We start from the raw sequence: 144,179 nt of genomic DNA, 5'->3' as shown, positions 1-144,179 counted from the left end.
GTTTTGGAGCCATCCTGAGCTCAAACACAGTGTTTTGTTATGGCCAAACATGAAGAGCACAGGAGTCCAATAACAAAACATCACACAGGCTCAAATCAGGCAGACCTTTCTTGCCTCAGCTTTATCCCTACACCCACCTAACTCAACTCCAGGAAAGGAGCGGACCTTCCAATCTCCTAGAGTTTGGTTCCAGAGTCAGTGCCGTGTGTGGCAATAAGCCCAACTACATCTAATTGGTGCAGCGCCACCTCCCGCACCAACTCCTGCTCCTCCTGTAGCAGGAAGGTGACTGGACATCCTACTCAGAGCTGGGGCCCCAAGTAAACAGGATACACACAAACCCTGCCACCATATTGAGGTGTCAATTCTCAGGGAAATTAAAATGTTACAACCCAAACCTCCCCCAACCATTTTTCATAGCTATTTGGGGGCAGCAATGACAAGCAACATACAACACTTACATTATCTCCTCTGAAGCTGAAGTTTTAAAAAGCTAATTTTAGAAATCAAGTTAGCACTAGCAAGATAATTGAGTATTCCAAAGAAACTTTTCAAACTACCCCAGCAGGACAACCCTGTTCATGCAAAAACACATACAAAGTATTGCTCAATAGCTTCTATGCATCTCTTACTGTTTTCCTTTGTCACATGCTACATTCATCAAAAGAAGGACTGCCAAAAATATGGCTGTTTGGAACGTGATCAACATAGGCCCCAGAAAAACAGCGGAGAAGTGAACAGTCTCCCTTCACAGTGGACAAAGGAAAAAAAAGGTGGTGTTATCCTTGACATTAATCATGTCTCTTGTCAAGTGTCTCAGTAAGACATGCCTATTGTGGCTGAGTCATCTCACACAAGCACATTAACAGAAAGCCACAACATAACTAGTACATTAATACTTCACAATTAACTGAAATATACAAGTGTTTGGTGGCATTTGTACGTCGTGGGTGTTATTTACATACTTTTATGTTTGTGCGTATATATTGCGTTGTTTAAATAGCATTTAATGGTTGTTATGCAGAAATCTGTTTATGTCTATTTGTGTACAGACACACGTGTAAGCCACAACAAGACTCTAAACCACAGTAAGAAACTCATTTCATTGTCAACATCTGCTGTCACACGATCACTTCTAGGTTTCTCTTATTTTGTTGTGTGGTGTTGTGGCTTTTGCGGTTGTGTTGTGGCGTTTGCAGTTCTGATGTGGCTTTGCATTGGTGTTTTCTTTTAAAGGTCAACGAAAAATGAAAATTTGCTGATTATCTACTCACCACAAACCATAAATGTCCTCTGATATCCTCCTATGGAACCGCGTTCATGTTCGCACACACACACACACTGCACACAAGCTCCCGCCCAATGGTCCGCTAGTTCCGGTAGTGGACATTTAGGCTAAAAACATGGTGTATATCACGCTATTTCGAGTCAAATATGAATGTCGGGGCTTCCGGACACTTGGATGACACCACAGGAGCAGTATGGAGGCATGTTATGTTTTTTTTCCTGTTGTTTTTTTACATTTGAAGAAGTGGTCCCCGGTTGTTCGAATTGTATTGGATTTGGCTGCAATACTGTTTACCCATGAAACTCCAAAAGCATCGGCATAGTGGCTAGTACATGATGAGTGAATTTACATTTGTCTGTGATCTATCCCTTCGAGGGACTTGTTTAAGACGTCTCAGCCACCGGACATGCCAGTGTGAGAGTGGGTCAGCGTGCACAAAACCTGGACCCTGGAACTAAAGTAGCTAAATGAAATAAAACCTGTGCTTTAATGGTCTATTATTACAGCAGTGAGCTGAGAGGTTTCTGTTGACAGTGTGTTTCGACATGTTTGGAAGCCACAATTGGAATCCATTATTCCTGCTGTGAGTCAATCTAGCCACAGCTGCTGTCCTGTGTGAAGCAAGCTACAAACTTTAAGGAGCCACATTTGGAGCCTACAGGGGCCGAGCATTTCATATTTAAAACACTCAGTTTCAGCAGAGAACTCCCTGAACAAGATAGACTCACTCTAGTCTAATAATAAATGAAGTGAAGAAAATGTTCCGACTGCAACAGATGAAATGGTGGCAACCAGAGTGATTTAATCATCGTTGCTGAGTGGAAACTCATTTGAAATTACAACGTGTATAGTTCAATGCTCATACCACGTTAGTATATAAGCAGGATTTGTTGTACAAGATCATTTTTCACTGTCACTCAGCAGATGTGGGGATTTAACAATAAATCCATTGTTTTTCTGGGCCTCTGGATAAATGTGACCTGTCAAAAATGATTAATGGCATTTCTTATGATCTGGATGAGCAGAGATTGTGATGAGGACATGTCAAAAACAGTCTTAATATCGAGTAATTCTGAGGAGATTTCACTTTTGTTTGGAAAGATTAAACGGGTACATTTTACTTGTGTAGTATCAGAGCTAATGATGAATTGAGCAAGAAAAACAGGCATTTATTGGACTTTGGGTTTTTCCCATTTGTAAATTCTGTGTCTTCAGTATTGTCTGGTGTGCTAGGCCATGATGTGAAGTGTTAATATGAGCACTTAGCTTCATCATGTGTGTATCTATGAGTCATGTCCCCTGAGGATATGATGGTCATAATCTATCCTCAACAGCAAATGCAAAGACTCACATGTGTGCATGCAGAGACATGCGTGTGTCTATAGTAATATCAGTGGTTACATTACACAAAGCATCACTGTCATGGGTAGAGCAGAAATCCTCACCTCCAGTCTGAACCAGCTTTTCAAAACATTACACATGTGTGTGCAGCCTTCAAGTCTCAATTGGCAGTTTAACACCAACACTTCTCAATGCGTTCCTGGTCCAGCATTTTATATACAGTTTCTCTCTGTTGCTTTTCCACTTATTCATACACTGCCTCTTTTAAATGAACAATTAAATTGCAGTGCAGTTCACATGAAGTAGGCTACCCCAGAGGTTTCTACTTTAGCGGTTACAAATGTTTTGGCGTGTAGATTTCATGGTCAATGTGGGATCCAGGAGAAATAGCAATTTTGGGGGTAAAAGAAGTACAAGAATAATAATAGTAATGCCCATGTTGTCAACCTCAATGTGGCACAAAAGAAATTGCGTTCATATTTGACGAGCCTTCAGCTCACTGTTCACATTCAGCGCCAACGTTTAGTGCCAGTGGAGGCAGTACGGTGCCTCATTGAAGCGGTTTATACAGCACATGCAGTAGCCTGTCCAATTTTCCTGCAGCCAACTGAGTTGGGTTACTTGTATAACCTTAACCACAGTAACCCAAGAACAGATATAGAAATACATCTTTACTGAAGGTTGAAAATACAACTACACATCCCACAGTTTCAGGGAGAGAAGTGCTCTTGTTACTGTAAACAATAACTGTAACAGTAATATGTTTTTACTTGTACATTTTGAATTGATTATAATATTTACATTTTACAATAAGAAAGAGCATAGATATCTTAGAGTGATTGGTGTTTGCTACAAATTTTTTTATGTGACTGTAACTGGAATTAATGTTGTTAATTTCTCCAGCTTTTCTGCTGCTTTATTCTGTATTTAATTCTATATGTAGTTGCAACTATTCAATGTATGTTGCTTATTACTGAGACTGCTTTTGATGGCTCTTGTGGAAACTGAAATTCGAAAAACGTTGAATATGTCATTATATAGTTTGTATTGTTTGCTCATAGAAAATTTATTTTTGCGTCTTCTATTTGACTGTGAGGGCCTGAGGGAAAAATTGAACATTGATCCAATTCTCCTTATTCTGATTCAAGGCAGATTTTTTTAAATAAATTTTAATTCTAAAGCATAGTCATCATAAAAATGTCAAAGAAATGACAGTTGTATCAAAACAGAAATTTAAGAGTGAAAATAAAACATGGGGAATTTTAGGTCATGCCATGCTGGTAACAGAAATACTTTTGGAAAGCCCCTGGTGTGAAATTTGTATGTGTCATAATGGGGAAGCGGAATCTTTTAGAGAAAGTGTGTTTTGGAGATCTGAGTTTTGCCTGAGGCCCATTGATTTTGATTGGTTTGTCTGATTAGGCCGATGACGCATTAAAAGGAATCTGAAGCACGACTGAGATGAAGTGTGGACCTGTTGCCAAAGCTCATAAAACGCTTTTCACTTTGTCTTTTCACAAATAGAAAGAGAGCGCTTTTGTGCTTTAGTTATGGTCTCCAAAAATGAGAGTTTCTCCAACCATGCTGACCCTTGGATTGATGAATTTTACAATTTTCAAAGCACCACCAGGCATCAGTCTGCTCCATCCATCAAAACCAAGAGTAACAACTCGACTGGCCGTATGGGAGGAGGCAACATAGGCGAGTTTTCAATATTCCTCCTCCACACCCATGTATTTCTCACACAGCTACTGTTATTTTGAAAGAGAGGTCTGTTATCCTCATTTGTATGAATGGACAGGTCTTTCCAAATTTCTCTTTAACTAAAGCAAACCAATCCTTTTACTTGGCAGGTCTGATGGTATGGATGGCCGCGTACATATACACGTGGAGAAATCCAAACCTTATTTAATTCTTATCCAGCAGCTGTTTCAATCTTCAAAGTCCAAAACTAATGTTTGAATCTTCACCCTGGTCATAAAGTTAAGTGTGGAGCTGCAAAGATTAGTCAAATAAAAGATTTGTCCATTGATAGATAATTAACTATTTTGATGGTCAATCATTGGTTTAAATGAATGTTAAAGAAAATATTCCAAACATTTGATGGTTGGATGTGAAGATTTGTTGCATCAAAAATTGTGATGGGATTCAATAAAGTCAAGAAAATAACCTGCAGATTAACTGATGATGACGATAGAGAATTGTCTTTGGGAATATTAGCTTTACTCTGGAGAAAACACTATACAGTTTACTTTTTCTCCTCTAACTAGTGAAGTGCCCGTCAAGCTGGAGGGTTGTGTCTCAATTCATCAAAAGTTGTGTCTTAGTTCCAAAGAAAACCTGGCTACCATGATAATATAGTGTCATAACACAGTTGAAAATAAATGGAGGAATTAGAAATGTCTTAGCATAGTCGACGCTTCACTTCATCAGGTCCTCAGCAATAAACCCACAAAGCTTAAAGTCAATGAGATGGGCACCGACAGACATGCGAACCAAAATTCCTCCTTTTATATTTCCCACACGTGAGCACTAACATATACATGGTATGCCTCATGCTTGGTGCTGGCGTGATCATCATAATGACAAAAAACAATCCCAGCTTCCCGCTCAAGACAGACAATATACCGGCTCTTATGCTAACATGCCTGTCTGTCCGTGCATTGCTATAGAGCAGTACACGGGAAATAAACTCCCAAGCCAGATGACAGCACACCATATTCACCAGCTGCCTCTTCCACCTCTGTCCAGGCTCATTATGATGTTTGATGTCAGACGCGACCTGTATTTACATAGACACCATGATTTGATTGGCTGCCTCCTGCTCTGCCGCTTGAAAAGTTGAGCTTGTGTGCGTGGTCCATGAGTGATCAACTGACAATGTACAGTATCTAAACCTATCATAGACAAACATACGCATGATGCTCAATATTATAATACATTTTAATTCTAAAGCTCTTACCTACAATCACAGTCATCATACAAATGTCAAAGAAATTACAGTTGTGTCACAACAGAAACTTAAGAGTGAAAATAAAACATGAGGAATCGTAAGTCATGCCATGCTGGTAACAGAAATACTTTTGGAAAGCCCCTGTTGTGAAATTTGTATGTGTCATAATGGGGAATCCGAATCTTTTAGAGAAACAAACAAGTGCGATTTGGAGATCTGAGTTTTGCCTGAGGCCCATTGATTTTGATTGGTTTGTCTGATTAGGCCGCTTGAAAAGTTGAGCTTGTGTGCGTGGTCCATGAGTGATCAAATGACAATGTACGGTATCTAATAGACAAACATACGCATGATGCTCAATATTAATGCTGAATTAAGATTGTCTTTTGAGCTGCTGTCAGACATGCGCCGAACTCCAGATAATCCCCCCAAAATTATTCGGAGGGGCTGTATGTGAGGACGCACATGTCCGAGTCAGTTGCTGAGGACATTCCCCGGAGTTTCTCCTGCAGCCCCCTGGTAAAAACTCTGGATAATGTCTGAATGCATCCAAGTGAGAAAACAGCAGGAGATTCACAACAAGTGGACATTTTGGTGACTTCTTTAACATGCGACAGATGTAACATTTCATTTAGCTGAGAATGGTGATGTGCTGTTAACAAAAATACTTGATCTCCCTGCAGTAGAATTTAAACGTTACATTCTGCCTCCTGAATGCTTTTTGATATTGTTGTGAACTCGTCTGAGTGGAGAATCTTTAGCTGTGCAGTTCATGTGTGAAAGCCAAACTCTGGAGAAAGTCCAGACCCAATTGTACGTATATTCTCCAGAGTTCATGTCTGAAAACTGGAGAGAAAGCACGTGAGGTTTTCAGGGGCTCACGAGAGATTGAGACAGAAGAAGGTGTGTTAAGGAAAACTAGGAAGTTTGAGTTGTTTGGAACATGGGCAGATACATGTTAGTTAGTTAATTCTGTCAGCGTGTACCTGCAGATGCTTGCATGTGGCTTGACTTGCATATATAACGCAGAATATTCCTGCACATGGGAACCATATAAACAGCAATACTTTCAGCGCCCCCCCACCCTTGCCATGTTTTGCCATTATTTACTGCTGCATGGGAGCGCTGCGGCTACATTACACTTACTTACATTCGCTCTGACAGCACTTTGAGAAAAGAGGGCCATGAATTTAGAGGCACACAAACATGCAGACGTTTGAAATGCACAGGAGAGCGCCGTAAAAAGGAGAGCGGGGAAAACATAACACGCTTGTGCCGAGCTCTCTCTCGTTTCGAGTTGCCCTCCGGTCTTGTGAATGTAAGGAATTCACAGCAAGGGGTGGAGGAAGAAAAGGCAGTTTGCAGGCGCTGCGTCCTCTGCTGTGCAGATGGTGAGATGTGTGACACACGCTCGGTCACACACATACACACGCACCCAGCAGGAGGCTTTTGAACCAAGTTCACACTCAGAAACATACACATGTATGTTTTTTAAACTCATAGAAACACAGATTATACTGCATAAGTGCAGACAAATAGAAAAATATGCATCACCTAAATGCAACAGGAGTTAAATAAACATCTGATGAATAGCTTTCATCAGCTAGTTTGTTCAAGCATGTTCAAACACAAACTAACGTCAATCATGTATCACAATTACAATCCTGTAAACCACCCTTGTTTCTAAAATGACATTTCCCTTGTAATACCTATGAAGGCAAACAATGTTTAGTGTTGATCCCATTACAACATTTTGTGCTTTTAAAAATCTGTTTCTTAGCTGTACTCACACTTTGCAGACTTGATAATGGCAACACTACTAATGGTACTGTGAGACACAAACTGGATTCCTTATGAGGCATCAATGCCTGCAGTTTTTTGTCATCTGATGTGTTAGACTCTTATTTGTCATTGTTTTTCATTAATTATTTACGCTCAGAATGTGATCATGTAGAAAATATTTTCTCATTTATTCAAAAACCAAAACATTAACATTTAGTTAGGAAATGAGACAATTAGGAAATCTAAATATACCAAAAAATAATTCATCATTTTTGATCACTCTTCCTAACCTGACCATAATTTAAATTATAAATGTTGTTGTTTTAATTTGCTTTAACCACATTAAACACCACATGGGTTAATACAAAAAAAAACTGAATGTCAGTTCCTATACCAGATTTCTGTCACACAATCATTTAACCACTAGATTCACCAAACGCACCCGCAGGTCTTCTCCGTTGTGTGACCTCACTGACACAGTCAGTGGATGAGCTTTACAGCCTCTAGCTTTTTTACACTGGCGCCACTTGAAGTTCAGCTTGAAGCAAACCTACACTGAGTAAACTTCCCCCACACCGACAGTGTCGCTGCACCAAAACATGTCAGCAGCATTTTGCCTGTTTAGTTTTCGCTTTCATGTGAGCAGATTAGGAGGTCGGTGCGGCTAGAGAGTCTGTCCGCAAGACACTTCACCCCCAGCAGCGCCACTCTGTGCCTGACCTCTGGCGTCCTTATGGAGAGGGGACTAGAGAGAGGATAATTATTCTATAAGGATTCATAAAGTATCTCAAAATCAGGCTTTGGGGGTTTATTTTTTCCTTCAAGTTCCTGCATGGTGTACTTGTTTCCATGAGTGCTGGCTTGTGTTCGGGGTCCGAGTGTGGTGGAAAATAAAGTCAAAACACAAGCCTCTTTCATGCAACACCTTGGGAAGTTTATTTTTCCTGTGTGTGGGGGAGGGGGGGACAAAGAGAGGGAAATGTGTCTTCATGTATGTATGGCAGTGGATGAAATTCTCAGTAGGCAGTATGGAGTGTACTTCTACAAAGTCATTTGTTGGAAGATCTTTTACGATACTCAAATACTGTAGTTTGATACATTGCCTGAACCCGGTGGAGTTGCATTAAAATTTAGCAGATGTTAGCTGAAGACTTTGGTTCTACAGGAAGGAAATGTCCGGAATTGCAGGAAAATAAGGGTTTCCCCCTTGTCTCTGTGTAGATACCAGAAAAAAAAACAAAAAAAAAGAAACTAAAGTCGTCTCAGAATAGAAGAGCAAAAAAATGTTACTTGCTAATTCTACAGTGTATGACTCCAGATTTACTGGGCACAGTGTCTTATCTCGAGCTGCTGCTTACAGTGTGCCAAATTCAGCAAAGCATTGAGAGATTCAAAAAATGGAAACTTGTGATGCAATGATATTTTCTGGCTCCAAACAACGCCTGTGGGCAACAGCATGAGGCTAATTGAACAGTTCAATGAGAATTGCCTTACATCACTGCTGCTCTCTCTTCCTCCTCTCTGTGAAGACATTGCTAAAACCACTTTTGGAGATTTTCATGTCCTAACCTTTTCTCTCTGGAAAACGCTGATGTTTTTTAATTCCCTGATTAAGTTGACGTTTCAGTTTTGCTTTTACCCAGAATATGCAAAGTCAGCATGACACAAGAGAGGTTATGCCGTCAAAGATGAAGATAAAAAAACATATTGAATTATACCATACACACACACAGATATTCAAGTTTGCTCAGTTTTTGTAAAACAAAACCAGTGTGTGAAACAGCCGACAGCAACAACAGCATGTGATGGGTGAGTCACACTGATGAGCGCAGACAAGCTAACACACGCAACATCTCCTCACTAAAGCAACATCAAAGGCATGGGATCTTTGGAAGCCTCCTTCATACTTTGAATTGCTTGTGTGGTTTTCTTATCTTCTTTTTCTGCTATCCCCTCTGGGTAAGGCTCCATGTCTTGAATTTTTAAGAATATATTCTTTGTGTTTTCTGTTAATACATTACACATCAGTCTTGTCAGTGATACGCTGACTGGGTTTCTGTACGTGGAGTTTTTTTTTTTTGTCTTTTGCAAAATAGCGCAGAAACATAAGACACAACTTCTTAAAGCTAGGGTTGTTAAACCTGGAAAAGTTATCAAGAGCAGCCTGACAATATGAAACCAATACATCCCACCCCCTCCGGTCAGACCTCTCGTCTAAGGTACTTCCCCCAAAACACATTAACGTGCACCAACAATTACTAGAAGTCGACTTTTCTTTCCTTTTAGCTCCATTTTCGGTCTCCACCAACTCCAGAGGGGAATATCAGGCTCTGCATTGCTAACTACTCCACTGTTCTAATCAGCTAGTTGCTGGAAATATTGATTATATCCATTATAAATTATTGATTATTTCATTATTCAGTTGTGGAGAAGTTTATCCAGACACCTCAGCTCACCTACCTTCACACCTCACAAAAAAATGCAACATGCACCCGACATGCCCTCCTCTCTTTATGTTTTCATGCCGGACACAAGTAATGAACGTATTCAGTAAAAGTCTCTTGGATATTCCGCCTGGCTAAGTGCTCAACCACACCCGTAAAACCAAAGACAGATTGGTCAGGAAACTTTTGCTTTTGGCTGCTACACCATGGGTGGACAGGCCATAATTGAGGTGTTTATTGGTAGTAATTTGGCCCAAATTTACAAAGGATATCATTATTGGGATCTCAAATTCAGTCAGTTCCCATAACCCTATTAGGAGACTGGCTGAAAATATACACATACAGTAGTGATTTAAATATAAACACTAAGTATAAATCAATGCACACACATACAGACAAAAAGCACATTGTGACTGTGGTAGGTAAATAAATACTATAATGATGACTGGGCAGCATTGACAGCTAAAGAGAGTCACCGAGTCTGTACATGTTACACAAAAAACATTTTCATGACTTTGTTTATCCTGCTATTCATTTGTCTATTCTTGCAGTGTTGCAGTGGATGCTCAATGAAGCGAGGTCATCCCGCCATCTCTTTATTGAGGTGTTCCTAGGTCACATGAGATGGGCAAACCCTCAAGAATGATGCTCCTCTCCAAGTTAAATGCACTTGGAATTCTGTACCTCCAGGGGGTACAGCAGTGAAAACAGAAGTTCTACCCCAATTTCCTTTAAGATGTCCTTGATGTCACTCAGACATGTTGAGAAGGAATCTCATTTTAGTTGCATGCTTAGTGTTGATAATAAAACTAACCGGAGACAGATCCTTGCACCGACCCAAGTTATCAAACTGGCCACTGGTCAGCGTCAGGTAGTGCTGGAAACGTCAGTCATCCAGACGCAGCTTTTTGGGGAAGACGGTGAAATTCGAAGAGTTGTGTGCACCTCCGGCTTCTCCACTAAAGGGACAATCAGCAGTTGTTGTCAGCTCAGGCGATATTACTCATCTGAATCTTTGCGTTGCTCGTGGCCTAACTTCAACATAAATATGATCCTTTAACTCATCTTTTTCGATACATATTTCAGTGTAAGATTAATAGTTGTTATGATACTTATAATCCCAGTGTTTCCTAAATATACCTGATAAAAGCAACAACTTTGCTGTAATCATGGACTGGCATAAAATTGTGTGTGTGTGTATGTGTGTGTGTGCATGCGTATGTGCTTACGTGCATGTGTATCTGAGAATGTGTGTCTTGTCGTTCTCAGTGTTGGTATCAGTCAAGTGATGATGACCTCGCAGAGTGCTGGCCAAGATTTGTGTGGATCTGCATGTGTGTGAGAGAGAGCACGATAGTGTGCAGTTTGTGCGTGTGTGCGTGTGTGTGTGTGCGCGTGTGCATGTCTGTATGCGTGTTTGGGCAGGCTCAGGAGCGTTTCCACCAGGTCAGTGACACTGTCTTCCAGCCAGGAACAGAGCAGGACTTGGGCCAAACCAAGGGAGATTGAGCCAATTACTGATGAAACAAAGAAAACGCATTCATTTTCATACAAAACACTCACCAGTACACACAGTGAACATATTCATCACATTCAAATATGCTACAGGAAATTTCATGTCACGGTAAAGTGCTCGTTCTTTCATCACTTTTGAGACTACACCCTTCCGTCTATGAAATACATTCATTTATGTTTATATCACTTCACCTCACTTGATTTCCTCATTTTATCTGCATTCATCCAATACCATCACATCTCACACAATAAATCATAAAATATCCCATCACCATCACATCCGATCTTGTCTCATAGCTTGATTGAATAGTGCCACAGTAACCATGTTTACTCTGGTGACTCAGCCTCATCATACTTGTATATTTATAGTACTGTGTTTCACATCACATATCAGAAACACAGCGCAGCATGAGCACGCTGTTCAGTGACACAGCCACTTTGATATCTCTGTCGACAGTCACAGTCATGCCACTAGAGGTATAAGACATGAAACTGATCTCAAACCAATATTCTAGGCTAATGTACCTTGACTTCTGCCATGCTATTGGAGAACTAAATCAGGTTCAATAGCACTGATGAATAAACTGCTCTGTGCAAAGTCAATGGCCGTACACACTTTTTCAATCAAACTGGCCCTGCTGGCAACAAAGACCACCCCACTGTAATGGATTTGGAAATTTTCCGGGGCTCAAGCTTTCCTGGGATATAATTGAGTTATTATCATTGGCCCCTCTCTGAATTATGGCTTTGTGTAAACTTATTCTTCTGTAGGAGATACATATCCCGCCTGTATGAGCTGTGTGCAGTCTTCAAACGAGAGCGCGACAAATTATAATCCTCGCTGTGCTCTAGTTCTCGTTTAACAACGTTATTTAATAAATGGACACAGAGGTAATGTAATATGTGTGCACCAAAGTAAAAAAAAAAAAGAGGTTATTTTTCGGACGAAGACGCTAAACACATGACTGTCGTCAAGAAGGTTAACACAAATGAGACAACCAGCAGCACTGACGGACATTTCTCTGTGGCTTTGGGTTCATTAACATTGCTTTTATTAGAGCTGGAGGATACTCTGGCATCTACTGTAGAACCCATGGCTGTGGTATTTTCATTTATGATTAGCGTCAAGGTTTTATCGGGCATGTGGTGTGTCGTAAAGACGAGCATACAGGATTTGCCAAAAGTATTTTGTCATGATAATTCAGGGAAATATATTGTTTAATATTGATATTTTCACGCCTGGTATGCACTTTAAAGCTGACGTGCATTACCTCGATATGCAGTCAACAGCACGGTGTAGCATTATGCATCAACATGCCTGAAGAACAGCATAGAAAACCAGTGTGGAACCAGTCCAGCAGCGTCGGCGCCACGATCTACTCCACTGTGGTGTAGTTATTTGGCTGTACCTCCACACACACACACACACACAAACACTGTACTAAGTACACCTCCAACAATGTTATAGCACACAAACCATGGTGTGTGGCAAAGCAGTACTTTTCAGACTTCTGAAAGCCCTTGACTTTGTGTGTGTGTGTGTATGTGTGTCCAGGGTTGTGGCCGTATCATTGTAAAGGTCCAACTTTCATGTGTGTCACCAGTGTCCAGCCACATCCCATAAATTCCCACACAGGAATTGGACTCTATTCTCTGCTCCAGGTTAATAGTTGACTTTTTTTGGTTTACAGCACTGGGCCTCCTAGGTTGATTTTAATAGACTGAATTTGACATTTGTCCAAACAGCTCCACCCTAAAGTTTACTGCGTGAAGTCTGCCGTGTAACACACACTCGATGGCCTGAGGACAGATGTGCAGTTTTTGCGTCAATGGTGTGATTTTTGCCGTTGGTTGGGTCCTTTCTCCGAGCAGCTCATTACAGTGTACTGAACAGCTCCATATCATTATCTCATCCACTGAATTTGGAATAATAAACCCAAACGTGGATTTCACATTGTGCCCATTATAATCTGATGTGAATGTTATCTTGTCATTATCAGTTCATTTACACATTTTTTTTCAGTTTTTGTGTTATTATGATTTATTTTAGCTTTTTTGAATTACATGCTCTTCCACTGACAGAGGGAAATACAGGTGCGTATTATGTCGATCAGTTCCAGTACTGGAAGAAGTATTGAGATCTTTACTACTTATATAATAAAGTAGAAATTCCACAATATAAACATACAAGTAGAAGAATTAACCTAAATACTTAGTGTAGTTTAATTACTATTTCCTATTCCTTTAGATAGAAGCAGAGGTGGGAAGTCATGAAGTATAAATACTTTATTACATAAGGCAAGCAGATTGGTCAAGAATCAGTTTATTACCTGAGTAGCATTTTATTTTTCTGCCAAATTTCTACTTTTACTTTCTACATTTGAACAAATATCTGTACTTTCTTCTCAATACAGGCTTGTCCCTTTCATTACTTATCTGTTTTTTTTAAGTTTGCATCATCGAGCGCTGCCTTCCCAACATCAAGACATATTTCTATCAAAGACGTATCAAGACAAAACAGACAGGAGAGGGAGAAAAGGCACAGCGTATATATATGTATGTGACAAGGAGAAACATCATGGAAGAAACATTGATGATGAAGCAGAGCCTGGCCTTATTTCCATGAAGACCCCATTCAATACATTGTAAACATTTCCTCCAGGAGAATTTTTCATGCTCACAAATCTTTTCTTTCTTTAAACACATTCTATTATATTGTTATTCATTTTATTTGAAGTCAGAATAGTTTAAGTCAAATAATCTTCAAACTATATTGACCTGTGTGTAAAGTCCGGACCCATTTCTCATGTGTACACAGAGGGCGGTTCTCTGCACAGACACGTTCACAACAGCAGCCGGGTGCACAGATAATCCAGTGCAGAGAGGCTCCAGAGTTCAGTGCATGTCTAAAAGCAGCTTTAATGTGACATGAGTCTCACTTTGCTTTGCACAGATACAGCCAGTAGAAATGGCCTTCAGAGGGGAACTTTTGACTTTTATAGTCTAAGTACATTTCAGAGCCTGTACTTTTATACGTTTACTTAAAGGACATATCTGTAACTCTACTTGAGTAAAGAATGCATGTACTTTTTCCACCCCTGCACAGGATGCGACAGCTCGTTGAGGAGCAGCTAATACTGAAATATTTAATAAGCTTCATTCAGGAGCCACTCTCTGAATGAAAGATCAAAATTGATTTCATATTGTGTGCACATTAAGAAGAGGTCTTCTGAGGATCTGACTGGACGAACCCTCTGGACAGCTGGTAGTGATGAGAACCGAGTGGGGTGCTGGGGGGGGCGTGTCGATCAGACACTGAAATGACAGCAACAAGATCAATTAGCTCACGAGCATGAACAGTCTTCCTTCTTGAACTTTTACAGAGCTTCATAAATGTTTTTTTTTTAACCAGGAGATACCAAAAAATCATAATGTCGCCAGATAAACATAACATAAGTGATTAGATGTAGTGGTTTAAAATTGTTAGCGCATCCATCCAACACGTACAGAATATCTTCCAGAGCTCTCAAGACAACTCAGGTACTACTGAAGCTGCTCTCAGACTTCAGACACTGAATTCTGGATAATCTCTGGATAATAGTCTCCGGTCTTTGTCTGGAGTTTCCCCGGCCAATCCCCCTCATGTGAGAAAACAGCAGGAGATTCTCTGAAGGATTCACTGAGATCGAGTGGGCGCCTTGATGATGTTTATAAATATACTTTTTTTTAAAAAATATGTCAGGATGAAAAATTGGAGCAATACGTGTAGAAGATGCCGACGAAGATGTCAACATGGAAAGACAACGAGAGCTTTTGGTGAGAAGGGCCGACGCTGGTGTTGATGTGCTGTAAACAAAAACACATGTTCTCCGCAGCGTGATTTATACATTACATCCTGCCTCTGCTAGCTGCACCACCCCTCACCTGAACACTCCAGAGATCTTTATATTGTTGTCAATCTTCATATGTGAAAGTCAGGACCCAATGGTGCGGACATTCTCCAGGGTTCATGTCTGAAAATGGTTTTAGAATAAGTAAATACATTCATGGTCTCCAGAGGATGACTGTTAAACACCTTGGTGACCCCCTAACTTTACATCTAATATTGCTTGTTCAAAGTTTCCTATTGACCGATGCTGGCTCAAAACAGTGCATTTAAAAATCGGCTTTCTGGATTTCATTATGGGTCAATGTTCAGTCCTCATGCATCTGCTCACCCTTGACATTTCCCCTATCATGCTGCTTGTGTGCAATATATCTCGAAATCCAATTGGCAGATCGCCATGAAACTCACTGAGGGCAGTCGCTTCCCACAATGACCTGTCTCAGCTTATGACATCCTGCGAGCTCTCATCATGTGTCATTCTCGAGTCGTAGTCATTGTGAAACTCAAGAGGCAGCTTTCCATTTGCTGAATTTTTTAGAAAACATCGTGTTTGTTCCATGTTGCTGGACCTTAGGGACATTACAGAACATTGAACTGGATCATCCTAGAAACATCCAGGAAACATCCACACATGAATTCAAAGTGCTGACTGGGGCTGAATACAAAGGCATCACCACCTTGTTCTAAACACGGTTTGGGCTCGATTGCAGCAGCACATAAGACCAGCTATTCCAGTCATTAAAATTAAAGCAACACTAAATTACATCCTGAAAAGCTGCCATAACTGCTGCACACATTTTTTTTCTGCTTTTCATACAGAGATCCTGCCCCCATTAGTGTACTATATACATTCAGCATCTGGAATCTATTTGTGTTATGTGGAGAAGATGGTGATTATGGTTCTCGTCAGCCAAGTGTTTTTTTTTTCTTTCTGCCTTTTGTCTGTATTTCTATGGTTTCTATTCAAACGTTGACATGGAAGCGTGTATGTGTGTGTGTGTGAGAGAGAGAGAGAGAGAGAGAGAGAGAGAGAGAGAGGAGAGAGAGAGAGAGAGAGAGAGAGCGCAAAAGAAGAATGACACTGTAATGCCTCTATCCACTGCTGGCATCCACCAAAGAGGACAAAGCTGAGGAAACTGTGGATACTTAGCTCAGCAGAGAACAAAAGACACTTCCATGATTGGATTTCTCAGCTTGTCTGTCTCCATCTGCTGAACCAAGCTGCTCCTGATATAGAGACAATCAAATGTGAAAGCTTACTGCATCTCAAGGCCGCGACGCAACTATTAGACGGAAAGCAAATGAATAAAATCCAGACATGAGACTGATTTACTCCCGCAGATTAATAATCTTGTGTTTTGTGTAACTCCACCGTTTTACATACATGACTGAGGTCATTTTACCCTAAACTGTGCTCCAGAGGAAGCAAGGTAACGAGATCACAGTCCAACAGATGATCCCTTCTGGCGAGACTTTGATTGTGAAGGCTGTCTGGCTGATTTCCACACTCACCAGTGTCTGTTACAGTTTAACAGACGTTCAGTCAGACGCACACACGTCACACACACGTCACACACACTGAAACATAAATTCATACTTTTGAAGGTGTGCTACTTTAGAGATGTGGATTGTACATTCAAAGCTCACATTTGAATTGAGAGCTGCAGCCTTCAAAGTTTGTTTCATGGATTTTTTTTTTTTTTCAAGTAGTCAGTCCCAGTGATAAATTCAAATGAATTCAAACTGCTGCAAATTGCTAAACTATGTTTATACAATAGTTTGTGTTACTTTGTTGAAATGTAATGTCTCCTATGCCACTACACAATGAGAACTGTTGACTTGTGATGACACCAGGTAAAATCTCTTTTAACGTTTATACAGGGACTCATTTTTAAGGAAAACCTGACAAAACATAAATATGTCCTTTGACCACTATGCCATGTAAAAGAATGGTTAGTGAACTCAACTGTCTATATTTACTTTATTCTCAATTTGGGTAATTACAAACTTGCTGTTTTGAACGCAAGGGTACATTCACACTGACATAATGGCAACATGCAGTGCACTATAAGTACTTTATGCTTAATACAGATTGATTTTTAAAAAAAAATCATAATCTCATTAAATAAATAAATAAGTTTATGTACAGTCAGCTAGACATTGAAATCGAATGTGTAATAGTTAAAAATGAACATAAATTACTAAAAAAGTTGTAACTACATATGCATTAGTTAATTGTTCATATTGTATGTTTCTTGTCCAGAACTAATGTTTACCAGTGATTGTGCCCCTGCAGCCGAGTTCATTGTGGCACTGGGTACAAGGCAAAGTGATTGTCGCCATATGAGGCCATGCCGTTTTTATTCATTCAAGTTGTGAAGCACAAGCAGATGCTTGAGGCACTTTTAAGTTCTCTTTAAAGAACACGTGTCCGCCTCTTCTGTATCATGCCCTGTCAATACAACATTTTTGTTTGTTACTGAGTCTGTCAGATTCATAGCACTGATACCAGGCTAGTAAACAAATAGTGTGATTGATCGGCATACATAGGATCATGCAAATATTTGCCCTTTGGCATTTGGTTTGAAAATGGCAGAAGGAAAAAGGTCAGCATATGAATGGGTGTGCATAGATTCTAACTAAGATCAGAGACCAGGGTTTGTATCATTTAACCACAGAGACAATCAAAGCCTTTGATGTCTCTAATCTTAACACAACAGTGTTAACACAACTGGTTCTGTGCTATGTTGTTCTCCCTCAACAAATGAGACCACTTCTGTCTCCTGTATGTATAACTGAAGCTCCAATCTGCGGCCAGTTCGTCACGTCAGCCGGGTTTTTCTACACATGGTTTACCCAGAATGCTCCTTGGCATCGATTTCTCTGAGAGATCTTTCGAAATGCGGTCCGTTGGTTACTCTCCTTTCGTTTGACTTTGTACAGAGTGAGATTTTATGTTTCACTAGTCAGGGTTTCATCAATCATTCATCAGCTCTGTATTTTGCAATGTTGTGGCAGAGAGCGAGAGAGAGAGAGAGAGAAAGAGAGAGGGGAGGGGGAGGTATGGAGAATAATTTCTTTCAGTTTTATCTGAGGTTTTGTTTTTTTGTCACAACCACCGTATAATTTATACTGGAATCTGAAAATTGGACCTCTGAACATTGTCGGGTCCTCTTGAGGGTAAACAGGCTTGTATTGTGGCTGGAGAGGAAAGGCTGGAGGAGATGTGAAGGAGGCTAAACAAACAATCTTCAGTGTGTGTGCTCATAAACAGCAACTTTTCATAAAACTGCAGAGGATACACTTTCATAAGACTGGCTACTGCTGCATCCCTCTCATTGTATTTTTTTTTGTGTGTGTCATGGCATCTGCAGACTGGCCTGCAGACAACATGCATCAGGAATCTCCATTAGCTTAAGAGAGAGAAAAGTCAATACAGATCACAGAGGATCACAGGAATAAAACCTGAAATGAAGAAAGAGCTATTTTTCTACAGGTGCACTCACAATTTCTATATTAGTCCTCTGCCCCTTGTAGGTTCCCTTACTATCTCTCTGTGGCTGACCTGTCTACCCCATGTCAATGATGCCTTTCATTCAGATCTATAACTAAGGTATCAGCACTCTTCAAATGAAGAGGTTGTGGGATAGTTGAACAACATCCGAAACTCCCCTCCCCAGCACACTTTACTGAATTCAACTTCTCTTTTTGCTGTGCCCTTGAACCTTGGCTGCTTAGAACAACTAAATCAGCTTGAGGTGTGGTTGGAACACATATCATTCAACTCAGATTTCCACATAGCTCAATCTTCAGGTCAGGATCAGAGTCAGTTCCTCTAAGTTTAAGACCATGGTTCTCTGCCAGAAAATGGTGGATTGCTCTCTCTGGGTTGGGGGTGTGTTGCTGTCCCAAGTGGGTTTATGAATGAGTGGTGTTATTGAAGATGGAGCGCAAGATGGACAGATGTGTTGGTGCAGCATCAGCAGTTATGCAGGTGTACCAGACCATAGTGAAGAGAGAGCTGAGCCGCAACTTTCTGACCATCACAGAGAGTCATAAGCTCTGGGTAAAGAAAAAGATTGTAAAGACAAGGGGCTGAAATTAGTTTTTTCAAGGGGCTGAAAGTCGCAAGGCCTAGCCAAAGTTTGGACTTCAAGGGGTTGCTCGAAGCAGAACAGCTGCTCATTCACGTCACCAGAAACCAGTTGGGGTGGTTTTGGTATCTAATCAAGATGTCTCCACGACAACTTCTATTGGGGGATTACAGGAACGCCCAAATGAAAGACCTAGAACTTGCTGGAGGGAATAGATCTCCCATCTGGCCTGGGAACGCCTCAAGATTCCCCAGGAGAAGCTGGAAAGCATTGGCTAGGGAGAGGGATGTCTGAAAATCCTGCTTAGCTGGCTGCCACCATGACCCTATCTCAGATAAGCATGTGCAAGAAAATGGATGGATGGATGGATGGATTGAAAATAGGTTGAAACCTCAATCTAGGTTCTGCTCATGCTCATCCACATGCTGCAAGTCTGATAAGTCACACAAATTAAAGTGGTCATTTACACCGTGTTTTTAGCCTAAAAGTCCACCAGAAGTGGCTAAGCTAGCGGACGTTAGCACGTCTGATGGTCCGTGAGTGCACCTCGTAGGAAGATATCCAAGGACATTTCGGCTTAAAACACGTTGTAGATGACCTCGTTTTCAAGTCAAATTTTTCAGTGAACCATCCCTTTAAGCCTGCTCCTCATCTCTGCTTTCGGCTAGCAGCTCGAGGGTATATCAACACACCTGGATCTGTGCAGTCAGTTGAGCTGAGTCAAGTTGCAATGTGGGTAAGTTGGGTAGGTGCCAGGTTCTTTTAAGATGTCTTTGTTCCCATCAGCACACACATAGTTTCCAAGTAATCATTCAAACCATTCATTGAGCTATTTCACCCTTCAGCCTGTAATATATATTCATTTAAACCTGGTTTTACGACAAGGTTTTTATTGCTGTTGCTCCATGGATTATCATTATCATCATGGAACATCCAGCTTAATTTTATCTTCCTGATTGTGTGATCACTTGTGTGTGTTGTTCTATTGGCACTGACTTTAGTAATGTTGCCTCGTTCGCAGGTTGTGTTATTAACTTATTAACAAAAGTAATTTTCATGTTGTCAAGAAATTCATCCTGACACTTACATACGTTTATCTTACCTCAGTCCCAGATGCACCATCCTGCAGCTGTACTCGCACTCACTTTCTTTCTTTTTAGATACCAAAATATGTATTTTTGTGACATATTTCTTCCTGCTGCAGGATCCCTATTGTTCCTCTATCACAGAGAATAAAAATAAAATCCATTTGTTTAAAATCACATGCATGGGGTACAACAGTTCTAGTCTAATCTAATTAAAATATTTGCTTCATCTGTGTCTTGTTTCCCGAAACATCTGTGGAAAGTCTGGTTCTAGGTTTCTGTCTCTCATCTGTCAATTGTTGTTTTTCTTTCAGTGTGTGGCATAGAATTAGGTCGGAATTCCTGATCCTACACCAAAAATACAGCCCTCTGCTTTGCTAATTGCTTCCACTTTTCCAATATATTGCAAAATAAAACATTCAGCATGCCAAAATAAGTGTCGCTGTACTTTGATATGCAACATTAAAAAGAGGGTGTACATTTCTTTTACTGTATCACTGAGACACTTTCTTTTCTAACACGTGCTGTGATACCCTGCTGTGGCTTGTAGAGTCATTCTCCATAGAACTTATATTTGTGATTGCCTCCACTCTCTGAGGCTTGTTGTTGGAGGCACCCTGCAGGGCATGTCTGAGGGTGTCTGAGACCGAGTGGTTGACCACAGAGAGTCCTGCCAAGCCATTGTAATGTTAAAACAACCACTGCATTCCTTGCACTGCAGTACAAGCACTGAGCCGGGCTTGGAAAGTTACCGACTTGGGGCCCATGGCTTCCCAAACGCTTCATAAAGCTCAGATAATAGCTGCTCTTTATTAAAACTAATAGATAAAGATTGTCTTTAGTTTTCAATTGGTGCAGAAACCGTATGAAAACACTGGCACATATCAGATTGAGATATAAAACTCAGCTTTGACACTTGAAACTATTTGCCAACACCTCCATGCCTGCTGGAAATGAGAACACAGCCAAATAACTAGTGTTTTATTACCCACTGTGCCAGTTTTTCAAACCTGGAAAACCTTAAAACAACAAGTTTTTAGAACAATCACCATCTTAGTATCTAGAGTTCTTGTCCAAGCCAGGACTGTTTGGGGAAAAAAATTGTTATTCTGTTGAAATATTTTCTATCTATAATATGTCAAGGAACTGACAGATATGATTGGTTCTTAAAAATGTGTAATAAACCTGTGCTTCTCTCCAGAGACATTAAAATAAAAAATGATATACAGAACATTGATGTGTGATATTTAGGATCTGACCTCGTCACTGCTTAGCACAGCGTGTAGTGATCATAATAACTTTTCCTCTGGAGTGAAGTAGTTTTTAGGGACTTACAGGTGGATGCTGCAGTGGAAGTGGGAATTGTACAGTATAATGATCTCTCAGGATACTGCTGCAGGAGGTGACCACAGCAATCAACAGCACACAACCATGAGCATGAGGAAGTGGCACTTTGTATTCAATATTAAGTATTGGTTTCTAATCTTTAAATGGCAGTCTCTCACTTTGTATGAAGTGGTGCTCACAAACTGAGCTACATATTGTGTACATGAAAACACAGATTTTCAGCAGTGTAGTAGTGTTGTGACATTCGCAAATGATCAGATTCTTCTCAATGGCTCTTTGGGAAGAAGGAAGGGAACCGAGTCATATTGAGCTGTTCTTTTTATCAGTGTGTCCAAATATCATCCACTGCCGGGCCTTCATTAATAAAATCCACACCAGTGACGCTACTCCCCTTAAGTCAAGTCAAAGTCAACTTTATTGTCAATTCTGCCATATGTACGGGACATAGATGGGGTTGAAATGCCGTTTCTCTCTGATCCCCAGTGTAAACATAAAAGTAGACAGAACATATAACTACCTAACATATTAATTACTCAAAACATAGTACATAATACAACATAGTATGCAGTCACAGTGAATATAGGATGAGAGTAGTGCAAACCAGAATAGTGCAAAGGTGGATTGAGAGTGCAAAAATACTTAACACAAAGTAATGTAATGTGGTAAATAGCAGTTAAAGATAGCAGCATTTGCAGTATGATGAGCAGCATTTGCAGTCAAGAAAAAGGTTAACGTGAACAGTGAGAACATTCCCCTCTTACAGAAGGGCAGGGGGGGAGTAAGCCCTTGCCCAATAATAATGTCCCATCTCTCAGGACTGCTTAATGTATGAAGCCATATAACATTTTTATATAAAAAAGTGATTACAAACAAGTGTTTGTAATCACTTTTAAACCCAACATGCTCTTTTATCTGTGAGCTGATTAAACTTTCCTTCAGGCTATGCGCCAGTGTTGAGTTGTTGCCTACCTAGTTGCTATGTAACTAGGTAGCTAAATAAACTTTTAAATAAGAGTTTGCATGAAATGATAGCTAGTTATTTTTCTCACGTTAGTCTCCGTAATCTTGTCTGAACGCTTCCTCCTCGTGTCTGCTCTTTGTGAGTGACGTTGTAACCCCCCCGTCCCCTTAAGAGTTGTCTTTTGAACGGCTTTCAGAAAGGAACAGAGCCGTAAGATCCGGGTCCCTTCAAGGAGCCATAATTCATCACTACACTGTAGCTGAACAGAGAAATATGATTTGTTCATTGCAACAATTTGGCTACAGGCTAACATGACAGTGATTGATATCATCATTCTGATGTTTTCATCAGTGCAAAGCTACAGTTACAGTGGTTATGATAATGATAACTTATGTTGTGGCTGGTATATACTATACATGTATATTTTGGTGGTAGTATTAAATTTAACTTGCTTAATTTTATTGGTTTATTATTTTACCTTTCTCCTATTTTAATATTGTACCTGTGTATGGTTTATTTTTCAAAGAACCTTGAGCTGCATTTTGTACATGAGCAGTGCAACACAAATCAAATTCAGTATCATCATTATTGTTAAAGTTATTGTTTTTGTTACTTACCATATTTGTGCAAATATTTTTTCAGTGATAGTACCATTTTACAGCCAATAGTCAAGATAAATTGTGGACTTTAAATTGATCTCCATTACTGTCTATAGTGGATCATTTGGTGCATCTAGCAATCAATCTTAGCCAGAATGTTTGTTTGCAAAACTGTTGTGATAAAATCATTATTCAAACAAGGTGAATGACTCCAAACCAGTTGGTTTTGCAATCCACTTGTTTGTGCCTGCTAGAAGGGCGAGAGGAAAAATTGCCAGTGTGTCATTTTGCTGGCTGAATAACTGTGTGTGTTCCCCATCATACAAGTTCGTCATTAACCTGAGATCTGAACCTGTGACCTCCTCAGTCACATTTCCAGCCCGCTGTGCCAGCGAGCTCAGCTCAGTGCCTGGTTGACTAACAAACTGGAGTCGATTCATTATTAATGCTGTTGGCAGCTGCTCTGTAGCACGCAGGACCTGGAAACTAAATATCTCCACCTGAAGCTGTTTCACGTGTATAGAAGCATTTATAAGCCACCAGTGTAGATTTTACTGTTGCTTTTCTATTCTGTTCTGAACCTTATGTTCTGTAGTAGGTCATTCATTTTCCTGTAATAAAAAGGACCCTGTCAGGCCGGTGTGAATGCGCTGTGCTGTGATACATTTTTTTCCTTCATAAATCATGTACGAGCATGCAATCCCAGTCACATGCACATAGCTTGATCTGTGAACACATGATTTGAACGATTCACTTTGGACTTTTGAGATGGTGCCTGAGTTAGACCTGTAATTGGGCTTTATTTCCTGCATTTTGTCCAAATCAGAAACTGCAACTTTGACATTACACACACAGTCAGGGACCTGGCAGGCACACAGCAGCACTCTGTGTCGACCGTAAGCCTGGTGCAAATCCTACTTCAGATATCGGTTTGTGGCTCCTGCAGTTTCATAACAGGGGTAGATAGATATACTGCACCTATTCTCTCGACGCACCAATAAACACTGAGTCATCCTTCACTCGCTTTATCTCACTACAGTATCTCTCATGTAAACACACTCCACTCACACACTCAGCCCATTTACTAGATCAAATAAATGTGTGTGTATGTACTTTCACAGATATCTTTGGGAGGACCATTCTGAGCCTACATCCTACAGAGTGGGGGAAAGTGAGGACATTTTGGCCGGTCCTCACTTTCTGACCCAATTTTAATGGCTTGTTCCAGGGTTAAGACTTGGATTTAGGGTTAGGGTTAGAATTAGGTTAGGGTTTGGGTAAGAGTTAGGATTAGGCACATCATTTTGATGGTGAAGGTTAGGGTAAAGGGCTAGGGAATGTATTATACCAATGAGTGTCCTCACTAAGATAGATGTACAAACATGTGTGTGTGTAATTGCCTCACCTTGACCTGCCAAGCGTTTATTTGAATTGGACAGGCTTTCTGTGTGTTCACCGATAGGCAATCTCATCATGTCTCCTACTCCCAGCCTGGCAAAAAGGTCCAATCCCAGACCCACCCAGGATGTTCATACAAGATAAATAAAAGACATGGCTTCAGTTCTACAATAGAAACAAACTATGCCCTTGATGTCACAGTGTCTTCATTGGTAAACCCACTTTCCAAAGACTCATTAATACCCATAAAGACATGGAAGGAGAAAGTCAAGATAAAACTACTGGAGCTGAGTATTAATAGAGACTTAAGGCTTTCTAACAGGGTGAAATGACCACTTGTTTGCTTTAAGTTTTGGCTTGTGGGTCAAATCAGTCTGATTAAAGGGAGTAAGGAGCAGCCACAGTGCCTTCAAGCAGAGCTTTGTCTCCAACATCAATTTGAATCAATTAACTGCTCCATCCAGGAGACAGATTCTAATTTAACTTCACTGGATGTCCATTTTTCAAAAAGGGTGTGGACTGACAGATCCAAAAGCTTTTCATTGGCCCGGAGCGAGGATGAAAAATAGCCTGGTCTCTTACCCCAGGACACAGAGTAATTCAGCAGTCATTCGGTTTGGCTTTCGCAAGCAGCAGCCTGTGCAGCGCCTTGTGCATTCTGGGCATCAGCAACAGGGTTGTCAGCTGGTTAGAGAGACTGTCACTCAAACTGAAAAACCTGGACACTCTGCTCAGGTGTCAGTGAGTAAAACACCAACAGAGACTGCTCTTCTTTTTTACTTTCTCACACATGGAGGGGAGGTGAGTGTCGCAATCAAATGAAATCTGACACCAATAAGTTAATGTGAAATGCATAGTGGTAAGCGACACTGTAAGCATTGCTAATGGTAACCATGTTATAATGAGTGTTATGCCACACTCACGTCGCATTGCATTGACAAACAGCGCTATTGCTATTAAATCTGGGTTTCATAACGTCAACATAAGTGAGGCATTTCTTCGTTTTTTCAGGCAGGTATATTCCAGTTATAATTACAGTCTCTAACAGTTAATTATGGTCACTCCCATATGACATGAACATGGCATTTGTTTGGAAGAGGAGGGTGTGTGTGGAAAGAAACAGTGTACAGTAGTGACAAATCCCATGTTAATAGCTGAACTCACAGTTCCATGGAAGGACAGATTATCCATCTCTCACCCAGTGAAGAAAGCCAGTACCTGGACTGTATCAATGACGCCCTTGTCAAAGGATGGAATACCACACTGTTCCCCATTGAAGTTGGATGTCGCAGCTTCCCAGCAACATCAGGGCGCTATTTCTTACAGAAGTTTGGGTTGTAATCCCAACTACTCCCACTGGGGAGATAGTCACGGCAGATGAGACCAGCTCAAGATGACTGTGGTTGAAAAAACTGTAAATAAAGGCTGAGGACTCCTATATCCTCAGCGTTAGATGTATATATGGAAACAGCCAGCACCCTCTGTATGTACTCTGCATTCATTTTATCCGTATTTTAGCACATATTCTAAAGGTTAAGAATATGGACAGAACAGATGAAAGGGAGTAGTTCCTCAGGAAATCCTGTGGGGGGCAGCGCAGCCAACAGTTCAAGCAAGACAATCAAATACGTGAGCAATAAAATTTCAACATAGCAGAACTTTTGTGGAGGGACGTTGTGGGTTGGTAGGAGCTACATACTGGTAATGTGGTGCAGTGATGCTACATTTAGCTGCAAACTTTAAATTAGACGTAGCAGTGCTAACCGAACATATAGAAACCTTTCTATAGCCAACATTTTTGTTGTTGTGTCTGGTGCATGCTCATAAAACAAAGCAACAGTGGGCATGTGCAAAGTAAAATGTGATGTACTTGTTTCCCAAACACTATACAATACTTTACATGTACACATAGAGAGCATATTCAACTCGAAACCAGCTCATTTACACCGTGCTTGAAGCCTAAAAGTCACTGGAAGTGGCTAAGCTAGTGGACATAGAAACAAGATGGTTTGTCCAGGGGTCCGTGAACGCACCTCATAGGAAGATATCAGAGGACATTTAGGCTAAAAACATGGTGTAAATAAGGCTGTTTCGAGTCGAATATGAATGTCGGGGCTTGCATACACTTGGATGACACCACACGAGCAGTATGGAGGCATGTTGTGTTTTTTTCTGTTGTTCTATTACATCTGAAGTATACGTCGCGAGTTGCTTTAATTGCATTGGATTCGGCTGCAACAAAGTTTACCCCTGAAACTCCAAAAGTGTTTTGTTGTCTCTAGGACATAGAATAAGTAGAATGTTATAGTGAACAACTGAGCTTTGTCCCACTTTAAGTCAAAATGTCTGCCATGAAACAGAGTTGAAGGGATGTCACACATGGAGGGATAGGTATATGTGTAATTTTTCCATTGCTACTTCGATTGCCAACGTTACCATTTAAAGCTATCAAAAGCTCTGCAGAAAACTTCATTCCTTAACTTGCCAAGATCTGCAACATCAACGCTCACCCTTGTTTTGTTTCTATTTCTATCACCTCTATGCTCCTACTAAAGTTAGCATGCTAACCAGCTAGCCCCAGCCTGGCCAGTCCGTCTTGTCACTTTCCCATAGTGAGTCACAGTACAGTAGCGTCTGATATACCCTGAAGAACTAGAGCTTCTCTTATAATATCTTGTCTTAAAAACACATCAAAGAATGAAGCTCTTGGTGAGTGCCATTGCCCACCACATGATTCTGGTGAGAACATTAGCACCTTTAAGTGATAGCACTACTACAATAATGTTAGAGTATTAGGCATTCAATCCTTGAATTCAAAGTTTGACTTAAGTAACAATGAAAATATAGAATGAAAAATAAAAGCACTCCAGTAGTTTAGCTTTGTATTAACACAGTAACACAATAACAATAATAACACTTTGTTTATTATTATTGTTATTGTTATTATTATTAGTAGTATTATGTGGCATCCTGAATGATTATTTTACAGTGTATTTTTATATATGAATATGTTTTTATTGCTATAATCCTAAAATTAGATAAGAGAATCTTTTACTAATCCAATAATTGGGAAATTTGCAAAGAGGGCAGTCAAAAAGTAGACATTAATTAAATAAATAATTAAATATGCAATCTATAAACACACAACCCTTGTTTAAGGGGTTACACTTAAGTTTATTATATGCTCTTTTAAGATCTTCATCTGAAAAGTAGCTAGTGCCTTTATCTTTAAAATACACAGTTTCTGGATCATGTAGTCAACAATTCAACATTTCCTTCCAAAATTAATGGTGCACAAGTATTAGGTGGCATAAAATGTAAATACTTAAGTAAAGTAAACATACTTTGTTACTTTCCAACACTGGCAGCACCATCTTTTAATGATAAGACAAGAATCAACATACTAAATAATGGGCACTAAAAGTAGACAATTCATACAGTACCAATGACACTCTGTAAGTGGCCTGTGTCTCATTATGTGACATGGGATACATGTGTCACTGTATTTTGAACAAATCTGTAAATGTGAGTTCATTTGAAACTCTGGTGACTTCAGCTCAACGTGGTCTCATGAAGCGGTTCGTAAGATATCTTACGAAAAGGTATGTACAAATTTACGTAGAGAATCTTACGAAATGCACAGCGCTACAAACGACAAGTGCGCCTGCGCAGACCTCTGCATCGATATTCTCAAGCAAGATGGCGGAGATTGCTATCAGACTGTATAGGATACCATAATATAGCATTACTGAATATAACTGCTAATCAAAACTAACTCTTGTTGGACGTGACACCTTATCTTACTTGAAAACGATCTGGGGTTATTTTAATGTTACTTTATGTGTTAGCTTAGTGTGTGCAGTTAGCTTTAGCAGTTACAACTGACTAATGTTGGTCTTCAAACCACCGCCACAGAGAAATAAATAGAATTTGAATAATCAAATACATGCAGACTGTCGCATTGATTAATAATTTTCAAAGAACTGAGTTTTGCTTGAAGTGTAATTAAAGATAAACGATTTACTTACTTTTCAATTATGAGTGACCTCTGGGCGAATGACGCATTCTCACTCGTTTGCATTGTCAGTCGGTAGAGTTGACCCCACACAACATCTACAGCGCCATCCTGCGACATTTTGACGAAGCAACATCTGTACTATCGTTTCGAATAGTAGATGGGAATCATTGCTAATTTGCAGAATAAAAATATACACTTTGTTTGCTCTCACGTTGTCTCCTCTTTAGCTAAGTCCTGTTGTGCCTAACCCCATCACATCTGATACAGCAGAGGCAGGGGAAGAACGTTTGAAGAGTTTTGAGATTTAGCACCTTTTCTCCCATGTGTCTGCTTGAGCACATAAGTGTTGCTTGTCATGCAGACAGGTCCTGCATCTGGCTTTATATGGCTTTTTACTGGGAGTGGGTGCTTTCAATATTGAGGCCTGGGATAGTGTTTGTTATAAAACAGTGTGTCTCTCCTGGGATATCTGCTTTCTCTGTTACACAGGAATGTACAGAAATTGAGACCTTGCGAAGACTTCAGGGTAGGGCATCCAAGAGAGAACACAGAGGTAGGGACGCACACACAGGAAAGAAAGTTGTATGAGCGTAAAGTGTGCCTGAGTTTTGTCTTGAAGGCAGAGCTTTAAACGCTACCACATGCTACGAATCCAGCAGCGAGAGAGACAGAGACATTGTGTGTTTGCGCCTGTGCTTATGCAACCACAGTGTGTTTGTATATTTATACCCACTCATGAGTGTCTTGATTGTAGTTTTATTATCCACTGTTGAGGGCTCAGACCAATTATAAGACTGATTAGGTTGTACTTGGAAGAAAACCATGAGGCTCTGCTCGCCTGCTTTAAAGTCAAGAAGAAGCCCTGCCAAAGAGTTAAGAGTTGCCACTCACACACTCAAACTGATGCTTATTATAATGTTCAATATGTCTGTGGGAGAATTATGCAAGAAGATGCACATGCCCAGTCAGAAAATGTGTTTTCCAGAAACTGTCATCGTCGTCCAACATTTCCTGGTTAGCGTTAAAGTTTTCTCCTGTGGTCAGACTATTCTCTATCCCTTGTGTGTGTGTGTGTGTGTGTGTGTAGATACATGTGTATGTGGGTTTGTACTCCTCAGTCAATTTTCCATGCTTTTATATGAATGTCAGACCAGCCCCGGACATTTCCAAGAGAAACCATTCATTCAGTAAAATGATCCCATCACATCACGGTCCAAAACCACAATGAGATGAGAAAATCACATCCAGCACATCTCACAGGCGTATTTTGTCCGATGGATTCAATAGAAAATCCTTTGTGTGAGTGGGGTAGAAAAGATGGAGTGTCTATATTTGGATAATGTGTGCACATGTATATGTGTGTGTGTGTGTGTTTGTGTGCGTGTGCATGGTAAGGCTCCCTCAAGTGTTGTGTTTGAAACTTTAAGAACCTCTTATTAAAAACAGCTGAAGAAAGAGTTTATTTAATGTGCTGCTTTATCATACTGAAGGGACATATTAGTGAAAATAATCATCATTAATGCTGCTTTAAGTTTGTTCACTGGCTACAATGTGAACCTTTCTAATTTATATTTAGTATAAATTGAATACATTAAGTTCAATGCACAACTGTCACATGAAGCCGTTTGAACATTCAGTTCCTCTATTTCCACATGGTGCTTACAACTAGCCACAGGAATTTGTATTAGTGTTTGCAATCAGGCATTATTGCTATTTACCGAAAAAACACGAGTTGGAGCGTTTGCAAATATGCTTGACATCTACAGCATTTACTTTATATTACTGTTTATACACACAACATTTTTTTAAGTATTAGTATTAAAGTTCATAAGTTCATGATAAAAGATTTCACTAAATCCAAAGATGTTTATTGCACCACAGAAAGCATTTAAAGGTTCAATTCATATTTATTGGGAAAAAAATGTTTCCCATATAACCCCAGTACAACCCTGTATATAAAATGTATTTGCAACAGCATGTACATTTTGAAGGAAACTTAATGTTACTATGTGTAACATTCTGAAAACCCCTTGTTAATTAATGGTACGTAATGGACGTTTGTGTGAACTGCAGTCAGCATCCTGTTGCTCATGCTCACACTCTGTGGTTTAGTATGCACAAACATGGGCATTGGCCAAAACAGAGACATGACATGCATGAGTCAAGACCATCTTAGCTCACATTGAAGGAATGACATGACATGAATCCTGTTATATATGATGATAATCTATCAACATCCTATCAATGGGCTGACTCTTGCATTCCCACCAACAGCCAATTTAGAGTCTCCAAAGCTGCTTTCAGACATGCACTCAACTCTGGAGTTTCTCCTGCCAGTCCCCTAAAAACACAGGATAATGTCCGATTGAAGCCATGTGAGAACACAGCAGGAGATTCTCTGGAGGATTCACCACGAGCAGTGCGAGTGTGTTGATGACGTTTCTAAGACCGATGCAAAAAAAACAAAGCACCATCCCTCACCTGAACAGTACAGAGAGTCTGTGTTCTTGTGAACGCATCTGACTGGAGAATCTCCTGCTGCGTTTTTTATACGTGAAAGACAAACTCCAGAGAAAGTCTGGACCCTAGTCAGGTCAAATTAATCTGCATGTCTTTGGACTATGTGAGAAAACCCACACGGGAAGAACATGCAAATTCATCTGTGTGATATGTGCATTACATGTACTAATTATTACAATGTTCCCGATCTTTTCTGAAGGAAAACTGGAAACTGGACCTTGTTAAATGTTTATTGAATATCCCAGGAATTTACCTTTATATTGGCTTTGACACTTGTTTTCCCCACCGGCGTTGGTCCCATTCTAGTTTGGGCGTAACAAGGTAAAGCTTTTGTTTTTAGTTCGTTTGTGATGGAGTCTGTGTTGTTCTGGGAACCGGTTGTTCGTTGATGTTAGCAGTCTCCATTTCTAAGCTAACATTAGCATGTGTTTGACAGTGTTGGCACAAAGGCAAGGCAGGGCCTGTGGTCTGGTTTAACACAGAAAAGGTTCTCAGTAAGTTCAGGCGCAACATGTTAATTTAAATTTTCATAACCTAAAACCAAAGTGCTTTTGTTTCCCAAACCTAACCACAGAGGGGACTCTGGTTTCTGTGTCAGTCCTGTGCTTTGTACACCCTCCATCCACCCCAATCACTGCCTAGTCACTCTGATGCTTTAAGGTAAGACCTTTTTTTTCTCTCTACCGTACTGGTCTCGTTTTATCGTCTGCACATTAGAGAGCTTTTATGTAACGTTGCCACTAATTATCAAGTAACAGGACTAGGTCCTGCTGGGATTCTGAACGCTACCTGGTGGAGAGAGGAAGAGGTTTCTCTCTTTCTTTCTCTCTCTCTCTTTCTCTCTCGGATGCGTTCACTTTGAACGTCCTCCAGTGTGTGACTCACCCCAGACAGAAAATGAAAAGCGGTTCAGTGACATTCTTTTGGATCATTTTGTGTACTTAACGCTTGGACTCAAACAAGCTGATCTCCAAACAGAAACAGCAGATGTGGTGAGCAACACTCATCTGAGGAAGCACTTTCACATTCAAAGCCCCCTCACACACACACACACACACACACATTCTTGTGCTTCTATCTTAGTGCGGACACTCATTGGCATTATGCATTCCCTAGCCCCTTACTCTAACCTTAACCATCAAAACTAAATGCCTGACCCTAACCTAAACCTAATTTTAACACCGTGTGCCTATGCTTCTCTGGGTGCTCGTTCTGGGCACTGCGTTTCTATCTCAACATAGCGCTAAAGCCAAGTCTTAACCCTCAAACAGTCCATTGAAAAAGTGAGGACAGGTCAAAATGTCCTCACTCTGTAAGGTCGATGCTTAAAATGGTCCTCACAAAGGTATAAGTACACACACACTGACAAGCACCCATGTTTTCACCTTTTTTGAAGATCTTGGGCCCTTCAGTGTTTTTACTTCAAGAGCTTTAAAGTTCTGAAGCCATATACCCTTTGGCCCACCTGTGTGTGTGTAGATGTCTGGAGTTTGCCTAACACACATTAGAACGAAGCGGGAGATTATCCAGCCACACGTGCTCACAATAACAGGAAAATCTGCAGAACGTTCAGGCGAGGAACACAATGTAATATATGAATTCTGTTGTGCAGATCACATGTTTTGGTTTACAACACATCGACACAAGCATCAGCCAGCTTCACTAAAAGCTTTCAAATCTCGTTGTCCTTCCAAGTTGCATGTATGACACATCTTTTTCATTGTGAGATATCCATATTCTTTTTTGTTCTTTGTTGTATTCTTCTTTGCGTTCATGCAGTAATGATCATCAAAGATGATCATCAATGCGGCCACTCAGATAATCTGCTGTATTCTCATATGGACTCATTCTGAGAACGTCCACAGGAACTGACTTGAACATTTTAAATTCTCACATACTGCCCCTACGCATAATTTCAGGAGTTTATCAGTGCATGTCTGAAAGCATTTTTTGTGTGTGTGTGTGTGTACCAATTGTTGCAGGATTGAAGGAGTGAAGACCTACTTCTATGTTGAGACACTGACACATCACACCAGCACTGAGCACAATCAGACCAGTGGCGAGATTCTGCTCAGGACAAGTGATGTCATCGCACCAGTTCGGTTTCGCTGTGTTTATTGTGCGCAAGCGGTGATGTGGAAGGGAACAAACTAACAAACAAACCAGCCAACAGTTTCACATGTATTTATTCATTCTTCATTTTCTTGGTTTTGGATAACAACAGAGGAAGGAAATGTTTCATGTGCTGGATCAGTTGTGGGAAACAAACATTCTGGTGAGCTGATGTGGAAGTGATTCCAGATTTGTTTACAAGGAGAAAAGAGCTGGTTCAAATGCATCCAGTGGTGTTTGAGTGCAGGAAAGAGCAGTGATTAATAATCATGGTGAAGTGACATTCCAACAACATGAAAATACAAATGGTGAGTGATGTGCAGCTGTTGCTTGAGGTTGTTTTGCCAGGCCTCAGTGACAGAAGAGTCTCAGAGAGCTGGTTGTTTTACAACCTTTCCTGCACTCTGGCCTGTTTCCCTTTGCTCTCAGCAGGCTGCTGGTTCTGTGGGAGGTATCAAAGAGTCTGCTCACTTTATTATATAACAGCGCAGCAGCTTGTTATCAACCATCGTTCAAGCCTTTAACCTCCCCACGGTTGTTATAGTAGTGCCGTTATTATTAGCATCACGAATAATATTACATATTATAATTGTATAAGTAGTGATAATAATACAAACAGCAATGTTAAAGCACTAATACTAATGTTAAACCAAATCAAGATGGAACATTATTCACATAAAAACAAGATGAAAAGTTAAAGCAAGGAGTTTTTACTGGTTATGAAACTGTCTTATTTTAAAATCGCTGCCAATTTATAACCTAACAGCAAATGAAACAATCAGGGAGTCTTTTTCTATAAACTATTCCCAATGTCTGTCACCGGGAGACATTGATTACCCGCGAGGTCAGAGCAACTATTTACGACAGTCAGGCTCGAAAAGCCTATGTTTAGGTGGAGGGAGAGGAAACCTAAGCGGGGAGAGTGAGCCGGCATGGTTAAAGGCTAACCCGTACAGACCAGTGCTCCAGAGTCTGTTCCTCACCAATTCCACGTCTCTTATAAGCAAGATGCATGAGATCAGCAAGAGAGTTACGATACATTACCTCCTGGCTATGCATCCTGTAAACAGCTGTGTGTAATGGTGTGGTTTGATATCAGAGCCAACTTTAAGCCCCTATACATTGAGTGACTTGGTATTGTCTCAGGTGGGATGTTCCATTTGCCCACAATAAGAGCAAGGGGGTGTATGGATTTTTGCACTTTTTCGTAATACTAAATGTATTCAATACTCAATGGTGTTAAATCAGTTCTAATATTTTTAGAAGATTGTCTTTACTGACAAATGGGTTCATATTTTATGTATCTTTATTAGGGCCTGAGCACCGCCTATTGCTTTTCGTTTGATTAATCAGGAAAATGAAACGCATTTTGATGGCTTAAACATACTCGAAAACTCACCAAACTTAGCGAGCGTGTCAGGCCTGATGAAGATTTACGTAGTCTGGAGAAATTCGAAATGGGTGTGGCAAAATGGCCAATTTCATTAACCCAACAGGAAGTAGTCCTTTTTGGGATTTTGTGGCCGTTTTACACATTGTGTATTTTACTAAACTCCTCCCAGAGCTTTCATCAGATCAACTTCAAATTTGGTGAGTTTCATCTTAACAAGATGGAGATTAAAACTAACTCAAATTGTGAGTTTTTGTCACACGGTGTGACCATGGTAGGGCGTCAAATTTTGATGAATCACCATCAAAACGCGAGTCTGTTGTATCTCGGACATACATGGTCCAATTGACCCCAGACTGGACATGTATGACAAGAGTCCCAGCCTGATGTCATCTACACAAAAATCATGACTTAAAAGCACAGTGCCCCCTGGTGGCAACCGGAAATGTCTTGTTTTTTGCACGTCTTACACTTTGATGTACTCCTCCTCATCCATTGTGAGTTTTTGACGAACTTCAGTGTACTTTGTTCAATCTCCCTCAACCTACATGTGTGTAACAACAGCCCCCCATGAAGACATTCATATGGTTTTCAGGAATGGGCGACTTGACGCGGCGCATCGCAGCCGATGTGAACAGCACAATTGTGTAACAGGGGGGCGGAAAGGAGGCGCCTGGCTTTTCTTGGTGCTGTGCGGCGCAGCACTTCATCTCTCCTATAAATACATCAGGCTTAGTATAATTATAGAATCATACATTGTAGCTTTAATAGATTTGCCTTATATAAGTAAGTATGCTATAATGAGTGTAATCAGTGATACAATTTTCAGGGTACATCTGATGATACATCTAAGAGATGTCTTTATGCTGATACCAAAACACTGTGCTTCACATAAAGCATATCAGCTGTGTCATCGCGTGACTAAGTCCCAAACATTTGTCCTCCCAAACTACTGGGAAAAACTCAGCACCATATTCACATGTCCATGGCATACTAAGCTGTTGACTCTGCTGAAATTGCCTCATAATTTGGACTTCAATTGTCCTATTGTTGTTATTAAACTTTCTCAGTATTCCATTAAAACACTCAACACTTTTATCCAAAGCGACTTACAATAAGTGCATTCAACTATGAGGGTACAAACCCAGAACAGCAAGAATCATGTAAGTACATTAACTTAACACCAGAAAGAATAAACTGGTCCTCAGTCACATACTCATCCCACATAAATGTAAAGTACAATTTAAAAACTGTTATAACTGCTTCAAAAGTGAAAAGGTCATTTGTGAAGTTTTACTCTGAAAACGTCACACCCAGCTCGTGAATACGTCCATTCCATAGGATGAAGACGTAAAGAGAGTTTGTTGTGAGGATAGCCGACACCGGTGTCGATGGGGTGTCAACAAAACCATGTGATCTCTGCAGCGGAGTTATTACGTGATGTACAGCCTCTGTATATTTTGATGCAGAATAATAAGCACAAAAACTAAGTAAACATACCTTAGTTAAGTAGATACATAGTCTGTCAGTGTCTTTCAAAATAATATAATTAAATCTAATAAAAGGATAGTGCTGCGGAGAATGTGTGTTTTCCAGCTAAAATACAAAGGAATAAAATATAAATAGATATTTAGTTTTTTTTTTACATATAAATGTTTGGTTTTTATCATTTTGATTGTGGACCAAACATCAGCCACAGCGCTGGTTGTCTGTTTATTCAAAGTTTATTAAAAAAGAAATCACAACAGTCACAAAAACTGCTCTTCAATCAGCCTTTGAATAAACATGTGTGTAGCTGATAAGAAGAACAGTTCTTGAGACATACAAGTCACATACTGACAGAGCTTTCTGGAATCACTAGACAGAGGAAAGGTCACTGTTATTGATAGAGCGTTTTTTTCATTTTCTAACACATACAGGTAGATGGAGGGTGAGGAGGGAGGAGGGAAGAGGGTGAGGAGGGTAGGGGGTTAAGGTGTAAGGTAGTGGGGGGAGCTGGGATGAGGGGATGATTGACAGGGCAGAGGGAGAGAAAGGATGGGAGAGGATATTAGGAGGGTTTGAAGTTGAAGAGAAAACAGGGGAACCTCCTCCTCGTCGTCCCCTCATTCTCCTCCTTCTCTCTCTTCTTCCTTTCTTTCTTTTTCATCTTCTCCTTCCTTTCTTTCTTCTCCATCTTCTCCTCCTTCTCGCTCTTCTTCCTTTCTTTCTTCTCCTCTTTCTCCTTCTTGACCCTCTCCTTGTAGCTGTCGGTCTTCAAGACCTGTTCCTGAAAACACAGAGACAACATAAGTTTTACTCTTTTCTTTTTCAAAGTCTGAATCGGAAACAAATCAACAATCCAATATTATTCAATCAGAATGAGTTGGTGTAACGTACCTGAAGCACAATGTTCTGCTGGATCAGGAGTTTTATGGCGTCCTCCAGCTTGATTTCCTTTTCTAGGGACTCCTCGTGCTTGGTGGACCTCCTTTCATCTAAGTCTCTAATTTGTTTTTGCAGCTCCTCTATTTCCTCGGACCTGCCCTCACTTTTGAGGATGTAGTGCTGCAGCTTGTCCTGCTCAAGCTTCAGGTCTGCATTCAGGGAGACGACCTCTTCCTCTTTTACTTTAAAGAGGGAGACGACCTCTTCCTCTTTTACTTTAAAGAGGGAGACGACCTCTTCCTCTTTTACTTTAAAGCTCATGTTCATGTTTCTGAGCTCCTTCTCCAGCTCCTTCTTTTTGGCTATTTCAGACTCCACGAGCTGAATCAAGCTGGTCAGGTCGTCTTTGGATTTCAACAGATGTGAGGCAGAAGACTCCAACTTCTCGACCATCTTCTTCCTCTCTTCTCCCCAGGAAATATTTTCCATGGTGATCTGCTTTTTGAGAGCAGCGTTTTCAGCCCTCAGTTTCTCCAGCCATTGGTTTTCAGCCTCCAGGTCTTTCACCCGGGCATTTTCAGCCTCCAGTCGGCCGTTTAGTACCTTCAGCCAGGCGTTTTCAGCCTCTAGCTCCTCCAGACGGGCGCTTTCAGCCTCCAGCTCCTTCAGACGGGCGTTTTCAGCCGCCAGCTCCTGGTTCTCCCTCTGCGAGTCCTGGAGGGCTCGGCGGAGCCTTTTCTTCATGCTGCACTTGTGTTGCTCATCTCCTGAGCTTTTGATCCTCTCCATGTCGATTAACAGGTGCTGCAGTGTAGCAAGAAGGTTTCTGTAGAGTACTTTCTTCTGTAGCTGTGTACAAAAGTTTTTGTAGAGTATTCTCTTGTCTTGTGATGGTCGAAAGTCACTGGAGAGAAGTTTCTCGTGTGTCTGACGTTGGCTCACGGTCGTCATGTCTGGTTCCACTGATAAATGTTTCTCTTAAATAGGTGAGCTAATTTGCTATGATCTATTTCATTCTACAACACTAGTATGACTTTGAAGTTGATCAAAGGAGGATTCCTTTGATCAACTTCAAAGTCATACTTTAATCACAGATGAAGACCATAGACTGTATATATAGATGGACGTAGGGTCCGTGACGTCACCCGTTGGTTTCTGAAGAGTAAAAATGAGGCTAGTAGGCACCATCTTGCCGGTGCTGACTCCTCCTAGTTCCTGGCTAACCAATAAATGGGCAAAGAGGAGGAGCGAGTAGGCCAGTTGTGTTTTTACATTATTTGTGCTGTATGTAAATAAAGCTTTGACTCAACATATACCTTGTTAATGTTTGTTTCCCTCTACAATATGTTCAACATATAACATCAAGCATCACATGAATAAATGTATAGTTTTCAGTAACTGCAGTGCTTTTGGTAAAGGCTTACTGATAATTAATATTAATAAATAAATTATTAGTAATAATAACCATGAATCATTATGATTATGAATATTGTGTGGGAGGGGTTTACCTACGTGTGTATTATAATGACCCAGGGTGACCAATAGCAACAGATCTACCAGCCAATCACAAGTGACTTTTCGTTTCAAAGGTCTGTGGTTTCATCCAATGGTGAAGTGAGATAAATTCTAACAAGAGATTACTCTGCGATTCATATGCTAATAAGATCACACCCCGGCAGCACTCTCCCCTCACTAGCCCCCCCACTGCACTACCAGTGGTATGTTTCGGGCCTGTTTGTGTCACAGGCGAACGTGGAATTCACATCCTGTAAATGGGCACTAACTGCCAGGAATTAGGCGAGTTTGCAGGCTATTGCAGTGGCGAAAATTTGTCTTTTTCGTGCAGTATGGAAGCCCATTTCCGCCACTGTGATGAAGAAAATAAAAATCCTGTATCTCGTAATTATGACTTAGTATCTCATTATTATGACTTAGTATCTCATTATTATGAGATAGTATCTCATAATTAGGACTTACGATCTCATAATTATGAGTTAGTATCTCATAATTATGAGATACTGACTGTGGGCAGGGCGCAATAGATCAGGGAAGCCGTGGTTGAGAGGCTGCGGTCAGGACAGCCGCCTGTCTCGCGGAAGTGGGCGACTATGCATCGAGGCTGAGACATAACATAATCGATTTATGTTTTCTGCTACGTTCATTATCTTAGCGATGTGCTGCCTCTGCATAATTATAACCAGCGCTGCTCCAGGATCAGAACAAACGCTCATTAAAGGTCCGGTCGACCTGTATGTGTCGGAGTCTGTTTCCGCCTCACTCCCCCTCTGACCTGCGCTCACTTTACACTTAACCAATAAACACCAGCACTGATCTAAATACATTCTGATTCTGATTCTGATTCTGATCACAAGTTAGTAGGACACGTACAGGACTGACGTTTACTTTGTGTTTGTTTGAGTTCATGAGACACATGTTTAAACACCGTATGCACGCATTCCCCTGCTTCACGCAACATGAGACGTTATGTGACGCGCACAGTCAGGACATCAGGGTTAAAGTGACGGAACGATATTATGACATAGTATCTCATAATTATGAGATACTGACTGCAGGGTCTGTCTGCGGGAGTGTGCGTTTCTGTGTGTGTGTGTGTGCGGATAATCACATGTATTTAGTTATTAATCGATAATGACTCCGGATCGTTCCGTCACTTTAACCCTGATGTCCTGACTGTCACGTAACTTCTCATGTTGTGTGAAGCAGGGGACTGCGTGCACACAGTGTTTAAACATGTCTCATGAACTCAAACAAACACAAAGTAAACCGTCAGTCCTGTACGTGTCCTACTAACTTGTGATCAGTGCTGGTGTTTATTGTTAAAGTGTAAATTGAGTGCAGGTCAGAGGGGAAGTGAGGCGGAAACAGACACCGACACATACAGGATGACCGGACCTTTAATGAGCGTCTGTTCTGATCCTGGAGCAGCGCTGGTTATAATTATGCAGCGGCAGCACATCGCTAAGACAATGAACGTAGCAGAAAACATGAATCGAATATGTTATGTCTCAGCCTCGATGCATAGTCGCCCACTTCCGCAAGACAGGCGGCTGTCCTGACCGCAGCCTCTCAACCACGGCTTCCCTGCTCTGTTGCGCCCTGCCCATAGTCAGTATCTCATAATTATGAGATACTAAGTCCTAATTATGAGATACTAAGTCATAATTATGAGATACTAAGTCATAATTATGAGATACAGGATTTTTTTTTCTTCATCACAGTGGCGGAAATGGGCTTCCATAGCACACAGACAAACGCTCAGTTACTCAACAGGATTAAGACTAGTCACAGTAATGAATAAGGTCATGTTTACGCCATTCTCCTTCTGTCTATGTCATCTAAAGCTTAAATGTGAACGTTAGACTTTGTTAGAAAAAATAAATAACATCCCAAAAAAATGTATATATAAATTGTATTTGTCCGATCGCTTGACTGAAGTGTCATTTGTGTGTGTTTACACCTCAGTCTCTCCTCTCACTGCATATATGTATTTCATGTTGTATCTGATGACCGTAATCCAGGTTTGTGTCTATCAAACTTCACTTTCGCCCCCTTGTGTTTCCCATTAACCTGTTTTGTTTCCTTATCTATTAATAATTATGCTGAGGTATTTTTTTTTGCATTATGCTTTCATTTGTCAGTCAATATAAAGAGACAGGAAGTATGGAGAGAGGTGAAGAGGAAGGAGTTTAACATTAATCATAGTTCTCCCAGACAGGAACTGAGCATAGACGTTGCAGTAATAAGGTATTAGGCACCTTTAACACCATGCTACTGGTAGTAAATAATATCAATATTATCACATCATAATTTAGTAATGTTTTAAATAAAAGATTTACAGTAGCAGCAACAGTTTTTAACAGAAACATTTGGAGTTCATCCGTGGCCAAAGTAAATATTTTGAAACCAAGAACACTATGCTCTCATTTCTTCTCTGAGCAAAGTGAACTCAGAGAAATCCCACTGCTTCTTCCAGAGTGTGTCTGGAGGGCTGCATCAGGTTCCGCTAACAGCTGACTGTAATGTGCTGCTGTCATAGTAAATCAGGTGCTGAATACACACAGGTCGAGACCGAAACCCCAACAAAAACTGTGCTGCAGATTTGCACAATTTTCTTCGTGAATCTGTCCCCGAGGCTGTTCAGGCTATGACAACCTAATTTAGCCAAAGGTGAGTCTGTGGTTCTGCACAGCACAGCGTTGTAGCATTGATTCATAAATTGATTGTTCATCTACACTCGTAGCCGAGGCTAATGGTAGTTGTTTTCTTCCAGAATGGGGTCAAGAGGTATGTTTATGTGTGAGCACAGTAATCCAGATAAACTGCTTTGCACTGCTTCCCTGCAGGCAGGACACATCACACCTCTCACACCCTCAGACAGACACCCATCCCACACAAGCTACCAAAATACCAAGCAGAAGACTCGATGACCCTTGACGCTTGAACCCAATAATTTCAAAATGCAGAGTCATGTAACCTGAATCGTCTTGCACTCAGAGGTAGTAAATTAGTAACAGAGTTATTTATAATATTGACGATAGCTTATTTAAATTTAACTCATAATCGCAGCTAAATATTTTCAGGTTACAATGTTTTTTCTCAACTATGAACTTTAAATCGCCTTTAAAATCTTTAAACCATAAAAATATTTAACTCAACTTTGCTTTTACACTCTAGTCAAAAGGTAAACACAAGACAAGTACCTGTATTGCACAGAAAGACCTTTTAATTATTTGCAAGAAACACCAGAACAGGTTTAGTGTGAGCAGAAACTCAAACTTCTGTGCTCTTAAAGTTCTGTCACATAAATCAATTAATAAATTATGTGTGTGTGTGTGTGTGTGTGACAGGGCGACAGAGTAGGATAATCACAAGGCCAACAGCTGCTGGTGTGACCAGTAACAGGTGCTCCAAGGTAAAGCAGAGGTGGACCAGAGAGACAAACACATTTAGACAAATATAGTTTGCTGATACCTATACTTCTGCATATCTGTATATGTATAGCTCCCTCCAAAACCACTACAGTAAATAGGTTGATCTTGCTGTTTTGTGAAGCTATTTGAAGGCATTAGCTGTCTCAGACACACAGACAGACAAATACACAAAGTAGTATAAAGAAGAGCAGGATCCAATGTTTGATATTGACAGAGACATAAAGAGTCAGGTACACAGAGAGCGAGAAACACACACTGACCAATGACAGACTGGCTGAAGTACTGATAGTGTGGTTGGCAACAGTGGACAGGGACATTTATTTATAGCAACATTACAAGTTTCCACGACAGTTTCCACCTCACGGGCCAGAGATTCTCGATGCACATGGCTATCTCTCACCGCCTGCGCTTATCGTCACACAAGTACCAGAGCTACTCTGTCGGCAGCAGCTTATAAAACACTGCAAGGCACAAGACTCTGGCTGTCCTGAAGACACGCCGTTAATTATTTTCTCTCTTTTCGTAGAGGGAATGAGCAGTGAGCAGTCATCATGGAGCAGTATTAGAAAATGAAAACTAGACGTCAAGCGCCGCCAACACAGGATCCTATCCTCCCCATTATGGGACTGAGGCACATGTTTTTGTAAGAACCTCTCTGCCTGTTTTATGCTCGCTCCTTTTAAACTCCACACTCTCAGTTTACAGGATTTCTGTAAAAGAAAATATTTAGGCTCGAGCACAAGCTACTGTAAGAAAACCCTGCTACCGTCGTCACTCAGGCTACACAAGTGTTTAGGCTCTGAATCAGTTTAAATCCCCGTCCATACTGACAGGCCTGCAAATGCATATCACGAGACAACGGACGTACACTATACATGCATTTAAAACAGGAATTGCTCGAACAATGGATCGTCTCCTACACATGTAAACAGTTGTTTCATTGTAAAATGCAGAATTTAACTGCAGTTGCTGTTTTCAAAGACAACGGGGGCAACAACTCTTGTAATTGATTATCCATGTTGCGTTCTACACTGGTTACCGAAGCTGTTGTCGGTTGTTTTCTTCCAGAAGGAGATCAAGTGATGGGCGCCTGAAGAAATCAGCGAATGTTACGTCGATGCCGATAAGATCTAATCAGTAAGCGCTTGTGTGTTTCTACATAACTGTCTCCAACATCTCAGTTTCTGCCTGTCCAGAATAAAACACAGCCCCTTGAGCTTTCAAACTAAAACGGGTCCAGCAGCATTTCCATACTTCTTCGTGTTAGCGGCTCTAAATCTCCAGAGTACTGTGGACGCCAGGCGTAGATCTGTTTCAGAGTAGATGCGTTTTCAAACGAATACTTATTAGTGTTAATGCACGTTTGCTCTGTCCTGTAGACTCCACCCACAGGCTGAGTAATACAAAGAATTACCTGTTTTACACCGTGTTTCCTTTCATATTCAACACTGGACAATAATCTTATTACCCACTGACAACATCATGCACGGTGTATAATTTTGTATCAGTTTGTTCCAGCTCTTTTTTTCCCATGAAAATACCGAAACAAAGCATTTGTTTGCGTCTGTCTCCTGATACTACCAGACCTCTGCAGCCTGTGTATGTCTCCCATTTGTCCTTACTGCAGTGGTACCTCTTTGAAGAGAGCTCACAGACGTACACTGTAGTCTCATTTTGAAAGATGACTCACTAAATACCCAAAAACAACTGGGCGATGTAGGAATTAGTGAATGTTACCCAGAAGGACACAGTGCATTTCGCTGGGGATACATTCATCTGCAGATGAATACACATGTGGTGATTCAGAGAGTGTGCACAGCATCAGGATGGCAAATGTTGAATCAACTCAAAATAAACTGTAGTCTGTTCTGAAAAGAAAAAAAAGAATGTGACTTGTTGAATTATCTGCAATAGCTTCTGGACAAACAGTGGAGCTCTATGGTGATGAGGAATAAGATACAGTATATCAGATACTTATACTTGTTAAGATCGGTTTGTTGAGGATTTTGATCTTTTCCTGGGAGTAATAATACATGTATCGTTGAAACCAGTTTGATCTCAGCGATTTGTAATGATTGTCCTGCTGCTGGTACAGTGATAATCTCCACCATTTACTGTACATTTTGAAGTACAACGGTCATCCCAACACACACAGGTGAATCAGGTGTTTTCACCCACCTCTGTGTTATGGGTTGCGGTCATGTGTCTATGAACCAGTCAAGGGATTTAGATTGCAGTGTTACTACATAATAACTATAAATAAAAACTGCCACCTGAGGCAGCATCACTTTCTTTTCAGCCGTCCTGGTTTATCTGTCAATGGCCACTAACCAGATGATCAGCGGTACGATCCCCTTCTCCCCCACTCTGTTTGCTCAAGTGCCCTTGAGTTGCAGTACCCTAGTGCTGATACTGAACCCCAAATTGCTCCTTACGGCTGTGTCGGCAGTGTATGAGGGGTGTGTGATAGAGAAAGTGCTGCACATAGATGCACTGTATGAATCTGGGTGAATGGCACTGTGCTATAAAGTGGTCATCAAGACTAGAAAGGTGCTATATAAATACAGAACATTTACCAATTCACCTGTGTGGATTTTATATAATGTTAAATGATTTACTGAACCAGTGTAATATTCTTCATACATTACATATCAGCTATTTCAGAGTCTGTTAAGCAATCGACACAACCTTCAGTCCCAAGTTCACAACTTACAAAAAAAAAAGCTCTTTAATTTCGCTCAATAGGAAGCATTACATCTATACATGACTGAAAGATTCACATTACTCTGCTGGAATGTTAAATTAACAGGATCTCAACCAGGTATTATTCATAAACTGATTAATGTGACAATCCTCCAGTCAAGGATTATGGATTGCAGTGCTATAACAACTATAAGTAAAAACTCTGCCACCTGAGCCAGTATCACTTGTCTGTGATGAAAAAAAAAATTCTGTTAAGTTTTTCTAAATGATGTAACTCATACATGAAGTTGTGCCGGTGCATGCATGTGCACCACATCTGCAAGGAGGCGTTAATGAGGTGCTGGAAATGCCAACGCTCATACAGCCATGGTGATGTGAAGCCAAAGAAAAATAGCACCACAAAACACACACGGTACACACGGGAAGGCAATCTGAGTCTTTCCTGGTTTTGATTATAGTTAATATGAGTTGAAAATAAACAGCGAGGGGCTGTAAACCAGATTTCCATAACCTCCAGGGGCTTTCCACCTCTGAATAGAAGGATATAGGAACCCATAACTATAACATGGATCATGTTACTATAAACTCAAATAAGACTTAAAGCCTATGACAGACAGATCATCCTCACAGACCACCGTGCTGCTGATACCGACAAGACTCACTGCACCTGGAAGTTTCTTTTTCCATACATCCTTAGAATTTGGAAAATTGCTCTTCATACGTGTCAACTCAAATATAAATAAAGTCCCTGGTTTTAGCTTCACTGTATTGTTGCAAGTGGTTGAGATTTTGTTCTAACAGTAAAAGATATGAGCTGGACATGTTTCACTTTAATCCATGCCACCACCTAGTGGTGAAACTGTGTACTGTTAGTAAGTAACCTGTGTCACCTGCTTATGGTTAAAAAGTCAATGTTCGCCTCAGAGCAGCCATACTTAAGGACCCTAGAGCAACAAGAATAGAAATACAGGAGTTGGTTTCTCATGTTGGTTTGTTGGTTTTGTCTGTAAACACAAGACCAGGAGGAAGATGAGGATGTCCTGAAGCCTCAACAGAAGAATCAGAAAGACTTCATTGATCCCAGGGGGAAATTGTGTTGGTTACAATAGCTCCATGCAAGAGTAGAAATATAAGCATATAAAGATTTTAAAAAATGATAATAATAAACCGGCATTAGGGGAATGTATAGTCAGGAGTTCTCTGCAGAGACGTAGTTCAGATGATTTCCATATGGTTTACTAAAGAACTCCCTGGATGTTGATTCATCTACAGCCAATTGCTTCATAATGTTGTACGTCAGTAAGAGAAACTGTTAATAAATTCAGTGTATTTTATCGGGTTGACCTGTCCATATGGTCACCCAGCAGATGTCATTTCACTCTATATCCTAAATCTTATAACAGTTTTGTGAGACTCAGATGTTGCCAATGTTACATCCTCAGTTCGGCTACAGCAACCCACACATTTTCATTCATATTTGTGCCATTCTCTCCTGTGCAGTTTGGTTTTGGTTCCCTGTCGGTCGGTACATTTGGTACCTAACATGTCCTCGTGAGACCAACCTGAAGAATATTTTTCAAGGCCCAAGTGTTGCAGGCATGGGAGGTCCCACCCTCCCTGTGGAGTAAAATATACACTGCACAGTCTCATCTCCTCAATCGAATTACACCTCTCTTCTCAAAACACCTGTTTTGTGGAATCTTTGTCATTGACTTATCTGTCCTCAACATCTCCCATCAGGGCTGAGGTGTTGGTTGTATTTGGTCATTCACTGCTCTAATCAGCAAACTTGCCAGAAAAAAATACTTCTTGTAGAAACCCACTGTGCTGTATCTGCCCAGCAGCAGCAATCCTACACCCAAAAGGTCAGTAACAAGTTGGTGTATACACTGAACCATCCATCTACATCGCTTATCCTTTGAGGGTTTAGATGAATCTGGAGCCAATCCCAGCTGACACTGGGTGAGAGGCGAGGTACACCCTGGACACGTCACTAGTGTATTGCAGCAGTAGTCTTACATCAACCCAACCCCAAACTGCATGTCTTTGAAACCCATGCAAACATGGAGTGAACATGGAGACTCCACACAGTAAGGCCCTATAGCCAAGCTGGGATTCAAACCATCTTGCTGTGAGGCGACAGTGCTCACCACTGTATCGCCGTGCGGCCCACGGTGAAGGAGCCAGTCTGTTAAAACAAAGCCCGATAAAGTTTAAGAAGCTCAGTTTGTTTGCTGAGTAGAAAACTCTGGATTTCAGGGTATCCCCTTCCTCCTCGTCCTCCTCTTCCTCCTCTGTGTCGAGAGTTTGAGCTTCTTGCCTCTGGACAGTGACTCACAGAACCAAAGAATCAGAATCAGAATGTATTTATTGCCAAGTAGGTTTACACCTACCTGGAATTTGCCTTGGTATATAGGTGCATACAATGAACATAAAACATAAAAACACAATAAGTACTACACATAAGAAAAAAACTATATATAAAATAAAAATATATAAAAAGTAATGTAAAAAGTAAAATGCAAAACAGGAGTGCAATATGAATGTGCAATATGCAATGTGCAATGTAATGTAATGTGTGTTAATGTAACACAGACTTGAGGCGTGGGGGCGGGATAAGACTCCAAGTCAGGTGGGGGTCCCGGGCCTTGTAGATAAGGCCAACTGCAGCCGGGAAGAAGCTAGTCTCGTGGCGTGAGGTTTTGGTCCTGATGGACCGCAGCCTCCTGCCGGAGGGAAGTACCTCGAAGAGTTTGTGACCCGGGTGGGAAGGATCGGCCACAATCGTACCTGCACGCCTCAGGGTCCTAGAGGCAAACAGGTCCTGTAGAGATGGCAGATTGCAGCCAATCACCTTCCCAGCAGAACGGATGATACGCTGCAGTCTGCCTTTGTCATTGGCAGTGGCAGCAGCGTACCAGATGGTGATGGAGGAGGTGAGGATGGACTCGATGATGCAGGTGTAGAAGTGCACCATCATTGTCTTTGGCAGGTTGAACTTCTTCAGCTGCCGCAGGAAGTACATCCTCTGTTGAGCTCTTTTGGTGAGGGAGCTGATGTTCAGCTCCCACTTGAGGTCCTGGGAGATGATGGTGCCCAGGAAGCGGAAGGACTCTGCAGTGTCGATTGGGGAGTCTCTCAGGCCTCACATGGTGAAACATGATTTAATCTCCCATTCTCTCAAACTGTTCAATGCTCAGGATGACATTAACACTGGAGGGTGATGACAGTGATCTAGTTTCAACCATTGGTGATGGATTTGGATGATAACAGCTAGATCTACTCCAGGTTTTGCGCTGTATCGTATCATGCCATATTGTATTTTATCTTGCTTTGTAGTGTATCGTGCTGTAGGATATCGTACCGTAGGACATCATGCTGTAACAAATCTTTTATCTCTATACAGTAAGATAAGATACTGCACTCTTATCTCACTGTGCCATATTGTATCATGCCATATCAGATTGTGCCATATCGTATCATATCGTATCGTGCTGTATCGTATCGTGTCGTGCTGTATCATATCTTATTCTGCCCTATTGTATCTTAATGTAACATATCATATCGAATCATGCCTTATCTTGTCTTTTCATTTTCTTTCAAAGATATTATTGTTGTATAAAATGGACGGACAGGCAGGTCAATAAAAGTTGCCAGTTCTTAGACATATGAGGTGTAAGAAGAAGTGTTCTGTAATGTAATAGCACATTACACATCATCAAGAATACCCTACAAGGCATCCTGTTAGAAAACAACATATAAAACATAAGATTTTAAATAGCATTTGGCTCTGATTGTATCTATACCACCACTGTGCAGCAGCCGACACAATTAGTTCCACATTACTGGAACGGTTATGACTTACAGCTGGCAGTGAGAGCCGCCTGATACCTGATACGTCTTCGGTGTCAAGGCAGAAGAAGAAATTCTCACTCTGTCTCCCACGTGAATGAAATACACCAGTGAGAGTCGTATTTAGACACAGACCGCTAAGGTATTAACAACATCAGTGTGACATAAACAGTAAATGTCCCAGCATGCACTCAGTGTGGTGTTACATTACAAAGAAGCAGTGTAACCTGTGAAAAGATCATGATACTGCTCCTTGTTACACTTACAGGTTAGTTTACAGCAACAAACCAGCCATGTTCTCGATGATAGATAAGGTATATGTGTGTGTATGTATACAGGTTAGTGGCCTGTAGGTTTTTTAAACATGTAGTTTATATGAAGTGGCTGAATATGACGAGTCTGTTCCTTCTATGAATGAACCAGTGAAAGTGCTGTAGCTGCTGTCACCAGTCTGCCAGAGATGGAAAGTGACAGGAGGAGGATATCCCTATCTGCCAATGCCATGAAATTCAAGACGGTGCCCCATGATGCACGCACACACACACGCACACACACACACGCACACACACACAGAGAGAACGGGCTTAACGCAGCGACATATGTACAAAAATGCAAGAGCACACGTAATGAGGAACACACACATAGCCTTAACGTAGGGAGACATTTACACTCAAACACACACACACAGCATAGCAAGCACACACCCAGTTATTTTTGAGGGCTCGCGTTCACCTCAGCTGTGCACACTCTCGGCCTCACAAGCTCTGGAGACAAAGGTAAGGGCGATGGATCAAATCTCAGCCTCTTTAACAGACACTTATATCCACTGAGGGTGTGTGTTGTAGGCTTAATTCTGTTGGGTAGCCTGGAGAGATGCCAGTAATGTGCTGTTCAGCCACTAGTTAATGAGCGTATATGTTGACTGAGCATATGTCTTCATTATCAGCAGTGCCTGCCACGGACTTAGCTAGTGTGTGATTTACAGTCATGGTGATTTCACTACCTACAGTGGTTAAACCAGGGGGCTTTGGAAATATCAGGGGTCTACAACATAGCTCTTAAATGTGTATTATGGTCTCAGTATGGTATGTATTGATCTTCAACCTCTTAGATTATGTTATTTTATTTAATTTAATGTTATTACAAATACATGGTCAATGGTCATGGTTATTTGAAGAGTGAGGGCTTGATTTAACACTGGGATCCCCCCACGTCATTTAATCACTCTCTCCACATGGGGGCGGTGCTACACAGTCTACTACTGGTTCTATCCAATCGGAAGAGCGCCTGGTTGTGTAACCATTAGTTACCGGAGCAGCACTGGGGTATTATGGGATGGACACATGGCAGCCTGCAGTGGAGCGCTGCACGGCGGATAGAGTGTGTGTGTGTCTAAGCTGATGGTGTCGTGGAGCTGCAGATGATCGCTGACACTCCGGGACTCTGTGTGTATTTCATGTTTTTATTCCTCTTGTCATTAGGTCCGTGCAGAACTGACTCTGTGGATAAACAACTCTCCCATCGGGTAAACAGATGCATGAGAGCTGGGCTCTGTACTACGAAGCGAGTTCAACAGACCCAGGATATGTTCCCCGAGATCCAGCTGAACTTAACCGAACGAACCCAGTCAGGCTAAACTGTCACTTAGTTAACCCGGGTTTTCCTTATCGAGATCTGAGCGCATGTACATGAAAGGGGCGGTGTTTACTGCGTATGACCAATCACAGACATGGAGAAGTTTGACTGGCAGCAGAGCCTCACATTTAACAACGAGGAGCAAACTGTTATATTATAAAATATGAGGAGAACAAACACATCATCCAGACTAAAAGAAACACAGGTGCAGCTGCTGACTGCAGGAAGAACAGCTGGTAAAACATCTCTGATTGGGTTAATGTGTCAGTTACAGAGCCCTGTGACATTTGAAAAAAATAGATTACGTGACCACGATATAATAAAGCGTGGAAACGAGGTAAATAACTCCTACAAGATCTGTGGAGCTGAAGTGAAGAAGCCTCTTGGATGAGCAATGAAACGTTTCACTGAATCACATGATGTAGCTTCTATTTTTGTGCGCCATGGCCCATGGAACGTCACTGTGCGTATTTGGGAACTAGGTGACAGGATGCATCTGGCGCATCTGGAAACAGGGAGAGATTGAGATGTAGTGGGTGTGTTAGGGACAGAGATCGAGCTATCTAACCAGACATTGTTTTAAACTTCCCTTATCCTTCCTTTTAAAGGTGCAGTGTGTAGAATTTAGAGACATCTAGTGGTGAAGTTGCATGTTGCAGCTGAATACCCCTCACCTCAACCTCCCCTTCCAAACATGAAAGAAAACCTGGTGTTGCCTTCAGTTGGCATAAAAACTCAAAAGGTGTTTAGTTTGTCAAGTTTGGGCTACTGTAAAAAACATGGCAGCCTCTGTATATGAAAATATCAAGTATTTGAATATAAAGGACCAATTCTACTGTAAAGAAAACAACAATCTGTACAATTAAGATGAAACACTCGTGAAAACATCACTAGGATTATTTTATTTTACATTTCAGTCACTAGATCCCTTTCACCTAAATCTTACACACTGAACCCTTAAGGAGAGTGCACACCGCGCAACATCGTAGTGTCACTTTGGTGAGTGCTGACTGTCTCAGAGATAGGGGGCGTGAGGGCTGTCACTAGGTGAATCTGTAACGTTTCTATCCCCCGGTCCAAATATATTTATATATAAATATATATTTAATTTCACAGGATAAAACGACTTGAAAGGAAGGATAAAGTATTTAACTATTTCTGGTTATCCCCACACTAACACACCCAGTACATCAATATCATTAACTCCCACAAGCAAAGAACCGTAGATCTACGCACACAATCTGTGGTACTGTGAGCACGTTGCTCCTATGTGTCAGGTTGGTTATGTTCGGCTCCAGCAGCTGACAAAGGTTTATCATTCCCTCTGATGAGGATCTAGATCTTTCATTAAGACACTCATCAGGGTAGGTCAAAGGCTTCTGTGGGTTTCTGAAGACCCTTGTCCTCCTCAGAGACTCTATCCACACCAGCTCCGCAGGATCCTCTGAGAACGCTGATGTCATCTTTCTAAGGAATTGATTGACCAATCAATTCCTTTGAAAGTGGGCGGAGCTTTTATACCGCTTGATCTCTTTATCTCCAACTTAACCTGCTCCAGACCAGGTTAGCCGTTCAGCATAAGTTACCATGGTGATTTAACCCGATAAGAAGTGAACGAGCTTCGACAGTCCGGAAAAACCCTGAATTTACGACAGATATGATGCGACAGACTGTAACTGTGGATGACAGTTAATGCTACTCCTCTGAGCAAAGATATTATAGTTGGCTATTAGCAAAGTAGGTAAGATGATACTAGAAAGAAATCGAGCATGTTACACACAACATAGATATTAAGACCCACAGACACCATCTGATTTTTAAAAGAAATACTGTATATACAAGCTATCCTATATTAGACAGTTACCATTTTAATACATGTGTTAAAAGGATGATTAATGGTCATATGAATAATACATTTTTGGGTTGACAAGTGACTGAAAACAATATAACTTACTACATCAATAATGCGGTCGGTTAAAAATAAAAGAAACGTTTATACTTTCCCCTTAAACCCTCAAACATTCAATACAGTAAATCAAGCCACAAATGTATCTTACTCTTCCACATCCAATATCTTTCACCTGCTCAATTTATTTTTCGGCTCCTTGGTTTTCCTGGTTTTTGGGGTCTTTGCTGTCAAATAATATCTGTTTTTCTTGCACAGAATGTGTGTGTACTTGTACAGATATGTTCCTGAAAGTCAGGGCCTGTTTGAGGGTTAAGACTTGATATTAGCATTAGGGTTAGAGTTAGGTTCAGGTTATGTGTTTAGTAGCTATGGTTAAGGTGATAGTAAAGAGTGTGTGTTTGTTTTGTGCGTGTGTGCGTAGGGCTAGGCCAGCTATCTTAAAGTCGACTGACTGGTAGTAAAGTAAATAACAAATAATAAGATGTTATCTGGATTATAATAACTCATTTGAAGTTAAATGAACTGTATACAGCTTTGTTTTGTTTTACACTCCATTTGAACTATTTAACCGAATGTACTTTTTATGAAGTTATGTTTTTTTACTTAACTTTTACTCCCTGTGTCAGATGTTTGGCTCTATATTTGATAAAAGAGATATGTCCCATTTATTCTGTATCCCCAGATTAAGCCGCCCTTACCCCAACTGTCTCAGCCTCTACTGCCATCATGCCCGGTGAGGAGAAGGCGCCACAGCAGCCCCGCCACAGGAAAAAGAACAAGAAGTCACGCTCCAAGGTGAAGAGCCCATTAGGTGGGAGTCCCAGTGACCGCTTGGGAGGCACCTTAGAGGGGCAGGATGACCTCATCTCAAACCCGGCCCTCCAGCCTCTGCCTCCTAAAAGGCAGGCAGAGGAGAGGCCGAAAGTGTCAGTGGCCAAGATGGACGAGGAGTCGTCCATAGCGATCTGTCTTCAGGTGGTATTTCCCTACCTGCTGGCTGGGATGGGCATGGTGATGGCTGGCATGGTGCTGGACAGTGTTCAGGTGAGTGTGCACAGTCCTGCAGCAACAGGAAATCACTATTCAAATCAATATTTTTATTATGTCTTTAATAACTTGTATAGCAAAGTTTTTGAAGATGTTACAATTCACTTGGACTCGAGTGAACTTGATTTTGGCAGACAAAGGTCAACGATCAAGGTCATAGTGGCCTCACAAAGTATGTTTATGTTTTTCTTGAACATGATATCTTAAGATCAGCTTGAGGGAATGACTTCAAATTTGGTACAAACGTTATCACATTTGGTATAAAGGCTCACTGATTAACTGATTAGATTTCAGTGGTCAAAGGTCAAGGTCACAGTGGCTTCAAAAAACATGTTTTTGTCCTCTTGGGGACCGAGTTGAACATGTCTTCTCTGCATCCTCGGATAACTACAGCAATGGACGGCAACTGGCAGCTTGCTGGACAGGTCATTTTAATAATTTGATATTTTTTATATCATCACATCGGACTGACACAGTCATTCACGAGTATTGCGGCGGATGCTGATCTTTGTCATGGCAACAACATTCATAGAATCACTTCCTCTTTGGCAAATGTCTACAAAGTAAAAGCACTATGTAGGTCTTGTTGCTTCAATGCTTTATATGAAGCTGAATTACAGAGCTTTTATTTTGAAAAATTGTGAACTTAGGTGTGAAGAACTCTGACATGCAGTGTATGAAAAAATAACTGCAGTTCAGTAAATCATTCAAACCTGTATATAAACCACACAGTTGAACAGTAAGAAAGAAAATCCAACTATTAAATCTGTATAAAATACAGAAGCTGTTTGATCATAGGCCCCTTGGCAGTTTCAGAAAAAAAACTACAATCAGCATCACCACAGACCAAACTGTGGTAATGTGCTAATATACTTCAGGGCAGCAGAAAGAGCAGGACCTCATGATATGAGACAGCCTGCAACCAGCTAATATTTGGCTTTTTTTCATAATATCTGACATAAATAATTTTGTCAGTAAAACCTGACTTCATCCTAAACATCCTGTGCAATGTGTTTAATTGTAATACAAAAAAAGTTTTGTATCTGATATGAAAACTGAGTGTAGTCTAATACTGCAGCTGATTCAAAAACAAAATGAGTATTCTCATCTACGTTCTATATTTCTCTTGTACATTAAAAACCATGTTATCTCTGTTGTAAATGCTTTAACGGGGTCTTTGTTCTACCTGCTGTTTGTCACCTGGAGGCTCGCTGTGTATTCTGAGTGTGTTTCTGTCTTTAGTCGACAGCTTGTGTCTTCTCTGTTAATTGATGTGGAGCGAATACCTGTGCGTGTGCGTGCGCGTGTGAGAGCGCGTTGTGTCTTTATTCTCTGCCAGGCGTCCCTGCAATCTGTGCTCAGGGAAATCAGACACACTGCTGTCTGCTTTGTGTGGAGCTGGTCCCTAATACTCCCTCTCCGTCGTCCTCTGATAAACACAAGTCCACCCTCATTCGTCTCCTTCCCTTCACTCCATCTGTTGCTCATCAGTGTTTCCTCCACTGTCTCCTCTACGGTGACAGTTACCCTCCCGCGTCTGACGGAGAGAGTGATTAGTCATGAGTTTGGCTGAGTGCTGCGTTTCACAGCACAGGGGGCATAGAAGGACATGGAAAATATCCTGTCTGCATGGAGAGGAGAAAAGATAAGAACACTTGACTCTCAGTAATTAGGGTGATTACTGTAGCCTGTGGTGGTTTTGGATCCTGTCCAAACAACCATTGCCTTTGTCGTACCTCCACCTTTAGTCCCACACGTTACGTCCTACATTCTGCATCCGCCAGCACGTGTTTTCATTTTCGCTGGTTTGTAATTTTTGTGCAAGTTATGGCTCACTCCGATTTTCTAATAAGTGGCATCATAAATGGAAATACATTTCTGACATGACACCTCCATACCATTACTTGGCCTTCATAGTGTGTTCCTTGATTTGTCATTCTTCAAAATAAATCCCATTGTGGGATCAAATAAATGTTCATCACATGCTATGTAAACTGGGGTCAGCCTCCCAGTACACTAACTAGTGCCTGTTACAATTATAACACTAGCGTCCTAAGTATTTAAAATTCCACAAACCACAGTTAAATTGTAACCCAAACATAATCTGGAGTGAATATGTTTTCTTGTATAAACGTTTGATAATGCAGTCATTATCTTGTAGCGTTATCTTGCAGTGCCAGTTGTAAACCTGTCTGTTTGGAATGGGCTGTTTTTCTGAAACTCTAAAAGCGACTTGCTGCTGGACTCAATCCACAGAGCCCCGAATTGCATAATCAGTTGTCGTTGTGAACACGCTGTTGTTGTGATCGACAGTGTCATGTACAATGATGAGACCTAGTCCCTGCTGCTACAGAGCAGTGGTCACTGTTTTTTTTAATAGTATTAAAGGGGACATAGCATGCAAATTCCACTTTGTTAGTGCTTCTACAGGTTAATGTGGGTATCTGGCATGTCTACCAACCCCAAAACTCTGGAAAAAAAACACTTGCGCGTTTTGTTATGGTTCCTCTAAGTCAGAAACGTCATGCTTGAGTGACTGGAATGAGCTTCCTGGTAATTGTGTCGTAACAAGGTACTGGAAGTCTCCCTACATGGCCTTGGCCCACCCCCACCTCATCCCCCCACCCCCACACTCGTTACGCCGGGTTTACACCGGACGCAGCGAGGCTGCGAGGCAGCGCAGCGCCATTCCCAAGCACGCAGCCGCCTGGCTGTTCACACGGGACTCGCATTTCTCCGCGCTGGTCAGCCCGCGATTCACCACATGTGGCATTTGTCTGGATCGTTGGGACTGGGAGGCTGCAGCAGTTGCTCGGGCGCGACCGCTCGCTCTCCCATGCGTGAGCTGGAATTTGTGTCAACGCCACACAGCCAGCAGTGTGGAAGACTTCCGCAGTGTTCAGCACTACTGTAACACTGGCACAAACACACAGAGCCCCCACTCGTTCGCGTGGGTTACACCGGCAGCGCCGTTCTCAAGCGCGCCGCCTGGCTGTTCACACGGGACGTGCATTTCTCCGCGCTGGTCAGCCCCATAGACTGTATATATAAGGTCAGCCCGCGATTCTGCTTTCTCCGCTTGTTGTTGTACCCGTTGAATGTCGGGGTTCGGGGTAAATGATGGTCTTCATAGCCCCCCACCTCTCTTTCTCTCTCTGTCTCTCTGCTTGTGTGCTTGTAGTGGATGGGCAGAGGGGGACATTTAATTATGTGATTGGGAAAATTAAAACTCCAGGACAACAGAAGGGGAATACAAAGTATGGGATGCATATTTGATAATTTATATCATATAAAATATGTAATTTATATCGTTTAAAATCATGGGGGGAGAGGGGGGAGGGGGGAGCTGGCTCATTAGCATTTAAAGGAACAGGCACTCAAAACAGGTCACTCTGTGGAGGGCTGTTTTATACAGGGTAAAAAGGGTGCTGTTTTAAATGATCCTTGTGGTATTTTGACCAAAGTATGTTACAGACATTTCATTAAGACCCCAAGGAACCATATCAACTTGTGGTAAAATGGGCATACAATGTCCCCTTTAATATTGACAATATCATCTGTCCAAATTTCACCAAATCCAACACTGTACTTCGAGCCCTTAATGATACATATGCCAATTGTCAAGCCAATAAGATAAACTGGCTTTAGATGTGTGTTCCACATTCAGACAGACAGTCATACAGACTGATTTCTGGAATTAATAGGTGGATAAATGAGTTAAACATTTTACCCTAACTATCTTATGACTTGAGTTTGATTACTGATGCTTAAATGGGTGAATGGACAAAAATCAATCAAAATGCAAAAAGTCTTTACTAATAAAGTGGTGTTCAAATTAATGATTTGATAATAGTAAGGCAAATAATACACATGACCTTGATTCAACAAACAAGTCAGCTTGTGTTTGACATTTGAAGATTCTCATGAGCTGAAAAGTAATGTGAAAGCAATATTTTAGTTCAGTCCATTTTCTAAAAAGCAGGGCAATATCCTATTCACATAGTATAATATGATGCTTTTTACTTGTGGCGTTAGAGAACAAGGACATATTGTACCAGGGCTATGACAGGATCGAAGTACAAATGCACTTACAGCAGGTGAACCGGAGGTAGGGATGGAGGAAATGCACAGAGAGAAAGAATGAGTCACGATATAGGGAGAGAGAGAACAGGAAAAGAGGGATGATGGAGAGAGAAACGCAGCAAGACTGGCCGACATAGAGAAGGGGATGTCACATGGCTCCAGGGAGGTAGGACGAGAGACAGACACGCAGCACGAAATAGCAAGAGGGAGAGTGTGAGGGGGTGAGCCGGTCGTTTCTCTCATGAGTTTGCACGTCGGGCAGCGCAGACGGTCCTGCCTCTTTCTCTGCTACGTCACAGCTGTGCAGAGCACAGGGAGCAGGACTACCCTGATGCTGACAGGAGGATAGAAACACACCAGCCTGGCAGGAGCTGGCTGCTGCATTCCGTCAGTGGACCTATCAGATCACTTATTGCCGTTATGGAGCTCTTTCTGTTTTCCTCTTCACTTCACCCTGCCAGAAAGAGAGGAAGAGGCCGGGACGTCAAAGACATACAGGGATCACTCTGCTTCTAACTCCTTTCAAGAGCTTTTGGACAATCCATCATCTTCTTGTTCACTGTCAGTCATTTAGTTGTCACGGCAAGCACAAGGATACGACTGTGCCTTTACACTGTAGGCCAACTAGTTCCCACACGGGATCACACGGATTCACAGCTACAACTCAGTTGAAAGGACTTTGAACTACATGAAATGGATCCTCTACGAGGTCAAAGAAACTGGACTTAATCAAGACTTCTTTAACTATCCATGGTGTGGTTCGTGGACATCAAGCTGAAGAGAAGCTGAGACTGAGTAGCCTACCAGTGCTTGGGAAGATCATTGCGACCGATGAATCACAACTGGTCTTAATGATTGTGTTCCCCAGTGGTGTTGACAAATGGATACGTCATCACTGCTGACTCACCAATGGGCCAAAGATGCCACACTCCATTAACCCTCAACTTTGTGCTGACGCCTTTAATTTGACTGATTTTGCCTGATCTGAAGAAATGGAAAATTAGTCTTCATGTTTTCTTATTCAGCATTCACCCTGCTCCATTCTTAAGACAACCGAAGCAGTGAAACTAAGTTCATTTGGATATACAGCATCAGAAGCTGATGTTTTTTGCCTCCACTCATCCCGTTTGGATCGCAGTTACACTAACAATGGGATAACAACTCTATGTGATTAAGTAAGCCCTCATTCAACATGGTGGTGACGCGTCTGGAGCTGGAGCTGCGCTACCAGGGCAAAAAGTTGCGCGGCGTCACGTGGAAGTTGACTCGATCCGAACATGGTTTCCTGCCAGAGAGCTCCTGGTTGATTGCTGCTCAGGTCATGGTGCCGTACCTGGTGTCAGGGCTCGGAATGGTCTCCGCTGGCATCATTATGGATCTTATACAAGTAATGAATTCTAAGATATTTTGTGAGACACTGATTGACAGGCCAATGAATGGGGTTGGCTACTAGCTGAAATACTTGATACTAGTGTCAGTTTGATATCCAAATTTAGTTACCAATACCAGCACGATACTTTATATGATAAGTTCTATAACATGTTGTAACTCATTTTCTGCCAATCTCCTTTTTTCAATTTTTACATCCATTTAAAATTGTACACTTTGTTTAACATCTGCACAAGGCTACTACAGTGCGATACATAGGGACAGATTGAGGTTATGGCAAATGAACTCTAGTTATGACATGGTTAGGGTTTGTAAAAATGGTTATGGAAATATCATGGTTGGTGTTAAAAGTCAATTGGTTTAGACCGATTTCCTACAAGACAGTTGTTCTTGCTTTCCTCTGCCAGTCCACCATCCTGAACTCAAACACCCTTGTTTTCTACTGTATTATGCATTACTAGTTCCACCACTGGGACTGAATGTTGACCTTAATTGTGAGGTGAGGAGGACTCACCCAGTATGGATGTCATTCCTAAGATGGGTGAACACAAATATACCTACAGTAAGTTTGAATAAAATGTTCTAAAGTTGGCAAAATTGTATTTGAATCGGAAAGTGTCAAAGAATAAGTAACAATCTGAGGAAGCATTTGATGCCACTTTTCCCCCCAGCTGCTAACTTCCAGCATCCCTGGAAGGATGGACTTGAACTTGCTGACTTTTGGTGTTGGAAGAATGACAGTAGTATTGTCAGAGATGGACTTCACCTTCTGCTGAGTTGAGAGTGGTCTCAGCTGGCATCATTTCATCCTCATGTTTAAATAAGGGTCAGACCGACATCGGACTTTTATTAAGTATCATAAATCAGCCTCGTCTAACTTCTTCATAACTCAGGCAGCTGTCTGTCTTCAGATGGAGAGAGTGATGAGAAAAAGACGGCTGATGGTTGAGTTGGACGACAGAGGCAGTATTTAGAAATTATTGCGAAAAAGGATGAAAGAGGAAAGAGAGTGTTTTTCCTTTAAAACAAGCAGATAACTGGAACGGGTGAATAGATGGACGTGTCAATGGAAGGATTGATCAACGGATGAATGAATGGAAATATTGAAAAAGATGCAATGTATAATTATATGCATTATATGCATTATAACTAATGTATATTAGTTATAACATGCCAGCCTCTCCATTGATAGTACTATTTCCTGTACAACATGTGCAGCCTTCTTTAACATCCGCCTTTCTGAGATTACCAAATCAGATTTGGATGTGGGAGAGAGAGGAGAGCCTTGGGATGAAAGTGAACAGTTAATCTAATAAGTGATGGAGGATGAAAGCAGGACAGAGATATAGTGTAAAGACATTGATTCTGAAAGCAATGTCCACACTGTCCAATAGTTCAAGTAGTTCCTTCTTTAGTGTAGATATAAAGTGTTGTGCAAAGTGTTCTGATGATGATTATAACTAAGTGCACATGCTGATGATATAGTAATGGTGTCTCCAGAATTAATATCATTAATTATAAGCGTAGATTTTTCTCCTGAGATATTGTGAGAATTGCAGTGTCTTGGCTTCTAGCCCGTCGCAGCCGAGCAGCAGCAGCAGTGGTGTTATGGCAGAAGCAGGCCATGTCCCAAGATAGCCTCCCAATATGACAGGCGTCAGCTAGACCTTCCAGTCCACAAAGTGAGAGTGAAGTGTATAAATAGACACACACAGACACACACACACAGGAGCACACAGACTGAAGCACAAAACACACACCTCTAATGAACTATTCCAATTTATCCTTCCATCCTGGACCTGCTAGTTGTCCTCTGAAGTCAGAAGGCAGACATGTTATCATTGGTCATGGAAATATTGCATTTATGTTTGCTTCTTGTATTAATTTGAGTAAGGTTATAATCTCCTCATCGCTCCGCACACATTTCACGTTTTCATCTGCCTCTTTTATAATTTTTTAACACCTTACACCTCAGTCAAGTCAAAACTTGCTTGTGACATTTCAACTTTTTGAAAAGCATTTTCACTTGAGTCATTTATTTCGCACAAAAATATCTAGACTCAACTCACCCAGGAGCCCTGTTGAGCTGGTGATGTTGAGGCATAGGCCCAACCCCATTTCACCCCTTGGCCCTACCCCTTGTTTGCCCCTTAAATGGAGTCACAAGGGGTCAAATTGGGACAGCCCTTCAAGAAGTTACATCATCAGAGGTCGTCGCGGAAACCTGACACGTCATCAGTAGTCGTTGATGTAAACAGATGCGACAAAAGGTTTTCAAAGGATGTCATTGTAATAACGTTGTTGAGATTTTAAATAAACCAATGCTTTTGCTATCAGGTACTAAAGTGACAAATTGTCATTAGAGGAGCAGTTAAGTTCAGTAACCTCGCTGTGAAAAATCTCCATTTCGAGGGACACACTACCCCTACGCGTGAACGCACAAAACGGAGGGGAAGGGCTAAGGGGTAGGGAGAAGTGGTGAAATGGGATTGGGCCTTAGCATATAAAGATGGTCGTCATGGTAGCTCTCCAAAAGTAAAGCCAAAGTTTCTCCACCTGGTGGCCGACTGCAGTAAAGGTTAGAAATCCCACCTCGTCCATGCTAGTGTATGATACATGGACCAAACTGAAAAGTAAAAAAACTAATTCTCAAAGATGGTTTCTGTCATTTTAGATCTTATCACACAGATGTGTGTTCAAAGGATAAGTTTTCTGGTAAGTTTGGTTTTATTAATTTATTAAAGGTGGGGTCAGACATCTTGTTTGACAGCTGAGACTGACTCACGATTGGCCGAACTCGTGTTACGACGGGACCGTAGCTCCATCCCCGATCGATACATGCACGGACTCTGGCTCCAAATGGGACCAGAAGGCAGCGTTCACATCTGGGATATTTTGGCTATCCGTCTTAATATACAGACTATGTGTTGTTAATCTTGGATAAGTAAGAAGCATATCTCGTTATATTTACACATTTCTTTGTGTTTTTACTTCTCTCTGAAGGCAGCTTTACTCACTACCAAACTTTCACTTTTCAGATTCATACCAGGTTCATAGGAGGACACATTTTCTGAAAAGACAATATTTTCTCATCTGTACACAGACTTGTTCGGCAAATATATGCATTTCAATTCTTGCCTGCTTACTAAAGGCTATGTGGTAGAAAATACTATGATATTGAAGGTGTTCATTTTCCCTCCTTCGTGTCCCTGATGAAACTAACTAACTCTCTGTGTTTCTATTATTTTGCAACAAAACTTATTTTCTCCTTCCTGCACATCCGGCCTCTCATCTTTAATTCCCCACCTCCCTCTGCTCCACATCACTCTGCTCTTGGCAGCCATGTTGTTCTTTTATACGTGCATCTATTTAAAGATCTAAACTGTCCCGGACCTGCCAGCTGGAATTGTAGTCAGAGAATATGAGGCAGACTCTGTGAACTGTACGTCTTCTAAACCCAGTGAGCCTGTGCATTATGGCGTGGCATCACACAATGCTCAGAGATGTGGAAACAGGAGAAAGTAGGCTACTGGGTTAGTCCAGAATATGTTATGTTCTTATTTAAGTGTACCAGGAAGGGAGCAGGTTCAGAGAGTTCCTCAATGGTGGCTACGATGACGCTGAAGATTTTTAAAATAGTAATATTCCAGTATTAAGATGGAAGAAGGGAAGGAATTGTAATTCACTGAATGTGCTGTATGTTTGTGTGTTTTATGTGCGTATGTGTTGCAGCACTGGGAGGTGTTTAAGGTGATAACAGAGATTTTCATCCTGGTGCCGGCACTGGTCGGACTCAAAGGAAACCTGGAGATGACCCTGGCTGCCCGACTCTCCACTGCTGTAAGAATAACCTAATAAACTAATTATTTAAGGTCCACATGCAATTTCATATTTGTTTGAGAACTTTACGTCCAAAGACATAGAAGGAGATCTCACTATATCCTTACTAGAACTGTCACTTTTTCTAAAAATCAAGTTCCAACCAATTTGATTTGACACGCAGTCAGGTCAACTACATTTAAATATCTCCCCCACCCTCACACACACACGCACACGCACACGCACACGCACACACACACACAAATCAAATGAGGATGAACCAATGGTCCTCCGCTTGTCTGCCGTGCCTCCTCCGCTGCCTCACTTTGGTGGAAACGGGTGAGCTCACAGATTAATGCATGGTACAAAGTCAACAAACAGCCTCACCTATGTTTACAGTGTAGAACACCAAACACTTCCACATGCCACTTCTCTCACGCTCTGGTGTCACATTGTCTTCCCCCGATAGGCACGCATTAGGTCGAGTGATCGCCCTCTGCTGGATCAGGAGGCAAACTACTTCAGCCGGTCTGATGAGCTTCTAGACTGAATATTTTGAAATTGAACGGGTCATTACAGTTTGAATATGAAATGTTTCCGCCTCGTTCAAATAAATGTTCAAATATTGGATAGAAAGTGACAGCCCTAATCCTTAGTACTTACATTTATTTCCCTACATACTTTCTATCATGCACAATTGATTCAGTTCAAAGTCACACTTAGAGGACAGTATTTTTTTAAACCTTTTATGAAGTGTGAAATATCATCACAGGGTATATTTATTTAGCTGCACATAAATATGTCCATCATGTTAACTACTTAACTCTAAATGGTTTCTTGCAGTAAGACTTGACAGAGTCATGTGTAATATAACACGCAGAGTTATGTTGTCGTACTTGAGCTTCGGTAGATGGCACAGGAGTCGCTAAAAAAATCAGGCACAAGCACAAACACTGTGTAAAAATAAACTCAGGTAACTCTCAATTTCATCAGCCCACATATTTCTGTTTGATTATTATTTATTACAATTATTTATTACAAAAATACAATCCTCAAACTCACTTGGAACTTATAACAGGACAAACGTGAAGGTACAGGTGAATGGGGTAACACCATTCACAATTGCTTTCAAATGTATTGGATTTGGGTGCAACGCTGTTTACCCCTGAGACTCCAAAGGTTTTTTGTGGACTCAAACACTTCACCCACCCCTCAATCAGCATAGTGCTGAGTAGATAATGAGTGAATTTTCATTTTTTTTTCTGTGAACTATCCCTTTAAGTATTATTTCTAAATATTCCACACTAACATGTAATTGTCACAGTTTTTCAGGACTTTAAATATGGAATTTATATAATGTCATCGATTGACAGTGCCTTTTTGAAATTGGTATCTCCATGTTTTCAGTCCAACACAGGACAAATGGACGACCCTGCTAAACAATGGACCATGGTGTGCAGCAACCTGGCTCTAATACAGGTAACCAACTGTATGTATTTACATAGCTTGATGTTTTTATTGTGAACTGATCATCTTTGGTTCCTGGACTTCTGTTCGGACAGAACACAGAAATAAATACTTTTGGGTGTTTCTTTGACGTTTCGTTGACCAAATTATTCATCATTTGATTGAGTAATATCAGTTTAATCTATGATAATAAAGAAATGTTCATTGCAGCCCTATGTAGATGACACACTTGCGTATGTCAGATTCATTGATGTACTGCAGATGATTAATGTGTTCTGTCTCTTTCGATTTTGTGCAGGTTCAGGCCACAGTGGTGGGCTTCCTCGCTGCGGTGGCAGCCGTGTGCTTAGGGGCAATTTCTCGAGGAGGTATAGAAATAGACCAGGCAGCTGTTCTGTGTGCCAGCAGCATCACCACTGCATTCGTCGCTGCTCTCTCTCTAGGTCAGTGGCCGGGGACACGTTTATTGTTCTTCATACACTGTACAGGCATATTGTACATACCTGCAATACACGCATACAACAGTTTTAGAACACTCCCTTCCACCACTTTTCATTGAAATGTCAGCTGTTCAATGTAAATAACCTTGAATTGTACAAAGGTAAATGTGTAATGGAGAAAATGTTTTAATAAATGTAAATTTATAGAGATAAAAAGTAACAAAGGCAATCAGATTGATAGGGATTGATCGTACATTAAGATAGTGAGCGGTGGCAGGAGCTTCACATGATAAACATCAACACGGTCTCCAGATTCAAATGCAGCTGGTTCAAATTTACTGAAAAGAAACAAACTACATATATACATCTTAATGTATGAAACAAGGTCATGTGACACTCAGGTAATTAAGGTTCATGACAGCATCACAGCATTTTTATCACTAAATTTCAAACTTATCAAACTTAAATTAACATTTATTTTCATCGAAACTGTAAAAAGTATCAAATTGAGGATGTCACTATTTTATTGGAAATGAGGAGAAAAATTAGCTTTAAAAACTTAAATTGTAATTACGATACATTTTACATGACTGATTTTACAAAGCTGAGAGATGACTCAGGACATTTAGGACACGTGTCCAGTCTGTCAACACCAGCAGGGATACATTACAGACGTGATATTATTTTAAACCTGAAGTGTTTAAAATATATTCTGCATTTCCATTGGATTCAGGCTATATCTTCTACATGATTCAGTTTGGTAAACGTCCTTTTAATGGATTAATAGAAAGGAACAGACACGTGTCTCCCAACATACAGACCCAGCAGGTTTTTAACTGTGCATGTATATATATATACCCCTCCCATCATGTAATCACTGTGTTGTCTGTAATGTATCCCTGTCATCTCTCAGCTGGGGACTGATCTTTTTCTAGCTTTCATCCCTTTCTTTACATTTTTCATTTCTCTTTCATTTCACCACTTCTTTGTCAATTAGTTTTCCGATGTACGATACATTCTTAATTCTGCTCAGTTCCTAATGCAGCTCGTTTTACTGCCTTTCTGTTTTGCAGCATGTTTCACACTGAGCATAATTGGAAATTAGTCTTTATTGAAAAGAGAAAAGAAAGAAAGAAAACACTCCAGCTGAAAGCATTGTGTTGTCGTGAATGAATGTTTTCTCCCATCAGATTTTGTCTTTCTGTTTGAATCTTTCCTTCAGAAAAGTAATGGCAGTTGTGTTTATTTCTCTTTTGTCTTATTTTCTGTTTTTGTCTTCTGACACCAACTGATCTGTGCCTGTCTTCACTTTCACTCACCTCCTTCTTCTACTCCCCCAACAACGTGTAGGCCTGGTGATGATCGGAGTGATCATCGGCTCCAGGAAGGTGGGGATCAACCCCGACAACGTGGCCACCCCCATCGCTGCCAGTCTGGGGGATTTGATCACCCTGTCCCTGCTGGCCGGGGTCAGCACCACGCTCTATAATCACATAGGTGAGCAGATAAAGTAACACTGGACGCAGAGCCACGAGGCAGATGAACCAGATCTTAGATCTCAGATCTGATTTATGATTCTGTGTCTCACTTTGTCTGTGCTGCTCTGCTTTGTTTGGCCATCAGTCAATTCAGTACCTCTACTACGACTTTTAAATATGATGACATTTTATGGGTTTCCTTCAACTTGGCAGATCTGGATTTGTGATTTGTTTTTCCCCCATAAAAGAGACATTTTGTGTTCATCATGATGATAAATATAGAACACAAGGTGGCAGCAAAAGTCAGATTTGTCTTCGCAGACATCTCTTCATGTGTGCCTGTGTGTTTGTGTGTGTGTGTGTGTGTGTGTGTGTGTGTGTGCGTACTGTAGTACAAGCTCTATGAATATGATGTGGTATATTCCATATTCCCAGTACTTCTGCGGAAGTGTGTTTGTTTGTGTGTGTGTGTGTTTCTAGTCATATTCTTTATGAATTACTACAATAATCACTACATCTGTGGAGCATATCGGTTTTATTGAATGGATTTGAACACAATGCGATACAGTCGCGCTATAACATCAAAGCTCATAATGTTCATTCATTACTGAGGTCACAGTTAAATGTTAGTGGACCACATCATATAAAGAGGTGTTTCTAAGTTTCTGTCCTCTATACACACATGAGGGGTTTGTAGTTCAGCACAGCACCATCACTAACTATGACCTCTGTGCTAACACCTGTAATACAGAGGTGAACCCTTATGAAGCCAATAAACCAGTGGGGTATGGTTCTCCTTAGAGGGGCTTCAAACTGTTTCATGGGGAAGTTTTCAAAATAAGATCACCTAGAACAGTTCATTGTTTATATCAGGCTATCTTTGGTCAACTGTTGAGTACATATGAGATCCAATAACATAACCACGAATATATAGGCATTCAGAAATTGAGCAGGCTGATAAGCAGAAAAGGGTGGGATGAGGGGATGCCTTCTTCTTAACTTCATCTGAGGTGACCGAGATCATAAAGCCTTGATCATCACCCTTTGATGACCACAGACATGATAATGCACAGAAGTATGTGTCCTCACCACCCTCCATGTGTTCCTGCAGATATATGGTACCTGTCTCCTCTGGTGTGTCTGCTCTTCTTGGCTCTGATCCCTATTTGGGTGGTGGTGGCTCGACAGAGCCCTCAGATCAGGGAGGTCCTCCGCTCAGGCTGGCAGCCTGTTATAGTGGCCATGTCCATCAGCAGGTACACACACACAGTATCATCACACACTCACCTTTGTTCATGAATTGTTGATTATCACATTCATTTATTAAGTAGAATTTTACAATGATGTTTGAGGTTGATGATTTATAATAATGCTGAAAACTTAGAAACTGTCAGACTTGTCAGACAGACAGAGTTGTTTTCGGTCTATTTTGGCAACTATTAATTGTAATAACTATAAATATACCTTCATCATACAAAAATAGACTTATAAATGCTCTGTTGATTAAACATTTGATTTGTAATGAAAATTAGCTCTTTTAATCTCATACTGTATTTATAGCATATATTCATCCCTCTGTATTTTTTATTTCTGTCATACTAACATTCCTCCAATTTTCACCTTGATTCTTATATATAACCTGTATTGAAGATTTTGTATGTTGGTATTTTATTTTGTTATATTTTGGGTGTGGTTTTCATATAGGCTATTTCTGATTCCTCCTACATCCCACACATTTTTTGTATATTTCATTGATGTATTTTTATGTCTCTGCACCGGTGACGTGTTTTCAGGTTGTGCATCTGTCCGTCCTTCCTTCTCTCGTGAACCAGATATCTCATGGGAGGGAATTTCTTCAAATTCGCTACAAACATTCACTTGGCCATGCCTGTGTGTGTGGTTCTGATTAACTCTGTGTTTGTGACTTCCAGTTTTGGAGGCCTTATACTGGACAAGACAGTGAATGATCCCAACTTCGAGGGCATGGCTGTCTTTACACCCGTCATCAACGGTAAGCTGATTGGTCCATAAAGTTAAGTGGTTAAATGAGTGTTTGACAGTACACACACATTCGCATGCTTCTCACACACGTCAGAATGTTAAAGATTCAGCAATGAGCCCCTTGAGGCCAAAGTGAATCCAAACAAACACACATCACTGTCTATGGGAGGTTCATAGAGCATGGTAAGAGATGCCATCACTATTGCATTGATATTGACATTTTATTGATCTGAAAACAGGAATAACTGAGGTTTAAATGTGGGAGAGGCAGCAGCAGCAGCAGCAAATAGGAGCCATGTAGAGAGAAATGTGCAGTTTGGGTGGTAAATCAGTAAACAGAGAATATAACAACATTGATTTCAGTCAGACACTCTAGATCATATGGTCAAAGTCTATCCTCTGTTATATTATTATGCAGTTATATTTTTCTCTAAATGATGAGTAATCAGCTGCTTTTACATGACAGAGCCTTTTTATACTTTTAAGATTAATGTGCCAGATTAACTGGGATTACTCCAGTTTGCCGGAGCCCTGTAATCTAGTGGGTCACGACTCTTGCTTTAATTTGTGGGTGTTGCAGTATGGAGCTCACCTCCTTTTATTACATTTTTAAGAAGTACACAACTTTTGCGAGTCTATCTTCTTATTGAAGGAAAATCTGAGTAGATTGAAATTGCCATTTATGAACTGAACTAAAACCAGTGGCTGTCTGGGAGGTAGGAGGTCTGTCTAAAATCATCTGTGATTCTTTGGAAAATTTTTGTCTCTAATATTAATGTCTGCATGATTTATAGTCGATAGAGTCAAACATGCAGAGCTGCCAAAGGTTTTCAATGAGGCTTTGAAACCACTGGAACATTTAGAGAAGCAGCAGCTATTTCAGATGCACCAAGGCCGACATGTGGAGCATCAAACCACTTTCATGATTCACTGGGAAGTTACAGTTTTGCAAGTTTGTTAAATGTAGTTTGCAAAAGTGTGTATTAAAATACACCTGGCTCAGGGGGTAAAGCGGGTTGTCCTCTTATCTATTCTTGAGTAAAAATCAGTTTGAGATAGCTGTGTTTACTTCCTTATGTGCCCCCCCGTGTTGTGCAACATGGGAGTTACTCTACCGTTTGCTACCATTTTCAAAAATCTTTAAAAATCTACGCAACCTAGACCGAGAGAGGTGAGAAGAGACCTTTTTGAGCAGTTTGAGTTCATCATGCAGGAACATTCAGTGCACTGCAGAATTGTTTATGCCCTCATGCATATTGATGGTTACCAACTAAAAAAGAGTCATATTTCTTTTCATTTAAGATCCACAGATTATGATGTTATGGATAGTTAGAGAGGAGGTGGAAACAGAGATTTCTGTAAACTGTCCCATTTACAAGTTTAACTTAACTGTTTGGATTTGTATGCAGTTCTCTTCTCCATGTGAAAATCTGCGTCAGCTGTATAAATCAGAGAATGGATTATACTTGCACCTAATGCTGTGTCAGAGTGATGTAAGATAGACTCAGACATAGAGAAATGGAAGGAAAAGCAGCAGCCTTCAGAATGAGTGGTTATGCTATGAGCTGATGCACGCAGGGATCCACTGATTATTGGAGAGTCGATTTAAACCACTAATGGTGCACATCAAGTACCCAGGCACAGCTGACAGGGCCTTTAATAATCATCAACTCATTTTGTCTCTTCCTTTCTGACTGCTGTCTCTCAATCTCTCTCTCTCTCTCTCTCTTTCTCTCTTTCTCTCTGGGAAATTCTGAACTCACCAATCTGGATTGAATTTCCCATTTTCCCTCGCCGGCTCGCATACAAACCATTATTATGTTTTACCCCAGTTTTTTCCATCTCACAAAAGAACATCTGTGCCCCATTTTTTTTGGTGGGTAAGTAACTTGGAAAGGTGTTTGATGTAACTGGATTAGGCGCAGCAGATACGTTGTCAGTAGGAGAAATAAAATGGATTTAAATTTTTAAAGCCGGTGGGATGTAGAGAAGGCTTTGAGGAAGTAAAAAAAAGAAACTGCCTTTCCTCACTCTTGAAGAAAAGGACAGAATCCAGTGGCATGCAGGGACTTTTACACAGAGCAGTGGGGGGGTGATTAGGTTTTGAGATCCCAGGTTCGATCCTCAATGTGCACACGGAAAAGTCCAGAACCAGCTGCTCTCCCCTTCACTTTACAAGCTCCGGCTTTTGTCAACAGGACACAGTCACATCCACGAAAATGACAGAAACTATAGATGCAGCGGCTGCAAGTCAAGCTAGCTTCCTGAGAGAATTACTCACTGCCACCACAAGAGGGCGTTCATTGAAAATGAATGCAAACAGGCAACACCGGATCATTTATGAGGTACAGTGCTGTTTTGGGATCAGATGTATGGAGATAACACTTACGTTTCATTGAGGTCTATGTTGAGATTTGACAGTTGAAGCACTGCATGCCCTGACAGAACGCCACTGATAACATCTTACATCTCTGACGTTCAAACCTGGTGAACCTGCTTGGTGGATTTGAAGATTGTGACATGTGGGAAAGATTTAAAGATCAGAACCGGCAGACAGATAAGACATCATGATGCAGAGTCAGTCAGAAACCAGCTGTCTACCAGAGTCTTCAGAGGATACGTTCTGCTGGAGTCATATTTCAGCCTCAGATCCATATGGTCTCATGTGGTTCACCCTCTTTCTATAGGGAAGTGTTGCTGCTCTTGTGCTCTTATATTTGTTTCTATTGGTCTTTTACTTACTGTGACTTCACCGGCCAGGCCCGCTCTATCCCCTCAGCCACAGACGCACTCCAAACAACCACTGATTAAATGTTCTCTGCATTGTATTGCAACATCATTCATATTCTCATTGATTTACTCACCTCCTCTGTCTCTTTTGTCCCTTGTATTTGTTCCTCCCTGTGTGCAGGGGTGGGTGGTAACTTGGTGGCCATCCAGGCCAGTAGGATCTCGACCTACCTGCACTTCTGGAGCATCCCTGGGGTGCTGCCCTATAAGATGAGGCAGCACTGGCCCAATCCCTGCATCACCTTCTTCTCTTCAGGTAACACTGCCATAATGGACAGGCAATCACCAGTAATAAGTTGAAATTTTACTTTCAAAATGATCTGTTCCTGCTGCATAATGTATTGATAACATATACATAATGATATGATGGGTAACAGTTAAGCTGCTTTCAGACATGCACTGAACTCCAGATAGTCTCCTGATTTTCTCTGGAGGGTCTGCATGTGAGAACACAAATGTCCGAGTGAGAAGCTGCAGAGTTTCTCTAGAGTTTCTCCTGCGAGCCACCTAGTAAGAACTCTTGATAATGTCTGAGTGAGGCCTTGTGAGAACACAGCAGAAGATTCTCTGCAGGATTCACCACAAGTGAGTGGGGGCGTGATTATGTTTCCAAAACACGACAGACACAAAAAAAACAATAATAAAAAGATGACAACTATCCCAAGATGAAAAAGAGGTGCCAAACGTGTCGTGGCGCCGATGAAGATGTCAAGGAGACTTTTTGATGATAAGGGCTGACGATGTTCCATCTAACTGGAGAATCTCCTGCTGCTTTTTCATGTGTGACATGCAAACTCCGTACAAATTCTGAACCCAATTGTGTGGACGTCCTCAGGAGTTCATGTCTGAAAATGGCTTTCATGTTGTGCCTTTAACTTGTTCTGCTGATTCCTTGTAGCCAAAAAATCTGTTGTCATTTGATTATATTACAGTAATTAGTTTAGAGAACACATAATGAGCCAAGGTTTAGTCATCCCTCTAAGATAATGTATGAATTCCTCTGCTGGAGTCTAAACCCTGGTGAACAGTGGGTAACAGGATTTGACACGCATCCTGAGGATCATGTTACACAGGAACAATGGAACACCAAAATCCATCCAGATGGAGCTGAGCTTACACCAAGGGAATACAGTGATGCATAAAGGGATCATGTTACCTAAATAAATGAACCATCTTCTTTTCTCTGTGTCTCCCAGGGGTGAACTCCAAGTCAGGCCGCGTGCTTCTGATGCTGGTCGTCCCCGGTCACCTGGTCTTCCTCTACGCCATCTCTCTGCTGCAGGGGGACGAGGCGCCAATCTCTGTACCCTTCACCATCTGCTTCCTCTGCGCTGCTCTGCTACAGGTAAACTGACTGGTTGTCTGGGCCCTGGGCTGTTTCTCATGAACTCATTGGCCCTGAGGTTTCACACCACCCTCTGATACAAACTGTGGAAACCAGTCATCAGAGCGTACATTATAAGACTTTGCACAGCCTGATAAAAATTGCCCGCTGCCACTTGTGACCCAACTGTGAAATGACCAGTGCCAGATGTTGGTGTTTCAGCAGCTCGGTGAGATGGAGATCTGTTCCCAGACAGAACCAAAAGTGCACTGCACTCAGGCCACACTCACCTTTCTGACCTCCGCAATATAACATTATCTCAGCTGCTCGATGTTGGTGATAACACAAACATACAGAGTTAGCTCAGATGTTGTGTTGGTATCCAGTCAGTCACACACTTGCACTGAGAAGTTGACTCAGTGCTTGAATGATTTCACTGCTTGGAAGATTCATAGGGAGCTGCTACTGAGATCACTGGTCTGTTATGACATAACACCCCTGAAACATAACAAAGGTGCAGATAGAAATACACAATTAGAGGTACACTAGTTAGAGGGTTTTATTCTGCCTGTGTGCTCGTGACAGCCAGTGGCCAGAGGCATTATTTTTGGGGGTTGTCTGTCCACATGTCCATCTGTCCGTTTCCTTCTCGTGAACAAGAACACCCTGAGGGAATTTCCTCAAATTTAGTACAAACATTCACTTGGAGGACCTGATTAAAAATTGGGTGCTCAAAGTTACTGATACCTCTGAAAACACATGTTTGGCCTTGTGAATGTAATATCCTTCAAGGGGATTCTTTTTTATATTCGGCACACATGTTCACTTGGACTCACTGATTAACTTTTTTGTGGTCAAAGGACGAGGCCTCCCTAAACATGTTTTTGGCCTCTTGAATGCGATTTCTCAAGAACGCTTTGAGGGAATTTATTCCACTTTTTAACCCATCAAAGATGAACTGATTAGATTTCATTGGATCAAAGGTAAACCTATGTCCACGTAAACTGCACTGGTTGGCGGGGGGATACAGCTACAGTGTGGTAATTCCAGTTGAATACTATTTCAATTTGTCCATTACCTTCAATATCCAATCAAAATGTTTATCCATTGCTGTTAAACTTTTTTTTTGAAAACACTCTTGCACACTGTTTTACTTACAGTGTAATATTTATTTGCAACGTTTCGATACTAGACCTTTATCAGGCAAATTGTATCTGATACAAAGAGAAAGAGAAGCCATCTTGGGGGGTGGCTGTTGGTCTCCAACAGGAAGGCCCATTCTCCACCTGACACTTAATAGATGTGGGAAGGATTTTTCTATATTGACCTATTTTAACCATGATCCATTACTTGAGTAACTATTTCCATTTATCTGTTTTTTACACACTCCCAGTATGTGGTGTGATGCTGTTGTCACTGAATCAGGTTGATGGGAAATACTGTTAAATAGGCCGATTGTAGCTCATAGCTGATCATTTGTCACTAGGCTACTGACTAGCATCAGGCTAATTTGTTTTTGTTTTTTTCTCTTTAACATAAATATGCAATGTTGATTTTTCATTGATTGAATCATAATTTGTTTTTTTTTCCTCAAATTAGTTGAGATTCTCATTATTTTGCAATGCACAATTACATGACAGCCACACGTTTCCATGCTCATTGCTTATGTATATGCTGGAGCTTGCACCTTCAAAAATCTAACTTTTCTTTTTCTTCCACTTTCATCCTCTGTTTTCTCCTCTTTTTCAGGTGGCCATCCTCCTTTACTTTGCTGACCTCATAGTCCGGTTCATGTGGAGGAGGAGTCTGGACCCTGACAACTTCTCCATCCCATACCTGACCGCCCTGGGGGACCTGCTGGGCACCGGCTTCCTGGCCCTGTGCTTCCGCTGCGTCTCATGGACTCAGAGCCTGGGCCTATGAATGTTCACCCCTTTACCCTGAACTCTTAGCCAGCCACTGTCATGTTGCACCGAGTGTTGTTAGCACAGAGATGCTTTTGATTGGACGGTAAAGCATTTTCTGATCACTGGGCCAGTTCATACCAAGCGATTTCTCCTTGTCACAAATTCAAACCTTTACACTGGTTGAGAGACAGCACATGTGACACCCACCCATTTACACCCATCGTCTGGGTGAACAGGGTCTGCTCCCTAAACATGTCTCGATTTTTTTTTATTCGAGTGCAAACGAGAAGTTTAAGTTCTCTGTCCTTCAGTACATCTACTACAGAATGTTGGAGTTAGTTAAAAATCATTCCTCTTTATTCATCCGTCTTTTAATTTTGCTGCACTAACTAGATTTGAGTTTGGTGGCTCTGTGCTCACCTCATCTCATAGCTCACCTGTTCTGAAATATGTACCAACTTTGACATCACAGCAGCAGGGCGTAATGACAGAATATCAAATGTGTTGGCCTGTAGATTTATCTAAAATGGCCTGCACTGTGAAAAAGTGGTGAAGTTGTAGAGATTAGTTGGAACTTGTATGGAACAAAGAGAATTAAAGCAGTCCACATTTAGACGGGCTGTACTATGCATTAAGGTCAGAGGTTGATGTATGTAGTAGCCAACTGGAATTGTCATGCACGTATGAGAGATGCTGTGTTCATGCACAAAATCCCTCATTTTCCTAAGTTTTCCCCTCTATGCTTTTTTGAGATGCTGCTGTAACAGACGGATGGCATGAGGTAGTTTCAGGGCCAAAGCCAAATGGCCTGGCTGCACAGTGGAAACAGTGTGATTAGGAGGGAGATTATTAAGTAGGTGTGGTTGGAGTGGAATGGATTCACATCTTTCCTTGCAGTTTCATGCACTCTGTTTGTCAGAGAACCATTACATCAGTTTTTGTTTATTTTTTTGTGAAATGAGATGAGGAGCCGTACAAAACTGACCATACAGACTGTTTTAGTGTGGGGCATACACCAGCAAGTTTTTGACGTCTATAGCTTATGTGTTTGTGACTAGAAATGCTGTTCTGATGGTACTTACTAGTGCAATAAAATCTAAATCCAGTTATTTGACATTTTGGAAAATCAATGTATCTGTTTTCTTGCTGGAGCTAGATGAGGAGAATGAAAATGCTTAATGGCTCTACACTAAAGGAGTGTTTGAGTCTTCAAAACACTTTTGGAGTTTCAGGGGTAAACAGTGTAGTTGATTAGTGACCTATCTTCAGACGTAATTAAACAACAGAAAAAAACATAACACGCCTCCATACTGCTCGTGTGGTGTCATCCAAGTGTCCGCAAGCCCTGGAATTCATATTCGACTCGAAACGAGGTCATTAACATCGTGTTTAAGCCGAAAGTTCCACCAGAAGTGGCTAAGCTAGCGGACGTCAGCATTTCCGACGGTGCCTGAATGCACCTCGTCTAAAGCTATCAGAGGACCTTTAGGCTAAAAACAAGATCTTGATGACCTCGTTTCGAGTCGAATATGAACGTCGGGGCTTCCGGACACTTGGATGACACCACACGAGCAGTATGGAGGCATTTTATGTTTTTTCTGTTGTTTTATTACATGTGAAGAAGGACTCACCATTGACTTCAATTGTACTGGATTCTGCTCAAACAAAGTTTACCCCCGAGACTCCAGAAGTGTTTTGTGGACTCAAACACTTCACCCCCCCCAACGGCATAGTGGTGAGTAGATAATGAGAGAATTTTCATTTCTGGATGAACTATCCCTTTAAGTTAAAAAAATTGCATGCATCTTGTTGCTGTAAAGACAACATTTGGATGATTTATTGGTCTATGTTTTTGATTTAGGATAACATGTTAACTAATAAGCATTCCACTCTCCAAGGATGAGTGTACGCTTGTGTCAGTGTCTCATCTTACTCTCGGCAAGAAATCAAATAAGTACGTCAAACTTTTTCTTGAAGGTTTGAAACAGGATCTGTGCGTTGTAGAAATCCCTTAGTAAAGCTATATTAATAGTCCTTTACACAAAGTCCCAGCTTGCTCTTAATTCTTACACTGTGCAGAAATCAGTTTCACAGCAAAGTCACCAAAACACCAAACAATCACAGGTTGAAGAAAGTTTGTTTTGTGTCCTTATTTCTGACTGAAAGGCCTCACGACCTCCAGAATGTCTAATATGCAGATGATATGTTGCTTTCAGTTTGCACATAGAGTAGATACATGTATAATAACGCCATTAAACGGGCACATGCAAATAATACCAGTAATACTTATAAGCAATGAGTTTGTTTTTCAGATTGTACATCATAATAGATCATAAAAATATAAAGGCCTCAACACTTTTCCAACGCACCCCCCCCCCCAAAAAAAATGTGTCCACACCTCCCAGTGTTTGTATAGCAATCTCAATATTCAAAACATATTTAGCAGTATTTTATCTATAGTGAATTTTGTGCTGCCACTCAGATGATCAGCCCAGGTTTATGTGTTTAGATCGACTGTCTAGCTGCTGAGGATCTTGGGTATTTCCTCACTTCCTGCCTTACTGCTCATCATGAACCATAAAACCTCATCAGTGCTGCAGTGAGTGCATGTACGTGCACACGTTACTCTCAAGGGTGTTCAGACAGACAGGAAAGTGAATTTTGACCTTGCATTATTTGCCTAGATTTGACCCCGGAAAAAGGTTGAGAGATTTTTTTTCAACACAGATGTTTACTCATTTGTTGACACCATCCTGTGGTAAAAATGTGTCTAATCGTCCCTTGACTACACAAAAGATTACCATTACAGTAGAAACCATAATATTTAGGAACCAGTACTGTTAGTCTGAAGTACACATCTCTATCTCGCTATGGTACTCGCATAATTGCATTTCTTAGTGTGTATGAGCTTCATTTAAAAAATGTACACAGTATCTGGAAATAACTGAAATACAAAAGTGGAAATGCACTCATGAAGTCACATGGAACCTTTTCGCTGTTAGAGACAAACCTCATAAACACTGAAATCGGAGGCGTTTCTCGTCAATGACTGAATATGTATGTGAGGTATTTCAGTGTGAATATTGCTTTGCTAAAAGCTTTTATTGTGACACTGTTACACAGTACTTTCTACTAGAATTACGTACTAATTGAATCACAGTTTATTTCACTTGAGCTTCCTGTATGAGATTCAAATGTTAACTGTGATACTGTGATAACTAGACGTGTACCAGAACATGCAGTAAGTGTGTCTTAATCAGTGCGGCTGAATGAAATAACCTGAAATCTGTAGATAATGAATGTAATATTTATTTAAATACATCAATGGATTTATTTCCATTGTTGTGTTGGGTCACATCTGATAGATTCTAGGCCTCAGGACATACAGTAGCTTATTGGTTTCTGTAGTTATTCTTATATTATATACATGGAATAGTGTTGTCATGGAGATAGTAAAAGGTTAAAGAAATAGCTCATTGTTTGGGAAATACGTGTATTCGTTTATTGCCAAGATTTAGAAGAGACGAATGCCTGAGAGCCAAAAGAAAAGCACAACTTCAGGTTCTGCTCCATTAGTAAAGAAAATCCATTGACATATCAAATGATGCAAATAACTACATTTTCAGATTAGGAATAGCCTTTCTACACATATAGTGCTTCCTACTATACGCCACACTATAGGCTACACCATGTCCCAGAAGCACTAGACCACTGTGGTTCTGAGCTGTGTGGTTCGCTCAACCATTTCTGTAATAACAGCAGCACATATGGACGGAACAGTTTAGGAGTTTTGATGTGGATGTAACCCCATGAACATCTCATCGTGGAACAGAGGGTAGCCCAGACATTTAGGTTTTCTACACTATTGTACCAATGTGCAATTAGCTGAGCATATTACTAATCTAATAATAATCTTGTTTAGTTTAGCCTGATTCTGGGAGTGGAGTTTAGATATGTAAGCCTAGACTGGAAACAGTCTAAGGTAAAGCTGAGTTTAACTGGATTTCGGAGTGAAGTTTAGCTAAACCTAGATTGGAAATTTTACAAGACAGGACACAGGCAGTGTTTTTTTCCACATTTCATGCTGTAACTATGTTGTTGTAATACAGTCACTTGAGAAAAGCTCCAGCATGGAACTCATGTAAAACTACAATCTATAACATTTCAACCAAAAAGATAAATAGTACTTATTGGTCAAATGTTTTTTTTTTACTTTGGAAATGTTTCCCCCTTCAGTTTGGTGGTCAGCTAAGTAAAGTTATCTAAACCAACTGCCCACTGGCTGAAGACACATACGAGTTCTTTCTGGTCACCGTAGATGGGTCATGCATGTCGCATTTTACGTTTCCCAAAATGTTCCTTTAAAATATGAGGTTTATCATCCAGCCCTGTCAGTCACTACATCTAGGAGTGTGATGGCTAATTGCAAACTTTCACTTTTGTTGTAATAGTTGCCTTGAAAACCAAATTAATGTCAACTGTCTTAACTGAAATCTCATCATCGACAACCGTGTCAATGTTAAAACTTAGTAGCTTCAGTCCTTTATCTTTAGGCAAAACTTTGTACTGTACCTCAGTGTTGACACTGCCACATGATGACTGAAGGGGCGTTTCAAATGTCTTTATATTCTAATCTCGCTGTGTTCACTGTCACCAGAGCTTCCACAGCTACAGTCGGCTGTACTGTCTTTATGTGAGTCTGTGTAAAGATCAGGAGTGGAGTCAAAAACATGTTGGTGTTTGGTGAGTGTTTCTGTGACTTTGTGGCTACGATTAATTATATTTTAATAAAAACCAACAGTGCTACGACATCTGTCTTCCTGTGGCAACATCACTTGGATCAGCCAAGACACAAGTTAGACATTAAAGCCACTACTGGCCTGTGTATGGTTTATAATTTATTATTATATTCACAGTTTTCCATCAAAATGAAGCACATTTCCAGAAAAAAAGCTTGTGGCACTAATTCCACAGCCACGTTTCTTTAAATCACTGCAGACAAAGAGCTGCAACAAGTGAAAAGTAATTCAATGTGCACCATGGACTCAAATATGATGGAGACAGTTATTATATTTGTTTTGTTTTCATTTCAGAAAGGCCACACTCTCATTATTGCTCCACATTTATCTGCAGCTGTTTCATGTATTTTCAGCGTCTTTTAAGTCTTAAAGAACAAGAATTTGCTTTATCGATGATCGATACACGAGTCTTACACCTCAGCCACATTTTTTGCAACACCTGAGGTTTTGTACAATATTCTAGTGATTTCTCAGATTTTTATGCCCAAGTGTGGGTGCAAAATCAAAATCCACCAATTGATCATCATTTTTTTTAGTTGGGGATTGTTCCTTATTTTATGAACATCTACACTGTCAGAATAATAATAAGATGCCATACTCACACTCTAAATAAGAGTTATAAATGATAAATTGCAGATCTCTTAAATCGTGTGATTTTATCACAATATGCTACACTATACAAGAGTATGAAAAAAATATTTTATGCAACATGGCTCTTAGAATGCATGGATTTGGTTTTCTTAGGATGATTCATTAGTCCAATGCTGCAAGCTGCAGCCATAAGTAGGGCATTTATCTTTGTCCACTATAAGTCAATGAGAAGCTTCCTCCATCATTAGCAAAGGAAGTAAACTGTTTAGGAGAGAATATCTGTGTTTGTAATGAGAAACGATAAAAGACGACAGACGCTCGATGCTGCTGTTCAGAGATTGTATTTGTTGAGACTTCAAGGTTAACCAGCCAGTCAATCACCACATCAGCAAGTGCACTTTGGTTAACACATTCACAGTTTCATGGCACAAGTAATGGGTGTGTTAAACAATGACTCACCAAGTCACTGGTCTGACTAAAGAGACAGTTCAACAGTAAACGACTTGAGACGTGTGACTTAGCTGTGCGTGTGCACAGCAGCGTCTGGGAAATGACATGGAAATACAGAATGTGTAATCAAAGAGAAAATGACCTGTTATTTGTATTCTGTATTTTACAGGAAAGAAAAAGGAAATTAAAAGGTAAAACATATATTTTGTGCAGCATATCATCATAGTCAGTAAGAAGAAGAAACATTAAGGGTGTGATTGGGTTTTGGCAAATCGCAGCTTCCTGCAGATAATGGTTTAAATCACACGCTGCAACAAAGAGGAGCATTAAAAAGGAAAAACCCTGTGATCCATGGCAATCATGAATAATAATAAAATGATGTGGCATATGCAAAAATGTAAGGCTTGAATAATAGAAGAAGTCACTTTTAAAAGTGTTAACACTCAGATATTGTACATTTCTGGGGTGAATACAGGGAGAAAAACTAAAATGTTTCCAGAGTGGACCTGTGCCGACCTGCTCCGAATTGTCTTCACATGCAGTAGCACAATTATTCACACTGATCATGCTGCAAATGTATGATTTCATAGATTTTTGTTGTTTCCAGGAATATCAAGCTGAACACAGACATGACAGGTCCAGATTAGTTAGTTACAGATATTAGATGTAGACACATGCTGCAGAAAAGTAGATATGACGCTTCCCTGCAAAACAAGAAAGTAAAAACGAATGATCATTACAGATAGTGTTTCCATGCCATGCCATTTTATTTTTACAGCAACAGTATTTTGCGTTTCCCTTAGTTCCTGATGATTTGCAATTTTTTTTCAAAATAACTGTGGGGAAAAGAGACAAATCTTTCATACTGGATTTTACCTGAACTTCAGGTAAAGGTTCAGTGTGTAGACTTAAGTGACACCTAGTGGTGAAGTTGCATGTTGCAGCTGAATACCCCTCACCTCATCCTCCCCGTCCAAACATGAAAGAGAACCTGTGGTGTTTAGTTTGTCTAGTTTGGGCTACTGTAAAAAAAATGTCTGCCACCGTAGAGAGGACCTGCTCCCAATGTAAATATAACGTATTTAAATATAAAGGCCTCATTCTAGAGTAAAGAAAAAAAGAATTCGTACAATTTAGATGATCAAACACTCGAAAAAACATCATTAGGATTATTTTATATTCAATTTCTGCCGATAGATCCCTTTCAGCTAAATCTTACACACTGAAGCTTTAATTTAGTTCAAAAGCATTTCCGGAGAATCTCCTCGTTAAGACAGTTCTTTTTAACCCAAGTTGATATTTAGTCATCACTCATTTATTATTGGAAATCTTTTTTTTAGGTTGAATCTCATTCTCTCCTGTACAACAGTTTCTGCATTTTCAACTGATCTGAATTGAATTCACTGGAGCCACTGTTTCTGTTTCGCTCACAATTAGTGCTAAGTCACAAATTAAAAAAAAACCTTGGCACGTTTTTTAGGAATTTACAACACTAAAAAAATGTAACAGTACCTTCGTCCTCGTTTTGTCCTTGAACAACTTTCTTTGATTGTTTTTTTTTTTTCAGTCAAAACAAGGTAGCTTAGCTAACTGCACTAGTTTTCTAAAAGATATTGGTTTTGCACATGCACCAGCAGATATGACTGCATCAAATGAAATTACGTAAACATATTGCATTTTTCATGAAATAATGATATCAGTATAAAAGGACAGTCTGAAACACGATGCAGCAGAACAAGAGATACCATCTTTTTTATTCTATACATTCTTCTTCCTTGTAAAAACCTGCATTACTCACAATGCAACTCAACCATTGACAGTTTAATCCGAGATTCAGGAACGTTATGCTGCCTTTGGCTAACGTGGCCTTGAGTGACAATAGGCTTTACACTCTGTATCACACCACTATCAACACACATTGATGTGTAAAATTGTTGAAGCTTCCCTTTAAACATTCACACTGTATGCAGCTGTTTGTTCAGACTGATATTCCTGCAGTGCAGGTCATTAACATACATCTTCCTCCATTCACCTCTGAGCTATTAGCATAAAGTCAGTTCAGTTGCTGAACGGGGCTGTTCAGAGCCGTGGACATGACTATGTGTGGATTAACCCGTCATGTGCCAGAGCCTTCACCCTAACAAGGGCAGCTCTGAGCAGGAGCTGTGCTGGGCTGGACCCGGCCCCGACCACAGCTATGCAGCTGTTTGTTCAGTCTACCTTCCCAGAGCTAAATACAGACAGCGATAGAGGAGGGATGGCAGCAAGTTTTTACTGAAACTCAACGGGGGCTGTATTTCCCTGGAAATGACTCACAGATAGAAATATCAGATAGTGTCAATGAGTGCTGTTGAAAGCAAGACACTCTGGATGTAGTTATCCAGCTTGGTTTGATCAGAAAAATAAGACTGTCATGTGATACGTTTAGAGTTGCTTGAAAGATTTCTATTTGGCATCAATTTATGTGCAAAAGCCAAGACAGCAAGTAGCTTTCCATGCAAGCAAATGTTTACTCTGAGGAAAATAAATTCTCATCATTTCATATAAAATTCATTTTCACAAAATCAGGAGCCCAAATCCACACGTTCCCACAATAAATACTTCATGCTCTGACATACATAAATAAACGCCTTCCAGAGTAATTCAAGCTTGGTGCTCTGAAATGATCTGCTGCGTTCAGTGTCAGCACATTCACCTGTAAACCCATGTGAGAGGAGAACCTGCTCCTCTGAGGTGGGACTTGAATTTATGGCTCAGAAAACCAAGCCATGGGAAAACTTTTTTTTTTTTCCTGCAGCGGACACGGCTGCAAGGGTAAGGGCATATTACACCAACTCCACAACCACTTGTAACAGATATTTAAAAAAATTAAAGTCAGAGAAAGGTTTGCTCGATTACTTCTAGGCGAGAAATGGCAAAAAAATAAATACTGATTCTATCAGAACCTACAGCCCTGACAGGAAGGGCCTGCTTGTGAAGATGTGGGAAGTTAATGTGTCACCTGCATTTTCAAACACATTTTGGGAACACTGTCTGAATTCTGCTCTGCTATAAATCTAAACAATAAAGTTTACACCCTTGGCAGCAAATTAGACATATTCTTGGTAGATAAAAGCACAAATTGTCTTTTTCATTCCCAGGAAGAAATTTGGTTCCACTTACAAAGTTCAGTAAAACCAGAAAATAGAAAACTAAAAAATCAAGTTCTCCACAGCCAGTCAGTTTTTCTCTTGGAGAGTAGTAGTTACAAGTCTGTGTCTTTGATGGACCCGCAAAGTGCAAAAATCATCTTAGGTAAAAAAGTGTGAATGAGATGTGAAAGGAAATCTATCACGACCGATCCATCATTAGCACTGACGTCCGTCACTTGTTCTCTGTCACTCACCGAGTCCTGAGATACTCTGGCGTGGAGTAGTTGAAGAGCAGGAAGTCCATGCGATACAGGTTGAACAGTTTCTTCTGGTAGAAAGGACTGATTTGCTTAAAGAAGCTTGCAGCCATGTTGCCATCAGTCCTGGTGCTCTTACCAGATGTTGGAAATTGAAGCATTCCCTCCACTCCAGTCAAACTGAGCACAGCCTGAGCATCGGGCTCCAGGGTCTCGTATTTCCCCACCACATCATAGTGGATGAGACAGGGGTGGCAGAGCGAGTGCACTCGCTCCCAGTGCTCGTTCAAGGGTTCCTCCCGTTGGGTTCGAGGGTCCACGAGATACTGGACAAACTCGTGGAAAGACACATTATTCCCTTTCTCCAGTGCTTCTGCCTCTGGGTTGGGCCGGTGCCGGCGGATGATCTTGGTTCCGTAGCGCTTGTGGAAAGCTGTGTTGTAGCGACGTGTGAACTTGTTCCGGTAAGCGGACACCAATCGCTCGAAGGGCTCTCGCACGAAGATGAACTTGAGGTAGCTGCGAAGGCGTTGGTTAATCTCAGAGACTGAGAACTCAGACAGCGTGCGGAGGTTACCAGCTACGTGCGCCTCATTGGCAGGGATGGCAAGGGGGTCAGTGTAGCGACCGTCACTAGTGAGGACCATGAGGACACGCTTCCAATTTGTGCAGGCTACCTGGAAGTCATAAAAGCGAGGAACATTTTCATTTATGTATCAAGGCACTTAAAGCTGCTGTTTTCATTAACTGCACCACACTGAGATGTCATAATATCTACATATTGACCAAAAAATCATTATATTAAAAAAATTCATTATTTAAATAATGTTGATAATACAATGATTAGTGTAAATCAGTACAACAACAATAATTGCTCTGACCATCAATGAGAGCATCATCTATCTGCACAACCCTAGTAGGTATGAGTATTTTGTAGTATTTTGTTGTATATTGAAGATAATTAATTTACCAAAACTATAATGAAACCCACAATAAAGTAGAATGGCCCTCAGGAAAGCGCATACCACCACTAAGGCCCAACAGTCCCCTTAAATTCTATCAAGCTGCCCCAAATTTCACATTGATTTTAGTCCCATAGATGTGCCTGCCGTGGATTTGCCCCCTGATTCAAAACTGCACCAAAAATTATTGAGTTCTTCCCTTACCTGAACCATATCTTCCACCAAGTTTCATAGTAATCAGTCCAGTAGTTTTTTGTGTAATCTTATCAACAAACAAGCAAATAAGGCTGAAAACACAACCTCCTGGTGGAAAAAATTATGTTAAAGATTAAATTGACTGAAAGCATCATTGTCTTTTATTAATACTTTCAATTGATACTGTGATATTGTAATTGTGAATTATTTTGGACACTGTAGTTACTAAGTGAATATCTGATACTGTTACAGCCCTAATCCCTAATCCTAACAGGCTAACACTCTTGGCTACAATTTGAACTCTGAACTTTTTATTTCTTTTTCTGTGTGCACATTTTTTGTAAATGGCCAGATCAGCTTTGGTATTAGCAGTTTCTGTTTGGAGTATAGTGTGTGTGGATGTTCACTTTGATTCACAAGCAAGTTCAACTCTTTTAAGAAGCAGCTTTTTATCATTTCAAAGCAGGCTCATGAACCTTGTGAAGTGCAAGTCAAAATGAACAAACAATATGCATATATCGTGTTCAGATTTAAGTCTTGGCTCTGAGAGGGAGAGTCTCAAAATGCATCCAAACCACAATAATTGTGATCCATTTGTAATTAGATATCAAGCATCCTTGATATCTAATTACTCCTCCCCTCCCTCCCCATCCCCAGCCTCATCTAACACGGTCTAAAAAACCTGCGGTCTAGAATTCTGGCTGCACTTCTTCATGTTAACCAACCTTGGGGACGTAGCAGTAAATAAGGCTGTGTTTATCATCCACAATGAGGTGTTTGAGATCCTCGGGCGAGAGTACCCGGCGTTTCCTCATGTTGCTCAGACACGCCTGCTCCAACAGCTCCCTGCGGCCTTGGAGGGACCTCTGAGCTGCCAACAGCTCCAGCTGCTTGGGATGAGGACAATGTAGTGTGCAGGAAAAGAGGGACCGAAGAGGGAGGAAGAAGCAAAAAAACAGAAACAACTTTTAGAAATTTCAGTCCAGAGGAGAATTTTTATACACATCATTTATCTACATATAATTTTAAATCATGTATGAAAACTGCATATGCCAAGTTTCCGTTAATATAAAAAATATTAAACAACAGAAAACTGCTGGAACACACATAATCTGCCCTTCTCTCATTAAAGCTGACAAATTTAGAAAAATATACCAATGAATCCATTTACAGCTTGTGACTGTATGTTCTTTAATGTGATGGCTACATGTATTCTCCATCGTATTGCATGCTAAACCAGCCTGGCAGGCTGCGGCGTGAACTCTGTGATGGCCTTGAATCTGTTCTACCCATCATATCCAATCAGCCATCCACTGCGTGACAATAAGCATCATTAGATAACCAGTGTTCAAGTTCCTGTGATCCTCAATGTTCATATGCCACAGCTGAGACCTTCACTAAGATGCCAAATCTTTCATCAAATTATAGTTTCAGAGAAATCTAGGATAAGTACTAAAACCCTTTCTCTTCCTATGTCAACGTCTGTTCCACAGGAAATGTAATATTTGAGTTTAACATCTGCAAAGAGCTCCAGGCTGAAACGTTTACACATTAGTTTTGTGTACATAGCAGATAAACAAGATACAACTTGTAAATTAATCAGCTTTACAGGTGCAGGTACCTTTGGACTTAGCCGGGCTATAGCTGTTTGCCTCTGTTTCCAGTATGTATGCTAAGCTGCTAGCTGTAGCTTCACAGATGTGATGAAGATATGAAGAAACTATAGACGTAAGAGGGTATCAAACTCTGGGTAAGAGCATAAACAGGCATATATGAATTAGATAAACCCAGGCATCACAGCAGGTATCTGCTGCCAAAAACTGAAAATGATTCTGCTGGAGCACAAGTGAAGGACATATAAAGATCTGGAGACAACAGACCCATTAAATGAAAATACACATCTATTATTCAGGGTTTGTGTGAGGATTTGTGGTGTGACCAGTAATTATTCGCTCATGCAAAGCTGGTAGGATCTGCCAATTTACATCTCTGTGTAGGATCAACACAGAATCTGTGTCCCAATTCAGGGGTGTGTGTATCGCAAAGGCCAAACTGAAATGAGAAGGTCTGGTTTACGAAAGTTTTCCATAAGCGTCACCAGCTTGTCCCGCCCTTTCCGAAGCCGCCTAGCAACAGACCTGCAGTTTAAATCCCTTTGGTTTTTTAACATGAGTACCGTTAGCTGTTGGGTTGAAGCCTGTCACTTACATCTGAAGTGCAAGCATTGGATGTCTCATCAATGAATCTGGGTTAGCTTGAACCAGGAACGGAAGGACGCATTTTTCGGCCGAATTTGGAGGATCCTTCGAAATGGGACCGCCTAGTTGAGCAACTGTGATGCAATCTGCCCTCAAATGCTGTAGCCTATGCCTTTGTTGGAATGATGTGTACGACTATTGAACTGATTGAGGCAGAAGGAGGGTGAGGTTTGCTGTTTTTTCTGACCACTGAGATATGGATGAGACTTAAAACCAAGCAAAGCGATCACAGTTCTCTTGGTCTGTGTCACCACGATGTGTTGTTACATTTCAAGAGAGGCACATGTCAGACTACAGCAATGATTCAATGCAGAGTTATAAATTGGCCCGAAGAAACAGACATATAGGTTGTGTGTTTGTGTGTGTGTGTGTTTATGCTCTCACCTGCTCCCCATTGTAGAGGGTCTGCAGTGGACCTCTCCTGCTTTTCCCTGGTCCGCTGACAGTCTTCACACCAGGTTCTACAGTTGAACAGGGGAAGATTCATTTTTCTTTGCTGTGCATCAGACAAACAACCTTACACAATGTGTTTAAAAGTGTTTCACTTCGGTCCTTACCATCTGACGCGACTAATTTGAAATGGTAACACCACAGTAAATGTGTTACATGTTGTTGGTTCTATGTCAACAAGAGAACCGGTCTAGTGGATTTTCACCGTGAGCGCTGTCATGACTGATTTAAGTTTGACCGCATGACTGGTGCTTTTCATAAGCCCAGCGTTCAACATCAGTTAAATAATGAACTGAAATTTATTTCACACTTCTCATAGTAACGTACAAATGAGAAACACAATGTCTCATGGATTTTCAGGTTTGAATGACACTGTAAAGATGGATTTCTGCAGAGGGTCGGTCAGAGTTAACTTTCCACCCCTCTGCTCTGCCTTTGTCATGACGTGATCCTTCGTATAAAAAAATCCTCCCTCTGTTCATCTATAGGTTCCATTATAGGAACAGTGTGTTCCTTCCAAACTCTTTCTGTAGCTCTTATATAAGTTACACGCCTCCTCCTCCTTTCAGTCTCTCTCTGATCTTGCTGCAACTTATTTGTCTTAATCAGTTTTTTAAGGTTATTTTAACCATCCACAGTAAATTAACTGCAGGACAAAACAAAACAAAGCACATGTGGAGCGCTCCCACCACCCATTTCCTAACATTACACAACCAAACAACAATAAATATGCATTGCTGATTAGCTGAGGGTTTGAGCATGCGTAATGTTGGTACCTGCTAGAGGCTCTGCTGGGTTGAAAAGGTTAAAATATCAGGATGGGGACCTTGTTATCATGTCCCCTCCCTCCTCCAGCCTCTATAAACACATCTGTTTTCTCCTGCCACTACCCCCCCACCACCCAACTCCCATCCCCCTTCTCTCCAGGCCTGATGGCAGTCAGTGTTGGTGTCTGCAGCTCATGGTGCTGAGCACAAAGTGATTTGTTTTGCACATGTGGATTTCTTTACATCTTACACAAAGCTGGAATGAGAAAGGGGAGCAGGGAGATGGGGGGAGTGTGCTTCATATAGATATTTGCATGAGGGAAACCACTTCACATGGAAAGTACTTCATATGGAAAGCATATCAGCTGCCAATAAAACGCAAGGTGAGGGGTTATTCTATAGAGGAATGGAATCTAAAAGGAACCAGAGGCTGTGTGTCTGCCTCAGTGTCCCTTTTCTCTGCTGGGCTGGTTTTTAAAAAATTATGTTTTTTGATATGGCACAGAATCACAGTAACCCTCTGTGTTGGCTTGGGGACTGTGGCGACAAGCTCTAAATCATAACAGCTTCCTGCCATTTTGGAGAACAAACCAAAATGAAAAGAAGAACAATCAGAAAGCTGGTTAGTCAGCAGATGGATCGAGCGTGTCATGAAAGAGGATCTGAGATAGACAGTCAGCCTGAGACTGCCGGGATACTGCCTCTGACCATCCTTCCTCTGCGTGAGCACACTTGAATCACCAAAAATCCTCAGCTTCCTTCGGGTAAAGCTGTGCCACATCATCTGAACACACAAAGATAGACATCTAAGTCGCGCTGGGCCCCGCTGAAAGGCTTTAGTTGATACGTATAAAATTCACATCATAGGCTAAACAGGGCACACACGCAGTTACATGCATTTATATAAGCTACAGCACTCCGAGAAACAAAGCAATGATTAGGACGAAATGGTGAAGGAAAGAGGTGACAGTGCAAGGACAACTCAGAGGCATATCAGACAGAAAAGTCATCGCCAGGTAGCACAGAGTATAAAGAAAGAGCTAAGGTCTCAGTCAACAGCACAGCCGTTCACATCTGAAGCAGAAAAGCCTTCAGCAAACTCAAGACGCTTCCTCAGGAAGTTGGAAAAGTAGGTCAAGAGACACTTAAAGGCTCTGCTCATATGAAAGGTTTATTGTCTGTTTTCAAGTATAAACACTACACGATGGAGAGGAAACATCTACGTTTATCATTCATACTGATATCATCAGGGGAAGACAGGGGCAGGGGAGAGTAGATGTTACATACAGAGCTGATATCACTTGAAGTCACCAGAGGAGCACTTTTCTTTAAAAGATTGAAAAGATTGAGTAGTTTAAGACAAATACACCATTTGGCGAATAAGTCAAACATTCCGCACTTCAAAGTTAAGGTATAGGTAACATAGTTAAAATTTGAACAACGCTGGTTTTGTCACAAAATCACTACATGACACCACCATGCGGTCATTCATTATTTATGTATCTTCTTGTGTAACATGTCTGCCTGGTTCTGACTGAATTAGTTACAAACATGTAGTGATTTTCAAAATGCTAATGATCCATTTAAAAAGAACAAAATTCATATTCCAATGGGGCTGCACACAAATACAACATAAGCACGAGTGTGTCAAATGCGGATCACATTTGAATTCACATCCTGTCTGGACCTCGACCACGCTGTCCCCCAATCTGTATATTTTCCGAAAGAAGAGGAAGTCATGTAGCTTGTACCTCTTCCTTGAAGAGGAAGTAGCTTGTACTTTCCATGCAGTAGCAGCCTGTGGAGAATTCCTATCACCCTGTGACCATTAACTTGGTACCGACAACATGGGTGCTTGAGTGTGTTAATCTCTTGGGAATCCTAAAAAGGAAAAACAGTTCCCAAAGTACCTAAGGATTTAACACATTTTAGCCACCTTAAAGGGATAGTTCAGCAAAAAATTAAAATTCTCTTTTAAAAACTCATTATCTACTCACCACTGATGGAGGGTGGGTGAGGTGACTTAGTCCACAAAACACTATAGTTTCAGGGGTAAACAGTGTTGCAGCCAAATCCAATACAATTGAAGTTACTGGCGACCACTTCTTCAAACGTGATAAAAAATACAGGAAAAAACATAAAATGCCTCCATACTGCTCCTGTGGTGTCATCCGAGTGTCCGTAAGCCCTGACATTCATTTTCGACTCAAAATGGCATTGTGCAGCAGTAACTGCAGCTATCGCGAGTTATCACGATGCTCACAAGCTCTCATGAGAACTGAAGCAGTAACTAGGAGGAGGATATCAGCGAACATTTAGGCTAAACACGTGGGGTAAATGATGCTGTTTCGAGTAGAATTTGAATGTCGGCCTTACGGACACTTGTATGACACCAAATGAGCAGTATGGAGGCATTTTTAGTTTTTTTACCTAGTAGACCGCAAAGGCTTAACAGAAATTAGACTATCTGGTCTCCTATTTGCATCTCCAGCTTGTCCTACTCTTATCATTGCATCGTTAACTACTTTGGGCTGCTGCAATTACTGCAGCTCAGCTGCCAACAAAGATATCATGTTGCCTCCACCCACATGCAATGAATCCTGGGGAAGATTGGACCAAAAAAGCACCCCTCATTGGATCCTTCTTTGCAGGAATGGAAGGACTCATTTGTCGGCCATGTTTGGAGGATCCTTAAGAAGGGAACTGACTAGTTGCACCGCTGTGCTCTGCCTGCGAAGGATCCGGCCCCTGAATTGGGAAACAGCTTTTGTCTTTTATCTTTTACTGCTTTTACTAAGGTGGTGAAACTGACACTGTGTAAAGACTCTTTGTGTTGTGTGCAGATAATTCTGATTGTGACACCAGCTGTGTGTTGTCTGGATACATCTCTCAACGTGTGTACATAGGTGTAAATGAGTGGGCTTGTTGAGGGGTGGATGGCATCTTGTCCCGGTTTTGAAGAGGGATTTTCTTTCTCTCATGGTGCTTGATTTGTGGATCTATAACTTTACAAAGTTTACTATAAAGTCCAGCTTCACTGATCCTTTCTCTTGAAATGTAGCATACATAAATGTTTCTTTGGCTAGTGGCCCTACAAGTTATATGCCCGCCAAGAGTTTTACCTCCATTAGTAATGCTATCTTTTGTTGGATAAAAGGTTTAACTCAGGAAAGACTTTTCGTATCCTTTATATGCATCAAAGCTTTTACCTGCACTTAAATTGTCAGCATCTTCTCTGTTGATCTGCTCATCACAAACCACATATTTTTTTGTGTTACATGCTCTATCACATACGCCAGAAAACCACCACTTCCTCTCAGACTCCAGGAAGTGACACAACAACTGGCAGTTGACGAAGAGCACAAGAGGCCCCAGTCTCACTACACATAGACAAACTTTTTCAACCTGCGGTCTGCCTGGCGTGTGAGGCTGCACTGCTGTTATACTCCCAGACAAACAAGGTTCCATTAAGTCTGTATACTGGTCTGAATTGTTATAAACAGAAAGCACTATCTAATGACTAATCAGTTGACAGGAAGGCAGACATTGTTTGCCAAGAACTTAACTAAAACACTTAGATCGTGTGGGTCCAAACCCTTTAAAACATTTAAGCTGATGTAGAGCTGAAGACCATCTCTGCTCTCCTCTGCTGGCAAATAATAATAATCTCTTTTGCTTTGGTCTTCCCCTATGTGACAACGGAGCAGAGGATTCTGTGACATCAATTAAGTAAAACTGCTCTTAACTGCACAACTATCTTTCATGAGGCCCACGTGATGGAAGTTTCCATGAGCTAAAACAAAACCACGATGTAGTTTACTTTGATTGAGGTATGCAAAAGTTTCAAAATAAAGCTGCAAGTGACTGAAAGAGAAAATAAGATGACACAAATGAAAGGAATAAAGAAAAAGGGGGTTACTAGGAGAGTCAAGCCGCCAGACGTTCTGTTTGTTTTGGGCATAGCTTGATTTGAAAGTGTCACACCATCCAAAGGCTACGAGCTGGTGGTAATTAGGGCAACAAGATGGGCTGACTTAACGATCAGTGATATCCTTTAGTAATGGCACAGGAACCTACTTTTAGTCTCCTTCATACCCTTCTAATGTTCACTTCCACAATTCTTTAAAATGGGTTAAAAATTCAGAAGGAAACATGCCTGTAACTGATTTTTTAGGTAATTATGTAATTATTATGTAATTTGTGTAATTTTAATCAATAAACATACTGTATTCACAATAATTAAGTCACTATTTCAGCTTAAAGGTGTCAGTTAAAATTACCTAGTAGTACAGTCAACCTTTGAACACTGACCTATTGTGTGAGCTACAAACAGAAAATCTTATTTAAACAACTAAAGTATATGTTGAAACAAAAACAGCAGAGTTGACTTACTCAGTCAACTCTGCTCTGCCTATGTTCAGAGGTATGCTGTCTGTTCCTTAACGACTGTGGGTTGGTGAGAAAATAACTTTGTTTCTCTGATGTCATTATTTGTCAATATGCTGTCGAGCTATTTTCTTTGTTGTCATATTCAAGATATTAAAGAAATCAATAACGTTTAATTTGAAACATTGGATGGTACAGTGATGCGGTGGTTAGCACTTCAAGAAGGTTCCAGGTTCCTCATGCCGAACCAGGGTTCGATGCATGTTCTCCCTGTGTCTTCATGGGTTTTCTCTGACTACTCTGGCTCCCTCCCACAGTCGGTTAGGTTGACTCGAGAGTCTAAACTGTGTGGTGGTGTTAATGTGAGAGTGAATGGTTGTTTGCCTCTACATGGTGTCCTGTCCAGGGTGTACCCTGCCTCTCTCCAAATGTCAGCTGGGATTGGCTCAAGATCCTCTTGCGACCCTCAAGAGGATAAGCAGTATAGATAATGGATGCATTCAAGCATGTCACAAGATTGAGTCCATTTTTTTGCTGTGACCATAACACTCCCTGATAATCTCCTTCTAAACTCCTTCATACCTGAAATAACAGAGAAGCTACAAAGTATAGAAGTTGCCACAAAGAGATAACAGCTCCACTCCAAAATAAATTTTGACAATCCCAGCCAGTGCTACTGGTTTAAAAGAACAAGTAAGACCAGAGGCAGAGTCTGACCAAATCATTAAGCACTGAAACCACAATATCATCTTCAACCACTAACTCAAGCCTCCAGTTCCTATCTTTGCGTATAAATCAACTAGTGCTTTAGTTGTTCCTCTTCACAAAACCCTCTGTGTTGTCGGTTAAAAAAATGGAGAAGCCAGAAGGTTCTGTGATTTACAAGAGAGAGCATGTTTGACATATAAACAAATAGACCTTTAGAGATCCGACAACATGATGCAGGACAAACAGCCAGTAGGTTTAGGATGTGGTGTACAACATGCTCTAAAAAGCTGCCAGCATTGCACAGACCCTAAAGGCATCGCAACCTTTTTTGTCTTTTACAAATGGCAATATGCATGCATGCCCATAACGTAGCACTGATGTGTTCAATTACAGGATGATACCGTGTCAGTGTATGAGCAGACATGTACGGGGGTGAGTAAAAGTATTTGTGGGTAAATACATGTGTTCAGTGACAGAGATTACAGTGTGTTTGTGTGCCTTCGAAAGGTTTAGCTAAAAAAAATTACACTGTGAATCGTGCACAGACTGTGTGTGGGCAAACACATCAGAGCAGGCATTGATGTTGTCTCTGCTTAGAGTTGAGAGGTGGACTCCGTCGCTGTCTGAGGAACCAGCAGACTGAAGACGTCTGGCAAAACCACCCACAAAAACCTGCCAGTCATCTGTGGCATTTCATTTTTTAATTCATCCCACATTTGATCAGCGTATGTGACAACAGTTGTGATAGATCAGTTGAGACCTACAACACTGGCATGGTGTAAAGCAGCCTCAAAATATGTTATTTAGGTGCCCGCGGGCAGTTTGGCTTGTTGATCAGACAAATCGCTATTGTTTCTCATAGCTGGGAAAGAGAGGGAAGAGTTTTCTCACCCTCTAGTATCTGAAGTTGTGTACAGCTGCCTAACAAATGAAGTGGCAAAGCTGGACAGGGTGAATGCAGCGCAAATTGCACCATCAACAGAGAATATGCTCATGATTCAGAAATGAACCCAGCTGAGGGTACCACAGATGTGGTTGGTACTGGAGATGTGAAACCTGCAAGAGTTCCTGTCTGATGTCAAACACAAAGGCAAGAAGAAGGGGGAAGGCAGACAGAGTAAACAATAACAACAACACATGGCTTGGTGCAGGTGTAGTAACAGGTTCGCCACATGAGAAAAAACATTGCAAGAGTTGAGTATGGAGACGTTTTATACAGCCATGTGATGTCATACAATCTTATTTTAATGATGGCAACTACACCGTATCTACATATATGATGACTACAAGGTTGATTAACTCAGACAAAAGAATGAAGTCCTCTTAAACTAAACTTACTCTCTCTCCAGTTTTTTAACTAAATTAGAAATTTGATAGAAAGACTACATTTAAAGGTCCAGTGTGTAAGATTTAGGTGAAAGGGATCTATTGACAGACATTTTATATAAAATAGTCCTAGTGATGTTTTCACGAGTGTGTTTCATCTAAATTATACAAATTGTTGTTTTATTTACCCTAGAATGGGCCCTTTATATTGAAATACTTTATATTTACATCAGGGGGGGTCCTCTCTATGGAAGCCGCCATGTTTCTTGTAGTAGCCCAGACTGGACAAACTAAACACCCTTTGAGTTTTTATGAAAACTGAAGGTTACCACAGGTTCTCGTTCATGTTTGGAAGGGGAGGATGAGGTGAGGGGTGTTCAGCTGCAACATGACACTTCACCACTTTATGTCACTAAATTCTACACACTGCAACTTTAAAAGTTTGAATCCTTGGTTTTGGTGCTAAAGGCTGACGATTGAATGGTTTCCTGTGTCAAACAGCAAGTGTGGATTTAAATGCTGACAACTTTACTCCATCTTTGACAAATACCCACACTGTACACACACCCTTCCACAAACTTACTTGGCACAGTAACACATACAGTACGTAAACTCGAACGACACAGCACCACAGCTCTGCTGGGTCAACACAACCACATAAAAAAGAGTGAGAGGAAAAAGGGAGTGGGTGTGCATCTCTATTTTTGTTCAAATTATGATGTATCTAATAAGAGAGGCTGACAGGAAATGGCACATGTTCGAGAGATTTCTTCATTATGTCTAAAACATTTTCCCTCTTTCCCTCAGTAACCTTAGAAAAAAATCACCAAGTTAAAATTAGATAAACCATGTTCAACACCTGCTAATCAGCTAATTTCAAATTAATTACACTGAAAATACTAGTTAGAGAAAGAGACAGGATTTGCTTAGTATGCAGCACAAATAATAATTGCAAATAGTATAATTTTTTTGTATTAACTATTAGTTATTCTTATGATAACTAAAGCCTTCTATGGTCTACGATGGAAGCCCCAAAATATTGGCCATTGCCCCAGAGGCAAATTCATTGTCGGACGAATGCCAATAGGTGCCAAGATTGGCAATTTATTATCAACAAGTCATTACTAGGGTTGGGTACTGAATTCAGTACTTTTAAGGGTACTGACCGAACTACATCTATACTACCGGGTACCCATTCATGTTAAATCAGTCGGTGCCAAATTTCTGGACCTGTGAGTACGTGAGTGAGAGTGAAGAGAGAGTATATGCTAAATAAAGGGAGAGAGAGCAAGACCATGTGACTCACCCCTGGAATGTGATCAAGCCAAGCTCATTTCTGATCAGTGCACACAGTCAGATCAATGGTGAGTCAATGGCGCAGACACCCAGGGAGCAATGCACGGCGCCAGGGCATGGACCCAGGGGCCGTCAGAGTGCACACAGCCCGGCCACAGCTCCATCAAGGCAGACACCCAGGGAGCCATGCACAGCTCCACTATGTTCGCTTACAGTCTTTATTTGGGTCTTTTCATACATGTTTGGATGGTATCAAATGGATTGTTTTTAAGTTTTTACCAGCCCTGTCAGTAATTTACTGCTCCCCTCTGTGTCTCTATCATTCGCTCTTCGCGCAGCCAACCACTTCGAGCCAATCCAAGCACGCCCCCATCTCCTCTGGCCCTCCATACATTGACTAAGTTTACAAAGTCTGTTGCTTTTACCCAGTCTGAGTTTACACATGGGTCCGATCACACTGTTTGTGTGTGTGTGAGTGTGTGACAGCGTGAGTGAGAGCTGAATTATGAATGAATGTGCAGCTATGACAAAGATTTGACTCATTGAAGAAAAGTATCGATCATTATGTGGTGATATTGTGTCATTATTTCAAACAAATCAATGTTTAAACGTAGCAGATCAGATACGTTAGCAGAGTCTGTGACAGAGAGAGAGAGAGAGAGAGAGAGAGAGAGAGAGAGAGAGAGAGATATATGTGTGTGCGCACCGTTACCATTCCCTCAAGTTCTGGTACCCAACCCTAGTCATTACTGATAAGAACCAGGAAGCAAAGGAGAAAAGTATCTTTCTGTCTGTGCAGACTAAAACGCAAACCCCAGGGTTTTCAAACTAAAATGGGACTAGCCCAGCAGCATTTCCAAAAGCCTCCATTATATGACCTCAAAAACTCCAGAGCAGTGTGAACAACAATGGTAAATGTAGCACATATGATGTGTTTCAAAGTAAAACGAATCAGTGGGGTTGTAGCCATATTCAAGAAGTTCACCAACACCATTGACCTGTAACTGAGCTTCAGTATACTTTAAATGTTTTTTGATTTGGTTTAGCCTTAAGCAGCATGCTACGTCTTTTATTTAGCCATCCATGTGAGGAGTACCTTGAACATAATTGATCTTATGTTAACTAAAGTTTATAATAATCTAACATCCGAATCGCACTAATGCAGATACTTGAAGTTAACATCACATACATCTTCTAACTTACTAGTTTATAACAGCACAACAGACATTACTTGGATTTCATTCCTAAGTGCCAAACCCAGGAAGTCAGACAATGGCAGCAAAATAATATGCTCTTTGCTGTGTGTCCGGTATTAAACAGTGAGTTTAATTGGGGGATGTGGCTCTGTCAGATAAGTAGTTTGGAAACATTAGGGCATTTTCAAATGAGTTCTACAATGTCCCTGTGCTCAACTTACAAAAACAGGAGTATGTCTATGCAGCAACAGCAAGTATCACTCTCATTTTGGGAAGGGAGGCTTTAGCCCAGTGTTACATGGGGAATTTTATGACGACAATGAAATCGCAAAAGAGGAACATAGGAACAATGGAAAAGTCCTGCCATATAGTTGACAAGCTTTTGTCATTCATCACCAGGTTATGTTTGGGTAACTGGGAAACTAATTTGCAGTTTAAACACAAATAAACACAATTAAAGAAAAAAAAGACTACCTTCAAGCAATCTAAACATAGTCCTTCTCACATGGTTGAAATATCAAACTGCACACTTGCGCTGCATGAGATAGAAGTTGAGGAAGAAAACTAAACTTTGCCAACAGTGCAAGTACAAGTCAATCAAATCACAATTGAAGAAATATTCAAGTGCAGACGCTAGCCAATCAAATCACGTTTATGTAAATACAGGTCCTGCCTGACTATTAATCTCAAAATGAGCCTGAAGAGAGGAGCCAGAGGAAGCTGGTGAACTTGATCTGTTTATCTGGTTGAGGACTTAAATTCTCTTGTACTTCCCTTAGTATTGCATGGACAGCTAAAGCCTAGTTCACGTTACACGATTTCAGCCCGATTTACCAGTCGCCCACGAGTTTTGCTGGTCGCAGACAAAAGCCCCTGATATGCACTCGAGCTGCAGTTGCCAATCGCTATGTGTAAACTCTTCAAAGACACAATTAGAGAGGCTTGATGAGTTGCAGACTCCATTAGGGAACATTACAGAAAGGACACTCACATTTCTCTTTTGCTTATGTGGCGCCCACACTAAGGCTGATCACAGCTGTGTGGTTATTCAAGATGTATGAGAATCTGGCATATGAACACACTAAAAATATACATTTCCAGACCTAAAGGAAATATATTCTTGACTCTTACTCAGTTTAACTTATCTTCCAGTTTGGGCTGTGACACTATGTCAAGGTCAGGATATAATGGGCCAACACGTGACAGTGAAAGCAAGTATCAGGTGTTGGTGTCGGGTCTCCAATTCAAAAAAGCCTCTGTCAAAAGTTTCCTTTATGAAACATCTATTGAAATGTATCTAAAATCCAAGGAATAAAATGTATTTTTATTAGTAAGGAATACATTTTATGATATAACCTATACGATACAGTGTATATTATTATACTACTTGCTGGTTCCTTCTTTCTTGTTTCAGTACACTGTACTCCAGTCACAGTGAATTGGAACAGAGCAGAACTGGGAAATTGAAAGGAATACAAAAAATTGGATAAAGTAGAAGTAAACCAGAAATTTGGCTTTCAAAGCCAGTCTGACTAGATATACAGTAATTTTAGGACACCTTGTGCTTTGTTGCTATCCTCTGAACTAGTCCTCTCTTATGTGGCTTGCATGGCCACTGGTGGGGCTGAAAATCAGACAAGCCTAAACAGGTCAGACAGTAAGGATATATGCACCTAGATGGGGGTGGGGGTGTCAATGGGAGTGCGTAAGTGTGTTACTTGTAGGTTTCTCCGTATGCTCAGTGATTTATTACTGTGGTTTTGCGCTTTTCCAGCTGGAAACTATTCAAGAGAAACTATGGGGGTAATGCTTTTTAACATCCTTAATGATTATGTGTCATACCTGACACATCTGATTCTGTATAAGGGTGTGTTTCACCATTATTGCGAAAAACATCATCCTGAACATGCTGTGCAGATTTCATCAGAACACTTTTCCATCTCAGCAAAAAAGCCATACTGACTAACCCTCTGTACCATCTCCTCTTCCTCTGTACTCTTTACAAACACCTCTTCCTCCCTCTCTTCTGCTCGTCCATGTACCACTTTGCTCTGGCATGTGTGGTCAACACAACGCCATCACCTCCACCGCTCCTATCTTTCTCTCTGACTGAGCTTTCCCCCGGGGGCCAATCTGTCTGTCAATGTCCAGAATGGGCTGAGCCCGGGAAACAAAGGAGAGGTAAGGAGAGGAGAGGAGAAGAGAGGAGGGCTGCAGCAGAGGAATGCAGGAGGTCGAGGGGAGGGGGGTTTCAAAACATTCCACTGTTCACAGTGAGCGTATTCATACTTTATTTCATTCACGTTTCATTATGTCTGTGCACATGCCCTCAGTTTCACACGTGCACGCGCACACACTTGTATATTAACTTTTACCCCAGATGCACAACCCTTGCAAGAATTTAAAAGCCTGAATGCTGCATTAAAAGGTGGAGGGAAGGCCACTACACTATAGTATTAAGTAGGTATTACTTGTATATTGTACAGTAGCCATATAACACTAATTTAATGAAATATTATCATATCAAGTCATAATGTTATAGTCATAAATGCACGTTGACTGACAGCACTCAACACAATAAAGCATTCTGTGTCCACAGGGGTGAAGTTAAAGTTACAACCTGAAGCAGACGTACCTGAGCGTGGACCCTACAGTTCAACCCTCTTTGTTCCCCCTGCTTCCTAAAGCCGCCCGGATGTGCTCTTTAAATCATGTTACTACTGTATTAATGCGTTCGAGGCAGCACGTGAGGTCTCACCTGGCTTGGTGATGCTCTGGAAGTAAAGCACGAGAACCAGGAGCGAGCCGAGGCACGTCGCCAGGAACAGGCGTCCTCCTCGGGGCATCTTCATCCTGAAGCCCGGCTCTGCTGGCGGAGCCCCCGACCCCTCGTCGCTGCTTCGACGCGGTTCATGCGGGACGAGCCGGCCGAGGATGCGGGGACTCTCCGAGGAACCACGGAGCCCAATAGTTGACTGCGGGGGAAGTTAAACGCACCAAGAGCCCAGGAGTCACGTTGAACCGGGCAACTTCACGTTAGTTATCCGTTAATTCTAACGTGAGTGTGGGGGCATGAGTCCAGGACCCGCTGCGCTCTGTGCCGGGTTCAAAAGGACCGGGTTGACTCAGTAATAATGACAAACGAAGCGAGGCCACCTTAGATGAAACATGAAATAGCGTCGCGGTGCCATGACAGGTCCCGAGGAGACACAGGGTTCAGTGTGTGGAAGTTTCTCTGTTTGTCGGAGCGGCTCAAACTTCTCAAACATGGAGGGGGCACCGTGCCATGACGTCACACACCCCTCTCTCTCTCTCTCTCTCGCGCGCGCCCTCTGCCCGTTTCACCGGCCGCTGTGCTGCCTTCAAGAACGGTCGGACATATTGACGCTCGGGTTAAACAGTCTGATTGTGAATATATTCAACCGAGCTCTTTGGTGTTTTGTGTATCTAAAACACTGCGCAAGGAACATGTGTCACTAGTTTGTAGAAAAAAACAGTCATATGTATTTCTGCCGAGTGGTCAGAAGTTACAGTTTGTCAACTGTCAGCTAGTTAAATTACAGTCTGCAGCTAAACTGAGGTGAAAAGCATTGGTTTAAGGAGCACCTGAAGGCATCATTACAGTTCACGCGCTCTGTACTACTCTACTAGTATTAGTATTAGTAGTCATTGGCAGTAAAAGTGAGAAGAATTACTAAAAATGTACCTGCGTGAAATTTCCATATTAAACATACACTAAAATATAAAACAAAAATATTAAATATAACACAAACCTCGTATAGATACAAACTTAAAGTAAAACCATATAGGGTCAAAAATACTGGGTACGTTTTTTTTTTTTTGTCGTGTAATAAATTTTCACTTTAACATATTTTGGGGGAAATAGCATCATGTCTGTTCTTTAACACAGGTGGTGAATATTAGGTGTGGGAAAAAAATTACATTTTCAAAAGCATCATCACAAAATGACACTGAAGTCATTGTTTACTAGCTTATGTGAATACGCTCACTACTGGTCTAGACTTTCACCTGATGTGAAATTCAATATGTCAGATATCTCTAATCCATGTCAGTCACATTTTAAACTATTTTGTATTCCCAGAGGCAACAGGGAACAGTGTGTGCTCCTGGTGTGTCACTGTTAGAAACATAAACAATGGCTGCAGTTCTTTCTTCTGGCTTTGGAAGCATCATTCAATGTGACATTTGATGCCTACTAACATCAAATATTGTATGATGATGAACTTAATAACTCCTTTTTTGCTTAGAGTTCATAAGTTGCTTCTTAAGTGTAGAGCAGGATGCAAATGTTTGCTTTAATTTCAGACTGACACAACTACCATTTTCCAGTCCAGTATCAATGCTGTTACATCAAATGCCCTCGCACATGAGCATATAAACCTTTTAGGACCAATATGCAGCATCTTGGTCCTAAAATGAGGAGCAGTCAGGCACATTGATGTCTTGAGGCAGTGGAAAGCCTTTGCATGCTAAATCAATACAAAAGAACCATACAATTCCTAGACTTCAAATGCTGTTTTATACCAGAATCACAATTCCCTTCTGAACATGAGCACATACACAGGTCTGAGTGACATTAATGCAGCATTCACACTGCAAACACTTACAACCCCATCATCACTAGAGGGAAATGTGTTTGACAAACTGTAAGCCATCAATAATGGAGGATCATGACAAATGACCCCAAAGAAATCAATGTGTAGATTAAATCTGTCAGTGATCAATAACTGTTTCAAGATTCAAGTGGGTAATGCCCCTTACCCCATTTACCCACATATCATGTCCGTCAGTTTAATTAACTGAATAAAGCATATTTCACACACAGTGACAACAGTGTCACAAACATTAAACACTGAACATGTTTTTTTTGTGTGTGTGGGTGTCTGTGTGTGTGTGACTACACAGATTTTGCACAAGAAAAACACCTTTAGACAGACATCGAATGATGCAATTGTTCATCAAAACAGGTTATATTGTTTCCTGCTGTGGCACTTAAATGCCTGTTGTGTACATCATTAAATGTTTACAACTGTCAATAAACATTTGGTACTGTTGTGTCTATGAGAGGATAGACAGGGAAGCAGTTGGACAAAGAGAAATGCACAGAGTATCTACAGCAAATGATTGGAAATTCCAAAGTGTTGTTAGCTTTAGGGTATGGAAGAAGATTGATTTTCATTCAAATTTTCACAAAAGACTGCGGTTCTTTTCATTCGTGAAGAAGATGTACTGTAGTAAGATGTACTGTAGCGCTGCAATGTCAGTGTCAGAACTGGATTTACCCTTAAATACAAAACTGCTTACTCCTGAGGCAGGATTTAACCTGTTCAAAGTCCCAGACGTGGCAGAAACAGAGCCAATGCCAGGTCAGCGGGTAACACAGCCATTTATGCTGCCATATCTAAGAATGCTGTAATTATCCACACGCCCGTCATTAGACCTACAACCTGCAGTGCCTGCTGGGTTCCTTGGAAACACATAACAGAGATCCCAGACCTAAGAATGAGACGGGCTTTTTTATGGATGAACTTGTAAAGTAGGTAGTTGTTTGGGCCAGTGATAGCTTTTGCCACACAACTATTACCAAACAGTGGTTTGACTACCCAAAGCTTTGTGAAAGTTCATCATTAACAGCAAAGACTAACATGCGATTGCCCAAGCGTGCGTATCAGCGAGACCTTGACACTGCAGCTCCATCCCCGATAGTGTTGTTTCTTTGTCTTGGCCAGGCCCAAACCACACACTGTATATAAAGATGGACGATGCGTACACATAGACAATCAGTCAAAGTTGAAAAAAGCCCCAAATCGCTGAAGAAATAAAAGGTGGAATATAGTTGGCAATTTTGTCATTTAAGAGCCCTGATTGCACATCAATGAATCCAAGCTGGGAGAAATCACAGTCTTAAAGTGTATTTAATTTATGCCTAACTGAAGTAAACGTTTGCATTTTTCCATCCAACTCGTGAAGTAAGACCTGCAGTTGGCGGTCGACTTCATTACCAGCCTTTGATCTCATATGGTTTTCTGTTTGTGGTGCTGGGATGGGCCGGGTTGACTGGCACTAGTGTGGAGACATCCCATGTAAAACTGAAGGACAATAATAGAGCCTTCAAACAAGCTTCACAGCAGGGACATTTTCCTGGACATGAAAATGAGTCCGTTTTAGAAAAGATTTAATCATAAGCCTGTGAAGGCAGCCTGTAATACACCAACTGCAGTGTTTCAAACAGCCATCAACTGGTCACATTAGTGAGAGAGACATAGAGGGCATTTTGTAGATTTGTCATCACACTGTACAATGTCGGCTGACCATAGCTCTTGGCCTCGCTTTAATTTGATACTCACTTCTCCGAAAGGCTAGTCTAAATCAGGTTCACTGCATATTCACATTTCCAGACTCAAAGTGCTTCAAAACCCTAAAACCATCCTCCCTCAATCAATCTTTCTCTTCCGAGCCAAAGTGAGAACACGAAGAAGAAAAAAACTCCCACAAAAACCCCATGACAAGAACAACCTTGCTTGTACTTAATGTTCAGTGTGTAATGACCATGTGCCTTTCAGATGCAGGCAAGCCACTAATCTGGGCAACATCAATACGACCAAAATATTCTGCTTATGTAAACATGTAACATGCAGAGGGGGCCCTGCTGCACATGTGGGCGTCATGTTGAAACACTGGCAGGGGCTTTGTCTTTGTCACATCTGTCATAGGGGTTAAAATCCTACCAAACACTGTGTAGGTCTACTCTTCATGTTTGAATCTAGTTTGTGTACTAGTGATGAGCGGATTGCAGTTTTACCCGTGGTTGATCCGCAGGTCAGGTGGGAAATTTCGTAAAAATGAACATATCTGAATAATAGTGGGTGGGTTTGGGTTGGTGAAATAGGCCAATCGGATGACAATTTGCTTTCGTTTTGGGAGAAACAAGGCCGCTCATTCCCACGGCTGCAGCACTTTGCTTAGTGAATCTTGTCCGTTCCTGCAACAAATGCTGCAAGTGAGTGCTCATTCAGTGCAGCCGGTGCATCATTGAGGTGAGGCGGAGTCCCCAAAACCATGGCACAGTGGATGCTACTCTATTTTTGGAATGTTCATGCGGTTGTGGGTCTTTAAATTAGAGAAAATAATTCCTTTGGGTGGGTGATGGGTGGATGAGTCAAGCATACGTGCGGATTAGGACGTCAGAGCTGATCCGTGCATCTCTATTGAGTACTTTTAATGGTAGGTGCATCATCACCACTGAAATAATCACTTTGTATTGGACCGTGTTGGGGTTGCTTTGTCACACTTGGTATATTGTTTTATTAATGATCAATTAAAGGAAACATATGATGCTTGTTCAGTCTTTCCCATTCCTCTCGTTGTCACATCCCTATGTTAAGTTAAGTTAGTTTAAGTATCTTTTTTGTCATTGCTCAGATTTGTTGACTTGTTTCCTGTTTTATTCAGAAACTCACATCTGGTCTTTTTTCAGGTCCCTTCCCTCCCGTGTCTCCCCCTCCTCTGTTACCCACTCCTGTCCTCATGTGTCACAGCTGTGTCTCATTGTCTCCCCTCGCCTTTAATATTTACTCTCTGTGTCTCTCTCTTATATCTGCCATTTCGTCTTGTAACCTTAGGGTTTAGCGGTCCAGCATTTTGTTTGTCATGTCCTATGTGTATGACCTTCAACCTCCTCGTTCCTGGTACTACTTTTCTGGACACATTCCTGTGTATCGAACCTCCACATTAAACACCATGGGCCTGAACCTGCCTCTGTCTCTGTTTTTCATTACCTCTGACAGTGTGGTATAGCGTGTGATGTAGGTTTTTGTGTATGGAAAATGTCTGAAAAGTTAAAAAGACTAAAGTCTGTAGTAAAGGGAGCTGCTTCACCCCCACAGAAAACACATTCTGGAGTTCATTTCTGAAAATGGCTTATGTCTAACATCAGCTTGCGGAAATAAAGTCGTAAGTGGATTGAAGAGTACAACAAGCATATATGGTACATAGTCTGACCTATTATTGACCAAAATGTTGTTTAATGATAGTGTAAACTGAAAAAATGTGCTCACCCCCAAATTATCGTGTGACTAAATGACCAAACAACATTACGCTAACATGAAGCAGAGCAGCCACTGGTATTTTCATGTCGTACATGTACAAAACATTTTAACCAGCAAAAACCTGTTACTCACACTATTTGTTTGGTTCAGCAAAATGACACTGTGACAAAAGAGAGACAGGCCGGGATAGCGTTTGTTGGTTAACCATTAATGGAGAATGAGAAGTGCAGACAAATACTGTCTGCTGCAGAGCTGTGTTTTAGCCTGTATCACAACATGTAAACTGTAGTATATTGAAGCAAGCTGACTACAGTTTATGATGCATCTTTTGACAACAGCCACGAGGGAAATCATACACGCTCACACTGAATGAAGCCAACCACACTTCCTGATCCGGCAGAAAATTGACCCAGTTTTAGAATAATCCATCACTCAGCATATTTGGGGTCAAATCTGAATTCATCTGTACAGTTCCGATGTTTCTTAGGAACCAGTTTACATATGCTTTACCAGCTCGGTTTTAATTCTGCTAACTGTTTTACTAAACCAGTTCGTAGTGGTAAGATCTTAACTTATAATTAACTTAGTAATATGTTTATGAATATACAACCCAAGAAGTGGAGTAGAACTTGGTGCCCTCTTACAGTAGATTCTTCTTAAAACAAGTTTTTGGGGTCCAGACACCCCCCTCCCCCCAGGTCTCCAACCACTGTTAACAGCTGTGACCCGATCTCATTTTACTGTCTCTGTTCCATCTGATGAGGCTGTTTAGTTGCCCTATAGGAGATTAGAGAGACTGTGAAAACAATTTTATTGACCCATTACTTGCACCATGGAAAGCATGAATCACTGTGTGTGTGTGCGCGCGCGTGTGCGCGCGTGTGTGCAGACTCATTTCCTTTCAGCTGTTATAGGTATAATGGTGCATGTTAAACGCTGAAGTAGACAACTTTAAGCAAACAGCTCCACAGACATGTTGCTAACAGTTCCTTGGGGTCTTTCTCTTGAAGGCTTCATAAACCTGTGTGTTTTTATAACTCGCAGACAAGTGCCAAAACAAAACTGAATTACATGTCTTAATAGGGTGCTGCACTATCAAAAGATGCCAGGACACCTTCAATATGTGTCTGAAACTCAGCTGGAGGGGCACAAGGCTATCCCTCCAAAAGCCATCATCTGATGTTTTGTCGATGACGTCTGAAAAATACCATCTCTCACGTGGCAAGGCCGAGTTTTTGTGAAGTGTTCGGCTGGGTCGAGATCTGAGCCGCCATGTGTTTTTCTTCTGTTTTGTTTTCATGGTCATCAAAACCATTTGCTGGCCATTTGTCGCCCTGGGAGACTAGGAGCAGTAGCTGACTCCCACCAAGACTCAAATCACCATGAATGAGCTTAGTGAGAACAGACCGGCCCTGCGTTTCCTCGGGGGTGGTGGTGGCAGGTTGAAGTTTGGTGTATACCAAACAGACTGATTGCATATTTATTGTAAGCATATATGAGACTAGATTTAACTAAGTTGGCAGAGGCAAATGTCCCATATTAAGGTTTATTGGAGCCAGTTAGAATAAAGCAAGATATCATCGAATATTACATTTATTTTTTGACATTTCCAACATATATTTCTTTATTATTATTTTTACTTCAAATTCACAATCTCAACCTAAAACCACATGTTTGCCAGACATTTCCTGTGATGAAATTCATTGTCTTTTCAACTCAATATACAGACAGTGTCACCAAATATATGATATATACGAAATAAGGATGAAGGGCACTATATTCATCACAGCATGATGAAGCAGTACCCTCGCACATAAGACTGTAGTATTGTGTATCTTTTTTTTTTTAGCTCTTTCTAATTTCTTTTACTTGTTTTGTCTTGACAAAAGAAACATTGTCTTTGTCAGCTACAGCTGGGGTTCAGAAAACAAAGTCGCTGATCTAAGTCCAAAGAAACTGCTACAGCAGCTGTGTGAGGAGGCAGCCATCGTACAGAGGGAGAACGCTCTGGAGGAAATCCAGCAGCTGAAAGAGAAGGTCAGCGCTGCAGATACACTGAACTAATGTCTGAGCTTCATCACAGCAACAATACTGCAAGAAACAGTGTGAACTTGATCGGCTCAAAAAACGACTTGAAGCTGAAGCTCATTAAGACTTTGAGACAATCAAAGCCTCTTACGGTGCTTAGCTGGAAAACCTGACAAAGGTGAACATTGAAGTAGCAGCTACCCGGAGGAAAACACAGGAGCTGTTGAAGGTCCATTTAGAAGAGTGGCAAGAGGAGGAGGCCCCTCTGCGAGACGCAAACAAGCTGCTACAGCAGAACCTGCAGGAGAGGGAGCAGGACGTCGCTGAGAGGCATCATGATCTTAACTTGCCATCTATTTTAAGGAGAGGAGCATGAGGAGGTTTTCAAAGTTAGAAGAGTTGCACTCAAACAGCTGCTGCCGCTCAGCATGCAGGAGAGGCAGGTGCATTACGCCAGTGTTGAGTTTCACTTCTAAGGAAATGAGCTCAGTCAGTACATCCTGTCTGACAAACAACCGAAGGGCCCATCCAACGCCTCACCCTCAGGAAAGTAATGTTTAATTTGCCAAACACTCAATCTGCATTTCTCCCAGACATGTCTAATGGTGTCCAGCTCATGGCTTTGAATTCTTCAAAACCACAGATTACATTCTGTGGCAATAAGCAAGAATATATTTGCATTCTCATCCCAAACCTCTTTTACTGTGAGAAATTCACCCATTAACATAATGAATCTGCTCCATCAGCGGGAAAGTTTCTTTCACAGAAATGTTAAAAAGGAGACTTTCACAATGCTGAGCCTCTAATCATGCTCTTAGAAATCTGGAAACCAGCAAAAAAAAGTTTAGCGGTGTCACACCCATCGGCCGATCAACCTCCAAACCCTCCCTTTCCACTTCACTGTAAAATGGGCAAACTGTTTCCGGTATTGGCTCTGAAAGTGGGTAGTGGACAGAAATCCTGAGGCGCAGAAACATCCAATATGAAAGTATTTCCTAAGAATAATGCGCTGACAGCTCTGGAGCTATGAAAGTCAATGGCAGCAGATATTCATTGAAATGTATTCTTCTCTTCAAACCCAAGAAGCATCTGTTAACATCACTTTTTGTTAAGTCAAGTTTGCATTGACTGTCCTGTTTGACTGATTGGTCTGACTTGGTTTAGAGCCTCTCACCCTTTTCAGCATGTAGTAGCTTCTTGTGTTCCTGCCAACAAAATGAGTCAAGATTTAACCTTGCATTGCAAATTCCACTGTGGTGGAAGCTGAATCAGTTAGTACTGTCCTTCAACAGTAGTAAATAAATGAAGACCAACAGAAGCAAAGTCAAGCTCTTTGTACACCCACTCCATATTTTTTCGAAAGTGTTTTTTGTAATTTATAACCCTCATTCATGGCAGTATAAGGGCACACACAAAGACACACACGCACACACACACACGATGCCTATGCCGCAATTATTAGCTATAATAATTACCTATGCCGCTACTTGTCTTTTTGTCCGGCTCTGAATGCTCTAACAACTCTCTGAAACACAAATAAAACCTTTTTTCGAGATCTTTAATGACAGACAGAAGTTTCAGAGTCAGTTTGAAAACGTGATTGACACAATGTAAGGTCTTGGCATGGTCCCCAAGTCGACGTGCACCACATGATTCTCCACCAGTCCTTCCTGTGCTCTCCTCCTCAAAGCCCAGCTGTCAGTGTTGAAAATATGGCATTTGAATTGGCATTTAAATGCCTGGTTGATCCTGTTATCACAAGTGCGAAAGAAAATCCCCAATGAAAGATAAACTATGAAAATACCAAACTAAGGAGGCGACCGGGCAAAGGACAGAGGTTTCCCTCTCTTACACATAAATCAGGATTAGACTTTATTGAGTTCTTAAAATCCTACCAACCACAATGTAGAAAAAATGACCATCTTGGGAATTCTATGAGCTGTAGACTGAATGCTCGCTCCTCATAAAAGCTTTCCCAGAGGATTTCTTTATGTGCTGTATTAGATTTTTGGCTCTGGTTCTCTGGCGAAGACAGCAAGATGATTTGTTGAGTTCCGCAACAAGTATAGAATCCAACTGAGACTGACAATTACAGTTTAAATTGTATAAACACAAGGACAAGCCGGTTTTACCTCATAGAAATAGATTCCAAATCTTTACATTTTCTGAGGTTTTTCTTGTCACTCTCTTCTCCACCATCTCCATTATGACATGAAATATTCCATGGCAGGTTTGAGTTTCAAAAGTCTTCCAACATTTTGGCAAATAAATGTGTACGATATGTTTTGCCAGAGTTACTTGAGAGGAATTATCGTTCTGTCATGTTTGTCTGTTTAATATGAATCTGGAGCCGGCAGGCAATTGGCTCAGCTCACGTTTAAGACTGGAAGCAGAGGGTAAGAGCAAGCCCTTCCAAAGTCTACCCATGCAAGCCCAACATCAGCAGTTAAAAAGCCTTATCTCACTTGTATGATCCGTAGAAAAATTGGCATTTTGGAAAATCCATTTAGCATCTTGTAACAGATATGAGAATTGTACTCTGAGAAAGCTGTACTTGACATGCTTTGAAAGTTCTGGGCTGTGTTTTTATTTGTTTATCAGCTTCGTCATGAGTCGTTTGTAGTGTAGTGGCTCTTACACAATTGAAACATAGTCAGGAGTTGATATCCCAAACCTTTTCCCGAAAATAGTCGGAGATGTAGTTCCTGGCTGGAAGCAATTGCACAGCAAGAAAGAAAGAGAGGGAGAGAAAGTTGTTCTTACAGTACAGTAATCAGAATGTAGCCAGTGATCAATTTGTTGTTTTTTTCAATATATTTTACATGTCTTTCCTTCTGTAGCCTTAATGCCCCTCTCTCTCGCTGTCAGCTGTCCTTTCTGCTGTCGTCCCATTCACCATCCAGTTCCCCGGTTGAGCCCAGCAGAGTCCACGCATTATTACATTCCGATCTTCATCGCCTCTTCATCCAGGGACTGCTGAAGAGGGTGGGTGTTTCCTCTTCTACACGCAGCCTTTAATCATGATGACATTACGATGGAGACACCAAAAGACTCACATCACTTTCTCCTCTTGTTCTGCATTGAAATGAAAATGTGTTTTTTATATCTCTCCTGAGTGGAGGACATTCCTCTCAGCACATGTTGATGGTGTGACCCGTGATGGTGGAAAAATTCAGCCTAAACCATCACACAAGTTGACAGTGCCCAATAAAAGGAAAATATTAAACACTTGCCGTTGAAACCCTTTATTTTAACAGCTATAAATTGCAGTTCCCTGTGAAGTCTTTACTATCTGTGGTAGCACTGGTATAAAATATTTTATACAATAAGTGCTTCAAGTAAAAGTCAGCTTGCACATGTTCCAAACATGTTACAACTCAGATTTATGATGTGATTTTATGACACTGTTTATACTCACTGTATGGGGGAAATCCTATATTCCTATATTCAATCGGCCCTGGGCTTCTGCCTTACATCACTTTAACAAACATGGCCACAGAAAATAACAACAACTCAACACAATATCCGACCATGTGCCTTCTAACAACATTTTTAAACAATGTGACTTGCATCTGCCAAATATGACCTCAACCTGTAACAGGCCTGTGTTTCTGCAGCTGGATCGCCGTGTTGCAGGATTACACTATTAACACTTCTTCACCAAAGACAGAGCTGACACTGATGAAATGAATGCAGACACAGAGAGGATGCCTATAACGATGATGATTCCAGGAGGTAACTGAGACAAAGAATAAAAGTAAAAACACTAAATTATTCAAATACATATTACAAGGTATGGACCAACCAGAACTGTGTTTTATCTTGTAATAATGTGACAGTGTTCTAATCTATCTTTGTAATGTAAGTAGAGTAAACTTCCACCAAACTTCTAAATTGCAATGGGTTCTGCAGAAAGCTAAGGCATGGGGCCTTGTTAGGGGGTGTGCGGTGGTTTCGTTGCAGTCTCCTGCACATAGCCGATCACAGAAGTTTTCACAAAATTGTGATCGCCGTTTTCTGTTGGAACACCCCTCATACCATGGTATAAGGAGAAAGAAACACTATCAGCTGTGATATCATTTCTTTGTGACAATTGTGAAACTCTGGACTTTATACCCAAACACAGAAAGTGTACAGAAGCTGAAGAAATTTGTGGTCCAATGCAAGATTATCTCTTCTGCAGTAATTGCTGTGCTCCAGCATGGTTAGGTGATCCTCAGAGGAGAGTATCCCTAACACAGCCTGAGTACTTCCACATGCTGCTTCTTAGCTAATGGTTTGGCACACCGGCTTTAATGAGAGCCCAAGTCTTGGCAGTCATGTCCTGGGTACTTTCTATGATGCCACATCAATAGCAGGGCTCAGGGCATGTCATTAAATTGATGTAATCAAGTTTGGAGAAGTTACAGTGTGCAGACTGGGCCTGTGATTTCTCTACCCATGGTCATTGAGTGCACAGAGAAGTGGAAGCTGTGCGGCGAGGCATGTCTGGTCACGGGGCCGTTCTCCACACTGACACAGCAAATTATCAAAGAACTTGTACCTATCCAAATGGTTGGAGGAGCCCACGGCAGAGGAATGCCTCTGCATTTCATCCCTAGAGCTTCAGCTTCTTCTGCTGGAAGGTCAAAGCGCACTGCACATGTTGCAAATGGGTTGTGTAACCACAGTAAAACCACTTGAATAGTTCCCAGTATACAGTTTGACTCATGTGGCCCCCAGGCCCAAGCCGTCCCTCGGCACTTCAGCTCTGCTGAGGTTGAGGCATTTCAAACACCCGGGTGGCAAAAGTAGAACTGAAGAAATTATTGATTTCTAATTATATTCTTCTGGAAAGAAGTGACCGCAAAGGATGGGATGATTAGAAACGGACATTATTTTGTCTGGGTGTTTTCCAAGCCCTCATCGGAGGATTCAGAAGACTTTGAAAGACAAATGGAAAAGATAGAAAGAAAAGTAACAGCTCCTGTCTATTACAAAGGAATAACTATTTGGGATTTAGACCATGCTCAGTCTAGGCAGGGCAAATAAATAAAGATCCACTTCCCTTTTCTAGCATCAAATAACTAATCAAAACCAAACTTCAGAAACATGAGCCTTTGAACAGCATCAGTATGATAAGAACTAACCAAAACGGAACAATGTAAATGTATACTTTAGTTTAGTTTGTTCAACACTTCATGTGATAACATGGATGATCAATGAATAACAATGAATAACAATTAATAATCTTTGAAATCATAATATACCTCTGGGTTTTGTGGAACTATTTAATTAAAATGTAACTCTCTTAGTCATTTTTGTTTGTACATTTTACTACTAAACAAAACATCAGTTTACAGTCTGTTTTCTTCCTGTGTTTCAAGATCAGTACAAGAGGAGATTTGTTCAACTTAGATCTTTCACATCTGAACAGACGATATAGCATATGATTCAAGGCCACACTTTTGTCTATTAGTCATGGCAAAAATATCCCTTATTTTGGCTTTGATGAAATGCAAAATGTTTCTCCATCAAACTTCAATAAAAACATTTGATAAGTGAAGTTTATTGCTGTAGTTATACAGCACACCGACCTCCTCAAAACTGGAACAAACCTCATCTCCCTGTTGAGAAGTTGTTTGAGTCACTTCACACAATCGTAATAAATGTAAATGAGAGTCAGAGTCGGAGAGGGAGACAGGAAGCGCAACGACCACGGAGAGAAATGATGACGAGAGCTTAGTCACAGATTGCCCAAAGTGATTGTACAGACAGCACTGGCCCCCTGTGTGCCATGCAGCAAACACACACACACACACACACACACACACAGTTGTGTCTCCAGAACTTCAGAGGACTTACATTGACTTACATTGATTTCCTGGAGACTTACTTGAACCATAGTTACTTGTTTAACCCCAACACTAACCTAACCTTGATCTAAACCTAAACCTAAACCTAACCTTAAAACATGTATTTACCTTAAAATGTAGTTATTTAATAGAGAATACTCCATAAGGAAGTCAAGTCCCCATAATGTGACTATGTAAACAGATTTACGTCCCTACAACATGAGTAACACACACACACACACACACACACACACACACACACAAACACACTAACACTAGGTGCTGGTAGATTTTCTGATCATCATTACATAGCAACAACAGATGCCAGATGACTGTGACAAAAGGCTCTAGCTCACAAAGAGGAGCAGCCAGCATTAGATAACCTTAAAGTCTAGAACATGGCCTCCATGTGGTGTTCGGAGCGCCTGGCTGGGCCTCGAGGATCTGGCTGATCAGTGATCTCTGTGAGCATAAACAGGTTGCATAATGTGAGAGCCTGTGATGAAAGAACCCTGTTTGAATTTTACACACATGTGGGCTGAAGTTAAATGTGAACTTTTCACTGGATTGTCACACATCCATGGTTTGAATGTGAATCTGAGAATAATAAAACATCAACTATTGTAAATTATGAATTCAGATGATGGCGCTACCTTTGTATTAATGATGGGAGACAAGAAAGTACTTCATGATATTTGAAAAGTAAGTTCACAATTACTTCTGACTCTTTGGCCTGCATGAAGCTCATTGAGCAAGTCCAAGTTTTCAATCGATCAATCAATCATCCAATCAATCAATCAAATTGTATTCGTTTAGCCCATATTCACAAATCACACTTTGTCAAAAAGGGCTTAACAAGGTGTGACATCCTGGAAAAACGTGTGAGGGATCTTTTCCCCAGGACGGACAGAAATGTAATAGATGCTGCGTGTAACTGAAAACATCATCAAAATTACAATATTTACAAGATTGATGAGAAGAAACATAGTGGAGAAGTGTGTCAATGTTTAAAGTATTCATATATAAGAAACGTCTGATAGAGATGAAGAGGTAAGAGGAAGGGGAAGCTCCATGTGTCATATGTCTCCTGACAATCTAGGCCTATAGCAGCATAACTGTCCGGGTCTGACCTGAAACAGCTCTGCTTAGTAAAATGTATTGTGGAATAGAAAGTACAGATATTTGCTAATATATGTGATAGAGTAAGAGTGAAAAGTAAATGAAAATAAATCTACTTAAGTAAAGTACAAATACATGAAAAATGTACTACAAAGCTCTGTAGCAAAGGAGAAGCCACATATTCACGCACCATTTATAAACTGTAAGGAAACATTTGTCTTTAAAGTTACTTTGTTGTTTGTGTGTGTGTGTTTAATAAGTGTGTACATGTGTGAGGGTGGGGATGCAATATTACCTCTAATAGGGTTAAATCATCAAATTTGATTATAGAAGATTATGACTTGATGGAATGTTTGTTTTGTATTCAAACCCTTAATCAGTCAACAATTTTTTTTGGAAAAAATACAAATACTTGTGCACAGTAACTGAGTAAATGTACTTTGTTACATGCTGCCACTGGTAAATATCAATTGATTTAAAGTCCAGGGTCTGCAGCTCACCTGGGCGAGCTTAGGAGCAGCTTTAATCCCCCTGCATTGGCCACACACACACACACACACACACACACACACACACACACACACACACACACACACACACACACACACACACACACACACACACACACAAAGAAATGTGGTTTCTTCCGCTGTAGGTTTTCTTCCACACAATAATTGCTGCATTTGACTCTTTTGGTTGGATCTGGTTAGACTGAGCAACAGTGGCTTCTTTGGCTGAACAGGCAGTGAAGTTACCCACCACATCTGTCCCACGTTAAGAGGAAGACTGCTCGTCCAGTATCAGTGAGCCGTGACCTCCACCCCTTCCTGCAGGACTGCACACTATTAAACAGTCACACATGCGGTTTGCACTACAGTCGCAACTCTCCTTCTTCTGACATTGTGTATTTTTTCAAGTATGGGGGAAAATAACCAGTTGGCAGCTATACTGCAGTGTAATCCTTTGTGATTACTTTTTCTGGAGCTGAAGATGGTGGGAAAAATAACACAACAACCAGGGACGCAGATTTAGGATACGGTGGTGTCATCTTCATCTAATGTAATTTTCTTGCTAAAGTTTCAATAGCAGTTATTTTACTGGACAAAGGAGACATAAACCGATGACTGATCAGTTACTTATCATGTAATATCAAACATCTTTGGCTATTTAAAAATTAGAGACAGCATATATCAGCAAACCTGGTTTATACGGGAGGGAACGTGTGCCTCCATCATGTCACTTCACTTCTCATGAAGTAAAGTCCACATGAATGCCCCTGCATCTTTTAAAGACACGCATGCAGAAAACTATATCAGTCCACTTGAACTGTGTAGACTGAACGAAGCTGGTGATTTTTCATTGGCGTCCCTCAGCACAAAGTATTTCTTATTCTGAAAGGAAATATTCATCGTCAACAACTGTCTCTCCTGTGAGCAGCAGAATAAAACCATGACAAAATGAACTCTGTTGTCGGTTTAGAATCGTAACACCAGGCTGAAACTAATATAGTCTAATAGAGATAAAGAGTTGTGCACAACAGTCCTCCTGAATTGCATTATGTTGACAGGTTATAGGGTGGCAGTGGCTAAGGAGGCAGAGTGGATCTTCCTCTAACCAGAAGGTCAATGGCTTGATCCCCACAGCTCCTCCAGGCGATGTGCTGAAGTGTCCTTGGGCAAGATACTGAACCCCAAACTGCCCCTGAGGCTGTGCCAGCAGTGCATGAATGGCGTGTGATAGAAACACCAAAGCATATAGTAGCGCTGTGTGAATGTGTTTGTGAATGTGGCTTGTAGTGTAAAGTGCCCCGGAGCTGCGTTCCCGTGTGGATCACAGCGGACATTTAGGCTTAAAACATGGTGTAAATGACAACAGAGGAGCAGTGAAGAATCGGTCATCTTTTACTTCAATTGTATTGGATTTGGCTGCAACACTGTTTACCCCTGAGACTCCAACAGTGTTTTGTGGACTCAAACACTCCACCCAACCCTCCAACACCATAGATAATGAGTGCATTTTCATTTTTGAGTGAACTATCCCTTTAACAACAGAAAATGCAATACAGTTCAACCGCACCACAACCTACAGCACGGATCATACAGTTTCAATACAAACTGAACCCTCATGGAGGAGGATTTATTTCTGACTAATAAGATAAGTACCTGCGTTTTGTTAAACTGAGCAAAATCCAGTGTGAAGACGTTATACTGTATATCCTTATATCAGCAGAGCTGCTCTGAGACGTTTACCTCTGTGGGTCCAGAGAAGGATGGTAAACCACGACCTCTGCTGGTCACAAAGAAAACAACCATCAGTGAAACAAAAAAAATTACATTAAAGCTTAGATGACTGTAGTGGATTATGATCTGCATCACTGTGACGCAATATACTGTGACGTATACAATGTACAATATATACAATGTATATATCATTAGGGTTCAAGAGGTTTATCCTCTTTTCTCTTGTCGTTCCTAATCACCTTATGGTCGATTGGTGTGTCTGCTGACAGAAACACAGAAACCTCAGACTAACAGTGTTCAATAAGCTTTTGATTGATGAAACACAGCCGAGGGAGAGAGGGGTGAGTTTTTAGCATGATGCTGTGATATGATTAACTATGCTGAGTTATGTGTCAGGTCATATTTGTGACGAGAACACATTTGATTCTGAAAGATACCAAACAAATCATACTGTGGCTTTTCCATGTCATGTCCAGTCTGGGCCAGCAGGTGGCAGTAGCCACTGATCCTCATCAGCTCTGTCAGTTGTTTGAACATATCTGATCTTTTAGTATCGCTCTCATCCTTCTCACCTCAGCAGTGCACCAGTGTTCCGTAGAGCTTCACAATCACTCAATGAGAACAACATCACACAGAAGCCACGACAACAGCAACCCACAGATTAACCTGAATAATGGAATAACCTGTGTTATTTTCTCTATCAATCGGAATCGAGCTTGATAGAGAATCAGAAAACAAGGAGCACAAGGTGACATCATTTAAATGTCTTGTTTTGTCTGAACAACAGCCCAAAGCCCCAAATAATACATTTTCTGTTGGGCAAAACCAAGAAAAACAAGAGATTCATGACATATACTTTCATTGTTACTTTTAAAGCTGCATTACAACCACTCCAGATTGTGCCCATGACACACCATGCTTTCCGAAAAGGAAATTCCGCAGTGTCCAAATGACTGAAGGATTAAACTGAATGGAAGCCAGCTAAAGAAACAAGTGCATCATGCCCTCAGCTTCTAATTTAATTCAATCTCACTTTTCAGAATCTGTACGGCATAGAACGGCTTGAGTCCTCCTGCAGCAGCTGCCGGTTTGAGTTCCTGTGGTGTCATCCAAGTGTCCGTAAGCCCCGCCATTAAAATTCCCCCCAAAACGGCGTCATTTGCATCGCACACAAGCCCTCGCCCAAGGGTGCGCTTGGGGTGCGCGGTAGCATTAAGGACCTTTAGGCTAAAACCATGGTGTAAATGATGCCGTTTCGAGTCGAATTTGATACTGACAAGTGATGTCAGCATCCCAGTTGAATAAGATACACTCCGCCTCCATCCTTCTACATCCAAACATGCATTTTATTGTGCTGATCTGAGCTGGCAGGACAAAGCTAAACGTATGACTGACCAGTACACACGAACAGTTCATCGTGTAAAAAGAAAAGTGGTGTACATCTAGTGTGTTTTTATGGTGAGTCTGCATCTAAGAATCATATGGTTTTGTTCATCGTGAGTGTGTGTGTGTGTGTGTGTGTGTGTGTGTGTGTGTGTGTGTGTGTGTGTGTGAGAGTGCACCTTGCAGCCTGACCTACTGTGAGGTCAGGACTTCTGTGTAGTTATGGGACAAAGGGCCCCGCACACCGACTTGTAAAAGTCCTCTCCCCATCAAGAAGCAAGATACTCAGTGGTTATACCACCTTTTTGCATGTTTTTTTAGGTGCTTGCATCTCTTTCTGTTTATTTTGCATGTCTTTGTGATCTCTTTGCAGCTGTTTTGCATCTGTTTGTGTTTATTGTGCTAATGTTTTTATTAATTCCATCCGTCTGTGGTGTGATAGCATCTCATATTGGTTGTTTGTGTCTGTGTAGCTGTTTCAAGTCTCAAGCGTTTTGCATCTCTTGGTTTTCCATTTGATTCTTTGCAGCTGCTTGTCTCTTGCAGCAGTTGTTCTACATTGACAGTAGTTGTGTTCACTTCCACTATGCCTCTCTCTTTCATTGCTTCATGTCTGAGGTCGTTTTTTCGTGTCATTTTTGTTGTTTGCGGCTGGTGTGAGTCTCCTTGTATAGTCATGCTGTGTCTCTGTATATTGATTGACTTTCCAACAAGAGATGAGGGCAGTCACTTGAATCAGAGGCTCCGGGGCCTGTAAATACCTCCAGACCACATGGTGGTTGCTTGTTAAACCACATTGTCTTGTTGGTGTGGAGCATTTTAAGTTTGTTTAATATTTAATATGAAAGTGCTGAAATGATTTATCTTGGCAAACACTGAGAAAGAAACTAAGGCTACATCCACACCACAACTAGCACTTCTAACTCGGCTGCACACTACTCTGGATGTTTAGAGCTGCTAAAACTGAGAGGTTTGGAGTCGTTTTAGTTTGAAAACTCCAGGTCAGTGTTTTATTCTTGATGGGCAGAAACTGAGATGTTTGGAATTTGTCAGGCCCCTATCACATGACCCCATCACGAAAAGAGGCGGCCTTAGCCCCAACTACCAGTGTAGAACGCAACATGGATAATCAATTACAAGTGTTGCTGAACCTCTTCACCCTCCACTAACAGCTGTTGTGCAGTCAAATTCTGCATTTTAAAATCATACAACTTATTCCATGTGTATGAGACCAGCTATTATTAATCAAGCAATCTGTGACCATCCCTGTGTCCAGCAGGACGCGAGTGGTCACGTGATATGTGTTTTCCAGGCATGTTAGTATGGATGGGGATTCAAACTGAGATGGAGCCAAAACACTTTTCAAACACTTTAGTTTGAAAACACCACTACCCATGTTGACTAGTTTGAAAACACCCCTAAAAAAACCACTTCTGGATGTAGCCTATAGCTTTAAAATGCACAAAATATTCTGCACATGTCTGAGTTGGGAAAAGAAAGGGTTATTCACCACACAAACAGGAGCACAGTTATCACTAACCACACCAACCATAGTTTTCAGCAGGGAGGAAAGTCTCGCTCTGAGAAGGAGAGAATGGCTTCTGGAGGATTCAATTCCCTGGACAGCGGGGGTAAAAATGGTTTGACAGGTAGGGGGTCTTAACCACTGCAACATCGCTGGGCCTGACTCATCTGTTCGGAGAAAATAATGTGTGAAACATATTCAAACACAACACAGCACACTGACAGGCAGCGAGATTCCTCAGAGACATTACCTTCCATCCAACCCTCGAAAGCTTCCCAGTGGATTCAGGCTGCCTGCTCTATCGCGTGTGACTGCGAACGGTTATCGCAGGTGTTGGTTTCGCAGACTCCCTCTGCGCTACTTGACAAGCCAGGTCCGTCCAATCTGTAAGTGTGTCCCCCTTTGCAGATGCAAACAGAGAATGGAGCCCCACTTGTCTCTGGTGAGACTGTTCTCTGCACTCTATTAGCGACTTGCCCCCAAAACAATCTGTCACTTCCCCGCAGTAGTCACGATGACAGAAATAATAGGAATTATGTCTGCAATATGCCCGTCACAGGCAACAGAAAGCTAAGAGTAAAATTGTGATATTTCCACACTTAGCATAAGCTCTCCAGTTATGAGATGTCTCGATCAGCTTTTTGGAAATAGACTGTTGACTTTTGTACCTATTGTTTTGCTACTGATGTTTCTTTTACCTTCTTGCCACTACTTTTAAATAATGTTGTATTATTTTATCTGCTCATTAATTTGTCTTTGATTTTAGATTTTCTGTTATATCATTTGTTGTCTTTGATTTTAAATAAGTGCAGTGTCTGCTTTAAACCTGCCTGTTTGTAAAGTTGTCCTGTGTTAAAGCTCCAGAGCTACCTCAGAATTATGACTTGTCATTAGTGAGTCCTCCTCAAACAGTTCTACATTATACTGTCACTTTGTTTGTGTGCAGAGCTTTTGGACCCCACTGAACAGTCTATGGTGCAGAGTGAAGTTAGAAAACTTCACGTTCATCCTACCTGGTTTATCTGCAGTGAAGATTATGTTGTCAATTTTCATAAAAATAAACTGAATTTGCTTTATTGATGTTCACGTGTATGGCTTATGTGAAAGTTTGAAAGATTAACTTAACTGGTGTCTTTTTAACATTGCACCTTGGCTATTTGAGAGGTCAGAGGCTAATACAGAGTGCTGGTCGCTTGTTTACACACATTTGATTAATATTGAAAGAATAGCATGTCCAAATCGCACAAAGTTTGACACTGGACTTTGTCTGGGCCATTAAAAACGCCCATGCCAACTGTCAAGCTGGTAGGTTGGCCGACAGACATTTGTGGAATTATTGGTAGATGACACTGTATTATTTTGCTTCTTGCCTTCGATGTTTTGTATTCTTGTGTTTCATTATCCTATTTGTGAAGCACCTTGCACTGTCTGTTTTGAAAAGTGCTGTATAAATAAAGTTGCACTTTACACAGGTACGATTACATAATGTGTAAAGATGTAAAGGCCTTTTTTAAGCTGCAGCAGTAACTGTATGTGGAGGATATTTTGTGGCTGCCGACTTTCTCTCTGCTCCAGGTGTTTCATTCCTCTGCAGCTTTACAGCCTGTTAAAGAATAAAGCAAAAGAGATGGAAACAGATGGAAGGAGCCACTTTCGGGGTCCCAAAAACTGTTTTTTTCCCCCTCACACTGCAGTTTTATCTAGAGTGTTTTATTTTTGATTGCAGTTTGAAGTTAGAATACACTCCCCAGAATCCCACAGTGCACAGGAAGAAACTGAGAGGAGGCAAATGGAAAAAGGGGAAAGCAATTATAAGGACTGAACAAGAGAGAAAAACAGAACAAGATGAACAAATGGACTGTGTTCTCTGGGTCGCCTCGCCGCGCTGTCGTACAGTGGCAGCAGACAACAGCGACATAGGATTTGGTATTCTCGGCTCAGTTCACTTCTGCATCAAACATAATGATGCGGATAAGGACTTTTCAACGCCCGACGAAGCTCAGAAGTTGATCTTTTTGTCTCTGCAGTCAAGGACTACAGTCAATATTTATCAAGGCAAACTGAACGACCGAGACAAACATCCATTGGGTCAACGTGTTAGATTTTATGTGCAAATGCCACACTCTGTACATAACTGAAGCTGATCATACTGTTGAGACATATTGGTCCTTTTTTAATGTACGGTTTTAAATTAGGACTTTGTCAGCGGTTGTGCAGCTCAGGGGGTATAGAGGGTCGTCCACTAACCAGAAGGTGAGTGGTTCGATCTCTGGCTTCTCCAGTCTGCAGTATGAGTGTGTGTGTGTGTGTGTGTGTGAGTGTGTGACTTGTACTGTAAAGTGCTGTGAGTGGTTGAAAAGACTAGAACAGGGTTATATAAATACAATCCATTTAACATTAGAAATGATACAATGTTCCCATTTCAAATCAAAAGCTGAACCACCAATGCTAAATGTGACACAATCAGCTCTTGCTGCTACAGCCGTGCCTGGTGTGACGAGCTTGTGGTACATGGCCTGCATTTATACAGACTACAAAATGGAAGGTTCTCTATATAGTAGACTTTATAGTGGCTGTGTGCGAAATCACTCGCCAATCACTATATACTCCACTATATAGTGAGTTCGCCATTTTGTAGGGCTGTCTGAATGTTCAGTGAAATGTTTTATACCCTTTATAGTGCACTTATTGTTCCCCATCCCCCAGCACTTACTTTTACAGAGGTACCTGGTTTCTTATACAGTGCCATGCTCAAAGGCACTTGTGCAGCACTGATGGGCTGTTATTTGGAACCTACAGTAACACTGCAGGTGGCGAGTATATGAGAAGTAGACGATGAGGAGGTCTCATTCAGGTCACAGCTGCATGTACAGGTCTTCAACCTCATGAAGAGCTTTTTTAATGTTCACTCACTGAGTAACATTAAAGTACTAAGTTCCCTCAAGTGATTTATCCAGATTAGAGCTGGACACAAGAGGTCACCGGAGAAATCACACTACATTCATTCTATTGATCATGTTCTAATAGTTTCTTGAGCCATAAACCATTTTAGTCATATGTGACATTATGATCATTTTGTTATTTTATTAAGACATCTTTTCACTTTTATTTTCAAATACAAGGACTAAGGATTCATACCAAACATTCACAGTTGTTGATATTTCTTCATTGAAAATACTGTTCAATGGATTCAAGGTTAACTTGAAGCTTTTCACTAAAACAAAATACTTGCTCCAAGCTCGAGAATCTTTACGCAGTCTGACACTGTTGGCATCATTAAAAGTGTTCAGAATAAGCTACTAGGTGGATGTGCAAACAATTATTATTGTTGGATTACTTTGATGATGAAGCAAACATAATTGTCAGTAAAGTTCAGTGGTAAGGAAGAATGTTTTTCCTATGAATTCTAATCAGTTTTATTTGCATGGACATTAGAAATAATTGTGCCCTTGGGAAAGTGTAAGTTGAACTGAATCTAAAACACATGACACTATTTTATATACTTTTGATTGTTGGGATTCAGGAATAGAAGGAGTATTAATATTCTGATGCCTTGTCAGAACACCTACATGCACCTGTCCCTTTCACCCCCGCACTATCTTTACTTCATGTCTTCCCCCTTTCAACTCTCATGGAGAGGCCCACCCTCCGGTTTGAAAACCTCTAATCTCAAACCTCTCTGATGATGTAAAAGGGTAAGATCTGAGTTATATTTGAAAATATATATATATAGAGTTTTAGTAACTTTTAATTTCCACATTTTCAGCTTATGTGATGCTGTGAGTCATAACATTAATAATGAATAATAAAAACACCCCTATCTCTGATTTCTGTGTGATTACGGTGCAAAGAAATCAACACAAACTGATGCAACCTTGACTGAAAATCCTGTTTGTGGTCTTATACAACCAAATAAAAGTCAAAGTGGTCGCTTAGCAACAGATGTACAGTATCACTCTGGCCTTCCTCTAGCAGCAGATGCTGTTGAAGGATGTTATTCAGGCACAGGTACAGAAAAATCCCAAGTAAACATGACTTTGTTCAGCTCGCTTCATGTGACAGGGAGAAATCTGCCTATAATGAGGGAGGTCAGAGGTCAACATCTGGGTACTGGCAAATTTTCATCTACTTTTAAATTGTTATTTACTTTTAAGTCCACTTTAATATAGCTTTAAGTATTTTTGTACATATGTGGTTCAATCTCTTATTTTGGGGTAGTGGTTAGCACTGTTGCCTCACAGCAGAAAGGTTCCCGGTTTGAAACCCTGGTGAGGCTTTCTGTGTGGAGATTGCATGCTCTCACAGTGTCTGCGTGCATTTCTCCAGGTCCTCCCACAGTCCAAAGACATGCACATTGGGGTTGGGTGATTTGGAGACTCTAAACTGACCATAGGTTTGAATCTGAGAGTGAGTGGTTGTCTGTCTCTGTGTTGTCCCTGGCGACCTGTCCAGGGTGAACCCTTCCTCTTACTCAAAGTCAGCTGGGATTGGCTCCAGCTCCCCTGCGACCCTCAAAAGAAAAAAGTGGTAAAGAAGATGGATGGATTCACAAAAATGATCAGCCACTCACAGTTAGTACCACTGCTGCCCATGGGATGGCGCCATTGATTCACATTGGACACATCCTGGCTGCCGGAACCTCTCGCATGTGAACCCCCTTTGCCACACTCAAAAAAATAACTCTCCTTACATCAGCATGGTAATGATGGGAGTTTCTAAACAGGGGCTCCAGCATGTACCCTCACACTGTGGCACGAGCCACTTAGGCTAGTTGATCCTTTGATGTCCCAGAAATAGGCTTGGAAGCAGGTATCATTAGGGTTTTAGAGAGGGAGCAGGAGAGCACCAATTCTCCATCAAAGCGTGTGCACTTCCCTTTGTAATGGAAACACTGGATGAGAGGCTGTGTTGGAGGAGTCTGGTCATGAGTTTCCATGTTTGAAAGGCAAACAGAAAAACACGCCGCACAGTGCACACAATTATTTCAAAGCACGAACGCAGCATATGAAAAAAGAGAAAACAAGGAAAAGTCACATGTTGCATCCTACCATAATGAACCATTATGCCCTGCTGGAAATAAGGAACACATGTTATTTTAATCAAAGCGATAAATCCCCTGTACAGTAGATGACGACTCTACTGTATGTTCTTATTTACCACGTGAATCCAAACTAGTCACATATCATTTGAGAGGTGTACCGAGCTGAAACGAAAGACAGAATGAATATATTTACGTCTGACAAAATCAACCAATATCAACTTTTCTAGTTTCTTCATGTTCATTTTTATGTTTTTGCCTGAATTGTACTCAGTCGTCAAGGTTTCATTACACTTGCATTTCATAGTTGCATAATCCATCGTCAAATCTGAATCCATTTGTCTTTACGATTCCTCGTGTTTCCATGGCATTAATTACTCACCTTGACTTACAGAACTTGTAAAAAGAGCATTAATATGGTTTTCATTGTATACTATTTAATTTTAATTTGTCTTGAGATCAGAGCCAATGAATCAATCTCAAGAAATGAAAAATGCAGCAACAACTTTGCATAAACAAAAAAGTTAATAAATTCAGTGGCTCCGACAAAATGTCTCATTTCAATTTCAACATCTCAGTTGGTCCAAACATTTGCAACCTGTTGCCCAGAACTTGGATTTATGATTGATCACTAAGCGCCAAGCAGCCGATACAGTGGGGTCCAAAAGTCTCAGACCAATTTCCCATTCAAGTGAACATGTCTGGTATGTCACAAAATGTTAACAACTTCGTTAACCTTTTTTATCGTTCTCTTCAGGCACTCGCACAAAGCTCAGGATGTGAACGCTTGTGTCTGCTATCAAATTCCTGCACTTTTCTCAACCACAATCCACCTAAACCACCTCCTCACAGCTTAGAGAGTTGTGTTAATGAGATGGTGTGTATTCGTGAGCTACCATGTGGTTTTGTCCTTTATTCTTTCATTTATTTTCGGATTTGTCACCCCCTGCAGCCCTTGCTTTGTTCCGTGCCTCACCTGACTTGATTTGTTTATTTAATTTTGGTTTACTGAACAATGAACAGCTTTGTATCATCTGCAGTTGTTGCTTCCTCATTTCCATTATTCCTGAACACCTGCAGGGTTCTAACAAATACATTCACACATATATGTAGTTACTTTTATTGTAATATTCTATTCACGAAACATCAGTTTCTAAAATATGATGCACTGTTGGAGATTAGACTACCCAATAATATGTATACACAATATTCTATTCTTATACCTACACTCCAGAATGCATCAGTAATAGCAATATAACATATTAATGACCGGAGTTATTCTGCAGGATCACTGCTTTTACTTTTAATGATCAAACTTCATTTTTTTGCAGATTATACTTTTATTTAATCACAATCCACTCCACTCTTGTATGTTCTTGTATCAGAGTATTTGACATTGCGATGTTTAAATGCTTCCTCCACTGCTGTGTCGCTCCATGTGTTAAGATGTCCGTACCTCAATAGTTGTCCGTAGTTTGCCTGATTTCAGCAAACAGGATGTTTTAATTAACATGTGAACAATAGAACTGATACTTGAGGGTGTGTTCATTATACATTGTAAGAACAATATAATGAAGTAATTAAAGAAAAGCAATTTACTAGCCACTCTGCATAATTGGAAAATAATAAGACAATGTTTCCAAAGAGGATTAGATGAATGAAATTTGACATTAAAATGTTTATAAACGACTTTGCCTGAGGTGGGAATTACTATTCCGTGTTTTCATTTTTCTGAATATAGCCTAAGGTGAGCTCACACCTTGCAGACGGTGTACTGTGTTTATATGGATTTTGTACATGCTGCACCTGCAGTATCAGTCAAGATTCAGCTGCCTTCAGATAACATTATAAAAAACAACACTATGACAAGGTAAAGTGTGCAGACTGGTCTGTGCCACTGTGAACTGCCTTAATTGAGCTCATACTGTAAATCTGACCAAAATCCATGCAATGGCTGCTAGATCCACTCAGACCGTTGCTTGACATATTCCAGGTTTTGCCCCCAATCACTGGGGGCATCTGTTGGAGAACATAATCCTTAATGCTCCAATTCATCAAGAACCAGCACTGTCACAGCACCACAATGAAGGAAAAAACATAAAAACAAGACAACACAGCAGAGAGTGAAAACTTTCAGCTTTTTAAAACTCTGAGCTTATCCATTTGGCATCAAGGCCCTTTTTGCTCTGCACTCACATTAGTCCAATCCCTTATCGCTCTCACAGTCCAGACACACTCAGATCTGGGCAGCGGAGGGAACATTGAGTTTTATATAAATCAATACGATGTCCCCAACACTTTGCTGCTCCTCCGCACCCCAGGCAAGATTATAAGACTCCCGGCCAGGTCATCTCTGCCCCATCATTTCTCTCTAAGGTAGAAACTATGAGCTGAATTGAAGAATGACTCTTTTTTTGGGGGGGAAGGGGTTAGGGTGGGCGAGTCAAAGACAAACAATGTGCTGTCCTGTCACCTCCACTGTCATCAACCGACTACTTCGACAAACGTTTGCCTGTGTGGAACACGTATCTCTGAACTGTTCATCCTATTGGCTTCCTATTTGGCATGTGTGTTGCTAATGAATGAAGAAAGTGCAGTACCCAGTTTGGTGCGATTTGGACACGCAATATTTTATAAATAAGATAAGATATTAATACAAATTTAATAAACAGGTGACCAGTGTGCTAACAGTCAGTCTGCAGACTTATAGGTCCTTGGATAAACTACAGGGGTGAATTGTTTGAGTCCACAAAACACTTTTGGAGTCTCAGGGGTAAACAGTGTAGCTGATTAGTGACCTTTCTTTAGACATAATAAAACAACAGAAAAAACACAACATGCCTCCATACTGCTCGTGTGGTGTCATCCAAGTGTCTGCAAGCCCCGACATTCAAATTCGACTCGAGTATGGAGGCATGTTATGGTTTTTCTGAAAGGACTCACCATTGACTTCAATTGTATTGGATTCTGCTCTAACAAAGTTGACTCCAGAAGTGTTTTGTGGACTCAAACACTTCACCCACCCCTCCATCGGCATAGTGGTGAGTAGATAATGAGTGAATTTTCATTTTTGGATGAACTATCCCTTTAATTCTCAACTGCTGGACACACTGCTGTGGGTGAACCTTGTTATCACAAATTGTTGCTCCTTGATTAATCTTTGAACTAAATACAATCACAGTCGTGCAGCCAGCGCAGCGAGAGGCTGCTGTGATGTCGATGAATAATCCAGTGTTGGTTGAAAATGTTATTCCCCAGACTCAAAGGTAACAAGTAGTGGGTTTAGGAAGCCTTTCAGTTCGTCAGGTATTCAGACTTTAGAGAGAGATGGGAACAGGTTGGATTAGATGGGATAGTCCGTTGCCTAAGCAACTGCTACACTCCACTGTGTTCAAGGAGGCTGCTTTATCTGTGAGGATTACACTAGTGCAGGGAGGGGGGAAAACAAGAAGAAAAAGCTGTTTGCCTGGAGTCAAACAGTTCGGTGCCAAGGCCAAGAGCTGTGTCAGTGCAGGACTAAACCCTCGCTTGGTTTAAACAACAAACAAAGGACTCCAATCTGTCAACAAGGCGCGAAAAACAAAGTCAACGGAATCAAAGAAAAGGTGACAAGGAAGAGGGAGGAAAGATAAGAAGCGTAAAATGAGGCTGATGTATGCTAAGTCCACTCCAGACAAAAAAAATGATCCTGAAACAGCAGCGCGGCGTACCTAAGCTCTTAGGTGAAAAGCATCCGGATTATTTTATATATTTCTTTAAGCTGACAAGTGGAAGCTGGAAAGGCATGTGGGATGTGTCACAATTCCGCAGCTTTTCCCCCCGGAGGTGAGACTTATTATTATTATTTATTTACATCTCCATTTCATCGCGCACCTACGGTCCGTAGCTGGAGCTCCAGCAGGTGTTGTGCTAGTGTGGTGGTTTATAATGATGAATTTCCATAAGGAGATTATGGTGTGATGACAGAGGGATAGAAACAACAACACAACAACCTTCTATGAGAAAACAACAACACCAAGCATGCTTTTATCGCCGCAGTTCACAGGTGCCTTTGACAGGAGTTTGACTAAAGCCATTACTGATGTAACTTACACACAAAAATACAGACTTCCGCTAATGTCTTGAAGATTTTAAGACTTTGTTTGTGTGTGTGTGTTTGTGTGTGTGTGTGTGTGTGTGTGTGTGTGTGTGTGTGTGTGTGTGTGTGTGTGTGTGTGTGTGTGTGTGTGTGTGTGTGTGTGTGTGTGTGTGTGTGTGTGTGCCTGTTCAGGTATGTAAACAGGGAATATGATTATACAACCACATTACCATCATGGTTACACTAATTTATTGAGGCAGACAGAGACACATTAAAAGTTTTGATGAATGAGAGTCATTAGGAGACTGTTTGATCACATATTGAATATTCACAGCTGGAGTCAGAACCCACTGGTCATCTCTGAAACTTTAACCTGACTCATTCATACTTGTATTAATTTGATTGTTTTTTTAAAGTCGCACTAGAATCATATAGTTTAGTACGATCTTGACTTTTGACCCATTGCAACCAGGTGTCATGGTACCCATATTTTTACACTCAGTGTGACATAGCCTGTACTTCCCAGGGATATGATATGTGATGTAAAGATATTTCTTGCAACTCCAGAGCAGTGTCTCAATTCAGCGACTGCATCCATCGGAGGCTGCATTTGTCCCATTCCAAAGGTTCCAGGAATAAATGCCCTAACATCCCTGGATCCTACTCAGGCCAACCTATCCCAGGATTCATTGCACTTCGGTGATGAAGATCTGAGGATGGGCCTGCGAGGTAGAATACAAACATTTTGGGGAACGTCAACTAGTTTGCGGACATTTCTCGTCTTCTGCTTTATTTTTTACGTGAGCAATGATTTGGCTTCTCCGAGACTGTGCAGTAGATTCAGTCGTCAGCCGCTGACCTTGAACCAGCCTGAAATCTCTGCACTTTAATATCCTCACGGCAGCGTTCTGGACCATGAGGATACGAGCTATAGAGGATTTACTGACACAGTTAAACATGTCGGTACAGAAATCAGGACATGCTGCAATATAACAATGGATGACTCCTTTCATTCTCTTGCCTGAAGCAGGAAATGCTGGGAAAAATTGTTAGTAGTTTATAACTGTGCCAATCTTCAATTATTTTTATTTATCTACTTATCCAATCATGCAAATCCTGCTGAGAGTTTCAGAGTCAGGCAGACAATTAAACAATACGGAAAAATGTGAGAAAATACAAAGTTTCAAATAAGTTAAGAAGAAAACGAGTGAAGTGAAAATGAGCAATGGAGAAAATATTCATTAAATTTAGAGTTAGCTTGAATTCAGTAGTTTAACTTCCTTCTATTCCCATCTCTGTCCATATATCAGGGAAAGACAGTTCGCACACTATGCGTCTTGTGCTCTAAGTTTATGACTTATGAACTCTTCCAACAAAGATATGTGACTAAAAATATGACAATAAATTAAGTTGGAGTACAGAGCACAATTAAGTTGGTCAAAAATTACATGCACTGTGATAAACAGACTCCAACTCGTGAAGATAATGAGTCCAATTCAAGAACGTTATTGTATTCTTGTCAAAAATAAAGACTTTTCTGTGTCCATACGAGTGTTTAAAGTCGTTTCACGTTCACTAGATCTGCTCATTAGCATAATCGGCAGCACTTAAGTTGCCATATGGCGGAACGTTCCGCTCCGTTTTTCTGGCAAAAAGTTCATTCACAAAAATGTCAAACGATTTAAAAAAAATAAAGAATCTTACAAAGAGCTGTCAGACTTCAGCAAACAAAAACACGTTTAGCACAGTCAGTCGTGATCTCTGAGAATCCAAAACTGTTAGAAAATGTTAATGGTACATCTGTCGAGGACGTGTCGTCAGAGTAAGGCTACACAGTCAGAGAAATAAACTGGTTTAGGCTAAGTGAGGCTACATACCCTATATTTATAAATGTGGGTGTGTAAATGAATGGTACTTTCAGAATCAGTCCAAAAGACACAGAAAAACAATTTGAGCCTTTTATTGGTGAAAAAAATACTTTTAGTAGACATTTTTTGGACTGTTGAAGTTGCCCCATAGGATTACACACTGATGTCGTGTTGCAGCTGCCAGCAGAGGAAATATATTGGACTGATTCCAACAAGTTTTTATCAGTAGGTTTTCATTTGCACACCCACATTAATAAACATAGGGCCCCGGTTGAAAAATAGAGGAATTCTCCTTTAAGATACTAAAAAAACATCTTTGTAAAGAAAAACTGAAAGACAGGCTGATACATTATTCTACAGCAATAAGTTGGTGATGTTACACTGTCAGATGTTGTAACACAGGATGATAGTGGAGGGAAAGAAATCTCTAACAACTATTGAAATGTATAAGCTGCTGTGAAGATAACTGAAGCCCTAACCGTAGCCATGATGATGATATGGTGAACGGATTATTGATTTTGCATTAAATTTGTTCGAGGTATTTTTTATTGAAATTCATTTCTGTGTCATAGTTAGCCTCAAATTCCCTCAGATTATAATTCCTAAAGGAGCAGCGTGTAGGATTTCAGGACAATCTCCAGGTCGGAAATGGATATCTGTGATTATGTATAATTAGTGTTTAATCACCTTAAATTAAGAATTGTGTTTTCATGACCTTAAAATGAGCCTTTTATACCTTCACTGGGAATGGGACCTCTTTCACAGATGCCATGTTTTTACAGTAGCCTGGAATGGACAAAAAAAGAAAACCATACAAAGAATATGTAAATCCATGTGAAATAACTGTTGAATCATGAAGTTTGAACTGTCACAACTGATTTGCTTTGGTTTTCTAATACCTAATATAAATTGCTATTGTGACTGAATGCCTGTGCTTCGACACTGGATGTGAGATTAAGAGCAGCCTCCAGCAGCCTGGAGCTGTACTGTGAGATAGTGGCTTCTCTGCAGTTGGTAAAGCTTCCTCTCTGACATTTGCTTCAATTACAAATCTTAGTTGACTAATCCTGCGATGGCAATGTGATACACACATGCAACCTCCAGCACACAACAGCTACTCACATAGAAATGCTGAAACTGAATTACATAGATTCACTTCCACGGAGGTGATCTCAACACTGAGACGGATTTGTGCTTATGTGTGGTATCATGTGTGTGTGTGTGTGTGTGTGTGTGTGTGTGTGTGTGTGTGTGTGTGTGTGTGTGTGTGTGTGTGTGTGTGCCTGTAGGGAGCTGAGATACTGAGAAGAGCTGCTTGACTCCTGCCACGTCTTCAGAGCAGAGGCTTGGATACTGTAATAATGAGTGTTGTGTGTTGTTTGCACAACTCTGCTGTGATTCCACTCACCAGAGAACAAACAAACCTGTTACACACACACACACTTCCTCAGAGACGCAATTATAGAACCAGAAATAAAAGAAATTAAAGCATCCCTGATGTAAATATGAAAACGGCGAGTGCTCCATTAGTGTTGCGGTCAGGTCTCCACTGAGTTGAACCCTGCTTGTTGTGTTTGTTTAGTTTGTTGTGTTGTGATCTGGCTGCAACAGCAGGACCTCCATTTACCCAGGGTTCTTGGCAGGTCAGTGCATTAACGGCAAAATGCCACACGCGGTTGGATACAAGGCCAGTAGGGATGGTGAGTAGTTATTTCATGTGGCACTCAGTGCTGAATGCGGGAGGAATTCTTGGAGCACACACACACACACACACACACACACACACACACACACACACACACACACACACACACACACACACACACATTCAGAAAAGATGCCAAGAGACAGAAGTGCAGCTGTGACACATAAGCAGTGGCTGAGACTTAAGAGCAGCACTAATGATGTGTGTTTTAAAGGTCTGTGTGTTTCACAGCATGTGTATTATGAAAACCAAAGGGACGAGAGAATGTCAGTGAGTCCTGCTGTCTGTGGAGGGAGCGCTCACTTGCTGCAGTTTCAGAGACTTTTTGGATGTTTTGACCGATCACCTCCTGCAGATGTTAGAAGCAGGGGTCCTGCTGGAATTTTCGCCCTCACTGGAAACAACTGAAAACTACTTTGACACAGTAAAGTCAAATGGAGCCCTATTGATGGTTGGGTGTATAATCTATTCGATAGGTTTGATGAAAAATGTGTTTTGCATTTGTATATTTTGAAAATACTGTAAAATACTGTCTGTGAGACGTCTATGTGATGACGATAGTTGAATATGCACAGCTCAAGGTTCTTCTCCCTCTGTTAGTCAGAATGAGATTGGAGGCAGAGATAGGAGCATCGATAGGCAGTAGCCTATGAGGAACACATGAGTGAGCGAGAGAGGCAGACCAAGATGAGAAGAGATAATGGAGTTGAGCTGGTATCAACATGTATGCATCACACCTGAAACCTTTACAATCGTTTAAAGCATCATTATCATTTGATAAAATAACTGATCCCTTGCAGCTACCTACTGGTCTTGCATGCAGTTGGATTCCATTAATGGTATTTCTTAAGAGTATAACACACACACGTTGCTCATGCGTGTGGCCGGGCCTTAACGTGACACGGTACCACAGACAGAGCCAGAAAGATCTTACTTAAACTGCCTCTGCATTTAAAATAATTCAATGTAGGAGAACCAAATTCTGGTATCTCTGGCATCTGATGATTGACAGAGGATGTCGCACCTTGTACAGTTTGTTAGGCCCTATGAGGCAAATAGGGATTTGTGAATATGGGCTACACAAAGCTGATTAGATTTGATGCTACAGCAGCATGCATCAGTAATACTGTGACAGAAGAATGGTGTGTGAGGCATAATTCTGATCATTTTTTGAGAAACTAAAATCAGTAACCACGGGGCTGGAAGAGAGCGGCTGTCACTTCATTCACATCTGCATTAAAAACTGAAATCCAAGTGTTTTAATGTGGAATTTCCATTGTCTGCCAAGTGTCACAAGCTTTCTCTTTGAAATGGAGCATCCAGAGCTGCTATGGCATGTTGTCACAAGGTGGCTGTCGCCTCTGCCAGCTGTTGAGTGCATCCGGCACAGCTGGCATACTCCTCGCTCCAACTTCCTCTCAGAAGGAGATGAAAACAGCGCAGTAAGGTGTTGAGGGAAGCCAGCTCACGAGAGGAGGCTGAAGTGGTGCACATTTTGCACACACACAGTCTATGTTTTCAAATACAGCAATCCTGATGTTGGAGGAAACTGGTGGATCTTTTTGGAAGACGGTTTTTCATTTTTGCCCCTCTCCCTTTGGGAGGAGCGAAGCATACGGCTTTGAAAACAGTCCCCAGCTGGGATTCCAACCCCTGACACTGTGGTTATGTGGTACACACCTTAACCACGGGGCCACCGAGGCAGCCGTGCACTCGGTCACAGTTCACCTTGATGCCAAACCGATCAGAGGGAATCAGGAATTGTTCAGGAACAAGAGCAGATCCGCAAAACTCTTCACAGGATTCTACCAGCACAAGTAGCATTAAATATTTACTGTGCTGCATTTTTGAATCTGTGTTCCTTCTGTCACTTGGCTCGCCTCAAACTTGACAACACTGTGCGTATTCCCTTTTGCCCAAAGACATAAACAGTGGTGACTTGTGCAATAAGAATTGCGATGGTGCACAAGACAAGACAGTGCATGATTGGAAAGAGTGGTGGAGTCTGATGGAGCCCGATGGAAGTACAGTCCCCCAATCGTTCTACTTACGCCTGCTGTGAGACAGTCTCTAATCTCATGACACAGCTTTGGACCAACAAACAAATCAGAATGTTTGGTGCACAAAGAAAATAAAGAAAAACACAGCTGCCATATTCAAACCACAGCTCACAGCAACATGCTTATTCTGCTTTGTAATAAAAAGTCAGGTTTAGTAGTTTTGCTGTGGAGTCTCAACACTGAGCATCTCGAGCAGGAGTAGCTTTTGAGAGGTTCTGTGGTTTAATACATTTTTCTTGATATGTTTTCCTGTTTGTTTACACTCAGAACCTGTATTGTTTTTGTGGTTTGATTCTTTCAGGTAAGTTTAGAATATTGCACCAGAGAAGAATTTTGTTTTGCCATTGCTCACCTCATGTAGAGACATGAGGAAGAAGAAGTAAATCACACATCAAACCACTATGCTTACATTTTCTGCAGCAGTGGTGACTCGTTAACCTACCCAATAAGTCTAAAGATATTACAGAAGCCAATCAGAATGTGGTATATCAATGACAGCGGACATGGGCCAGGTCACAGTGGGACATTCAACTCATCGACAAAACAGTACATGATGGATAAGATCAACAGGAAAGAAGTACAAGATCATTAGCAACAAAAGGCATTTCAAGTATCAAAAGTAAGAGCAGCATTTTACTGTTGTTGTCAGTTGAAATAAAGCTAATTTTAACTTCTTTGTATACACTAACCAATTCCTGAGTTAGGTTATATGTTTTTTCTGTTTTGCACAGTCTTTGGTTACTTCCTGTTTTATTTGTCCTCACTGTTGTTTCTCCTTCCAGATTGTGTAACTTCGTGCTTCTGTCTGTGTCTTGCTTCCAGTTGATTACCTGTCCCACCTTTATTGTTTCCATCTGTGTTTTGTAAATTCCTATATTTAAACCATGGGTTTTCTGTAGTTCATCGTCAGTTCATCTACATCTCAGTGTTCCACCATAGTTTCTTGCTTTGTGACCAAGCTTTGTTTTTTTGACCGCTGCCTGATTTTGACAGCCCTGTGCCAAACCCAAGTCCTTCTTAAAGACTGTTTCCGAAAGTTTTCTACCTTTTTCTACATTGCTGTGCAAATCTGTACTTTGGGAGCGTATGTAAAGACCTCTGTCTTAGTGATTTAAAGGGTTGTTTGTGTGGACAGGAGACTCGCATGCCAAGGAAAAAGTTTGGTTTTGCAAAACATCCACATTAGTATTGACAGGACATGAGTTTTCAGTCCCAGTTTAACAAATGAGGTTTTATCCTTGAAACATGTAATTTTCGAAATAGTAAATGCTCCGTATCTATATGTGCTTTTCTAGCCTTAATGACTGCTTAAAGTATTTTGCCATCCACCCATTCATTAAGTACATCAACGTGCAGCTCTTTCTCTATCACACACTGCCAACATGGGGCACTTAAGGATTCAGTGTCTTGCCCAAGGACACTTTGGACGTGGGATACTGTGGTCAAACTGCCAACCCAATGGTTTGAGTCGCTCTACCTCCTGAGCCACAGTAAACTGTCCTGGTAAGTTTGGAAATCAGTCCGTGGGAGGGGTCATGTGTTGTTGGTAAATTCATAGCAGAGGTCAGCGCAGGCTAACACTTCACCTGAATGCATCTTGCTCAGTGAACTGGGGCCTGTTCGTTTACCCTGTTCATTATCTTGATCTAATTTTCAGCACCATGATGCATGACCAACCTCTAGATGAAAAAAATAAACAATCACGATGTTGCAAACTGCTACCATGCTAGCTTTCTCTTATCTTGCTGCACCTCTAAATTCGTCCACAGTATGAACTGTGGTGACGCATTTCTTTACAATAGTTACATAAAGTTCCCCACTCTCTCAAAGTAAAAAACAATCATCTGAGTAACTCTCTGACTGAGTTTTTCTCTGGAGAAACTCAATTCCAGGTATTACCTTAGTGTCCTTTTTTTGTACTAAACCTGGGATGTATCTGCCCATAATCAAGCGTTATTATGTGACTTTGTTCCAACATTCACAGCAAACTACAGAATAATACACCGGATCGATACACTTCTTGATTACAAATTTCTCCCGGGAACTGCGCTCAGTATATATTGTTAAATTGATCTTTAACGTCACGCCAGTGTTGCTTTTATGCCAGAGGTAGAGAGAAAAATGAAACTCTGGAGAGATGAGGTGAGAGAAGGGAATTTAAAGGAAATAAATGGAAGAGAGCAGAAGGGAGGAAAGAGAGAGAGGGCTGTTCAGATGTGTGAAGTGGCTGAGTGTAAAGGCAATCTATTCGCTACCACGGCGATGACAGGAGTGGGCGGGCGTTCAATATCATAACAGCACAGAGGTGGAGTGGCAAATCCACCTTCCCTTTTGTACCTGCCATCCATCCACCCATCTGTCCGTCTCTATACGAAGAGGGAGGTGTTCGGGTTGCTGAGGCGCTGGAGTGATGCCTGTCAGTCAGCGGGGGAGAGGAAGGATGTCAGGTATGGAGAAGAGATGTGGTGATGGGTGGCTGAACAGTGGAGGGCAAAAGGGGACAGAGAAGTGGGGCAAAGTGGAGGATAGTATAACAGGAGCGAGTGTGTTTTTTATAAAGACATCCTCAGCCAGAACCCCATATATTTCTGGTGCTAACCTGTGATCCGCACCTGCACATCACATCTGCCTTTGCATGTACACCTGCTATTAATACACATCTGGAGAAAGAGACTGCTATGACGTCAGAATCAAGGGTCATGTTATGTAACCACACCCAAAGAGTAATCGTGTGTGTTTTGACATCTAAAGGTCTGCACACAGGTAACAAGGTTAATGTCTTTGTTACATTGTTGCCATTTCATATTTCGTTTGATTAGTTTTGGTGGCACATTAAAGATTGTTGTATTACATACATACGTCCTGTTGTCATCACCTATACGTAGGCTGCAAATCGGGGAGTATGAGCCTTTCTGCTTGATTGGAGAATATAATGAACTTGTCCATTTTGTTCATTTATTTGTCACTTTAATATCGTTGTGGTATTACTACCAGCATCGCCAACCTCCTTGTCATTCAAACATATATATCGTTGGAGATGATACAATCAGAGAAGATTACAAGCAATCCTGTGAGCTCTTCTTTTTTGTCTTCTTCTATTGGTTAATTCTGTCTCAACTTCCTTCAATTGGTCAGAACATTGGAACTATCCAAAAAAAAGTTGTTTCCACTTTAAATTAACCGAACCATGGTTCAGTGTGATCCGGACTAAGACCATGCCTTTTGACACCTTTCACACTTGTTATTTTTGGCTCAGACTAAACTGAAAAGTCAAAGAGGTCCAAACAAGGTAGGTGGGTAAGTGCCCTAAATAATCATATGCTCCTTGTCCCATCCTGAAAATCCAGTCATTCTGCTAGTCCTCCAAAAAACCTGCAAACAAATCTATGACCTTCTCTGGGACACCACATCCACACATTGCAACATTAGCTTCATCCTCCTCCACCATACCCATATGAATTCAGAAATCAGCAATCAGCAGCAGTATTTAAGATACTGGATTTGGATCCTTTTTTTTGTTTTTGGAATTTGTGAGGGGGGACATGTCGATGCTAAAATGGGGAGTTAAGTTGCTCTTTAAGACCTGCGGACAAGCCAGCATTTATGTCAGCCAGATTTCACAGTGAATACATCAATATTAGCTCGAAGTGGTGAAGACAATCTGTGGAAGCCTTCAGGTCATGTTCAGTTTTGGTGAACTTTGACACATGAATCTTGCAGTTGACTCTGAATAAACAAACTGTCTTGACAGCGCTCTGTAGGGGGAATGGAAGGCCAGAGAAATGGAAAATGGAGGCAGCTGTTGTAGCTTGTTTGCTGTGTTGGATCATCCAATCATTAAAACCCGTTTCTCCTCTGCAGTATATGGTATGTTTACAGATGATGGTTCAAATTTGTCTCCTGACACTTCCAGAGCTGTTGCAGTTCGTAGTGTGACAGAATGGTGCTCACACTAGTTTAATTACTAGCACTATATTCTCTGTGTCACAAAGCTTCAGGCACCACCTACTGTATGTGGTGAGGGTGAAAGAATGGAGTTCACTTTGCCACCCTCTGATGTGACTCAGCCGTGATACTGTGAGGGGGTAATCAGAGCCACTACAGAAGCTTGCTGGTATTGATGCGTGCTACGCTAACCCCCGCTGACCATCACCACTGTCCACCACTGACCTCATAGAGTCCGGCAAGGATTTGTTTTTTTGTGAAAACCCATGACACCTCCTTTGACCACTTCACTTCCACTTTGTCACTACCGATGACAAACTAGCTCCTACATCAAAATGGATCATACAAAGACAAAAAGAGCCAGTGGTGAATACGTTCTCAGTGGTTTTGCTGCTGTAAATGGTTCCGCAAAGAAATAGCTTTTGATAACCACAAGCAAGGCATGTTGTCCTAGAGTAAACACACTGGTGCTGCGGAAATTCACAGATACTTTTCTGTGTACTGTGTATATGGGATGTGTGTTTAATCACAGGTGATGTGTCGGGTCGCAGTTCATATGTTAAAAGGTCGGGGAGGATTTGCTGATTATTGTGGGTAACAGACCCGCGCAGGATTCTGCTTCTGATTTGTGGAGGTTTGTATATTTTTTACACACAGCTTTAGTTTACGTGTGTTGCTTCATTAGCTCCACCCACTTCTATGGAGGGTTTTGAGCCTCATGATGAATGACAGCTCATCAAGATGAGTGACAAGCTGGGAAGTGCAGACGTTTTGACTCAAGTCAAGAATAAGGGCACCCCCCATCCTATACACAATCACATTTCCTTACACTCAGAACTATATGCACATGCGAAGACACACACACACACACACACACACTATACAATGGGAACATATACCATTAAAATCCAATAACCTGTCTATCACTGAGTTGACAGAAAGTTATTTATATGTGGGAAATGCCTTTTCAGCACAATCTGTAATTACGGGTCACTTTTTTCTCGGCTTCTCATTTCAGCTGAAAACTGTCTTTTCCTTTGACTGCAGCTAATGAATTAATTCTCTATAGTTTGAGAGAAGGACAAAATGAGCATCTCTGCAAATAATCTGAAATATTTTCTCCAGATTTTGTAAGATACAACCATCAACAGTCAACAGTCAACAGTTATACAAATAAATATAAAAGTACATCATAAATAAATACTGCAATTACTAATACAGATTTTAATCAGACATTCAAAGGCCAATTTCCCTTCCTCTGTGTGTTTACATTTGCCTCTTTTTTATTTTTTTTTTACTATTATCTATTCAAGTTTCTCCTGTAAAAAAGATTTATTGAGTGCAGCAACTTCTCTACACTTCTCATGAACAGAGTTCCAGTCTACCAGCCTTTGCACAGCCCGTTATCATAGCCAGCTAAGCTACATACTTGCAGCTGTTTTTGCACAGTGTGTGAACATGATGTTGAACATAATGTTAGTGCATGTGATGGGTAAAGCACTATTACTGCTCTTGCCTTCCATATTACCTGTCACTAATTGAGTGTAATTACAATATGTGGCCTGAGGGGACGCTGTTTAATTTAAACAGCATACAATTCATTTGAATATATTTTTGCAACCATCTAAAGATTAATTGAAAAACAATGTCTCCAGTTGACTTTTTGGTGTGCGGTTCAAATATGAAACCACTGACCCAATGCACTACCATCACTCAGGTTAATCAAAAAGGGACATAGACATTTCACTGGTGTAACCCATAACTTCAAAAACATAAATTATAGACATACCCCAAATAAACTTGGGAGGTCACTTTAAAACTTTATGTCTTTGTGTTTTGCCACAGGAGGAAGCATCTGGGACAAAGTTTTGAAGCTAATAAAAAGAGATAACAGGAAATCAGGGTTATACTTGAAGGTGAAATGAAGAAAGCCAAGACCAAAAAGAGTCACAGGACGTGGGAGAGGATCTGACCTGAGATGTTTGAGGAAGGATAATGGTGGTTGTGAATGGAAACGTAAACTGAAGCTCAAACCAGGTGAGAGAGGGCAGATCAAAGAAGCAAAGAGAGAAGTGAGGGTCAGAACAGAGAGCAACATACTGTTTGAGTTTAAAGAAAAGCAGCTCACATACCAACAAGCAGAACACGCACACACACACACACACACACACACACACACACACGCACACGCACACAGTGTCTGTGTGATGCTGAGGAGTGTTTGTTGGACTGAGTGCTGCAGGTGTTATTTACCCATGCCTTTATGGCTCGGCACTATGCCATGAAAAAAGGGACTGATGGGCTGATTCAAAGGGCCTTGCCTGCTCTTTCAGCATCAAAAAGTGCACTTAGGAGCCTCTGTAATTTTCCATCCCTTTCCTCTCGCGCCGTGTCTCTCATCCTCTCTTCATTGCCGCCAGTCTTTCATTGTACCTTCTCTTCATCTCAGCCCTGACTGTTTCACATGCTACACTGAAGCGTTATACCAAAACTTTACTCTGAAAGGAAAATACAATACTCAGTATGCTCGTGCTGGTGATTCTGCTGTGATCAGAATTGTACACTAAAATACATCGGATTGTACTTCAGATGTGATCATTCAACCAACCTTTGGACAAATACAAATAAAATACTGCTATGAATACATACAGCGTAGGATTGTTTCCATGTGAAGTTCATATGTAACAAACAGCACATATACACATTGTTCATTGAAATCAGCCCTGACTATTTTCAGGGCTGAAGATTTAACATTTCTAATAAACTCTTAATAATGGGTTTAGTTGTAAACTGTGATTTGTGAATATGGGCTATACAAATACAATTTAAATTTTGAATCCAAATATAGTGTCAGTATGATAAATGCATTAGGAATCAAGCATCCATTTAATCCAGAGATTAACATTAATGAATAAAATCCCCTCTGTCCTTTAGTGTGTGTATCACCTTGGACATGTACTGTATTGTTTTCAGCATGAGAGACAATCCAACCAATCCTAGACTCATGAGGAAAAAAATAAAATAAAAAAAGTTTACCCTAGTTTTCTGTTAATTCCATCTAACTTGGTCAGGGAGGCATGAAAATGGCAATATTTAAGGGCAGTAAACAACAACAGTAAATTTCAGACACATTAATTGCTTAATTGCTGGGGGTATTTTATCCGTCATATTAACATAAGCAATTCCTTGGAAGGATAGTGCTACCATAGCAGAAAATTGGCCTGGGGGGCTTTGGGGAATTAGAAAGGCAGATTGCATGACGTGGTAGAGGGAGAAGTCTAAGCTAGCGGAACCGACATTTGAAGCCACCCCCCTCCTAATTATGATCCTTCTGTGTACTTTTTACTCCACTCTCTTTCCTCCAAAACTCTTTCAAAGCTTGTTTCATTCACTTGGAAGGGATCTGTCATGTGGAAAATGAGCTCCGATGTTAGATTTTAATTCATGATTTTTTTTTTGTGTACAAATGAAGGGACATCCTTGTTAAATGACCTGACATTAAGTTTCGTAATTTAAAGTTTTCTTTCCCGCCCAACGAAAGGGGGAAAAATCTTTACAGGATCCTTTTCCTAATTGTTTTTATTTGAATGTTTATCCACATCAATGATGTACAATACAGATATGTGCTCCATTTTGCTATTTTTTTCTCTCCAGCTGTATTTTCATTGTTTCACTCTCAGGCTACATGCAAAAATGTTTGTGCTGCACAGACACTCCTCTTTCTCTGATGATTCATTTTCGTATTTATTTCTCACGGTTGCTCATCTTCCCTCATTTCCATCCAAACATTGCCCACCCATCCGGCATGAAACAAAGAATAAAACCCTCGTAAGCGAGATCACCCACCATGTAATCTCGCCAAACAAATGACAAACACCCGCTGCTTTAAGGAAACGCTGGCCGCAAACGGCCCCCGCTGTCTGTGGTGGCAGCTTGTGTGCACAACTAAATGCACCACGCTGACGGCAGCCAAAGCACGGCGAGACGCTCCAGCTTCATTTCCATTTACTCTGCGCCGCTGTTTGCTGACTCCGGTGATGCTTGTATGAATGGGAAATTGAAAGTAATGAAATGCTGAGGGAAGAAATAAAACTCACCCCTACCCCCCTGCTTTCCTCTCTATCTTTCCATACAAGCTGCTAACATGCACATTACCACACCGTCCTGCAAAGCTCACCCCTTGTCCATTCTGGCTCATAACAATGATGAAGGTCTATTGAAAAGCTCCAATCTTTCTTTCCCCCCGGGCTCAGTCCTGTCAGCACTTTCCCCCCGAGGTATTGTTGAAGGGAGATCGGCCCACATTTCCAACACATTTTCACTCTTGTCCATTATTAGTTGACCTCTGCTGCTTCATCTTCACAGCAGTCAAAGGCCACAATAAAAGCAGTTGTCTTAGAAGTGGTTCTAACTGCAGAGTTGAATCTGTCTGCTGGAGTTATGACATGCTGCTGTACTGCATCTGGACTGTCTCTCTTCTCTCTTCTTATCATTCTTCTTCTTCTACTTTTTTCCTCTCTTATCCATCTGTTCTTTTCCCCCCATTGCTGCTATTTCATGTTTGTCCCGGAGACTATTTGGCAGATTGGGGAACAACGAAAGGGCTTCGAAAATATTTCTGAATATGAAACCAAGAGTGGTTTCTGTGAATGTTGTCTGTAGCCTACTGCAGTTTGCAAAGTGTAGGTAGCTTGATGGCTTCTTAAATAGATGCTTGTGATATTTTCTGTTGTATTCGGTAATATTGTATTATAGAACACCAGAAATGTAAAGAACATTTTTTCCCCACATTAACAAGGCAGCGGCTGTGGCTAAGGGGTAGAGCGGCCGTCTTCAACCAGAAGGTTGGCAGTTCGATCCTCTTCCCAATCTGCATGCCGAAGTGTCCTAGGGCAAGATACTGAACCCCTAAAATGGCCCCTCATAGACGTTGAATGCACTAATTGTAAGTGGCTTTGGATAAAAGCATCTGCCAAATGACATGTAATGTAATGTAATGCTGATAATAGGTAATGAAGATCCATTTTTTTTATATTTCCTATTGAACATTTCGGTTAGATTTCACAACAAAAAATTTGCAGATGATTTTTTTGAAGTCATGTTTTAAACATTTACCAATTTGAATATATGCCATTTCTGTTTCAAGACATCACTATCTGCTTTGGATGGGGTTTGATTAAGTGTCACCGAGGGCTGCGAGCTACTGTTAGCCACCGAGAAGCAGGGATGAAGCAGACTAAACCCAAGTTCACACTACACGACTTTCAAAGTCGCATTGTTTTGCAGTTCACACTTAGTGTCGTGTGATCAGGAGTCCTGCACTCCTGACTGGTGATGGGGGGGCTCACACACTGAACAATCTTTCATTAGGAGGTAACTCTGACTTGTAGTAAGTCTGCTCTCCAAACTACATTTATCACACTCAAGAAGAGACACGTCGATCATTGGACATCACGTCACAGTTTTATAGAAAAAGCAAATCAAGCAGTTTTTCTCAACTTTGCCATTAACGATATAATAACTTATTCATAATTTATAAAAAAAAAAAAATCATTTTCAATAATTACACACAAAGCACGATGCAAAAGTCAGGGGGCACCTCACAACAACATGTTCCTTCACCACCTTCAACCCGTCCTGAGCTCTGACTGGCTGTAGTTGTAACCAATTTGTCTCGATGTTGAGCCTGCTACAAAATTAGTCATAGGCTGTGACCCACTCGAATAATGTCTTTGAAGAGTTCACACATGGTGATAAGCGACTGCCAATTGAACGCGGATGAGGCTTCAATCTGGGGCTTTTGTCTGAGGCCCCGTACACACCTGGCATTAACATGTGTTTTTTGTGATCCGACCACAAGTGGACAGCACTAAATACGAGTGTGAACGCACTCAGATCAGATAGAGATCCAATCACACCAGGCCACATTCGGAGGTGGTCCTTGGCCAAATATGAAGGACCTCCTTCTCAGCGGATTTCCTCTGAGCCGCTGCAGTTTTATTACGAATTAAATGTATTTTTTCACTTCTCGTTGATTTGTTTGTAACCACCTCCACAATATCAACACTGATCACCACATGCTTTCATTAAATTGGTCAAATCTTTCTTCACAGCGCAGCTGCACGAGATTCATTCGGACTCTCCTGACTCGTCTTTCTACCTCTCTTTTGCTCAATCGTGCCGACGTGCGCGTGCACACACAAACAAACAAACACACACACACACACACACAGTGACATCAGACACACCTATAAACTCAGACAACATTGTTTTGTCTTAACTAACTCAAATGACCTACGTGTTAATTTGCATGTTGAGCGGGAAAGTGAGATCTGTTCTGAAGTGGTCACAGGAGACATCAGACATCCGTCTGAACCTCAAAAGCCACAGTGTGTTTGAAAATCACAAAGAACACATCGTTTATCATAACGACAAACTGTAGAAATACAAATGATCATTGGATTTTCAATATTCTGACAGTCCTGGAACAAATCACTTGTGTCTAATGATTCAATCAGGAAAAATAAGGAGGTTTAACTGAGTTGTCAGTTTATTTTTTTCGTTGATTACTGATGCCTGTAATTTCACGGAGAAGTAGAAGGGACAATCTAAGATGGATTGT

At 41.0% G+C, this 144,179-nt stretch overlaps 2 protein-coding genes across 6 annotated transcripts; one reads left to right on the top strand and one right to left on the bottom strand.

Moving 5' to 3' along the window:
- The first annotated feature begins 49,145 nt into the window (after nt 1–49,145).
- Nucleotides 49,146–78,702, top strand: LOC118111409 (solute carrier family 41 member 3). 4 transcript variants are annotated; one of them, XM_035159974.2, is made up of 12 exons: nt 49,146–49,380; nt 50,086–50,129; nt 52,831–53,192; nt 62,400–62,507; nt 63,894–63,965; nt 64,252–64,396; nt 65,744–65,890; nt 66,983–67,127; nt 67,803–67,882; nt 70,784–70,918; nt 71,859–72,007; nt 73,736–78,702. In XM_035159974.2, the coding sequence occupies exons 3-12, from the start codon at nt 52,875–52,877 to the stop codon at nt 73,907–73,909; spliced, it is 1,473 nt and encodes a 490-aa protein (XP_035015865.1). In that variant the 5' UTR covers nt 49,146–49,380; nt 50,086–50,129; nt 52,831–52,874; the 3' UTR covers nt 73,910–78,702. The 4 variants fall into 4 exon arrangements, with proteins under 4 accessions (XP_035015865.1, XP_035015864.1, XP_035015866.1 ...); XM_035159973.2 differs by lacking the exon at nt 50,086–50,129 and having other exon boundaries at nt 49,147–49,380; XM_035159975.2 differs by lacking the exons at nt 49,146–49,380; nt 50,086–50,129 and adding an exon at nt 49,396–50,049.
- A 2,758-nt stretch (nt 78,703–81,460) lies between these two features.
- LOC118111248 (carbohydrate sulfotransferase 11) lies at nt 81,461–99,979 on the bottom strand. Of its 2 annotated transcripts, none has more exons than XM_035159681.2 (4): nt 99,424–99,979; nt 86,921–86,997; nt 85,004–85,168; nt 81,461–83,798 (listed from the first exon to the last, which is right to left on the bottom strand). In XM_035159681.2, the coding sequence occupies exons 1-4, from the start codon at nt 99,515–99,517 to the stop codon at nt 83,115–83,117; spliced, it is 1,020 nt and encodes a 339-aa protein (XP_035015572.1). In that variant the 5' UTR covers nt 99,518–99,979; the 3' UTR covers nt 81,461–83,114. The 2 variants fall into 2 exon arrangements, with proteins under 2 accessions (XP_035015572.1, XP_035015573.1); XM_035159682.2 differs by having other exon boundaries at nt 85,004–85,165.
- Nucleotides 99,980–144,179: the final 44,200 nt, after the last annotated feature.

Source organism: Hippoglossus stenolepis, chromosome 6 (assembly GCF_022539355.2).
Source record: "Hippoglossus stenolepis isolate QCI-W04-F060 chromosome 6, HSTE1.2, whole genome shotgun sequence".
NCBI lineage: Eukaryota > Metazoa > Chordata > Actinopteri > Pleuronectiformes > Pleuronectidae > Hippoglossus > Hippoglossus stenolepis.
Note: the sequence above shows the minus strand (reverse complement) of the source record. Positions and strands in the feature narration are given on the sequence as shown.

Excerpts from the sequence above, each read along its gene's own strand:
- LOC118111248 (XM_035159681.2), bottom strand. The coding sequence starts at position 99,517 with ATGAAGATGCCCCGAGGAGGACGCCTGTTCCTGGCGACGTGCCTCGGC. Across the intron at positions 86,998-99,423 it reads CCAGAGCATCACCAAGCCAG|AACCTGGTGTGAAGACTGTC; the intron begins GTGAGACCTCAC and ends GTTCAACTGTAG. Across the intron at positions 85,169-86,920 it reads CCCTCTACAATGGGGAGCAG|CAGCTGGAGCTGTTGGCAGC; the intron begins GTGAGAGCATAA and ends CCTCATCCCAAG.
- LOC118111409 (XM_035159974.2), top strand. The coding sequence starts at position 52,875 with ATGCCCGGTGAGGAGAAGGCGCCACAGCAGCCCCGCCACAGGAAAAAG. Across the intron at positions 53,193-62,399 it reads TGGTGCTGGACAGTGTTCAG|CACTGGGAGGTGTTTAAGGT; the intron begins GTGAGTGTGCAC and ends TATGTGTTGCAG. Across the intron at positions 64,397-65,743 it reads CGTCGCTGCTCTCTCTCTAG|GCCTGGTGATGATCGGAGTG; the intron begins GTCAGTGGCCGG and ends AACAACGTGTAG.